Below are 144,179 nucleotides of genomic sequence, written 5' to 3'. Positions count from 1 at the left end.
GAATAAAATAATGTGTCACATATGAAGGATTATTTTATTATCTTAAATTATGTGTTTCTGCATGTGGGTTTGTGTATATAAGTACAGGTGGGAGACCAGAGGCACCATATTCCCTGAAGTTGAAGTTAAAGGTGTTTGTAAGATGCCTTATATGGATGTTGGAAAACAAACTTAGGTCCTCTGCAAGAGTATAGCATGCTTTTGACCATTGACCAATCTCTCCAAACCTGAGTCATGTTTAAAGACTTTATAGTATGGTTGTCCCTTCTGTCTTGAAAGGTCATGTACCAAATCACCCCTCTATTTTCTTTCAAAGTTTTAAAAGAATCTGGAGGGAGGCAGTGGTGATTTGCGCTGAGAGTATATGCCTAAAGGCTTACATGTTTGCCTAAAGACCAAAGACGATTTTAGGGTCAACTGCTTGAACAACCCAGTGTTTGAACCATGAAAAACATGTGTTCTGGGGTCTGGCACAAAAACAGCTGTCTAGAAACTAGATGTTGAAGTATTGTCATTATCCAAGTAAAACCAACAGCATTGAGAAGATTCTTACTGAAATTATCAACATTAATTTTCTAGAACACACTATGGAAAGAAGAAAAATAAAAGGTGTGACATTGATAGTCTCCCCTGATCTTCAATAAGATGATGTTGTTCTGTTATTTATTGAAACTAAGAAGGTTCATGAAATCTGAAGTCATTGTATCCAGATGAAATCCTACACGTTGTTCAGAAACAAGACTGATGGTATAAACTTACCCAAGAGTCTGTCTCTCTCTAGAGAGAAAAATAAATAAAATGAATATACCGAAAATACTTCTCTCTCTTGAAGTTTAGGTAGGAAAAGAGAATTGTGTCCCTCTAACATTTACTAGAGCTGGATTTTAGTGCAGTAAAACCGAGTGGGCCATTCTTACCTTCCCAAGGATTGATACCCATAGTCTAGGTAAGAAATAATGGGTAGACAATAAGAACAAATTCCATGCTGTTTGAAGAATTAGACATAGGTGATAAACAACACACACAGTAACAAATGAATAACATCTCTATGGTAAATTACTACATTGAATAATATACAGTAAAAACGCAATGCAATGAAGAAGTCAAGCTCAGAGTCACCACTGAGGTGTTTTTTATTAGCTAACGGAACGGTGATGGCCTTGGTGATGACATTTAAATTGAGATGTGGATGACGTCAAGAAGGCTGGTGACCAGGGTGCTTTGGAAATAACACAGCAAACAGAAGGGCCAGGATGAGAAAGAATTTCCAAAGATGAACTTCTTAGGTTATTTCCCACCTTGTGCGAGCATGCTGCTCTTCCAATTAAGTAGTGGTGGGGGCTCATTTTCCTTCATTTGAATCTGGCTTGTGTCATCAAGAGCTTAGGCAGATGAGAAGCTGTGTTGGGTATCAGCTGATCTCTTGGGAGAACTAGAAGCTTCTATTTTCTATCATTTAAGCAAGATGTATTTAAAAAAAAAATTCCCTGAGACATCCACACTGTCAGGGTGCACAGGGAATGAGAAGGAGCTGTACCAAACAACTGGAGGAGCCAGACACAGGAGGGTATCTTCATCAACCTTCTAGCCCAGCTCGCTGAAAGCTACCAAGTGATTAATCACAGTCATAGTGGAGAAGAACTGTTCGGCTGAGCCCAGGCGGCTTGCACTTGGGCATTGGCCAAGACAGAAAGAGGCACCTCAAGCAGCTTCAGGTGTATGAAAGAGTTGTGCTGTCATTTTTTTCTAATCTCCCTCACCACCACACCACCACCACCTCCACCACCACCTCCACCACCACCACCACCACCACCTCCACCTCCACCACCACCACCACCACCACCACCACCACCACCACCACCACCACCTCCTCCACCACCACCACCACCACCACCACCACCACCACCACCACCACCACCACCACCACCTCCACCACCACCACCACCACCACCACCACCTCCACCACCACCACCACCACCACCTCCACCACCACCACCACCACCACCACCACCACCACCACCTCCTCCTCCACCACCACCACCACCACCACCACCACCACCACCACCACCTCCACCACCACCACCACCACCACCACCACCACCACCACACCACCACCACCTCCACCACCACCACCACCTCCACCACCACCTCCACCACCACCACCACCACCACCACCACCACCACCACCACCACCACCACCACCACCACCATCACCACCGTACACACTCTGTCCTCTGAGGCTGGAAGAAAGAGATGACGTAAGGCATGACAATAAAGTGGGCAGAACTGCTTCCACCTGCTGAACGCCAGGCTGAGCAGAAAGTAGGAAAGAAACCCACTTTACCCTGGAGGGAGGGTGAGTGTGGTGGCTAACTTCAATTGTCCACTTGATAGGTCTGGATAGACGAAGTGTCATTTGAGGGATTGCTTCCATCAGACTGGCCGCTGTGCCCATCTTTTGGGCATTTTCTTGATTGCTAGTGGATGCAGGAGAGCCCAGCCAACAGTGAGAGTGTTAATCCATGTTTTTGTTTTGTAAACTTTATGTTTCATTTTCTTTTTATTATTTTGATCTTAATGTTTGTTTGATTTGATTTTCATTTGCATTCTCTCTCTCTTGGGAGAGAGAGGTTGAAGTTGGATGGTAGGGAAGTGGAGAGGATCTGGGAGGAAATTGGGGAGGGAAAAATGATTAAAATATATTAGATGTAAAAATTTAAATACTCAAAAAATAAATTAACAAACAAATTTAAAATAAGATTAAATAAAATTTATTTTATTGTTAAAATTTTTTAATAGAAAGAAAGAAACTAAAGTGGAAGCAGCATTTTTCCCTGGCCTCTGCTTCAGTTCCCGCCACCTGGTCTTGCCTTGTGTTCATGCCCTGACTTCCTGTTATGACGGGACTGGACTGTAAAATAAGACAAACAAACGCTTTCCTCCCCAGGGTGTTTTTGGTCAGGTGTTTATCACAGTAACACAGGAACAGAACTAGGACAGTGAGACCTTATAAAACCCAAGCTGGATGTCAAGGCAGAAGGAATCCTTTTCCAGAAAACATGTGTATGTGTATGTATGTGTTGGGGGTGCTGCTGGTGGTGGTTTGAGTCCTTTTCTAATTATTTCTAGCAAATTTAGCCCGCACAATAAACCTGTTAAAGGTTCAAAAGCTTCAGGAGAGAGACTGAGTGATTGTGTGTGTTTGAGAATCTGCAAGATTCTCAAATCTGGGAGGATGCCTGGGTTAAAGGGAGGACTGGCAGGAGAAGCCTGTCTTATATTCTGAAGGAGGCTGAGTTTCACACAGCCATCATAGTGTGTGAGGAAAAACTAGCAGGATGTTATTTGGATTTAAAAGAAAACAACTTCTAGCTAGGTTTCGGTAAGGAGTGGTGGACACTTTAATGGAGGCTGAGACCTGAATGATTGGTAGGAAATACTGTCTTTGGATGCATTTTGATAATGAGGTAAGATACATGAGGGATAATTTTTGCTGTTATTTCACACATTAAATGCCATCAAGGTAGTTTTAGGGGCAGGGTAGGGTGAGTTTTAATACACAGGATTGCTCATGCAAGCAGCTCACAGATTTCATTGTCCCTAAGAATCTCTGGAGACTGGTGGGTTTGACAATTCTGGGATTTCCTGTTTTGGTCCTCAGATGCACTCTGGACAGTGTGAGGATCTACAGTCTGTGTTCAGAAATGCTGAGAAATCCTGTTCAGAAATGCTGAGAAATCCTGAATCCTTGCTCTGAGTGAGTCTGTAGTTTCTTGTGATGTTTGTCTTTTCTCAGTTGCCAGTTAACTCTGCACTCTGAGTCACACTTACTATAGATTTTCTTTCTTTTGCTTAACCACTCAAGTTGTTTTGCTTTGTTGTTTTTGTTTGGTTGGTTTTTGAGTTTTTATTTTATTTTATATTTTGGTTTTTGGTGCCTGTTTTCCGACCAAGTTTTGGAAGAATGAAACATCTTAAACATCTAAAATATTTTGAAGGGTTATCTGTCTGGGGAAGCCATAGAAAAATGTTGAGTAGTTCCCTGTTTCATTTTTGTTTTAAAAATTCCCTTTCATGAACAGAATGACAGACGACACATAAGTACTCACAAGCTAGAAGAATTTATAAAACAGCAATTTATTTACGAATGAAGTCATTTAGACAGAAATGATTTAGCCATGTAAGAAAAAGAGCTGTTCTTTGTAGCAAATAGCAGAGATGTTATTTCCATCCCTTCCCTCCCATAACCAAGGACATTTGGGGAGAATAGACTTCGTGGTCATAAGTAATAAATGTTAGCTGACATTGTTATCAGGCGCTTCAGTCAGAACTGCAGAGAGCACCCTAAGGTGCTCTTGGGCCTTGTGTGGGGCACCTTGTTTTCACCTGCAAGGGAGTGGAATCTGCTGCAGATGCCTGGATAAGCTTGGTGCAGTGAGACAGCAATGTGATTCAGTCATGAGGCAAAGTAACTAGCCCACTGCGGGACAGAGTTGGTAAATGTTCTACATTGTCTCATGAAAGTCTTCTCTAGATAATGTGCTGTCCCCGTATTTTTAGTTTAAAAAATTTGTTTTGTTTGGTTTTGGGTAAAGGTTCTTATTCTGTGGCTGGCCTCAACCTTCTCCCTCAACCTCTCAAGAATGATAACTTGTATTTAATTTGACTAATTTCCCATGCAGACCTTGGTAACCCTTATATTTACAAAAGAAACAAAAAACTCCACAAAGTTAAAATGTTCCCCTTTTTGAGAAAGAATCTTCCTTTGGGCAAAAATGAAAAACAGATCCCTCATGGTGCCTCACCAACAGTTCCTGTACTTGAGAGTGAATGCCTGATTTACAAAAAACAAAACAAACACAAAACCCTGGTGTTCCAAGTCAGCCAAGACCTGTGTAAGAGTTAGCATTAACTCCTTCATTGATAAAATTTAGATCATCATGGACTCTATCCAATGTAAACAGCTATGAGGGTTTTTTTTTTTTTTTAGGTTAATTGATGTGGATGGAAGACCTGCCTTAAATATGGGAATCAATCTTCCATGAGCTGCAGTCCAGGGCTAAATGTTGAGGAGACAAAGAGTTGAACTGTGGCCCTCATTGCTGTCTCCCGACCAGCTGCCTCAAACTACTGCTACTATCGTTATCCTTTTCCAACAGTGAGCGAAAATAAACTCTCCATTCTTTACAGTGCCTTGGTCATTGTAACCAGAAAAGTAATTGATACACACGGGCTCAAAATGAGAAGTCTGATAAATGGGAGTGTGCCCATTCACTGTTGGATAACCACTTGGTGTTCTCTTCCCCAGGGAAGGCTTTTTATCTTGCTCCCAGCCTTCCTCTTTGCCTGTAGTTCTTTGTGTAGAGCTGAGATCTCTTAAGTCTTCCTGCCCTGTTCACATTAGCATGTCTATTGGCGATGTGGGATTCCCCTTTGTATGCTGTGAATACCATTGGTTAATAAAGAAACTGTCTTGAGTCTGTGATAGGGTAGAATAATGCTAGGCCGGAAAAAATAGACTGAATGCTGGAAGAGTGTAGGCAGAGTGAGAGAAAAGCCATGAAGCCTGCCAGAGACAGACACTAGAACTTTACCTGATAAGCCACACACAGCCTTGTGGTGATTCACAGATTAATAGAAATGGGTTAAATTAAGATGTACGAGTTAGTTAATAAGAAGTTAGAGCTAATGGGCCAAGCAGTGATTTAATTAATACAGTTTCTGTATGGTTATTTTGGTTCTGGGTGGCCAGGATGAATAATCAGCCTCATATAACATAGTGGTGTCTTCCTTGTCCAGGTGTCATTTAGGCAGTCAATACTAAATGGCCAGGACTGAAATTTAACAAACATACACAAGTTATATAGACTAATCCGTTTGTATTTATGTGTTTAAGAATATATATATGCACACACAGAAATATGTAAAAGAAATTAGTGGGAAAAAAGACTATGAATTTGAAAGAGCAAAGAAAGAATGTACAGGAAATTTTGGAGGGAAAAAAGGGAAGGGGAAATGATATAATTAGATTATAATCTCAACAACATTCTTTAAAATGTAATATGAAAGTTAAAATATCTTCTCTGTTGTTATGCTGAGTTACAGTGTTAAGGGTGGAAATGAGTTATTTATTTATCAGGAATATCATATTTTTTTTTTTTTTTTTTTTTGGTTTTTCGAGACAGGGTTTCTCTGTGGCTTTGGAGCCTGTCCTGGAACTAACTCTGTAGACCAGGCTGGTCTCGAACTCACAGAGATCCACCTGCCTCTGCCTCCCGAGTGCTGGGATTAAAGGCGTGCGCCACCACCGCCCGGCTAGGAATATCATATTTTTAAAAGATAAATTTTCTAACTAGTATTTTGATATAGCTTGATAACCTCATTGGGAATAGCCTCAAGCACAATAACTTATTTCAATAGCATTAAAGTCAAAATGGTAGGGAAAGACTTGAAAATTGCTCTATTACTTCAAACAATATATACTTGATAGTTTTTGTACCTACTCTTTGAAAAAGGTTCAATTTGGACAAAGAAACGACTCTGTCTGGACAATGTGTAAGTATCATGCCATTCATTTTTCTTTTCATAAAGAAATAACTGGGAGTGGAATGCTTTCATTTCAGTGTTATCTGATTGACCAAGCCATTGGAGCACACACGTTCAGTTGAAAAAGGAATGCGTCTGTTAATTAATAGAGCAGATCCAGATGGCCATGGGGAGTGCTGGCTTCTGACTTCATGCAGGGAGCATACTTTGTTTAGCTGCTCGTGTCTCTGGGAAATGTGTGAATCAGTGAGCAGCCTCCAGGAAGCAGGAGACTGTTGGGCCAGGTCACTTATATCCTGGTCCTTTTAGTGATGCTCTGCCTTTGCCCATTTCTGTACCCTGTTGTTCTACTTTAGTTACTCTCAAATATTTCTCTTTTTTACAAAGGATATCATTCAGCCCACAGTCACTAAAGAGATTTGGCATGGAATTGGGGAACAATTAATTATGCGATGACTGAGTCCTTTCAAAAATGCTCAGCTAGAGCACACTCTGAAATGCTGGGGCTTACGATAATATGTGTTGCATGATGAGTGGATGGAACATTTTTGTCATCTCAAAAAAGGGTTAAGAAGCTGTGTGGATCAGGAAAGTAATGCACAGGGAAGAAGAGACACTGTTCAATTTTGCTTGTTTGTTTTTGCAGCTTAATAGAGATTGTCCTAAATATCCTCGAATTTACCATCTGGCTCCCCTTCCATATTCTCTTTTTTTAATAGAAAAGCACTAGATCCAGGACTAGCCATTAGGGCTATTCTGACTAAGAAGTGACAGGCAGACAGATGGTAGAGTTGCATGGTGGAGAAAGGGATGCGGGCAGTGAACTACTTACAGTCAACACTCTGGTAACAGTGAGTTGTTGAGTAGCTGGGTAGAAACTAAAGGTTGAATGGCAGATCTAGAATAATTGTTCTGCCCAAGTCTAAGGGGAAGCAAACCTCAGTTCTCGCCTTCCCCTCTTTTCCTGGCTTCTGCCTTTGATATATATTCAATTGAGAAGGGTTTCCACATAATGACAGATTCAACACAAGGCTCAATTCTGATGTCATCTGCCTTATTCTTCATGTTTTCTGTTCCCGTAGTGAATCATCATATGTGGCCCAAAACAGCATTGATTATTGCCCAGCCAGTCACGGTTCTGCTAACATGCACTGTTAACTTCGCTATCACCCTCGGGCCTTGAAGACTTCACTCATCCCCTGGAAATTCACATTTTGTGTTCTTTTTCAGATTGCTGATATATTACATTATAACTTGCCAAGTTGAATTTCAGCTATTCTGTGGTTTTTCTCCTCAATTTATTCCTCTGTCAGCACAGAAATTCCCAACTTAAAATCAGATTACATGGCTAGTGTTTTTACATTCCTTCACACTCTTAATAAAGATGTGAAAACCAACCAGCCTTTAAAGTGACCCCTGGCTTCTACGTGAGAGCTCTTTCAGGGAGACCACCTAGGCACAGCTTACCACGAATACAGATGTGGAACAGGTTTGCAAACAGCTCCTGAACTTGTTACCAAGGGTCAAAACAATTCCCTGTGTGGCAATCAGGTGGACATGGTTTGTGGGGGGAAGGAATAAAACATAAAAGGAAAAACTAGAAGATATAGCAAAGAGGGTATAATTTCTAATCTTGTTGCTAGACATGAGAGGAAGTACGACATGGATGGTCATTCAATGTGCTTGCTACTAGTTATGAAGATGTGCTGTTATCTGACACTAAGAAACAGTTGAGCCAGGTGTGGTAGCAGAGGCCTTTAATCACAGCACTTGGGAAACGGAGGCAGGAAGATCTCCAGGTGAGGCAAGCCTGGTCTACAAAACAAGTTCTAAGATAGCCAGAGCCATAAAGAGAAACCTTGTCTCAAAGTTCCCCAGCCTGCAAAAAAAGAAAGGGTGGTAGAAACAGCTGAAGTGAAATTGCTTTCTGGTACAGGGGACAAGGGACCAGAAATAACATTGTTTCCATTCAGTGCATAATAACGGTGATGTATACAGAGAACAGACTCACTTCTTCCTTAGTAAAGTCAAATTTATTAATTTACAAATACATCTAAGTGGCTTGTGCACAAAGAAAACAATAAACATTTGTTTAATAAAAACTCTTGCGCTCAAGCTTGAAAGTCAGTTATGAAGATTAAATACGAGTTTTAATGAGCTACAGTTTTTCCTCTGTCCTTTTCCTATCTGCCCCACCCCCTCTTGTCTTTCAGGGGGCATTTGGCTCGCAGGATTTAGACCTGAAGTGGAGATGTGATTTCTCAGTCTGCTTGAAATTCATCTCGCCCTCCTCCTCATCTAGCACAGGGTGCCCACGGCGGCTCTCTGTTTCCGCTTCCTATGGTGTCCTTCATTTCTCTTCATTTTTTTTCTTCTTATAAATACTCACTTTAGTAAATCATGACCTCCTCAGAGGGATCCCTGCCCACACGACTTTATAGCCATGACTCTCCAGGTCTCTGTAGAACACTTCGTCACTAGTTGACTTGTTTTCCTGTAATCGTTCACTTGGTTTTCTCCGCTGCCTATAATGGAATGTCCTTGGGGGACAGTGTTGTTTTCGGTATGTGTGTTTGTGTTAACTTTCTGCAGAAAACAAATGTTATGATTATGGCTTGACACAAAATAGTTGTTCAGTAAATACACATTCAGTGCGGAAATGAATAAACGATAGAGGCGATTACCGATGTGATATATCATGGAAGCTGCTAAGTCTTTTCGCTTACAAGATCTTCAGTGGCTGTCAGCCTTGACAATAGCCATTACAATATCTAATTGTGACAAATGTTTAACTTATTTTCAGATTGAAAAGTTTACCTACTCAATCTCAATGTTGCTACCAGCACTTTGAAGTTATATTTTTGCCTGTGTCAAAACTAAAAAATAATTAAAAATACATGGGTATATACAAGCGGTAGCAGGTGATAGATTCCATGGGCCAGATCTTTCCTGCTCAATAATGCGTGAAATTGCTTTACCCGGACCAGGCTTTTCATTCTAAATCAAAGATAGAATTCAAAGATAAAAGACCTAGGGAGATTCTTGGTGTGGACCTATGTGTTGGGCACCTGGAAAGATGTATGGGTCTACTCACTGCTTCCTTTGCTTGTTTTATTCTGGTATGGGAGGGAGAACTTAGATTGAGAGGGCTGTACAATTTTGAGCAGTTAGTAAATAAAGATATAATGCTATGTTATACGTCATCACTGCTGTAAAGGTCTTTGTTTTGTTTTGATTTTGTCTTAGGCAAATTTCACCTCTCTCCTGCCCATATTTATTCCTTTCTTTATTTTCTTTAAGCCTTGATATTCTCTTTATCCCTATAAATTTTTCCAGGTTATGCTTTATATGTGAAAGACATATTTCGTTTAGCTTTTCTCTCTTCCTCACAAATTTGTTTTGAGATTGTGTTTCACCGTATCTTTGAATGCAGTCCCCTAATAAAGTCCTCCTCTTAGGAGAAGGTGTGAAAGACGGCTCCGGGAAATAAGATGGATGAAACTCAAGGTCAGTAATATCTCATTCGTGAGGCCTGCCTTCTGATGCACTCCCTGTGATTGTCTCCACTTTTGTCCTTCAAACACAATTGTCGCAACTCCTCCTCTTTTCGCTCTCAGAATCGTCCTGTAAATAGAACACCTGGCGTCTTGTAGCTGTCTAACATTATCTGAATGGCCTACCCCATAACATTTTCCCCCACAATGATAAATAGCCACACTGTCCTGATTCAACAACCATTTCCAGTGAGGGACATAGAGTCCATGTTAATTCAAGCATTCAGAGCAGAGTCCATAAAGCCCAAGATATGGATCTAACATAGGATTTGTTCATCCTTACACCTCACCGGAAACTGAACTTCAAGCAGCGTTTTATCTAAGATTGTCTGTTTTATATGTGAGTAAAGGGGAAGAGCAAGGTGAGGGTTGTACTAGAATAGATGCTAACAGAGTTGAAGATCATAAGGCTTATAGACTTTGCTTTGTAAAATATATTTATGTCAAATACAAGCTAATAATGTATTGAACTGACAAGGTTTTTCATCTTTAGGAAAGGTGATTATTTTAATCATTCTGAGATGAACAATTTAAATTTGCTGTGTAGTAAAAGAGAAAGGAGGCACCAACATATTACTTAGATTTTCATTCTCTAGGATTCTTGTTCCTTTACTATAGAAAATGCATGGAGAATTTACTCACTGGATATTCATAGCAGAGGCTGCAATAGTGTTACATTACTTCCTTTTATTCCCTAGCTCAAGTCTCAATAACGTGTTGTCTAATGACAAAGGAAAACAGAAGTTTTGTACCCATTTAATCATGGACAAACTGGGGGGTAAAGGAAGCTGCAGCCAGGTTAATAATCAGTGGTGTGCTGTCAAGTGTTTAAGAGTCAGCTTGCCCTGGGGAGGGAGGGAGTAGAGCTAAAATTTGAACCATTCGTCCATTTTTGAAAATAAGTACCACCATCGTGGATGACTTCAATTTGTAAAGCCACCAAACATAAAATTAGAAGCTTTTACATGTGACTCTGTCTTTCAATTGTAGCACAATAGCCACCTGTATTGTGGTAATTGACAGGATCACCTTTAAAAGGGAAGGGCTCCTTCGAAAGATATAAGTACATAGCCATATCTCGTAGGACACAAAGAATAACCCACTCCCGAGCTCTGTGATGTCTGACTTGGGGCACTGACCCCCTACTGGAGTTTGAAGACCTCCCTTCTGGAATGCTGTCACGTGCTGGTTTAGTTGATGCTAACCCCCAATTCTCTCAGCTTAGTTCAAAGCTGAAACTAAGTGGAGATGATCTGATTGTCCAGTTGAGTTTGTTGTCCAGGATGGCGGCATTCATGACACAGATTCTGCCACTGGCGTCTCATCCTCCCATGTAGGATGCAGCTTCCAGAGAAGCAAGAATCACAGGGCCACTGTGCAGCTTTCCTTAAATCAAGTATTTGATATCTGATTTGTTTAGTCACTGGGTCATTCAGTAATTTAGTTGCTATTCAGTAATCATAAACTCTTTCTATTCAGCGTGATGCCCATTCATCCTTCCCACTTGGGACCTGGCTTATTGGGATCCTATAGCTAAAGTGTGATCTAACCAGTGTCAGTACTTCTGTATATAACCCTTGGTGTATACAACCCTTGGAGAGGAAGAGAAAAGGGAAATGGAACATCAACACTCAAGTAAGAGGGGAATTGAAACAACGTAATGTTAACATTTGTAGAGACTTTTGTAGGCAGAAATCCACAAGTTAAAAAGTCTAGGTATAAACACAAGAGCAACGCAATTTCGGAAGTTAGAAAGTAAAAGAGTTAGCAACACAGAGGAAATTGAAGCTTGAGCTGGAGGGAACGTCAAGGTGAGGTCTATTACAAAAGCCCTCAAGTGGGAGTTTGGGGAGATGGAAATTTCTATCTACCTCTGCAGATTGGATCTGTGTGGGGTGGACACAGAAAGATAGCCAGCAAGTATTTATGTGAACCGGTGACCCCAAACCTGCTCCTTTGTTCCGATTTAGCCTGGATTTATGCTCTTCTGTCCGGAGAGAAGAGGTTATTCTGTGGAGAATGGGAAGCAGAGAAAATCTAGGTCTGAGAACTCCTGTTTAGGGACATGGAACTGAAACCAAGGGCTTTAAATGAAACAGAATACATTTTGTATGGACAGTAACACCTAGCTCTTTTTAAATAACCAGACCAAGAATTCTTGCAATAAATCTAATAAACTAGATGCAAATCTTTGGAAGAAATCAGCCCTCAAACATTTCTTGCTTGATTAATAAAAACTGTCTCAAAAATAAACAAGAATATCTTTGTGATACAGGCTGAGAGGAAGCATGAAATTTATGGATAATTTTAATTGCATGGTATAGTACAACTATTGGAATCCTGGAGGCAGAGAAAGCTGTTTGTGTCTCTACTATACCACCTACAGTGGCTATGGCCTTGAATATGCTATAGAATGTCTTTCAATAGCCATTCTTTTCTTTGTAGAATAGAGTAACGCTCAAACCAACTTTTCAAGGACCAGAGAGATAATGAGTAGAAGGGGGGTTACCTCCTGATGGTTTTGCAGTAGATCCGTCACTGAGATGTTGGTACAACTATATGTCAGATAAAATCTTCCTTAGTCTTCAGTGGGTCCATGTGGTATTTGAATCTCAGAGGATAGGAGAAGGTGGAAAACCATCATATGAGAAGTCCCCAGTTGTATATTTATGAAACACTTTCCACATGCCAGGTTCTATTTCTTCAGATGTTTCTGAAAGTTGAAATCATTAGTTATTAAAAAAATATCAACATGGTCCTAAAAGTAGAATCACAGAATGAAGCACGACTAATAAAATCTCAGAGACTGAAATTGTGTCTCAACCTGAAGACCCAAAAAGCAAAGAAGCTAGCCACTGACTCTTACCTCTACCTCAGTCTGAAATGGCGATCCTGCCTCCAGGTATCTCAGGATGACACTGAATCTGAGAGTGTTTCCTCCTGTTTTATAATCCTCTCTAGGGCTAGGATTAAAGGTGTGCACCACCATGATTAAAAGTAGTATGCCCAGTTTCTATGGCAACTATTGTGGCTACTGGAATTAAAGGTGTGTGTCATTGTGGCTACTGAAAGGTGTGGTTATCATTACCTTTCTGGTCTGTAAGGCTGACTAATGGGTTGTTTTATTCTCAGGCTTAATTTATTAAAATACAATTGAAATGCCACTGCAACAGATAGTGCTCTCAGGGAAATATTCCGTATGTTTTAGAACCTGGGAGAATTGGGGAAATTCTAGTTTTCCACAAGTGATTGCAAAAAGGGTATTTTGGGACCCCGGAAGGGAAGTGTGACTGTCGATGTCACACAAGAGTGCTAGGGTGAAATCAAGAGAAAGCCCGCTGCATCTTTCCACAAATTTGAGACATGGTGCCTGAGGACATTTAAATTGCATCGCAGTGACAAAGAGCACACATCTAGCTTCTGTGAGTTACACAACAGAAACGAGCGTGAGAACATCGCTGTGATTCTGTCTGCTATGTCTGTGATATCAAACATCATCCGTTCCTGTACAAACTAAATGGGAAACAAATCTGTTGCAGCCTCAGCAATCCTCTTGGCTTTTGATTGCATGGATATCTCATACTGCTAAAAAGCATCCTTACTTTTCTTTTAGAAAAAAAGAGTAGATTGTCTGTTCTATATGTGACAGCCCCTAAATTCAAGCCAGCAGCTTCATTTGATATCAGATTGATATCAGATACCAAATTGGCAGTGTGTGATGACATGAGACTCTGGCTGCGGTGGACTTGAAGAAAAGGGTTGTCTGGTTTAGCTAGGGGACTGCCAAGGGTAATTGTTTTACACACGACTTTTGCCAAAACAGTTGATTTCAGAACCAACCCTGAGTACAAGTAAAACCCTACTGAGCTTCAATTTATATTCTCCTTACCGGTGCAACACTTCGATTACAAAAACCTCTTAAATACTCTTAAAAATTAGAAAAGATGAAATAAAAGTTAAGTGGGATTAGCTAATAGTTTCAGCAAACTGCCTTCTGTTGTAATAGGGAGCAGCGGGCTATTTTCCCGGCGGCCCCCACGCCTAGCTTTACCCGAAATAATTACACACAAACTGTATTCATTTAAACACTGCTTGGCCCATTCTCTTCTAGGCTAATTCTCACACCTGGACTAGCCCATTTCTAATCATCTGTGTAGCGCCCCTAGGTGCGCTTACCGGGAAGATTCTAGCCTAAGTCCATCCTGGGTCGGAGCTGGGGCATGGTGTGCGTCTTCCCTGGAGCAGGTAGCATGGCGTCTCTCCGAAGGCGTCTGCTCCCGAGAGAAGAGCTGTGGAGTCTGACCTCACTTCCTCTTCCTCCCGGCATTCTGTTCTGTTTACTCCACCCACCTAAGGGTGGGCCTATCCAATGGGCCTAGCAGTTTCTTTATTGCTTAACCAAGGAAATCAACAGATTGATATATGACACTCCCCCATCACTTCCCCTTTTTCTGTTTAAACAAAAAAAGGAAGGCTTTAACTTTAACATAGCAAAATTACATATAACAAAACAGTTATCAAGTAAAAGTTACATCAGAAACATTTATACATATAACAAAATTGACCTTAAAATCCATACCAATGCAAATTATTCATACCTATATCATTTCCCCCTTTAAATGTAAAAGAACATTTATAAACTATATTTGGGAACATGGGCGCAGTTTTTTCTCTCCAAACTGCTTCCTGCTGAATGGGGGCGTCGTTAATCAGATCTTTCATGGTATAACCTGTGTGCTAGTTTCATCTCAGTTGGCAGTTGAGCGAAGCAATTTTTTGAAGATGTTCACAACAACCTTTCAGGAGGGCGTGGTCTATCATACCAAATTGTAATAGAAGAAATCCACAGGGTCTGGTCCTCTGTGAAAACAAAAGACCGTCTCCAAAGCATCATATTCTTAGACCCAAATTTTGAAATCGTAATACCCTTATATCCATTCTGGTTTAGCTTGGCAGCCCATGTAATGAAATGTCTCTCTGTACTTAGCTCCTTTAGAGTCAAAAATTTTAAAGAAAGCACAATGTACATAATCCAGACTCTCTGTGAATTTTCCATCTTTACGCGGCTTATTTTTATTTATATCTATAACTATCTGTACTCTGTCTCTTTAAAGACTTTACTTTTACTTTTTTCTTTTTAAACCATTAACTTTATTCTCTATATTCTTTTTCTTCTCTCTCCCAAGCCTACGTACATTCATCCAACAGTGTGACTCATTCAGTGGTCTGAATCTGTCCTATTGTGAATCTGCAATTTTTTACTATCCAGGAGCACTTTTGATTTGCGCCTTTAAATCACTAGGCGCTTAAGAATCTAAGCTGAGACATTCCTAAGTTAACTTTTTGCTTTTTGTGCGTATATCTGTGGACCAGGCTGTCTTTGAACTCTCAGAGATCCGCTTGTCTCTGCCTCCCAGGCATTGGGATTAAAGGCGTGTGCTACCACACCTTGAACTCACAGAGATCTGTTCGTCTCTGCCTTCTAGGCACTGGGATTAAAGGCGTGTGCTACCACACCTTGAAGTCACAGAGGTTTACTTTAAGAATTTTAACTTTTAGTCTGTATATATTTTTAACACTGTAAATCATTTAAAATTTTTCTTTGTCTTTGAATCTCTTTACTGTATCTCTCTCTGTTTTTCTGACCACATGAGTCTTTAATTTACCAAGCAATATCAGTAGGACTAAAGGCGTGGCTTTGCCAGCTAGATCCAGTCCATTCCTTAACTTTCCAGCCTCATGGCCTTTCAAGGTCCCTGCCAGCCAGCGAGCTACAACAGACAACACTCAAATCCTCTCTCGGTAGCCGGCCCTCCTGCCTCAAACAGTCAGAGTTTGCCCTGGCAGGATGGCCCAGAAAGCCGGCATTTTTAAGCGGCGCAGCTTTTTTTCTGCTACGGCTGAAAACCGAAAAGCACGCGTTCAGCTTTTCGTCAACACCATTTAAGTGTTTCGTGGCAGGACCTCTTAATGAGCTGCAGGCTTTGCAGCTGAAGCTGAGTCAGGAAAATTTCAAAATGGAGGACGTACCATTTTGTGCTAGCTCTGGGGCCGCCAGGTAGGAGCGGCACTCAGCACTTTAATTCTGAGACTGAGCATACAGCACAGAAATTCTTTTCATCCAAGTTACATCCAAATCTGACACGCAGAGCACTACGCAGTCTGAAAACACATCTCTGTATGGCAGCAGGAATCCGCCATGCTCTTCCGCCTGCCTAAGCCTGATTCTGCCTTCTGCCCAGGAGCAGGCGGGGAGCTCTGAGTCATCGTCAAGGTCTCAGAGCACTCTCCTTCAGATCCCAAGCGGGAACACAAACATAAAGCCAGAGTTTGCACTGGCGGCACAGCCCCGGGAAGCCACACTTTAAAATAACGCAGCTTTTTTTCTGCTGCTGTTGCTGAATCAGGAAATCTCTCTACAGCACGCCACCAACAAACAGCAAAAATCTGTGTTAAATGCTCTCTCCCTTATTTTTAAGCCTTCTCAGGTTTTTTAAGTGGGTTTAGTTAGCCACACGTCTGGGCGTCATTTGTAGTAATATGGGGAGCGGCGGCTGGGCTGCGTCCCCAAACACCCCAGCCGCCTGCCCGGCTCGGCTAGCTTATGCCCCAAATAATTACACGGACACTGTATTCTTTTAAACACTGCTTGGCCCATTCTCTTCTAGGCTAATTCTCACACCTGGACTAGCCCATTTCTAATCATCTGTGTAGCGCCCCTAGGTGCGCTTACCGGGAAGATTCTAGCCTAAGTCCATCCTGGGTCGGAGCTGGGGCATGGTGTGCGTCTTCCCTGGAGCAGGTAGCATGGCGTCTCTCCGAAGGCGTCTGCTCCCGAGAGAAGAGCTGTGGAGTCTGACCTCACTTCCTCTTCCTCCCGGCATTCTGTTCTGTTTACTCCACCCACCTAAGGGTGGGCCTATCCAATGGGCCTAGCAGTTTCTTTATTGCTTAACCAAGGAAATCAACAGATTGATATATGACACTCCCCCATCAGCCTTCAAAATCATATGAAAATCCTCTTTGCTTCCAAAATCTGTCTACATGCAAGGGCATATACCCAGTATTGAAGTGATTAAGTCATAGCTTTGCCAAAATTTATGAAGATGCGTCCAAGTTTAGTGGATCACAGGTGATGTTCTCAGAGTGTGAAAGCTCACAAACGGGCCTGATTCAGAATTTTTCAAGGCCAAATAAACACTTTCCCGGAGGCAGAGTAGGGGATTTATTCACATCCTATTGCCCAGTGGATAAATAATGCATAGCCTTGGTTAACAGGCAATTACAGCAAGGAGAGTTGAATTGTTCTGTAGCTATTTAATTCAGCTCTTAGTAGACTGGACACTGGCCCTTGTTGAGAAGAGACACAGGTGATGCAAACTATCTATTGTAGACTACGTGGGTAAAGGTTGTATAGCACATTGTTCCTGGAAAGGACAAATGTGATAGGACTTGGAATTCCCAGTTCACTACCTGTTTTAATTTGGTGACATCCTGTTGCTTTTGTTACACAACAGAAGCTGTCTTAAAAATCCAACAAGCAACTTTGTCTACTTCCCATAGCCAAGAGGATAACTATATGTTTTTCCTTTGGTTCACCTTCTTACTTAGCTTCTTTAGGATCACCAATTGTAGGCTCCGTGTCCCTTATTTATGGCTAGAAACCAATTATGAGTGAGTACATCCCATATTCATCTTTTTTGGGTTTGGGTTACCTCACTCAGGATAGTGTTTTCTATTTCCATCCATTTGCATGCAAAATTCGAGAAGTCATTGTTTTTTACCGCAGCATAGTACTCTAATGTGTATATATTCCAGACTTTCTTCATCCATTCTTCCATTGAAGGGCATCTAGGTTGTTTCCAGGTTCTGGCTATTACAAATAATACTGCTATGAACATAGTTGAACAAATGCTTTTGTCATATGATAAGGCATCTCTTGGGTATATTCCCAGGAGTGGTATTGCTGGGTCCAGGGGTAGGTTGATCCCGAATTTCCTGAGAAACCGAAACACTATAGAACCTTCATCTGGTGATGGATGGAGATAGAGACAGAGACCCACACTGGAGCACTGGACTGAGTTCTCAAGGTCCCAATGAGGAGCAGAAGGAGGGACAACATGAGCAAAGAAGTCAGGACCACGAGGGGTGCACCCACCCACTGAGACAGTGGAGCTGATCTATTGGGAGCTCACCAAGGCCAGCTGGACTGTGACTGAAAAAGCATGGGATAAAACTGGACTCTCTGAACATGGCGAACAATGAGAGCTGATGAGACGCCAAGGACAATGGCAAGGGATTTTGATCCTACGTAATGTGCTGGCTTTGTGGGTGCCAGCCTGTTTGGATGTTCACCTTCCTAGATATGGACTGAGGGGGGAGGACCTAGGATTTACCACAGGGCAGGGAACCCTGACTGCTCTTTGGACTGGAGAGGGAAGGGGAGAGGAGTGGGGGGAGGGGGAGAAGGGTGGGAGGAGGGGGAGAAGGGTGGGAGGAGGGGGAGAAGAGTGGGAGGAGGGGGAGGGAAATGGGAGGCTGGGAGGAGGTAGAAACTTGTTTTTTTTTCTCTCATTTTCTCAATTAAAAAAAAAGAATAAAAAAAATCCAACAAGCATCTTAAATGATGATGATGATTTAGCCAAAATTTATTAGAGAAGATGTAATCAAAATTAGAACTATTGATTACAAAAAAGGAGTATAATGTATAGGAAGACATCAGAGTGTGAGTGTCCCTACAATAATTCTCAAAGTGGATTGCCTCTGGGAACCAAAATGTGTGTGTATTGAGCAACCTCTCTTCATACATACCCAGGTTTTCAGTAGAGTCTGCAATGGACACAAGCGGGGTCTCTTCTAACTCAATTTTAAGCTGACAAATCTGGTGACAGATTCCACAGGACTGAGTCCCTCATCAGTTACCATTCACACATAATAAGTTGTTATTTACACTTCCACCTAGGAATGAATTGGGGGTTCACAGCCATTCTCGTGATTCACACCGTCCAGGAATTAGGGTAATGGTCATTTACAATTTAACCACTTACAATGATAATACAAAAGATACAGGTAAAGAATGACATGGAAGAGATACACAGGCCTAGGCATGTGGGAAGGGGACCACTCTCCAGGAATCTCCATGTATCCAGTTACTCTTCAGTCTGATAAAGCCCATGGGTGCTTTGTTATGAAATGACAGTCACTCACATCTTTAGGCCCCAGCCATCAGACAACTATTTAGCATAGATCAGATAACTCATTAGCATAGAAAGACACTTACCACTTGGAGATCCTGGTGGTTTCAGGAGTTATTTGCTACAAAACAGGAATAAACATATGCCTGCACATGTATATGTATATTCACATATATACACGTGCATGTATATATACATAGATATGATGATAAAATCTCATAAATATCAATAAAAATTGATGTATCAAACAAAACATAAAGATGAGCTTTTATGACCTCAGTGTAGTCTCCAGTGCCTTTTAGAGCAATCACAGAAGCAATTGGAATTTCCCGGAGAGAAGCAAGCTGATTAAGTTGGGTCTCTGCCAAAGCAGAGAAATTAAGGGCCTGATGTCCCAGAGATAAGGAAGAAGACAGACAATGAAGAATTTCCTCTTCCTCCTTGTCCCCACTGAGGCCATCCTGAAGTGAAGCTTATATTCTCTCAGGGAGGCCTCAAGCATTGAGTGTGTGACTTGGCTGTGTCCCCTGTAGTAGCACATCCTCAGAAGACCGCCTCTCTGTCCTTTGCCTTGTTTCCACTCCTTAGAATAATAATACTGAAATAACTCATAAGACCTCTGCCTGAGGCACTGTTTTGTATGAACCAAATCCAAAATAAATGACCAGAAATAAAAACATTTTTAAGAATGAGCAATAGCTAATTAGGAAGCCTAATGGCAAAAAACACACCCTAAGTTTATTGTGTTGTATTTCATCACTGCTTAAAACACTTTCCAATTTCCTCTGTTCTCTCTTCTTCTGAACTATGGGTTAATATATGTGCAGTGCTTCCAAGGTATATGGTTAATACCATGTATCTGTACTAGCTTTATTACTGGAAGGCATAAAGATAATCACATTCACATAAACATATTGGACCACACATAAAAGGTTTCTGTTACAAGATATAAAATGTTGCAATATACATGATAAAATAATTATATCTAGAATAATTGTACCTAGAATATTCTATACATGTTTTATGCACAATAATATGCATACATATATGCATATTTTAAATGAGGGAACAGAGACATGGTACTTTACACAGATTGTAGGGTAAATGGAATCTTATTTTGAATCTTGCTAATCTTAATAGATACAGAAGTTTCAAATCAGTTTAGCGAATGAAAAACACAACTATTACTTTCCCTTCTCAAACCCCGTTATAATAAAATAGGGACACCTGTGTGAATCCATAGGCATTAGAAAGCTGGTGGCCCCTGCCAGTTGTATAACAAAACCTGTGGTTTTGGAGTGTAAGAGGAAAGTGGTCTAATAAACTGTTAGAAATGCTTTCATAGCTGAAAAGAACCTCGTAATAGTGCAAATTAACCCCCAAATTTAGCTTCTCCCCAAGAAATTTCACACTGAGCAGTACTGGAGAAAGCAGGTCTGGGATGTGCCAGACACTGAAAAGGCTAATGCTGGCAGAGAACTACTTCAGCCCCTCCTGCACTTGGGAGAAGAGCCGGCTCTGGTCCTGGCTTCCAGCAGGATCAAGCTGAGTTGGGGGCTCTTGGGATGGTTACGAATATCTCAGATGCCAATGCCAGGCTTGGCCACTGCCCAGTCCCTGTTCATTCCACACTTCTACCTGCTTGGCTCTGCTTTATCTACTATGGAGACAGCGATGCCAAAGCCAGGCATTTGGACACCATCTCACATGCTGAACACAAAATTAAGACTCCCCAAACTGGGGTAGAAGGATCACCAAGGGAAGGAAATGTCAATGCACTGCAGTGCTGCAGGCAACGGGTATAATGCCTTAGTTGAAAGAGATGTAACAACAATGACAACAAAGTTGCAGGGGTAGAGAGAAGTGCAGGTGGATCTGGGGAACTTAAGGGGAGAGTTGGGGTAATCATGGAATACAAAGTATGAAATTCTCAAGTAATTAATACAAATATTAAAAATGTTTATTGAAATTTAAAAAAACCAAACAGTTGTCCTCTGCACGGCATTGGCTATTGTTTCTCCTTTCTCTGTTTACTTTTTTTAGTTATTGATTTGCATTGCACTTTGCTTGTCAATTCATTTCCAGCGTCACCTCTGAGGAGCACAAACTTCATTCCCCGAACTATCATTAAAATGTTTGTTTCCGTTTAGTACATGATTTTCGGCACAAATTGAATAAGCATGCCTTTTACATTCTAGGAGATTTAAAATCTAATTCACTGAGGGCTATAATTTTCAAAGTCTAATTTTCAGCTTCCACAGCAAAAACCCAAACTGTCCTTTGAAGTCAGTGGGAAACCTTTGCACGGAGCACTGGAGAAAATGAGAGATGAGCGAAAGGACGTGACTTCATTCATCTGAGATGCCTTTCCTCTCCCATTGCACCATGCTGAATTACACTGCTTTCAATACACTTGTTTATTCTCTCTCTCTCCCTCTCTCTCTCTCTCTCTCTCCCTCCCTCCCTCCTTCCCTCCCTCCCTGTCTCTCTGTCTCTCCCTCTACACACACACACGCACACACACACACACACACACACACACACACACATGCATGCATACATATTTTGCTGCGGGGGATGCACACATGCCATAGTGCATCTGTGGAAGGCCAAAGACAACTTTCACCGTGTGTGCCATAGGTATTGGACAGGTTAGGTGGCACGTGGCTTTACATGCTGAGCCATATTGTTGGTCCACATGCATTGTATTTATTCCGTTTTAAATTAACTTCTACTTTAAGCATAAGTCTCTGTGTTGTGCGTAGCCTACCCAGTTAGTTTCAGACACTGCCCTTTGTCCTAAACCTTCTATTTCCTTCAAGTCAAGAAATAAAAATCCAGCCGGGCGGTGGTGGCGCACGCCTTTAATCCCAGCACTCGGGAGGCAGAGGCAGGCGGATCTCTGGGAGTTCGAGGACAGCCTGGTCTACAAGAGCTAGTTCCGGGACAGGCACCAAAGCTACAGAGAAACCCTGTCTCGAAAAACCAAAACAAAAACCAAAACCAAAACCAAAACAAAAACAAAAAAAAAAAAGAAATAAAAATCCAACAACAGCCTCCAGTGTTTAAATTCTTACTGTCGCTTTGTGTAAACTTCTGAAACTTTTAGCTTATCCTTCTTTGTGTAGATGCTTTGGTTTTCAGTGGCGTGTTTTGCATAAATGTGCAGAGTGCATTCTATCATATATAGATATTCAATGTGTATGGGAATGTCATGTGCAAATGTGTTCGTGCTGATGTCATCCTTTCTGCTTCCCATTGCATTTACTAAGCAGGGTCTCTTCTGAGGCTGAAGCTTGACAATTCCCATTTATCCAGCTAGCCATCTTGCTCTGGGGATCCCTTCCCAAGCAATGGAATTACTGGAAGTTGCCATGCCTGTCTAGTTTTTATATGGGTCCAGGGGGAGTCTAATGATGGCCCTGACACTGGTACAACAAGCATTTAATACACTGAACCATCTTCCCTGCCACTTAGTGGCATTTAAAGTTGTTTGTTTCTGCTATATTAATATCTTTTAAAGAAATTCACTATTATTTAGGACAGTGTCTTTCTACACTGATAATGTTGATATCTTTGCTATGATGATATATGTATGTGGGGGGCAGTGTTTGTCATACAATGCTCATTGACAACTTTGGTGTCTACACATCCTGATATCTGAAGAACTACCCTACTAAATATAGTAACAACAAAAATTTAAAAATGCTCACAAACAACTGCTAAATATCCCTAGCTGGTAGGAGTTGGGTAGATGTTGGCTCTTATTAAGAACCACAGGATAAGAATGAGTTTAGGCCTTTGTTATCATTTGTAAACTCATTGCTTTTCAGATAGGGAACTAGGCAGACATTTTACTGTAGGCTGTCTTTTTCTGATAGAACACAGATAGAAATGTCATACTTACTCAATGACCCTCCACTCCTGTTATTTTCTTTCTGTCAGCAGAATCAAAAAGTAATTTTGAAGAAGTGTGGTTATGTTACTTCATGCCATCAATCTCAGAAGGTCAGGCCTAGCCTTCTTGCCCCACCCCATCCTTTCTTCACCCATTATTTTTTAAGGGCAGAAACATGAACACCAATTTGAGCTCTGCTAAAGATTCCTTCCCCCACTCTCTTTCAGTCTGGTCCTTCTTAAATACAATTTTCTTAGGTCCCATCACATCCTCTTATGCTATGTTTGTCAGGGAATGTTTGTTAAGGCTTTTTCATCTCCTTGAAACTCTCAGGATCTTGTGCTGTTGAAAGTAGGGGGTGAGATTCCTTCTTCTCTGTGAAGGCCTATACAGTAAATACTTTCATCTTTATAGCTGTTGAATGTTCTTTGTTGACTGAGGTTTCTGTCCTGCCTGATCCTTCAGCCATTTAGACCCAATGAAACACACAGAGGTCTACATTAATTATAAACTGGTTGACCTAATAGCTAAGGCTTCTTATAAATTAATTCTTTCTTACATCTTAAATTAGCCCATTATTCTTGTCTATGTCAACCATGTGGCATGTACCTTTTTTCAGCGAGGCACTCTCATCTTGCTTCCTCTGTGTCTGGGTGATGACTGCAGACTATCTTTCCTCATCCCAGAATCCTTCTGTTCTTGTCACCCCACCTCTACTTCCTGTGATGGAGCAGAGACTTTGGTCAACAGTTCTTCTTTGTTAGCACTTGGGGATTTGATATTTTAGGAATTCTTGTTCAAAGTCTTCAGTACACCACTGGCACCGCCCTGGCGTTCTGCTATTAACTTATAGTATTCTGTTCCCAAGCCTTGGAGCTTCTCTTCCCTCCTCAGTGAGCATAAGACAATCTGTGTAGGTATCAATAGATACTAATGGGGGTGAGGTCACCCTAATCTACAACATGACATCTTGGCATTAGATCAAAGAGTGGAAGCAGAAAGGCCTGATTGGCCCCTCTTCCTCCCAGTCTTTTGTCTTCTTTTTCTTGATACAAATTGTAAAAGAATACTATTACCTCCTTGTAACTCAGGTCACATGACTTTTGTGATACCAGTACCATCCGTTTGCCTTGAGGGAGGAAATTTCTGTCTCTTAAGACTCAGGAACACAGAGAACAATATGTACAGCCCTTGATTAACCCCTCCAATTTAGTAATGTCAGGTTACCCTTTTGCCAGATAGTTATTTTGTCCTGCCTCTTTACTCTTCCATCAGAGGCAAAGATTGAAGAGAATATAATTTTCTGTGGTTATTGTCTTTATTCAGAAAGTCTCTTGTGTCCTGCACAATTTGTACTGCACAAATCTGTGTCTTTTTTCTTTCTTATTTATTTTGTTTCACAGAAATCTCAGTCACTAAACCTTGAGTAAATAAGGACAAAAATGAACCTTCCTCCCACAAAACTCCAGATAACATATCTGTCTTTGTAAAATCCATTCTTAATAAATACAACTCATATAGGGGCAAAAATGATGCTGCATTATGTAGTTGAAGTGTGCTGAGAAGTGGTGGTAGCTAGTGTTTTCTACCCTTGGTAATGTATACTGGCCTTAAAGCTTCTTGCCCATTCTTGATCAGTTGCCCCACTTTTATTTAACATCTTAGTTCAGTCATTCAAATGTTTAGTGTCTGGCGATGATTCAAATTCTTCCTGTCCTCAACCCCAATGTGAAGAGAGTTTGCTTGGGACATATGGGGATGATCTTAATTCTTGTATCTTTCACATTTCCCCCATGGCTCATCTTTTTCTATAGCCAGAAGCTATTCTGGGTAAAAGTAGGGTGATGAGAGAAGTAGGTATGTGTGGTAGCCCTTTCTTGTCAGATCCGTTAGTCCTGGGCTGGGACTGATGTGCAATTTGAGCTCTCTTACTCCAGCCTCTCATGGATACTAACTCGATCTGGCATTTTCTAATTTTTTAGAGGTTCTCAGCTTTTCAATGGCTCCCTTGAACTGCCTAATTCATTGAAATTATTCATTATGACTCAGGGATTTCTTAGTCTGTGACTATTGAGAAGTTCATTGCATCTCTTACTGCTGAACCTTACTGGCTTTGTCATGGAGCTGGAAAGCAGACCACATTTTCTCATGTGTGACAGTTTGATGAAGTTACATACTGAGACACTCCTTGACACACAACCCAGAAATGTATGTAGATTTAAGACAACGGCCTGTCCATAGCTCCAAACATTGGAGCAGCTGGCGTTATTTTGGCTCACTCCCTATCCAGAGCAGGAGTGGATCCAAAGCTCACCATCCTCTGTACATTGAATATGAGTCAAACACCCACTAGTCTTTTTGTGTCTTCTGAGTGTAGAGCCCATCCAAAAATTTCACTTGAAAGGCTAGGGTGAGAAGAAATCAGCTTCTTCCCAAGCACTAGTAGAGCAGACTGGCATTCTTGATTCTCTCTACAAATATTTATTGAGCATCTACCGTGTCTAGATACTCACTGTTCCCAGAGCTGAGGATGCACACAACCCTGATTTAAATCCCTACCTCATGATGGATGGACTTCTACTAACAGTTATGTATACATAAACCTACTTTTTCATCTTATATTACTTCTGGTGTGGGAGAAATTTCCTGAGTTCTGGTATGTAATATAGATGACATCCTTTTTAAATTCTGGATATTACTAATATAGTAAATCAGCTTTCTATATGTCTCAGAATATGGGTTATTATATATGTACATGGAAACTATGGCATGATCAAACCATGATCATTGAAAAATGCATGAAACACGAAAAGATGCTTAAAAATAAGGCTCATGGAAGGCAAATACAAGGGAGTCTTATAAGGCTCAAAGAACCTAGATCCTGAGGGTGCTTCAAGACAAGTCCCTTTTACAGAAAGCTGGGACAGCCAGGCGGTGGTGGCGCACGCCTTTAATCCCAGCACTCGGGAGGCAGAAGCAGGCGGATCTCTGTGAGTTTGAGGCCAGCCTGGTCTACAAGAGCTAGTGCCAGGACAGGCTCCAAAGCTACAGAGAAACCCTGTCTCGAAAAACTAAAAAAAAAAAAAGCTGGGACAAAACTATATTAGATAAAACTATATAGTTTTCTATTATAGAAATAAAAGTAGTTTCCAAGCTTTAAACAAATTATAGTGGTAAAGAGCAGAATTTTCCACTTTGGCTCCTCCTCTCTGGAAATACCCTCATGGACACATCCAGTATTTGCTTTTCTTAATATCATTTGCTTCCTAATTGAACCATACAATCAAGTTTAACCATCACAAATGCCTTTAGAAGATTATGCTACCCTAGGAAGTTGTGTTGCCATTCAAACTGGTAAAGCTTGGATGCTCTCAGCCATAATCCTGCAACTATGAGGTGCGCAGCTCTCTTGCGTTGGTCTACTATGGACTTATTAGTATAAGAAGCACATAAAGTTTGGTGCTGGAATAGGCTGAGAACAGATTTGCCAGAATGGAAGCATAAGCTTCTGTCACCAGCGTACTGAGTGGGCAGCTCCCTTTCTCTGGGACCCCCTCTTTTCCTCACTATAATGAAGATAATGGCACCTGGATGCTGGCCCTGAAACAAGGATTAAGTAAATTAGCACATATGAAGCACTTGGAACAGTGCCTGACCTAGTAAATGAGCAATTAATTTCAGTTATCATCAATAAGTGCAAAAGAATTGCTCATGTAGTTGAAAGCTCATTCATTTCTAAGATGAATTTTTGAAAATGTTGCAATCACTTCATTCTATGTGTTCCCTTTGTAAAGCTTTTCCTGAAAACCCATTATGGGTTAGACATTTGCACCAGGCACCAGGGAAAAACTATCAAAGTTGCATGAATATAAATGACCTGCCCTCAAATGATGTGTGATCTGTTGGTGGAGAAGGAGGGGGAACTTGAAGTGGAAAGTAGTGATAATGTGTGTTTGTCAAGACAGTGGCAGGCATAATGTGAACCTGTTGTAGGAAGTCCTTCTGTAAATGTATTGCTTTTATTTGTTAATGAATAAAGAAGCCACTTTGGCCTGTGATAGGGCAGAATAGAGCAAGGCAGGAAAACTAAGCTCAATGCTGGGAGAAAGTAGGCGGAGTCAGTGAGAAGCCATGTGTTGGAAGGAGGCTGCTTATTGGTTCCCGGTTGCTCAGTCTCAAAAAGAACCGCACAGAAACTATATTATTTAAATCACTGCTTGGCTCTTTAGCTCTAGCTTCTTATTGGCTAACACTTATATCTTAATTTAACCCATTTCTTGTAATCTGTGTATCACCACATGGCTGTGGCTTATGGCTAAAGTTTTAGTGTCTATCTCCTGTGGCAGCTCCATGGCTTCTCCCTGACTCTGCTTCCTTTCTCTCACCATTCAGTTTAGTTTTGCCCCTTCTAGGTCTGTTCCCCTAAAGCTCTGCTATAGGCCCAAAGCAGTTCCTTTATTAACCACTGCTATTCACAGAATACAGAGGGGAATTCCACACTACCTCCCTCTTTCTTTTTAAATAAAAAGGAAGGCTTATCTTTAACATAGTAAAATTACATATAACAACACAGGTACTAAGCAATAATTGCAGTTACAATATCTGTATCTATCTTTTATCATAACTAAGGAAAACTATAACTATAGATTCTTCAACTCCATGAAAGACTACAGAAAGATATATTACCTAAGTAAACAGGAAGTGCACTATAAGCAACTTCCAAAAACTCTAGAATTGACAGAGACATCTCACTGCCTGGGCAGTCACCCAAAGTTCTTTTGTACCATCGGGGCATCCGTCTTCAGCCTACAGGCCCATAGTATCTAGCATACTTTTCCATGAAACAGGAAATTTTAAAGACAGTTCTACCTATATTGGCAGTTTGTCAGTCACTTTCTTCTGTGCCCTGCAGAATGTCTGGCAGACTCTTTCATGAAGCAGGAACCTGAAGGAGCATCTCAACTTTAGGCAAGTTCACCAGTCATTTTTCTGCTGGTCCAATTCATGAAAAAGTCCAGGCAAGAGCAGTTTTTTGGCCAAATGGCTAACAGACTCCACGAGAAGCCTCTTCAGTGCCCAACAAATGTGGTGTGGGCAATGCAGTCATTTTTTAATGTTAAGGTCCTGATGATTGAATGAAGGAATGGTGCCTGCTAAGTAATTGTGCTCTCCAGAGTAATATGCAAAAGCTATATACTTTCTTGGATACTCACACTCTTCATTATAGATGCCAGTGAGTGTGGAAGCTATGAGGCCATATTTCCAGGAGCTAACTCAAGCATGCACAAAGCTTTTTTCTCAGAAATGAACTCCTGCCGCTGAAATATTTTTTAAGAGATTGGCTTTAATTTTTTGAGTGGATTAACATTAGCAGTTATTTTGAAATGCTGGGGGTATTGCTTACATTTCCAAATGTGTTGTTAGCAGTCTTCTGTGGGCAGGGAAATTGGGAGAGCATATTTAGTAGGGTTCTATTTAAGGTTAAAACAAGAAGATCATATCATGTCACCTGAAGAAGTGAAAATATTAACATATAAATCTGTGAGAATATTCAGGGCATGGGCTGAGGTGATCTGTCAGAGGGCCGCTTGTTCATTCCCCGATTCTCAGCTCTGGGTTGTAGTTGACTCCTTGGTAGGTAAATGCTGGAACTTGCAGGGGTGGTTTGGAGCAGGAAGTCCTTGTTCTTCTCCCTTGTCACACTTTTTCCTGCTTTCATCACAGCTGCTCCAGGCCTTATGTTTTAGCCTTCATACTAAACTTACTATACATGACCAGCAGCTTCTCTAGTCCCTTGATTTGTTTCAGCTGAATTATTTCTAACATATTCTTGTCCGTCAGGTAAACCCAGCTCGAATAATGGATTCAGAGAAGCTTTATTGCAATGAGTGCCCTTTTCCATAGAGAATTATTCACATCTCTGGACTTTTGTAACACTTTCAATCCTACAGCTCTTAGTCTATGCAATGAGTTTAATCCTATGTTCCCATCTTCTCAGTTTTTCTACAAAGGGCACCGTGCAGCAGATTTTACTCACTAATTGATGATTGAACATTTTCTTTTACAATCAATCTGGAGTATTTAATAGTTTTACATTTTAAATTTTATTTTATTTGTGTGTGTGTGTGTGTGTGTAGGTTAGAGGACAATTTGTATTGATCCCCTTACTCTCTTTTGATCTGGGTATCATATTCTGGTCACTGGGCCTGGCAAAAGACACCTTTACCCTCTGAGATATCTTGTTGACCCCTAAAATGTTTATAAATGATTAATTTATGCTTTTTTACTCAAGCCTTTATACATTTATCACGTAGGCACCCATTATATAACTAAAGTTTTTATAATGCTTGCGTTTGTACCACAATAACAAGTATATCTGGATGCACAGTTCCATGCTATAGCCTTAGCTGAGGAGGGGCCTAGCTGTGTGGGTGTGGGAATACAGGAGGATAGCAGAAGCCAGTTAATAGAATAGTTGCTACAAGCTACAGATTACATCCAAGAAGTAGGCATAAAGAGGATTTTTATTAGCCAAGCAGTCATTCCTCTGGAAAGAAGACTTCCCTCCCTTTGAGGAATTGGTATTGACTCTCAGTGATTCTGCATTTTTATTGGTGGGATCTTCATTGGGTAGTCCTCAGGGTGTGATGTACTGTGGGGACATCACAACCCTCCTTTGGGATGTGCCAGGTCTGGGAAATGGCGCAGTGGGAGGCCGCTGGGGTTAGTGGTCTGGTGTAAACCTGGAACTGGTTCCCTTCTTTGTTGAAGAGAGCTTCTATGGTAGGCACTGCGGCAGACAGATGGACATCCCTGTGAAAGCCTGCAAACTCGTGTTGCTTCCTGTTTCAGATTTCCACTCTTCTCAACAAGGTCTGATGTCCTGGTAGTGCGGTCAGCAATTAGGAGAAAAGTGGGAATGAGTAAGGAAACTTGGCAATTCCCCTGTATGCGCTGTAGCTCTTGAATGGTTCCTAGGGACCCTGAGTCTTTATCAAGCTAGTTATGAAGTGGTTGTCTGCATTACCAAGTCTTGTAGCTGACTCCTCTGCCCTCTACCCAAGCATGGCAGGAACATACGTCTTTTTAAGTTGTTACTTGTTTAAAAGTGTATTAATAGATTAAAAATAAGATATTTTGAATTAAAATTTATGTTAATTTAATGTTTAATTCATGCTTACTGGGCATCATAGTAATTATAGCCCTTAAGAAAAAGGTTGTATATGCATAGACAGACTCAATTCAAATGGGCTAAAATGTAGAACAATGGGAAAGGCACAAATAGAAACATATTTAGTGCCACAACACAAGGAATAGCATTTGATACATAGCATAAAATAACATTTAATGTATGAGTTTGGTAGCAAACAAGATAATTTCAGCTGGGCAGAATCAAAGATGGCTTTATTAGAGCTTGGCTGACCTGTCAAGTGACATCGATTTCACAGTTTTCCAGATGGCAGGTTGGTTTTGGATGCCCTGTGCATGCAGACGTCCACAGCGTTTTAATTAGGTACTTTGGGTATTTACATCTCTGAGGGGAAGAACTCTTTTGTGTTTCCAAGGTTCAAGGCAGAGGAAAGCACAAGGATTCCTTACATTTTATTGCAATATGATCTTTTACAAATCATGCACCCTCTTTAAGAGACCAGTTTCTTGTGTTCAAGTCTCAGAACCCTTGGGGAGGGGGCTGAAGAGGGGTGGTTTTGGTTACAATCAGGAAGTTTTGACGATGTTTATTTGTTTGCAGAGTTTGGGTATCCTAGAGCTTTTCGAGGTGAGACCAGAGACTTGGAGGATTGTGGTCGGAGTTATTAAGTTGGTGAGGACCAGTGAGAATAACAAAGGAAGAGAGGACCTGGCTGTCATAGATTTGGAAGCCTTTAGAAGCATGGAAACATTGTCAGAAATAGAAAACTGTGGGAGATGTGGTAACTAAGACTAGAGTGATGGAAAGAAAGAGTGTTCTCAAACTATGGGCGAACCGATATCTGCTAAAAAGCAATCAGGAACCACGCTGACGGTACAGGTGCACCAGGATGGCAGTCTGAACTGGGGCTGTGGGCACAGCAGTGAAAAGAAGTAGTAGAATTTGGTATATATTTTGAAAGTACCTTTGAAGGACTTTTTAATTTCATACACTAATATGAAAATAAAATGCAAGAATGACATCAAATTTTCTGGATTGAATGGCAGAATGAGTGAGCAAACTAACTTCTGGTTAATAATGAAGAGGAGAAATGGTTTGGGGTCTCCTCTATTTTTGGAGAGGACCTGCTTCCTGAGATGTGTGGCTTTGGATGATAAAGCCAGTATGTGACACTAGGGTTAAGTGAAGAGGAGGGAAGCTGTAAATTATGAACCTCTCTTTATATGGAACCATGCCGCCCTGAGGCTACGGACACGGCTTAGTTTCTGGTGCCTTACAAAGCTAAACTCTTTACAGGTGAGTGCTGGGTGAGATGCTTGTAGAGCCCCACCCTCAAGTACAGCAGAAGGCTAGGGAGATGATTTCTCTGGGATGAAGTACAGGCTGGATTCTTAGTTTCTTTTCCTGGGTATGTGGAGACAACTGAAAATACTATGTATTATGTTCTGTCTCCTTGGAAGCATCAACATATCCTAAAAGTGTCAAAGGAACAGCCTTGTAATGTCTCTAGAGCTACATTTAAAAGAGTTAAAAGAGCAATTTTAAAAAGCTTTCCCAGCTATCTTTATTTGTTTGAAGGACATACCAAGGCCATCATGCCTAGTTCAGATTCAGAATAAATCACTCCCACCTTCCATGGCCGGCATTAACTGCTGTCTAACCATCTTCTCTTGAAGTGATTTTTCTGTTGGAATTCTTGAAGGAATTTTCTGTTATTGTTATTTTTTTCCCCAGCATCGAATTCCAGGGTGTGCACACTAGGAAAGCTGCAGAAGAAACTCTTAGGGGCACACAGGAATGCCACAAAAAAAAAAGCACCTGACACTTGCCTGGCCTTTTCTCCTTTCCTCCACCATTCTTAGATTTGGCTAGTGGTATGTGAAGGGTTTATACTTTATAGATAAACAGCCCGTTGTTGAAGGATGTATGCAGGGAGCATTATAATGGATTTGTTTAATCTGCTATGTTATGTTTAGCCTTATCCTTATTTCTATAAGCTAAGAATGGTTTCATATACTTTTCAACATTCACTTGATAAAACTTGATTTTTTAAAAAACTAGGTTGATGCACATCAGCTTCTGGTGACCATGGAAGCTGTGGTGTCCTTCCTCAGCCATTCTTTTTGTGTCTCTTTCCTCTCTTCCATTTGGGTGTTGGCTGTTCCTCTCTCCATGTCTCTCATTACTCCATACTTTCACAGCAGAGGTCAGAATTTACAGTTTCTACTGCCCCTTGAAGACTCTGTAGGTAAAGCAAAGACCCTGAACAAGCTTTTTGGGGATGGAGGAGGGAAATTTACCTGTGATTTCAATGAAGATGGGAAACAATGCTTCCTTCAGATTTTACGTGGTTAGCCATCATATTAAGGAAACGGACTTTTCTGTTATTCAGTTATTGGATCTTTTTTTCACAGAAATCAGCAACCAAAAGGATGCACCTAGGTGCTGTTTTACTGTGTCCCTATCCACACAAGCTCTGCTTCATTTTGTCCTTTAAAAACATATTTTGTCATATCTCATAGAGATTTATCAGCAATACATTGCATCACTTGGCATTGTATATAAATTTTGTGTCCCTTTAAGAATTTATGATCTAGGCTTCTGATTATATTAATTCTTATGAAAACTCTAAGAGTGGGATAATATATAGATGTGTGCAGTGCAATTTTGACAGGTGAAGACCCAAACAACACTGATCTACAATCACATTTCCTCAGCATGGTAAGTTCCTGGGGCCTGCAAGGATTATTTTAAAACCATGTTTGCTGCTGGCCACTCTGCTACCAAAAATAAACCGGTCTGAGGGAATTAAGGGTGAGAGGACATTCCTGGAAGCTGTTTCATCCGAGGCCATTTGTGACAAAGCATTCTTGATTTTTTTTTTCTGTTTTTGCAACCTCATCCACATCACACTGATATATGTCAAAAGACCCTGGTCTTTTCTCTCTTTCTCTTTTGTAAAAAGCAAATGTACTTCCTACTGCCAAATGTGTAACTGAAAAACTTACTTAAGCTGGTGTTTTGTCTCAACCATTTCGAAATCTGTTAACTGGAGTTAGAGACACCCAACAAACCACATACTACAGAACTATTTTTAAGAGAATGAAGAGAGGATTGGAAGTGAATTCAGCCCCCCCCCCCCCACACACACACATGCTCTGGTGCCAGAGCCCCTGCCCAGAAAGCTGAAGTTAGTCTCAAAATTCCTTTTACAGGCTGGTGACCTTGAGCTATGTGGTGGTTTGCCTGTCTGACCCTGGCTCTTCAGCTATGAAGTTAGCCAAAGTGAATGTCTCCGGGGCCAGTTGCTTGTGTCAAAGTCATTAAAGTGCCACATCCATGAAAAGTCACAATTGATTTGCATAAACAGACACCTTTCGGGGTTAAGAATTCAGACTGCCAGATTTGAAACACACTCTGCCAGAGTACAGGAGCACAGATTTCTGTTCAGTACCTTACCGGAAGGCGGGAAAAGGGGTTGGGGGGAAACGTTCACAAAGGAACCAGGCCTGAGGAGTTAGAGAAACTGGACTCACACAGAGTCAGAGGTTCGAGGTTGTAGCCCCTTCTCCTGGGAAGGAGGCAGCATCATTACTTAAGGTATGAAGGAGACCCAATGGGGCATTTCTACAGGATGTGACCCTCCAACCTCTGAGACATCTGGAAAATTTACAAACCCAGGGTGCATACTGCAGGGGACATGGGCACTGAAGGATTCAAGGGGAGAAGTGAAACAGTGGGATGATAAAGGTTCCAGAGGCTTCTGCTTGGCATGCAGAGTCCTCTGAAGGGGAAAGGATTGCGATCCCCCAAATAACAGTGGATCAGCCCCCCAGGAGGGTTACCTGCCTCTCCCTCACCCCCACTCCCACGCGCATCTCCGCTTGACTCATCGCGCCCCCACCCGGCCGGTGTCACGGAAATCCCCCCCCCCCAGACCCACCCAGCAACGGTTTTGGATCAGCAGCTTCCGACCCCTCCCCCTTTTACTAGCTCACGGGAGCCTCAGTGCCTCGCGCTTCTAAGAGGGGCAATCCGCCCCGGAATCGACTTGAAACATTAGGGGCGGGGTTGGTAGAAGCAGTCCGGGGATCCCCAGTTCCAGCCGGGTCCTCTCTGAACCCCACACTTCCTTCTCACGCACGACTCGCACCCTCCTCCCCAGTCCCGCGCCTGTTCCCTCCCAGCCTCCCCGCGCATCTCCGCGCTCCCTCCCTCCCTCCCCCCCCCCCCCTTCGCGCGCCTGCTACGCGCAGCCGAACTCTACGCCGCCTCCATCAGAGCCGAGCCGGCGGCTCAGCCGAACAGCCGCTTCTGCCGCCGCCGCCGCGCTGGTCCTCCTTGTCCCCTCCCGGTTCCTCCCTCCCAGTCCCGGTGCCCTGGTCCCCTTTCCTGCTCTCCTTCCTCCTCCCTCTCCGGCCTCCCCTAGCTCTCGCTCTCTGGCTGCAGTCCTTGTCCGGCCCGCCACAGGGCGGGCAGGAGGGCGGAGGCGGCTCCACCATGAGCGACGAGGGCAGCAATCGGTGTAGCCGGGTGGACCATCGGGAAGCCCAGCCGTCCCTGCCTCCGCCGCCTCCGCCCCCGCCACCGGGAGAGCCGGCCCTGGTCCCCACCTCCCCACACTACCGGCCGCCTCTGCCCGCTCCTCCAGAGCGCACCGCGGGGTCGGGCGAGCCGCCGCTAGAGGTGGCCCCGCGGCGCAAGGGTGCGGATGAGCGGCTGCCGCCGTCTCTGTTGCCCCGCGAGCAGGAGGTGTCAGCGGCCGGCGACTCTTGCGAAGGTCGGAGGCGCCTTCCTGAGGTGGCGGTCCCCGAGAAAACGGCAGAGAAAGGCGGCCCCGGGGAGCCCGAGGCCGGCGCGTGTGGGGAGGGCGAGCGGCGCGGCAAGGGAGACCAGCCCGAAACACGCTCCGTGTGCAGCAGCCGCAGCAGCAGCAGCGGCGGCGGTGGAGACCAACGCTCGGGGCATCATCACCAGCACCATCAGCCCATTTGCAAGATCTGCTTCCAAGGCGCTGAGCAGGTAAGGCCAGAGGGACCCCAGGTCTGCCGGCTGTCAGCCTTTTCAGCACCACGGACAGCGCACGCCTCTTAGCAGCTTCTTCTACTCCAGTCCTCCACCAGATAGTGTCCTGGTGGCCAGTAGAGAAGTACATTTAACCTATACTTTTTCCCTGTACTTGATTTTGCAGTCGGTTACGCTTCAGGTGCTATAATGGTAACATCATTAAGCGTTTCCTGTGAATTACTCAAAGTATTTTAGTTTGCAAGTAGAATCAAATCTATAGGATGCAAAAGCAAAGTCTGTTTTTTTTTTATTAATGTATCCAGAGGGCATAGTCTTAGACTACAAACGAGGGGAGGGGGGAATAATTCATGCTACAATACCAAATTATTAATTATTGCAAAAAATTACTGCAAGTTATTAATGCTAAAGCTGCTACAGTTCTGCAGAAAGAAGCACTTTAAAAGAAAAGCCAGTTGATGTACTTGATGCATTGCTAGAAACACATTTCGAAAATTATAAACACCATGAGAAGAGGAACATGCAAACTTTCATGAAAATCATCAAACAGGGGAAAAGATAATGTATTGCCCTTCCAAAGTGTGTGAAAACACCAGGTTTGATGTCTTTAAAAGTAAGGAAGTTGCATAAGAATATGCAGGTTTTCAGAAATATAATGTCCCGAGTCAATATTTATGATGCTGCATTTAGAAAAAAAAAAGCATGATGCTACTGTGAGCTGCTTTCTGCTATGCATTTCTTCTCCAGCGATGATTAAGAATAACTGCAGAGGAAATGCATCTGACCATCCACTTAAAAGTTATTAAAGAGATTTAATAGTAGAGCTTTCTCCCAAGTGTATTGGGGGCTATGTCTTGCAGACATTTTGTATGTCAGTGGAACACTTATGTCATGACTCTAAGCACTATCTCGGAAATAGGTTTTTTTTAAGACTTTAGTATCATTCCCATCAGACATATAAAAATTTAATTTGGTTTTCTGGGATAGAGCTTGATGCTTGTATCCATCTGGGCAAACCGTTTAGAAGGGAAAGAAAGAGAGCTTAGGGTTTTTAAGTGGAGGCAGGAACAGGAATATTCACAGTGAGCTGTTTTCTTTCCAGGGTGAGTTGCTAAACCCCTGCCGATGCGACGGGTCTGTGCGGTACACACACCAGCTGTGTCTTCTGAAGTGGATCAGCGAGAGGGGCTCCTGGACCTGTGAGCTGTGCTGCTATAGGTACCACGTCACAGCCATTAAGATGAAGCAACCTTGCCAGGTAGACACGGTGCTTGCTTTTCCAGGCGTGCTCTTGTTAACACGGGTGCACTTGACTTTTATTTTTGTTTAAGCAATCCCCTTAATGCTACTTAGGAATATTTAATGCAAACTGAAGTAAGCCCAAGATTTAGAATTTGTTGGACGCGCTTAGAGAAAGCCATGACATTCTGTCTGAGAAATGCAGAGGACATTTTAACCAAATGATTTTCTTCATAATTTGTTATTTACTAATCAAGTTATAGCTAGTTCCATTTCTTAAAGAGTATGGTGGTAAAATGTCACAGAATCTACTTGAGTTTGTTTTAGTAATTAGAGATGTTATACAGCTTATTAAGCAGACATTTTTACATTTATTTAAACTATGCCGAGCTCAGTTTATGGAACACAGATGCAAATAAAGTAGCTACTTACTAGGGCAGAAACTTACAGGTGAACCTGTCAGCTCAACTCTTGTATTCTTCATACTTAAGCTTCTGTTTCGTATGAGTTAATTTTTTCCATATTAATTCTTAGTGGCTTCAGTTACATAGCGGATTCAGACATGTTCCCTGCAGCTAGCTCTATAATGCTGCTGAAATTGTACATAGTTTCAAACTTTTGTTTAAAATCATACAGTGACACAGTATCATAGACATACAAATGCCACCAATAGGCTTCTTTCTCCCGCTCCCTTATTTTTCTTGGTGGAAATGACTCAAGTTCTTTGACTAGGTTGATGAAGTCTAAAATGCAGAATATTAAGAATGATATCCTAGAACATAGTGGGGAAAGGTGTAGCAGAGATCTGGCAGGGAAATTCATCAGCGAGGGATTCAACAGTCATGAAAGAGGCAGTGGGTGAGTGGAGAAGGGAATATGATGGAACCAAGCGTCCCTTGTTTGTATCTAAACTATCAAATCCATTTTACATTGAGCTAAATAATATGTATGGTACTGTAACATTTCTGAAGGAACCCAGAATGTGAATTGTTATTACACCACTAATTTAAATTTCTTAGTATTTAGTTGGTACTTTATTTATTATGCAGTGACTTTGCATCTCTGAGAGTTGCATTTAAGGCATGATTAGCAATCACAAAATGAAAAGGGGGATTTCTCCACTTCAGGCTTACAAGTTACTTGAAAAAGAGGAGCTACTTTAATGAGAGGTATGGCCACGCTCTTCCATAACTGTGCATGAGTTAATGAACCTACTTATGCTGCCCTGAAAAACAGTTGGAGCTGTGCCCAAAGGCCATGGCGTGTTTGACATCATTGTGTCTGTGATGAGTAGAATCCACGAGAGGTATGACATAGGAGTCTTATCTTCAGTAGTGAGCCCAGTGAGACGATGTGTGGAGCTTCAGTGGAACACTGTATGTCAAAAACTTTGAGAGATACTATATATTTATTTCTTTGAGCATTAATTTTGCAGTACATAGAAATAGGCTCTTTATGACCACTGAACAGAGTTAAAAGTCTAGGGCATATAATGCTATTATAGTCATTATAATCTGAGAGGGAAAGGAATTCAAGCCTTATGCTTCACTAAAAATATAGTATTCTAAAAATAATAGTATTCTGCCGGCGGTGGTGCGCATGTCTTCAGTCAGAAGGCAGAGGCAGGCAGATCTCTGTGAGTTTGAGGCCAGCCTGGTCTATAAGAGCTCATTCTAGGACAGGCCCTAAAACTACAGTGAAACCCTGTCTCAAAAGACCAAAAAAAAGTATTTATTTTAACAAAAGCCATTTCCCACTTTCCCTTCAAAAAATCAAAATCCCCCAAGTTAACCAACATTACTAATGTATTTAAGATTAGTTTTGTTGTGATACATATACATATATGTTTGTATATACATATACACGTATATACACTTATAGATATGATTTGTGTCATTACCTGATTATTCCACTGAGATGGAAAGTAGTGGTTAGAAAGAGTTCACATGAATGATATGCTAGCATGTTGTTGCATGAAAGAACTTTACATGACTATACTCCATACATAAAAAGCTTGGCGCTCATTTTTTAAGGTGCTAAGGATTGAACTCTGACCCTCACACATATGATGCAAATATTCTAAAACACTGAGCTGTACTCCAAATCTAAGCTTGCTACCCTTACCTAACAGAAATTGGTCATAAGGCCTCAAAGAATGGACTTAAATGCCCAGATGAAGAGGTAGAGTTTTGTTCTCAGTTCTTTTTATTGTGGATGCCCCACAACTTGAGCCTTCACTCTGACTCCTAATGTGAAGACCCTGGGAGTTGTCAGGCATCACTCCCATGTTCCTGTGGCCTGATAGAAAGCCACCTCCTCCAGGGCAGAATCCAACAGGAAGCATTGCAAGGCTCTCCCTTGCCTGTCTATCTCTGTCTCCTAAGAGTAGGGTCGTCTCATGGCTCTGAGCAGGCAGCTCACAGGATGAGAACAGAGTAGAGAATAAACAATAATAGTGAGTGGGAACATTTACTGAGCCGTTAGTCTGTGCCAGCCACTCTTCTAAATGCCTTACACACACAGAGGCTATGATATTCAATCTTTGTAACATATTAGTAATTTGAGCAATGCTGTTATCTCTACATTATGCAATGTGAAATTGGAACACAGCCAGTCTCTCCTCAGGGTATATCAGGATTCTAACTCAATCTGGCTTCAGGGTCCATGGTCTTTACCATTGTGTTGGAAATTTCCTCTCAATCTTGTGCTAGAATGTCTTGATGTTTCACAGTCTTTTGAAGCAGGAGCTGGTTTTAACACAGTTCTCTAGGAAGGATTAGAAAATCTTTTGCTTTCTAAATTCTTAGTGATTTAAACAGTCGCTATAGCTTATTATGTCACAGGAGTCTGTGTATTGACTGAGGTCAGCTAGTGAGTGTTTTTGCACACCAAGAATTACCTAAAACTGTAATCCAAAGGTTTGGCCTTGTAAGAGCATCCTGGATAACTTTGCCATTTGACTTGTTCTTGGTGTTGATTGGGGTTCAGTCTGGAGATACTCACTGACACCCCAGTTCTCCTCCCCCATCTTGTGCTTCCAGCACTGTCGCATCTGGTTTTGAGGAGGAAGCACATGAGCATTACTAATCTATAAAGCTTGTCAACCTTGGAAATGACATGATTTCACATCTGCTGCATTCTCTGGTCTAAAGCAAATCTAGTCTGACTCTGATTCAAGAGAAGGGCAAATCGACTCCACTTCTTGGAGTCAGACATTTTTAAAAGAGAGACCATCTCCGCAGGAAAAAAGTGCAGTGTGAGTAGCCTTCCCACCCTGATTTCTCTATTTGATCTTCATCAGGTCCATGTGGACCAGCAGGCATTGTTCAAACTTCTTCATTGGGAGCTCTGAGCTTAAGGAGGCTATCAGTGCATGGAAGTTTGGTTCGCCCTTGGTGTTTTGACTTCATCAAGCCTTTTCCGGGAGTGTTTGTTACCATCATGTCATCATGTCCTGGGTGTTCACGGAGAGACAGGAACAGTGATTGCGAGGAAACAGGCATGTGTGAGCAAAACATGCCACAGAGTGTCCGACACTTGAGTTTTATTTATTTATTTTTCTCATTAAGATTCAAATTCTCCCACTCGCTTGCTTTATGTTTCAGTTATGCTCAGTGGTAGGACCTAGGAGAAATTGAGCAGACACATTTACACCTTAATTGTTGCATCATTAGCAATAGGAGTTAATTAAGACATTTGAGGTGATTAAAATGCATTTTTCCCTCCTCCTTACTTACAGAATCTAGTTATTAATACACCCGAGATGATACATTAATGATATTTTAAAAGTAAAGGCTAATTCTGTTTTGAATCACATAATTATGTCTGAAAATTGAGATGCATGAGTATATAAGATCACCTTTACTTCCAGACGTTGGTGACATTACAAACTGATGAAGTCATGTTATAGCTTATGAATGCTGTCAGTGATATGAATCTTTGAGGTTATAACATTTAAGAGGTAACCATGGGTAAAACTCAGACTGAAGTGCCTCCATAAAAAATAGAAAAGCATACATACACGAGAAGTCCTAACAATATTATTGCACATATGAGTTAACTTATATTTAATAGTCTTGATCTTTATTTTCTTAGTGTTTGTGTGCATTTGTGTGTGCATGTGTACTTGTGTATGCGTGTGTATATGTGTGCGCGCGCACGTGTATGTGCATATATGCCATGCTCTTCTTGTGGCAGTTAGAGGACAGATCCCTTGTGGCAGTTGGTTCTCTTCTTATGTTATGTGAGTTTTAAAGATCAAACTTGGGTCATTGGGCTTGGTAGCAGGATGCCTTTACCTCTGAGCCATTTCTCCTGTAATGACTTATCTTCAAAAGGAAGCTCATGATGACACCTATTCCATATGTTATTTTGTACATTAGCTTCATAAATAAAAGAGACATGCTAAGAATAGTTGCACTTTCTCCTTGTCTGTCATCATTATTGCTTGTCCAGCCCGCTAAGTGATGGGGGTTTTGGTCTCCTTTGACAAGAGGTGCTTCTTGTTGCCTGTCTATTGTCACTAAACTGATGATGCTATCTTTCCATATAACCCTCTAAGTTTTATTTCTAACTAGTGAATACTAACTGTATAAATTTACAGGCTACAAAAAGATGCTTCATTGTGGAATGATTAAATATGGCTAGTTGATGTATTCACCACACCAAATATTTAACAAATCTTGCGGTCAGATTATCTAAAACACGATATCTTAGCTCTTTTGAAATACAAGAGAACATTGTTGCTGACAACATGGGGAGCCAGAATTTACTCTCTGCATCTAACTATAATTTCATACCCAGTGACCACCGTCTCCTCTTTCCCATACTCCAACCCCACCTCATCTTCTGATAATTGCCATTCTACTGGAAAAAACATCGATATTTTGTGGATTCCATGTATAAGTGAAGCCATATGGTATTTATCACCCAATTCCAGGCTTATTCCACTTAACATGAAACCCTTAAGCTTCACCCGTATGTGACAAGTGCAAGAGATTCTTTTTGTTTACTTTTGCTTTTTAATTCTAAATAATGTTTTTTTTTGTATATAGTCATCACAATATGTAGGTGTACAGATCTCTGTAACCAGGTGATTGCAAGTTCCCTTTTCTGTTTCATTTTTTTTCCATTTTTCAACACTATTCTTCACCTACATTTTCACTTCTTGCCTTTTAAAGGCAAAACACACCCCAGTTTCTAGCTGAACCCATCACTGTAAACTATTATCATGTAAGTCGTTTTGGAAGCACTGAGGTATGCTGACCTCAGTGTTGTAAGCACAGTTATAGCCCAGCTGTCCCTCCTCATGAATCTGATTGACAGCCATCTTGAGTCTTCATGTATTTGGAGATATGAGACCTTGAGAATTTTAAATGTGGTTATTTCACAGAATAGCTGTATTGAAAGTCAGAGAGCCATTGTAAATCTGTAGTGTGTATTGGCCCCATTGGCTGGATTGCAACTTCAGTGGGAAGTTAGGGAGCCTTCCAGGTTGTTGAAGGGCAATTACACAGGGTGACCAGCTGGAGAACCACAGAGAATCAGCTCAACAGGGAAATAGATGCTCCTCCCTCAAGCTCCCCTTCCCCCTGTGCCATTACCAGAACAGGGGAAAAGATGTGTACTGTCTACCGGGCTTGTCTCCCTGGGGAAGGACAGAGACTTGCATGCTGGCCAGTTACCTTTCAAAGAAATAGCACTCTGACCAATTTTACTTATCTTCCCTGGAGCTTCCTTTAAACACTCAGACTACACCCTGGGCCACAGTTCTCAGAGTGATAAGAATAACCTGAACATTGCCCACAAAAAAGGTCAGGGGCATGGGATTATTTTTCAGTTTTAAATGTATTACCAAAACACTGCAGTCCACCACAATAGGTACAAATTAGCAGTGTTTGTATTTATTTTATTCTAACATCCAGCTTTTAGATCTATTTGGGAGGCTTGGCTACTTTCATAAATGAGATACGAAGGAGATACTTTCACCTTCATTGAACCTCATAGTTAGTATACTGCACCAAGGGAAGTCTATGGATTATCATTAAAATTAACTGAGATTGTGGAAATTGATTAAGAAAATGTGAGAGCGTGGAACAATCAGCCTGGCATGTTCTCACTAAGAAACACCCCCAGCGCTTGCTCACGATGTCAGTGTGTCCATGTGTGTGCAACCTTGGCTCACTATGACTTTTTATCTAGTTGTTGCTCTTGTTGACATTTTCACGGGTTCAACAGAAGATGAGAAGCAGAGACAACACTTTTCATGATCATGTCCAATAAGAAAAAGACAATGTGCAGACCTATATTTCAGATGGATGATGTGCAGACCTATATTTCAGATGGATGATGTGCAGACCTATATTTCAGATGGATGATGTGCAGACCTATATTTCAGATGGATGATGTGCAGACCTATATTTCAGATGGATGATGTGCAGACCTATATTTCAGATGGATGATGTGCAGACCTATATTTCAGATGTATATGCTGGCATAACTTGTAGGCAGCTAAAAATGCCAAGGTAAACAGGGACCACACCACAGGACAATTTCTTTTCTTTAGAAATTGCCTTGGTTTCATTTATTTGCTAATTCTCAAGACATGTGAATCTTCATTTTACTCACTAGACAAGATTGATGATTCTCTGCTGAATGAAATATGTAGATGAGCTTTGTACACTACTATAGCTGTCAGATTTGCTGGAAAGCACTGTGTACGGTTGATCCTCCAGTTCGTCCCAAAGCCAGATGGCTCTGACGCAGGAGGAATGGGAGGGGAGGGGGGAGCATTTGGGGCTTCATGCTTTAAAAAACCTGTATAGAGAGAGGCTGACAGACAATGTAGATCAGATGGATAATACCTTCCAGAAATTTCTCCTTCACATGCATCTGTTTTTCCATATTTTAAAGTTTATCTTTCCTTTGTTTGGATAGTTTTTCTCTTATTCACTGTCTGTGCCTGTTCACTTACCTGCCTCTCTGAGAAAGGATCTATAATACAGATGTGTGAATCTATCAGAGAATATTTGAGTAGAGGACTAAAAGTATGTCTCTGACATAACTTCACTTGATGCCTGGTTATTTAAATCAGAGGACCAGAATAGAAAGTTAATTAAGCTCTGAGGGACATCATGGCCACTGCCTTAGCTTGGAAAGATCTGGAGACCCCATGTAGATGAATGGATGCGATGGTATTCCAGGGAAGTTCCACTTAGCAACACCAGAGTTTTAATTCCACTTAATCATAGTGTTTCAAGAAATGGTATTCCTTTGACTTTTCCCCTCCTTTCATTTTAAAATGTAAAAAATTGCAGTATATACAAAAAACAGTTACAGAGATGGGTCTTCACTGTGGTGGTCAGCAGTAATTCAAACAATGGAAGGTGAACTTGAGTGTCTCTTAGAGAATCCCAAGGACAAAGTGTTTTCAGTTTTAATGTTTACAACTTTAAGTAAAATCCTAATGAACTCACATTATTTAGAAGATGGGGACATTTCAGCTTCATAAAAGTATTACATATTGACTATCTCTAAATATTCAACCCCTTGTCCCTTCCAAGAAGTTTCCTAGTGTCTCAGACCACAGGAATAGTTTTTGTATCTGCAGAAGTGGAAGACGGAGCCATACAAGCCCTCAATAGCCTTGGAGGAAGGCATCCTCTCATCTCAGTGCGTCCTGGCACACATGCGCAGAGTGCTGCTAGTGGACCCATCCTGACACGACCCTCCAGCGTCTGCCACTCTCCCGGTGTCCTTCTGAATGCCCTGAGATTGAATTCCTGCAGTTTACTTAGGATTCTTAGACCTGGATGTCTAATGGGCATGCGTAGTCTTGAGTAGAACAAGTTTTAGAACAGAACACAACAGTGCTGGAAATTAAATATATTTTTGGTCACTTTGTGAATATTCAGTGAGTACTGGTGATAGGAACCAATAAGTGAGTGTGTGAATGCATGAGTGAGTGTGTGAATACATGAGTGTGTGAATACATGAGTGAGTGTGTGAATACATGAGTGTGTGAATACATGAGTGAGGGTGTGAATACATGAGTGAGGTGAGGGTGTGAATACATGAGTGAGTGTGTGAATACATGAGTGAGGTGAGTGTGTGAATACATGAGTGAGTTGTGAATACATGAGTGTGTGAATACATGAGTGTGTGAATACATGAGTGTGTGAATACATGAGTGAGTGTGTGAATACATGAGTGAGTGTGTGAATACATGAGTGAGCGTGTGAATACATGAGTGTGTAAACACATGAGTGAGGGTGTGAATACATGAGTGTGTGAATGCATGAGTGAGTGTGTGAATACATGAGTGAGGTGAGGGTGTGAATACATGAGTGAGGGTGTGAATACATGAGTGTGTGAATACATGAGTGAGTGTGTGAATACATGAGTGAGGTGAGTGTGTGAATACATGAGTGAGGTGAGTGTGTGAATACATGAGTGAGTGTGTGAATACATGAGAGTGTGAATACCTGAGTGAGTGTGTGAATGCATGAGTGAGTGTGTGAATACCTGAGAGTGTGAATACCTGAGTGAGTGTGTGAATGCATGAGTGAGTGTGTGAATGCATGAGTGAGTGTGTGAATGCATGAGTGAGTGTGTGAATACATGAGTGTGTGAATACCTGAGTGAGGTGTGTGAATGCATGAGTGAGTGTGTGAATACATGAGTGTGTGAATACCTGAGTGAGTGTGTGAATGCATGAGTGAGTGTGTGAATACATGAGAGTGTGAATACCTGAGTGAGTGTGTGAATACCTGAGAGTGTGAATACCTGAGTGAGTGTGTGAATGCATGAGTGAGTGTGTGAATACATGAGAGTGTGAATACCTGAGTGAGTCTGTGAATGCATGAGTGAGTGTGTGAATGCATGAGTGAGTGTGTAAATACATGAGTGTGTGAATACCTGAGTGAGGTGTGTGAATGCATGAGTGAGCATTTTAGCAAGGCTCCAGAAGCATGGCGGTTGTGTTACGTCTATAGGGAGACTTTGTCTTGAGGAATTAAAATTGCTTTTATTCCCTGAGTATTGGTTGGTTTTCTGTTTGCTGGCTGTTCGTTTTCCATTTGTGTTCTTAGATCTACTAGCAGTGAGATTCAGAATGTCTGGACAAATGTTTTCAGCTTTTTAGACCACAACAAAAAGCCTCAAAGCAATAAAGAGATCCATTTTTAGAACCTAGTTTTAGAAGAAAAAAATCTTCCGGAGAGATATATCCACTTTTTAAAAAACTTAAAATGTCATGAAAAGAGACTCAGTGGAAATGGAATTGCTATGTGTGACACACTTGCTTTCTTGAGACTGTCACTGGTTGAAGGGTTTCACATAACATTTGCTTGGAGAATTTGAATAATTTGTTGGAAACTTCACTGTGTGCTCATAGCTGTGGATGAGCTACCGAGAAAGTCTACTGGATATAACTTTTTGCTATGAAATCTGCCACCTGACTGAAAACAAGGCTACATTTTTTGATGCGTGGTTTGTACCACTGTAACCTAAGTTCAAAGATGATTTCTGACTGTGGGGCACACTACAGCAGCAGGGGGAAAGAAAGCAATGGGAGGGCTCTTTCCTCCCTGCCTGTTTCCTGCTTTACCTTGACTATGACTTGGCTGTGCTGTGACTAAAGGGACCAGAACAAAGGAAACTCAGCTCCCTCTATTCTTGGGCCTTCTGAGAATAGAGAGGATGATGTGGAGGACAAACTGGGAGTGCACTGGACCATTCAGAGTGGCAGAGAGTGGCCCGATGAGCAGATAATCACTACAATTACAAGAAAATGCATGGCCAATTCAGAGGACTCTGCTGAGAACAACTGTATTGTGGCTTGTACTTTCTGTATCCTTGGATATCTGACAGTGTGTCCCCTGTGAGCGTAACTCATAATTCAACATCTGTTCCATGTGATTTATGCAAATAAAGCTTGGTATCAGCAAAGGTGGACTGCAAACTGTTGTGTGGGTGGATAGGAGGAAACCTAGAAGAAATGAGTACAGGCAAACACAATACAGGGACATAGGAAAAAGACATTTCTTGCTCCATCATCCCTTAGGTTTGACATGCTGTGCAAACTTGCATCTAATATCCTACTCTGTTTCTATTTCTATTTTTATCTCATTAGTTTGTTTTGATTGGTGACACATGGGCAATGTATTTCAATCGGAATAATGGAGGTTCTTTCCTCAATGTGCCTTTTGTCTTGTGTCATTTTTTAGCCTGTTGATTACATGCAAGTGGCCGAGAGCTTAATTTGGGTTGGGGGTGGATGACCTCCTCAAGTGTCTAGCTCTTATTCCAGGAGGTATTTGGGTATGACTTTGCTATATATGGTCTTGCAGTTGTGCCAAATGGCATCTTCTTCCTCAATTACCATTATGATACTGAGCTTCAGATAAGTAGGGAACTATTTCAAGATACTTACGCAGGCTCGGTTTGTTTAAAAGATTCTTAGGAAAGGATAACATCTTTCACAAATATCAGGGGACTTTATGGTTTTGTGAAGAATGTTTCACAAGTTACTGTACTTAACTTCTCTGTGTTACAGTTGCGGATTTTCAGATGAATATGCATTTAAATGGCCTATTAGTTTCTTTTTAATGAAGTGCATGAAAAACCTGTTAATTAAATAGAAAAGAGGACAGGGTCTCTTTTATTCATTATTTGTTTTATTATTGGCCCATCTCTTCCTTAAATTTCTAAACATCATCTTTCCATCATTTTTATGTGCAGAGAAGAGAAATTTCCAATGAATATTCTAATCCCTTGGAGAGAAGGAGAGGGAGTGGCCTTTGCCTGTGTAGCATTCCTCAGGACCAAAAATGCCCAGCCTCAGATCTAGAGGTTGAATTGAATTTTGATAGCACAGCTTCTTCAAGCTTCCTGCTGTAACATCTTTCTTTCATAGCCCAGTTCAGGAATCGTGCAGTAGCTTCTGTGGGTTTCATTTTAGATCGAGACAACTTGAGCAGTTAAAGAAGTGAAAACAAAAACATATAAAATGCTAGGCTGGCTAACGAGATTCCATGGAACTCTTCTGAAATTCATTGGGTAGCTTTGGGCTGTGTGGTTCTCAGGCTATGGAGTACAGAAGACACAGACACTGAAACATTTCTGAATGATTTAAAGGATGAGTGATGACTGCCCCTTTCTTCTATAAGTCTCCTCTCTGACCTGCTACTGATGAGGCTAATATCCATTACAGAAAAAGACTTAAAAAAGAATCATGCCTCCTCGTTTGGAATATGATTAAGTTCCATTCTTGTAAGTTGCAAGAAGAAAAGTACCATCTATTTCTCAAGCTGCCTATAAGGAAATTCCCCATCAAGTCACCATGAGCGATGAGTGATGCAGATATCTAATGTGAGCATGCTGATAGCTTGGGAATGGATGTGTGACAATTAATAGTGTCAGTTTCACAAAATTGAGACTCAACTAAGAGAGAATCCTGTGGGCATGCCTGTGAGGTATTATCTAGATTAATTTAGACTCTGGGAATGTCTGTGTAAAAGTGCAAAGTTAGATGTCAGGACCATGGGACCTCCTCTAAAGAAAGTAACAGGATCAGAGTAAAAGATGCTTAGGAAAGAGGCTGTGGGTCCTACAGGCAGCAGCTGGAGGTGTGGGTGTGCTACAGGCAACAACTAGAGACGTGGGTGTGCTGCAGGCAACAGCTGGAGGCGTGGGTGTGCTACAGGCAACAGCTGGAGGCCTGGGTGTGCTACAGGCAGCAGCTGGGGGTATGTGCTTCAGGTAATACCTGGAGGTATGGGGATGCTCAACTCCCTTCAAACCAAGGTGATTTCATCCAGCTGTAGCATTTGATGTTTTCCCTGCTGGGATCTGGTCTGATCCTTGTTTTACTCCCTTTTTACCTATGTAGGTGTTAATTCTGTGCCATCATAAATTGAAGTATACAATTTGCTTTTGCCTGTGTAGGAACTCATAGTTAAGATATTGTTTGAATTTCATATATGAGAATTACTCTTCTATCTCTTACACAGTGTTGGAAGTCTTAAAGTCTTTGAAGACTTCTAATGTTGTACAAATGCAGTGTGAGAGTGCAGTAAGCCTATGGAGACAGGGGTAGAAAGTTATAGGCTTAAAAGCGATGTGCTTGAGTATCAAGCTGATATAGGGTGGAGTTGTGATAGCTAATAATTGTTCATTTAACAGGATTTAGAGTAACAGAAGAGACAAGCATCTGAACATGCCTGTGAGGACCTATTGTGATTAAGATAGTTTCTGGCCATGCCTGTTAGGTTAACCAAGCTGTAAGGATCCACCATGCATGTGAGCTGCAGTCCTAGACTGCATAAAATGGAGAAAATGAGCTGAGTGGTGAACTTCATCTTTCCCTGCTTCCTGATGCATGATGCTGTGTGACCAGTTGCTTTAGGCTCCTGCCACCTTGAGTTGCCTACCAGGATAGGCAACTATTATGGTTAGTATGAATTGCCAACTTGAAGAAGTCTAGACTTGCCCAGGAGATAGACCTCTGGGCATGCCTGTGGAAAGAGTCTGAAGTTAGCTGATACATGAAGACCTGCCTTAACCATGGACAAGACTACTTGGTTATGGGATTCTGGATTTTATAAAGTGGGGAAAAAGGCAAACTGAGAAAGAGGAAATGCATTCATTACTTATTCTCTGTTTTTCAATTATGGATATGATGTTTCCAGGCTGTTTGAGCTCCGGCTGCCTTGGCCTTCTTAAGGGATTGAACCCCTAAATTATGAGCTAAGATAACCTTTTATTTTTTTCTTCATTGATTTTTAAAGATATTTTGTCATAGTAGCAAGACAAACAATTAATACACATATGTTTATTTTTGGCCCGGAAGGTGATTTTACTCGCGTCCCAGAGGTAACCACAGAATATTCCATCATTATTTTGTACTATGTGCTATATAATCAATACTTTGTGATTGACTAGTTTTTCATTTATGTATCAATTATAAAGCACTGTCGTAAGCCCTGGAGTTGGCAGGTTTGTTCAAGCCAGTAGGGTCTCTGATTCTAGAGCTGAGATCATTAATAAGAGGAACAGAGATAACTATTTTTAAAAATCAACAAATACTTGTTATACCCTGATTATAAAGTTATCAATTTAGAGAGCCCAAGATTTACACCCAGGAGTTCCTATGTGCTTTTTAATTTAATTTTTTCTTTAATTTTCTTTAAATGTTTTAATGTTTTCTTTAATTTCTAATGAACCTTCTGTGAACATGTGTTAACTTATACATTCTTGTAGTTGTCCTCATCAACAGTTTGTGAGGGAGCTGTCTGGGTTTTTTTCTCTTAGTTTGTTCTCTTTCCATCACCCATGACCTGGTATGAGAAATGAAGAATTTAGAGATTAACTTTTACAAGTAAATAGAAACACAACACTTACTACTGTTTTAATGTAGCTAATACCCTTTGTAACTCTAGACTCTCCAGAGGAGGATGCCAAGTTGGCAGAACTAGCCATTGTCATTTATGCCATTCCCCTTAAAAATCGCCACATATCGTTTACAAGGGTTGAGATAATATGAGGATTATTGTAATATCATTGAAAGAGCATAGACTTTGGATATGCAGACCAGTGTCAGCTCAGCCACTTGCCAAACTGTGTGCAGAGCAGAAATACCGTGTCTATCAACTCTTTAATGCTACTGGAATGACTAAATCAAATTAAGTATTCATAGATGGCTAATTATATTATACCTTGAAATTACTTTTAATGCTGGTTTTATAAGGTAGTGATAAGAAAACGGGTAAAATATATGATCTTTTTTTGACAACTGTAAATTTTTCTCACTGAAGCACATAGGATGAATGGCTTTGGAGAGTTCAGTTGTCTCTTTGAATGTACAGTAGAAACTTGACTATTTGGAGAAAGACTGTGCTCTGATGTTCAGCATAATATAATTGAGATATATTAAAGTGTCTTGAATGACTTGGCCACCATGAAAGACATGCATTGACTTAAGGAGTGGGAAATGACTTTTTCTGTTGCTCCTGCAGCTGTGCAAATTGATATTTGGGCCTCCAGAATCCATTGGAAAATAAATGGATTTCATTTATCAGTTTAGTGGGATTCTGGACAGCCCATGCTGTTTTAACATCTCTGCCACTGATAAAAAATATAGATATAAAAGGTTCTGGAGTGTGAGAATTCCTCCATCTTCAGAAAATTTTCAATAGCATGGAGACATTTTGTGTTTGATCTTATGGTATTTGATTAACACAGATAGACTAGTTGCTTCCCCAAATTTGATGGTTCAAAGCATTTTTAACTCAATATCTTCAGATTTTAGAGTGTACAAGTGTACCTTGGCTATTAAGTCTTTTATTCAGAAGAAAAGCAGCAGTCATGTCTTAAGGAATGAGATGTTTGTTATGGATACAGGCAAGAAGGAGGAGTGGTCATTCATAGGGAATTATTCTTCATGAGCCCTTCTCTGGGTTTCTTGTGTTTTGTTGGTTTCATATTGGGAAAGTTTAAGCCACCTTTTAAAAGGTTAAAATTATTTCCAAATAAATCAGTGAATTATAGAGTAAACCAGTCTATAAAGCAAGAAAACCCCATGTTGCATCTCTTTCTAGGTTGGTGGCAGATAGACTTCCCTGTGCAACTCTGCCCTCTAGTGTCTCAGAGGAGCCATGGTCATAGTGTTCTTGGGTTCTGCTGGAGTTCTGAGTTAGGGTCTCTGTATTTTTCTCATGTTCCTTGGAAATGAATAAGCCAAGATTAAATCTGAAGGTTTTCATTTTAAAATTAGAATTTATTTAAGATATTTTTTTAAAAAATCAATGTTAAAAAGATGTATCATCTACCATTGCTTACCTAATAAGTGTAAATGAAAATTTTCTATTTGTTTTTAATCAAAACATTTTATATCTATCATCTATCTATCTATCTATCTATCTATCTATCTATCTATCTATCTATCTACTAGTCTTCTTGTTGGTGGGGTCAAACTCTTCAGGCATTTTTGGAATAATTTTTAAGGCAATTTAAGAAAAGAAAGCCTGTGAACTTAGGCAGAGTGTAAATTCACTTGCATTTATTTTAGGAAGGACATTCAATTATTATTGTTATTGTATTTATGGATGGGGTATGTTTAAAGATAAGGTAATTATTAACACCTAATAGTATCAGAATATCTGTGATATACTGAAAATCAAACTGATGAACAAGGCAGACATTCTTTAACAACATAATTATCTGGTCTCACATGTATAAAAGTGACTACTGACCAATAATTGGAAAGACTTTATTATTTAAAAGAGAAACTGATCTCTTCTTAGCTTCTGCGTTTTCATTTTCAAAGAAAACATTTTACATTGCTTGGGGCCACACGTCTAAAGAGAATTAGATAAAACACCATTTTAATGATGTAAAGCTTATGAACGATATTTGAAAATGGGGCTTTTTTCATCACTACTGATTGTTTTACTAATGGCAAGCCGTCATGCTTGAGGGAGGACTGTTTTCCAGGCGGCTTTAATTTTTAGTTAAGAACCAGCCGAACATTAACTAAACTGTAACTTCTGAGGCACCGAGCATCTCTGAGGTACTTTCATGGTGAGCAGATGTGTGACGGATATTTCTGTATAGTTGTGAGTCCCTAGTGGTATATCCTGGAGATAACAGAGATATCGAAGGAAGAAGGAGGAGAGACATGAATCATTTTACTTTTCTAGGTGGGACATACAATTTAACGTTAGAGTTACAATGCATTTTAACAACTTGAACAGTTTGTTTTAGGCAAAAATTATTTGTCTGCAAACACATTTAAATTTTTTCTTTTCAGATTAGTGAAGCCAAAATTTCTCTTGGCTTGAGGCACCAAAACCTCAGTCATTTAAGGGCATTGTTCTAAGAAGCCCGTTCATCTGTCCCCACCTTTCTGACTGACTCACTAATGTGCCAAGAAGTGTATGGAAGTGTGGCAAACAGTGGGAACATTGCTGTCTCTGTCAGGGAAATCCATTTCAACTCTGATTTCAGCCTTGTATTGGGGAAGCCACGGAAGTGGGGCTGAGTTTAGGCATGCAAATGTCTATTTGATGATAGTGTTTCATAACATTTATTGAACCTATTTTACTCATTTACATAAACTTTTCAAGATGGACCACTGGATTTCGGCTGCTGAGAGCATTTGTTGATGTATTTTTGTCTTCATTTAAAGTTAATTACTTTATGGGCAGATAAAGATTACACATGCTTATCTTGTAAAACAGTAATATATATTTACATTATATATATATATATATATATATATATATATATATATATATATAGTGTGTGGAGGCTAAATCAAGCTAGACACACACACACTCAACATTTGTTGTGAGAATCCTTAGAATCTACCCTTTAGCTATTTTAAGAATACATCACTATAGTACTGACTATAGTCTCTATAGAGCGCTTGAACTGGATTCTTCCTAATTGAAAATTAAATCCTTTGGCCAACACTCCTGGCACATGGTGAGTATGATCTATTTTCTCCTTCTTAGTTCTGCATCATCAGATTTCACATAAAGGAGAGATCATATGATATTTGCTGTGTTTGTGTGTGTGTGTGTGTGTTTGTGCATTCATGCTTGTGTGTGGCTTATTTCACTTAACGTAGTATCTCTTGATTCATTTATGTTATAATAAAGAGAAATTTATTTCTCTTTGTTTATGCAAAGCTGATTGTATATCATTGTTAGATTTTGGAAATAGGTGATTGACTCAAGTAGAAACTGGGATGGAACACTGGAGACTGAGGAGTTTATTAAAGTGTTATTAATGCTATGGACAGACAGAGGAACAAAAACATGGTAAGATAGTTTAGGTCCCAACACCAGAGAGAGATATCATGGCAAGGTCTATAAATATATTCAAGCCCATGTGGAAGATGAGGGAACATCTTTTTATACCTTTTGAGCAATGAGGTTTGAAGCTAGAGTCTCTAAGTCCCAGGCAGAAGGGAACAAATGTATACTTTCTTTGATGTAGACTGAGTTTCCAGGTGATCGTGACAGAGGCAGGTCTAGAAGTTCAGGATTGACAAGTAGTGTCCAATATGATACCCGAGAGTGTCTGTGAGATGAGCCATGCACAGAGGCTGGATTCTAACATGACATTCTAGTCACTATGTGTAGATGCCACATTTTCTCTATCTATTAACGTGCAATAGATGGTCACAGGTGGATTCCCTATCTGGTTGCCAGGAATAATGCTGTAATGGACTGTGTTGGTGCAAGTAGCCCTTATAAGTACCAAATGAATTCCTTTCTTTTGGAGCATACCTAGTGTTAAGGTTCTTGTTTTCTACTTCTGGAGCAGTCTTCATGCCTTTACACGGTTATATCATCCTTAAACACTGCGTGGAGATGCCTTGCCTCTATATTCTTTCCCTCTATAATCTTTTCAATAATAGTCATTCTAACAGGTACGAAATGATGACTCACTGTGGTTTCCTTACATTTCCTTGATGAATAGAAATGTTGAACTTTTGACCTTTTCAGATATATTGACTTGGGTCTTTTATTTCCTTACTATTACCTGCATGAATGCATGGATTACAAATATTTTCTTTCATTGTGTAGATTGTCTCTTTATCCCAATGGATAGTTTCCTTTGCTGCATAGGATCTTTTAAATTTAAGTTTCATTATTATTTATTACTTCATTTTTCATGTCTGTGGTTTTAGTGTCTTATCTAAACAAACCAACATTTACGTAAGCAACTCATAAACTCAGTGGGTCAGGCTTCTCCTGACTTGGCCTTCTTTCTCCCAGCATTCAGTTTAATTTTCCTTGCCTAGCTCTGTTCTGCCCCGCTATAGGCTTAAAGCAGTTTCTTCATTAGCCAATGGTATTCACAGCATACAGAGGGGAGTTCCACATCAACTGGGGGAGGGTGAGATGAGAGAACGTGATGGGGTGAAAATGACTGAAATTCTTTATACGCAAGTTTGAAACTGTCAAAGAATGAAAAACCCCTTCTGACTGTGAGTTTGAAAAGACCTGTGAGACAGGCATACTTATCCTCCATGGCACTAGGTACCACAGAGTTCTCTCCATGCTTAGCGTCTAATGTTCTAGAGCATTTCATCAAGTACTTCCACATGTACTAAGATAATATTTGTATTATTAATTGTATAAATGTCATGTGTCATATTTATATGACACATAAGCTGAACTTTTCTCACATTCTGAGAATAAACCTCACTTTATCTTTTGATATTCTGTTGCGTTTCATTTGCTGGTATTTTGTTGGTGATTCTCATCAGGGATATTGGTAACTTTCTTTCCTCATAGTGTCTTTGTATTACCTTAAAATCTCAGCACCATGAGCAGTGAGTTGCCAACATCAGACGTTGTCGTAGAGTTTAAAAGGATTGGCAACAGTATAAATATTTGATAGATCCAACAGTCAAGCCATCAAGTCTTGGGCTTATTTAATTATTTATTTGGCTACTGATGCAATCTCTTTACTAGTTATTGTTAGATTCATATTTCCTATTTTCTTGTAATTCACTCTTGGTGGAATATGAATCCAGGAAGTTACCTGTTTCTTGGGTTATCCATCTGTTGGCACACAATTGCCGAAAGTCACCCTTTAGCCTGTTTGTCTTTTAGTAACATCATTTGAAACACTTTTGTTTCTGATTTTCTTTTTATCCCAGTTTATCTAATATTTTTTATTTAGTTTACCTTTTCACAAAAGAATTCTTACTTTATTGGTTTTCCATTTCATTGTCTTATGTAGACTTATTTAATTTAGAGTTATATGATCTTTTTTTTCTTACCAATTTTTTTATTTATTTAAAATTTACATTTGTATAGTTTGCTTATTTCAAATGGGTGTAATTTAATTTTTTGCCATTTAATTTGTAATTTGATTCCTTTTATTAATTGAAATTCACATTTGATTTTGTCTTTATGTTATTATTTTCTTGTGCTGGGAGGGATGGCCAACAAAGGCAATGGTCTTCATTATGAGTATATTCTATATCCCTTTGTATTATTTGGACTTAGTTTGATATATTTCTAGATCCTTGAAATGTGGTGTTATTGAGGCCTTTTCTTGATAGAGAAATTTATCACTATAAACATTTTAGATCTCTTTTTGCTGTATCCTATATAGATTCATATACTGTCCTTTGTCTTATGACATTTTTGCATTTCACTTTTGATTTCTCCTTTAATGTGTTTGTTATTCAATGCCCATGTATTTTGGAATTTTCTTAAATTCTACCATTAATGATTTCTGGTTTCTTTTGATTGTGGTTGAAAAACATACTTGATGCTATTTTCATTTGTGAAGCTTGCTCTGCAGCTTAAAATGCAGTGCATTCTGGAGAATGCTGCATGTGTGCTGTGGAGACACTCTATGGAAATAACTCTACTAGTTGGTTGGGCTTATTTTGTCTGAAGTATATTTGAAGTCTGATGTTTACTTATTGACTTTTGTCTCAGTGTTCTGAGCATTGCTGAAAGTGAGTTACTAAAGTCCTAAATGATTGTTGCATTAATCTAGCTCTCCCTTCAGACTTATTAATACTTCTTGTGTGTATGCATTTGCTCTGGTATGACGTATATATCTTCCAATTGTTAAAACGTCTTGATGAACTGATCCCCTTCATAATATATAAAGAGCTCCTTTTTTGTATAGTTTGTGCATTAAAGTCTATTTAAACCCATTTAACTTAGATGTAACCTGCAAAAGACATTAGTGAATAACTATCAAATGTATTAGATATAAAGATGTACAAATAATGCTTTTGCTCTACTGGAAATTGGAATATATTTATAGATCTGTTTAATTTGTACAGACTATTTAGAAAGTTAAACATAACATCAACACAAATGGATACAGTTAATTGTTAGTCATATCTTTCAAGGGCATGTGTTTTAGTTCAGGCAACTTGAATAATATTTTCTACCCTACTTCAATAAAAAAATAACATGACACTTATTATGAAAATATTCTCTTTCTCTCTGTAGCAAGTGAAGGCAGTAAATGAAATAAATACACGGTAAATTGAAAGCTGGTTTGTATGGTCAATAAAATGTTCTCAATAGTTAAGCCTTTATGTCCATGCATAGCGTACTATTTTGTATGACAATGTTATAATACTAAAAATAGTTCATGTTTTAATAAAGGGTCTGTTCCAAACTGAAAACGTTCAATGGCATAGCATAAAGTTTCATTGAGTAAAGAAAGGAATACTTAAATTAATGTGTGTGTGTGTGTGTGTGTGTGTGTGTGTGTGGTGCTTTCTGTGCTGGGCATTATACTCACCTAAACATCTCTAGGCAGACCCTCACTGACTGAAGAACAGTCTCCTCACGAGGAGTTAAGATGTTCCACACAGGTAAAGGCAGTTTCAATTTAGAGTTCAAATACAAAGCCTTTTAAATAAGGTACTGACTGTATAGGTGGCAGTTTTATGATAGAAAATTGGTATATAACTTCTCATCAGTTTTGAGTCAGAATCTGTCCGGTACTTTAGAAGCGGGAGAGTTCATTTCTCATATCTTATCAGAGAGCCTGGTAATGGAATTCCTTCTCAATGTTTGATGAAAACCAAACAAAGTCCACAAAACGCTGCTGCTGTGATTAGATTATAGTCGATATCTTTTGTGGCAAATGTATCTAGGACTCATACAAAAAAACTGCTCATTCATGTGGATACTCATGAGTTAAGGCTTACTTCTTTGCACAGTAAGTGGCGGTGGAAGCTGATGGGATTTTTAGGCAGGTGTTTATTGTTTTTAGAGAGGTATGTTACTTTTAGGAATGAAAACATTTTAAGGATATAGTTAAAATCATTCGTAGTGAAGGGCCAGAGTATGTTTCTATATCCCACCACATAAACACTTTTCAAGCCAACTAGGTGAAAGTTGGTGATCCCGGATAAGGGACTCCTTCCTATATTACAAACTTCACGATCCGAAACAAACCCTAGCTCCTGAGAAGCTGGCAGTGTTGACAGCTGCCACTTAGGGAGCGCTCATGTGCTGTGTGTTCTCAGAGTGCTCGGTAGGACTGACACACCTGAAATGTGTACGGGTGATCAGTTTAGAAGTGCATTTCTCGCTTTGTACCCAGAGTCATAGGACCAGCCAGAACTTCTGAAATTAAAAGCTTAAGTCAATTTGGAGAAATAGAAGATTCCCATCCATTTAGAGAGTTCATGAAGCACTGCCCAACACTATGAGATTTGGATTAAATCTCATATAGTCTATTGATTCATTTCTAACTACACAACTAATTCGAAACAGTATAAAATTGTTGACAGTTTACAAACCTAGAAAACAGACTAACCAGTGTAGTAGAAACAGGTAGGATCTCTCCTTCTCTCCCAGGCCTCAACCTATCTATGATTCCTTGGGGAAATCCTGAGAAAAGGAAAGGTCCACAGACTTTTCAGACTTCTGCAGATGTGTTAACATGTGTATCTGTGTGTGTGTTTACTTGTGCTGTTTGTCCCTCCTCACGGGAAACCCCTACATGCGGGCTGCCTTCTCAGTACATATGTTCCTGCTTTGTTCAACGAATGTACTGTATTATTTAGAATGAATTTGGCAGTTGCATTGCTTTCCTGTTAGCAGCACCTAATATTCACTCTTATAAAGGTAAAATCATGAGTTCTGTATGCACACAGGGATCCTTGCTGTGGGACCACATCAGACGGGGAAGGGTTGGATTTTGCCCACCATCAGCACTGTAGGAGCCTGCGTTTTCCATCAACATTTGGGACAGTGCTTGTCTCTCATATCCTCATGGTCAAGGAAATCATAAATAGTTAATTATTACTAAATTATTAATGCTACATAAAAGTGATACTCTGCTATTTTAATTCTCATTTCTCTAATCAGACAGGCAGAATGCTACTTCCTGGGTTTGCTGGCCATCAGTATGCCTTCCTTTTGTGTCATTTGTATAAATCCCATTCTTTAAAGACAATCTTTTGTTAAATTTATTCGTTGTCAGTTTTATACACATATATGGTGTTACCCTTCTGATCCCATCCCCCTCCGCACAAGTCCCTTTTGTTATGTTTTGTGTAACACTGACTTTAACGGGGTCTGTCCTGGTGAACATGAGCTATCTTTTGGGGCCTGATGGGCCCATCAGCTAGAGACAACAGCTGCCTCTCTGCCCCCTCCTACTGTCTGAACTACTACTCTGTAAGGATGAGGATTCCACTCTTGTATCACTGAGAGGAGTTCATCCTCAAGTTTGTCTTCTTGTCTACCATGGCCACTTTAGTGCTAGATACCACATCCACATTCCTTGGTGGGGCACGGAGAGGAGAAAGACAATTCCTCCAGACACATCTAGCAATATCCAGGGAGCAGTTCTCAGAAATTGCTTACAGTACTTAAAATGATATCTCATGAACCACAACTTATTCATATGATCATGTCTAGAGAGAAGATAAACCCAAATGTGCTGTATTTGTTCCAGTTAACATGAGATCTACTGAAGTAAACTTCATTAGTTCTTTATGAAGAGCTGGGTGAGCAGATACTGGGAAATTATCACTCTCCACTATAGCCAGTGCTATCAACACACATCCATTAATTAATAGTTCAATCTATTCCAATCTCTTGTTGTGTGAATACTGCACTTAGCTTTGGATGTGAACTTCGCAGCAATACTTATCTTTCAGCTTTTCTACATCTTAATACACAACACCACTTCTCCTGTTTACTATTGTTTAAGAGCCTCTCAGTCACACCCACTTGAATGCAGAGGGGCAGCCATGTTTCCTGGTATGGCAGTAAGGCCTTCAGGAAGCTAGCTGAGCTGCCAGGCCTGTGCTCACTCCTTTCTACTTCCTAGGACTGGTTATGGGGCCATAGTCATTCCTGCTTTCCCAGCACAGACAGATTCCTGCTTCTGTCCCTTCCCTGAGGAGGCTTCTTTCTTACTTTTTAATTCTTTCACTCTATTCTCCACATGGAGCAATCCCTTCTAGATTTCTTAGGCATATTCAAAGTCACTGTCTTCCAAGCTGTTTGTTACCATCAGTCTCTGGGCCATTGTTTCCCTCACCTCCTTCTTAGAACCCCCTTAGCACTATGTTAAAATATTCTATTTTCATTTTTAAATTATACATGTCATGGGATATATATATATATATATATATATATATATATATATATATATATACACACACATAAATGCAGATGCCCTGGAAGTACAGAAACTGCTGGGTTCTCTGGAGCTAGGAGCCATCGCAGTGGGTGCTGGGAACTGTACCCAGGCCTTCTGCAAAAGTAGAACATGCTCTTAACCATTGAACTATTTTTTTGACTTTAAGAATTGAACTGTATCTGTCTTTGCTTCAGGAATTTGGATGTAAGCTTTTGTGTGTGTGTGTATGCTACTCTGTGAGACACCTGAGGACAGGATTTGTGTTTTTCTCTTCCTGTCTGTATGCAGAGCAGAACACTGGACAGCACACTGATAACCGGAGCTGACAGATGATTTAGTGTACATACATGTATGCACTTAGTGCCAAACAGTTATTTCAGACAATCTAAACAATCATATTACACTCAAGAAATTTACACTTTGTGTGGTCCAAATAACATTATTGGTGATTAATCATAGTAGTGACTGGAGAGATACGTTCAGTTCAGAGATAGCACGGCCAGCAGCTAGTGGCAGGGAGCACTAGAGTCCAACCCCAGCACATCTATGTATCTAGTTGATTCCTTCTTAGCCAAGTAGAGGAAGCAGAATTCAGGACTGATGCCAACTGCTGCAATTTGTTCAGGGCAGTTTTCTCATAGACTCTGGGAGCCGGTGGTGAGATATCTTGGCTACATTTGTGTCTCCTTTGGAGTAGGAGTTGAGGGTCTGATTCTGCTCAGATGATGTTAGGAGGTGATTGACTGGGCCATCCACAGCTGTTCTTGTCTCATTGGTGATTAAATCCTTACAAGACAAAACCGGGTTCTGGTAAAACCCAAATGAATCCTGAGGAAAGGTAGGCTGGTGCTGGTTGTATTTTAAAAGATGAATTATCAGAGTTTGCAATGATTTGTGATATGGGCTGCGTGAGACAAAATTATTCCTATTCTAAAGAAATACTAAAATCACGTTTTATTAGTATTATGTTCCATGGCCTAGAAACCTGACCTAAGTCTCATTAGTTGATAGCAGTAGACATTTGCTATATGGCTGGTCAGGCAGGAGCTGTCTGGTCTGTACCATCACCACTGTGTGTATACTGGTTAGGGCACATTCTTATGGATAAATGCAAAGAATGTACTTGGCAAAAATATTTCTTCATAGTAGGACAGGGAAGTAGAAATTAAAAATATAAAGCTCGACTACAAACCTCAGACTTCATGAATGGGATACTGGAAAAAGAGCAATCCCATGCTGGCATCAAAACACTAGTGCTCTCTCCAAGGTTACTTCAAATTATTGTGGAAGAGCTAGATAATTAGGAAAGGACCACACACACACACACACACACACACACACACACACACACACGACTATGCTCATGTTAACGGGAATGTTATCCTTTTCTTCATTCTTAAATTCCAACAAAACAAAATGAAAAAGCAACTTATTTTATTTCTGTCCCCTTCTTTGGTTAATAGTTTCTTTTTCTTTTTATAGGTTTACTAGCAATATCAGGGTAGGATAAAATGTATAACCAGTTTACTTGTGGTTATCAATGGAGATCTGGAAGTAAAAATGAATTTAATTACATTTTTAATATCTCCAGATGTGTGTGCATAAGTGAACAATTGCACTTATGCACACAAATACAATATGCTTCTGAATGAAAGATATAAGACAAAAGGGTGATAACTTTATTCTGTCAGGATATTAAAAAGTTAGAACAGTCTGAAAAGTGAGATGTGGCAAAGAAGTAGTATGGGAACTAACTGGGCTTTGGCTGTAGTTACTAATGAATTGTCTAGAAATGTTTGTTTGAATATAAAGCTTATTGCACTATGTCTCAGCCTTCCACTTCTATACTCCTGTCCCCCTAGAATTTAATTTTTGTCTCTAAACATTAGTCCAAATGGCCCACCTATTACCTGAAGATTTCTGTAGCTATCTATATGTTAGCTGTAATGAATAAATTGACTCCTTAACAAAAATCAGAAGAGGGAGAATCAATAAACTGTTTGCCTTGCAGAAGCACAGACTTGAGTTTGATACTCGGTAGTAAAATAAGAAAAGTTGGGCATGGTTACATGCTCCTGTAATTCCAGTGCTGGGAGGGAGGAACAGGCAGTTCCATTGAGCTCACTTCACAGCCAGCTTGATTTATTTAATGATTGATAGGTCAAGTGAGGGAGCTCACTCAAAACAAGGCGGCCAGCTCCTAAGGAACAATGTCTAAAGTCTCTATACACACATGTGCATATACACCAACTGTGGGGTTTGGAAGAAAACAGCCCCCCAAAAGGAGTGGTCCTGTTAGGAGGTGTGGCCTTGTTGAAGGAAGTGTTTTCTGTGGGGGTGGGCTTCGAGGTCTCTTTTGCTCAAGCTGCCCTCAGTGTGACAGTCAGTTGACTTCCTGTTCCTGCAAGATGTAACACTCTCAGCTCCAGCACTATGTCTGCCTGCATGCTGCCATACTCTCTGAAACTATAAGCAAGTCACCCCAATTAAATGTCTTCTTTATAGGAGTTACCATGGTCATGGTATCTCTTCCCAGAAATAAAAACTCTAACTAAGACACCAGCACTCAACCACAGACAAACATAGACCAACAAAGAGACAAACAGATGGACAGACAGACAGAGACATACACACACACACAAAAATACACACACACACATACCCGCACAGACGCACAAGCACACACATATAAAATTATAGAATTGACTAACCTGCAAAGAAGATGAGATGGAGGTGAAGGTGTGAAACCAAGAAGACCACCCCAGACCCACCTGGGAGACTGGCTGTGGGACCCTGATGGCTGCAGAGGATACTTGACACCAAAGTATCAAAGAAGACAAGGACAAGATGGAAGAGAGGCCTGACTTAGTATGATTTGAGGACTCAGAAAGCACATCAACTTAACTTATCCTACAGTTAACTCTACAGATTGCTTGCTGTGTAAGTAATTAACTAACATGTGCGACATTTTCCAGTTATCAGTGAAACCCATTTCTTTAAACTCTTTGATAGGACTGTAACAAGATACGTCTTGGCCTTACATGCCCACCTTCTTTCAATTAGTTGGACTGGGAATTAAGTTTCTGCAACGTGAATGATAAAGGAGATCTTTGAACCCAAATGAGTAGCTGCCACAGTGTTTGCCACATTACCCCACTGTGAAGTCCCTCACCTGTTTCCATGATTTATTCCTTGAAAAGAAGCCAGCATGTGAAATCTGTGCTCAAAGTAGAAGATCTTTGTTTAAATGTGTTCAGCTTTCTTCAACTAACCTACACCACAAATTTCTGTTTGAATCTATCCTAACCCAGAAGGGAAGGCTTTCCCCGTGGGTTTCACAGGCGGCCTCTTCCCATACTATCAGTGGTCACTTTCACTTTGCTGGTTTTGTATGTTGAGCACATGACATTTGAAATCCAAATCAACACTTAAACTTCACTAGTTATCCCCAGCTTTCTATTCAATTTAGATGTTTGCCTAACAGACTGAATACTTAGATAAGAAACTGAATGCTACATTCTAGTAACATTCACAGCATTTTGTATTACGAATTTATAGACTTCTATTTGGCAACAGAAGATCCCCATGTGGCTCTTAGATTTTGACATATTTTTCCGAATTCAGAGCCACGTGACTCACCCCTGTGTATTCCTCTGTGTGCTCAGTACACAGATTGCAATGTGTTGCTTTGATAAAGAATCAGAAGGCACGGCTTAACTAAACACTAAACCCTCAAATCAATCAAGCAGGCTGATGGGAAACAAAAGGGAAGATTAAAGGATGAGAAAGAGAGAATAGCAGCGAACAGACGTTTAATGGTTTAGTGCTGGAGAATACAGGCCTGTTAAGGATGCTGCTGGAGAGGTCGGTGCTGGGAAGGAAGAAGGATGGAGAGAGGCTGTGCATGGGGATGGGCGCCACACTGGGAAAGCACACATGATCTGGGTATCGGGGATCAATTTGATAAATTTTACCTTAAGACAGCAACTTAATGAATGGTCTTAATTTTGGTTTAAACATACTCAACTTGAATTTCCAATGGACTATGGAATGTTATAGTGTGACATGTAACAAGCCAGGAACTTCTGAATAACTTGGTGGGATAGTTAACTTTGTGTCTTTACAAAACAGCACTGAGCAGGGCAGGGGGAGGGGGGAAATGACCAAAAAATGGTCAACTTAATATATGAAAATATTTATATGTGTCTTAGTCCTTTATGTTTCCTGAACTCATTTCACAGCATCAGACTGAATTTTCTGAGCAATAGCCATTAATACTTAATTGTATTTTGTGCATAAAATGTTCTCATATGTATTAGCATTATGAAACGCCTTAGGAAAATCCAAACTATTGATTTAATCATTAGTTTCTTTTTATAGATGGGTCCATTGGGCCTTAGGGAAGTAAAAATAAAATTATTCTTGGTAACGTGACAAATGACACTGAACCAGGAAATGAACTTGGTTTCACTTAAATTCAGTTAGTTTTTGTTAACAAGAAAAAATGGACATGACCACATCTAGAGAATGCTGGACTCAACTCGGTGCTGTGGTTCTGGTATGGTTTGACTATTTAGCTACATTCCCTGGTCATTGGTATATTAAAACCACAGCTTGGTCACAGGCAGCACTATTGAGAGATGCTATGGACTTTTAAGAGAGTGGTCTCGAGGAGGTCCTTAGGTAACTGTAGGTGTTACTGCTTCAAGACTTATACATTTTCTCTTACACAAGCAGCTCTCATGAGGGACTGCTCTCTCCAAAGTCCAAGCCTGTGTGGCCACCGGATCTGGTCTATATCTCTAGTGTGAGCTAAATAAATGTAGTAAAGACACAGGGTTAGCCAACCCACCAAGGCATTCAGAAGTTTCTAGATTGTTCTATCCATACTGTAGCAGGTCATACTCCATTCAAAATTCAAGTTGAATATGTTTGACCCCAAATCTCTGCACCTGACCCATCCCAGCCTCGGAGACATTTTGAGTTCCAATGTGATGAGACAAGTGTGACTATTCAAAGAACTGAAACTTTGCCTCATGCACAAAACTGTTAAAGCATAGTCAGTGTTTGCCTCAAGCTTTGTGGCTGTGGACTGTATATAAGACACAAATGAATTTCATATTTAGGCTTGGCACTCATCTCCAAGAGATCCCTTTATGCATATGTAAAGATCCAAATTGTGAAAAGAAGATTGCAAATCTGAAATCCCATGGTTCTCAGCATCTCATTCAGGAATACTTAGCCAATAGTTCTGAAGTCCTTCCCATATTCTGAGAAGGTTTTACCAGCAGGCTGTTCCAGGTAGGTCTGTTCCTGGGGCACTCACACAAACCTCTTTACTGTTATTCTGGCTGCATACCCCTATCCCAAATGCCTCCCTCCACTTGGACCCAGACAAAAGTTTCAGAGTTATTTGCCTTCTGGTCCTTGATCTTGCTCCGTTTTACAGTTGGTATCTCTAGAATAAACAAAAAGACTGAGTTTGAGTGGCAAAAGCACCTCCATTTATAGTGTTGGCTAGGGCTTAGCTGTGTTTAGGAAAGTTTTCTTTCAAGGCTACATGCTGGTTCCCAATACACAGCTTAGAGAACCTCAGACACAGGGCACGGAAAGTCCTTCCTGGAGAGGAAGAATACTGATATTCAGTGGCCTGGTTAGCTGTCACTTACAAGGTGCTGAGGAAGAAGAAATGAAGCAGAGTGGACCAAGGACAGCCAGTTTGCCTTGTCTCACTGTTACAAAGATAGAAAAGGACTGGGGAATAGGAGTCAAGTCTTCCCCACCCCATCCTTCCTCCATGGCACCTTGCCTACACGTTCATGGATGGTAGTTTCTGATTTCTCATGAATCTGTGCTGTATCAGAAATGAAAAGCAGATACAGAGAAAAAGATCAGAAGTGCTTCAGGCAGTGTGAAATACCAAGGACCAGTAAGGAAAAAAGAGAAAGGGGATGAGAAACAGCATAGGCATAGAATATCCTGCTCCATTTTAAGTCTGACGTAGTTGTCCTTTATCCATTAAAACATGATATGCAAAGAATGTAAACAGCTTTGCTATAAGTAGATCCACTAAGGAGAGAGACAAGGGCAATGAGAGCCATAACTGGGAACTTGACCTGGTTCACTGAGTTAAATTGTACACTGTGTTCCTTTGAAATGCTGGCAACTGGAACACGTGAGCAGTGTGGCCTTGAGAGTTAGGCAGGCTTTGTCAGAGTTCCTTGTCACCTGTTTTGTCATCTGGTTGCCCTCAGAGCCATCTATTTGGAAACACCATGGTCTCAGGAGGAAAATTTTTAACTCTGTTCCTTGAGTGGAGTGGAGACAGTTTCATTGCTGTTGTATCAATGGGAAAATGCCACCACTGGTAAATCGTATCACATATTCCCAGTAACCCAGAGAAGAGTCAAGTGGAAAGATGATTAAAAGAGTACCTCCCTGCACAGGATACTGGCCTCCGCAGTGATAATAGTAATGACTCTAAGTTATGAATGTCTGCTCACTGCTGTGCAATTCTTTAGCCCGTACGTAAAGTCTCGGGGTGGACTGTCGAGGGTGTGGAAACACCTGCATGATGGAGCGCTTGGGTTTCCTCTTCTTTTGGTGTAGACTAGATAGTCATCCACCGTTGAGAGTGCAGGGATTCTCTCAGCTTCAGAACTTTGCCCTAGTCCCTTCCTTTCCAGTGGTGTGGCACACTTCACCATGACTTCAGAAAAAAATAAAAATAATAATCACCACATTCACAACATTTGTACATACATATTAAGATGCCAGAAATATAAGCAGCACACAAATCTTAGTCATTCCTATTCCTAAGGTGTTAGTGTTCTTCCCAGATCTCTAATTCTAAAAGTTTTTAAAAATTGAAAAAAAAATTAAAAAATTAAATATAAACATTTAAATTTTGTTAAATTTGTCAAATTCCTTCTCAGTTTGAATGGAAAAATATTGTTTCTCCTCTCCGACATACTAATATGAAGATCTCTGCTCCCGGCTACCTGCGTCTAACTTTGAACACTTCTAGGTTCCTCGATGCTGAGGACAAGGTCCAGGTGCCCTCACAGCTGCCCTGGAGTTGCAGGCCAGGGGTCCTAGAAGGATTCTCTTTCAAGCTCAATCCCCAAATCCCCATCTCCCATTGTGGTATGTATGGGAAAAAGAACCATAGCTTTCACTGGGACAGTTTCTTTAGTGATTGCTCCATCTCCAAGTCCTCTACCTAGTCCCAGCTCCTCCCAAAAAACCCGAGTGGTTGTAATAGAGAGGAGATCTGTGGTTTCTGCCTGGTGTCTGCTGTTTTGAAAATACACAAGAAGTTCTATTGACGTACATGTTTTGGCTGTTGAACAGTTCTATGCCATTTAGATGGTGTAGGTTTAAGATTTTTTACAATGAGGCCATAGGGTTGTTTGTGCACACATGTGTGAGAGAACATGACTGTGTGCATGCTTGGGTATTGGTTTAGAGATTGTGCTGATTGTGTGAGAAGACTCAGAGACTCACACCCTTTTCCGTATGCACAGTAGACATGGGTGTCATCCGTCCTTGAAGGATTTGTCAGGTCCGCTTGTGTGAAGTAGATGCCATCGGGTGCATTCAGGGGAAGGCTGTGCCTTGAGAAATCATGGCATCTTCCTTCCTAGTAATTGGCTGTGGGTCTACAAGATCCAGTCAGCTAAGTTTTTATGTATCATCAAGTTACTTTCTAAGGGGCATAAAGCGATGGTTCAAAGGTTAAGAACACTTGCTGTTTTGAGGGGACCCATGTTCAATCCCAGCATCCACACCTGGTGGCTCACAATCACATGTAACTCAAGCTCTGGAGGATCTTACCACCTCTTCTTGTCCCCTTGAGCACCTGACCTCATGTGCCCCTCCACATAGTCATATAATTTAAAAATTAAAAAAAGACCCATTTAATCCAAATAATTGTTAGGATACATGTTTCATGGGTGCTCTGGGTGATTTCCATTTTCTGACCTTTCTTTGCATCCATTTTGGCTATTTAAGGGTTTATCATGTTTCTTGTCTTAGAAAAATTCTTTTTAAAAAGTCTTATTATTCCATACTACTTACATAAGTAGTGTATGCAGTGTGACCAATGGGCTTTCCTATGAATATATTAGGACTCTAGAGATTTCAAGAGATCATTCTTTTGTTTTACAGTATTATGCAAATAGTGTGTATTTTTCCTTTCGAATTCATTTTTTTGACAACTAAGTTTTGAGAATTTCAACTTTGTACAGATGGTAGATAGGCTTTCTTTCCCTCTAGTTTTATAAATTTTCCATTTCACTGCACTGTGAACAAACAGTATTGTTCCTTTCTATTTTTATAGCTTAAAGGGACTTTAAACAAAACTAGTGAATAGTAAACGCATTCGGTAGACATTTGTAAAGAAACCCCATCTTTGTTTTTCTGATATGCTCTTCCATTTATGTGTCTATCTATTTGTAGCTTTAGTCTTATCTTATTCCCCCGAAAGTTGTGAACTTCCAGAAGGATCCCTCCAAACTCTTCAGTGATTCTCACACCGCTGCAGTTTATCATGGTTTACTACGGAAATATTGACTTCATGCTTGTGTTAGACTTTCTGTAGTTTTCACATTCTTCAACTTCCAAGTTGCTTTTTCTTACCTGATGCTATTATCAATGAGTCCAATGCATCTTATTAAGATCAAAGTTATTGAACTTCTAATTGACAGACACATACATTGATATCACGAATTTTAGGCCGAAGGTCCACGAGGCCGTGCCAAAGGGAAGGTGCCCAACTTGCCACTATAGTTTCTTCACCACACTTTTGCTCTTCGGCTATTTAGACACCTCAGACAGAGCTGATTTTATTTTTGGTTCTCAATGCTGTGGTAAGCCTTCCCTAAGTGTTTCATACTCAGGATGCAATCTCCTGCATCCTCTGGACTGTTTCTACAGCTAAGCTCATGCTAAAATGAATTCTCTGAAACCAGTCTCCAAATGACACTCATGGGTCAAATAGGGAGCTTCTTCTCCGACTTCTTGTATTTCTACCTTGGTGAGCTTTCTTTTTTCAATGACTTAATGACTTGGGCTGTTTAAATTGTGCCTGCATTCACCAGCATTCAGTTTCTGAAGCCTCAAACCAGCAAAAAACTAGATCTGAGTGTGTAGTTGGTGCAGGTGGGGCGTGTTCTTCAGCACACAGTACCGTGATCTTCCTGCTTCTGCTGCCAGACTATTAGAACTGAGAAGGCTTCCGAGAGAAAACAGCCTGGAGTGTGTGACTGCCTCATTCCTGACCACAGCAGGTATGCTGAAGCCTCCCGAATCTCTCCCGTGTCCTGCCCTCCCCACCACATCCAGCTCCTTCTTGATAAAGATAAATTTTGCTTTAAGCCCCCTCCATTTACTTCTGCAGTCTGTTTGCGCTTTTGTTCCAGTGCTCTTCCACATTGTGTTTTATCTGTTCTAAATTGGATTAAAAACATTTCCGGAATCTATTTCTTGTTGTGGAGAAATGCTTGCATCATCCTAAGCTGTAGTTTATTGTTTTCCACTTTCATGTATCCGTAGAAGACAACTCTGGTTGAATAATAAGGTCACTTACTGAACAAAAGCAACTTCTGCTATGCCTCCTGATGCCTGTGCACTCTTTTCCTGTGATTGAAGGATTGTCACCACTATGATTAGAACCTTTAACATTTAGGGGTTGCCTTAACTGTTGACTTGCTTTGGCTTTACATAGGGGAAAGTGTTAGTTTCTCCTCCCTGAAGTTTACAGCATTAGACTAAACTTTGATAAATGGAAAACACACAGGGTTGCTGGATTTACAGTGCCATTAGAGGCATACGTCTGCTTGAAATGAAAGATCTATCCAATTTCATCTTTCTAATAAATCCATCCAACCTTACAGATACTTGTGTTGAAATGATTATGTCAAACGTAAAAGACTTAGTGACCTAGCTTCAGCGAGGGTAGACACCACATCTGAAAACATTGTTGTAGGAGTATTTGGTCCCAAAGTCCACGTATGATGTAGAGGGAGGTTGATTTGTGGTAATGAGGCTTCTATTCTACCCTATTTACATCTCAATTTTGAAGCATATCCTGAACATTCTTCTACTGCTTTCAGATATGCCTTTTGAATTATTTTCATAAAAGAATTGAGTAGTTGTCTTTAAACCTGGTTTCTTCAGGTGTTCCATCAGCAGAACAACTGATTTTTTTTCTAAATCATAAACATGATTCTTTTCTTTTTCAAAGAACAGTTTGTTATTTCTGGTTATTAGCACCCCCTTGGTTATATTCCAGGACCGCCTGGGGAGAATCCCTGCAGAATCTGTGTGACAATACAACTATATTTAAAATGCACAAATGTCAGGAACACAGCACCTCAGTATTCCCAATGTGTGAGCATATTTTGCATAGTACAATTGTTAGAATTCCAGATCTGTGTACACCAGTATTGATGAAGCTCTGGTAGTTTTAACTGATTTGTGGCAGAAGCCAACAGTTACTCAATATATGTATATGTATATGTGAGTATGTAGAACAATCAATGTGAGTTGTTATCTGAGAGATCGATCTAATTTTCAAGCTGAATCTGGTTATAATATTAAGATTTGTTAAATTAGATTCCACATATATTTGTCAATTAATGGGCAATAAACCCTGGTCTCTCTTTTTCTCTGTAACTGATGAAATATGGTGATTTTGTTGATTTTTAAAAGGAAATAGAGCTTAAAAGATGAAAAAGGAAAAGAGAAGGAAATATATATTTTGGATTTTATATTATAAATTTAACTGCATACTTTCTGTACATTCATTTATTTCTTTTTGGATCCTTGTTTTTCATAGTACATGTAAAGTTAAAGTAAGTTAAAATATCAATCCAAAAAATTATATAACTCTTTGGAATGAATGCCAACTGGAGGTCACTATTTATTGAAACCCAAAGCAAGCTCTAGAAAGACATCGGGGTCGCTCTAACCCTGTGCAGTTATATTCACACAGCTTTTCCCAGAGTCCCTGAAACTCAGCATAGAATGAAAGCATTGCTGAGCCTGCAAGTTGTTAATATTCTTAATTAAGTCATCATGGGACTATAATATAACTCTAAAATAAATATTTTATTTGAGTATCTTATCATTAAATTTACTAATGCTATTTCAATTAAACAATCAAAAACAAGTATTTTTCTCATTGTAAACTATTACTTGATAAGTTGTTTAGTATTTTACTTTACAGAAAAAAAATCCAAAAGCCCCAAAACCCAAAGGTATAACCTCTCTGCTAGAAGGTCTGCCTGATAGGTGTCAGGAAAATATCACCAAGGGAATACTACTAATAGAGAGGAAGTGATGGGCACTATCCTTAGCCCCTTTTGATATTAAATATCCATAAAAGGCCTTTGGAATGCTCCAACATTAAAGTTTAAGGTACTGGTCACTTCAGATGAAGAAAGCATTGTGCCCTTTTTATACACTTTATATACGTTATACCCTCATACACTGCAGAGTGCCAGCCTCTGCCAGTCTCATGCCAGTCACACGGCCTGTGGGAATACCTGAGGAATTTTTGTTCTCATACCCAATGCTGAGCTATGGAGCTAATCCCAAGGGTCCCTTCCAAAACAAAGCCATCTTCCCATCAACCTGGGTTTGTCAAGGATGATGGCCCTTCTTCACCTAGAATGTCAGTGATAGAAGGGCAGGGCCATACTTGCTGAAGAAAAGAGTCTGTTTTGTCAATGACAGGAACCAGGCATAATATTCCAGGGTAAGTTTAGTCTCTAAAGTTAAGTAAAGTTTAAGTGCCAATCTGATACCCAAATGGTTTCTAATTTCCTGGCATGAACAGATGCCAATGCATGCTCACATATTTTTTTAAGAACTGTTTTGAACTCTGAATGCGTTTTGATGGTCACAGAAAGATGCACTTGCAGAGGTGTGCACGCATACAGTTCGATCCATGGCCAATGACATTAAAGTTACTTCTCTTTGTGGGGTGTATTCTATGTGCCTTTTCCCACACAACCGTCTCCTAGGAGTCTTTCCCAGACAATGTCAGTCATGTCGTTTGTGTCTTAGTTACTTTTATGTTTCTGTGGTAATGTACTTGGACAAAAATAACTTTAAAAAGGAGGGGTTGACTGTGGCTCAGTTCAAAGGTGTAGTCCATTGTGGTAGGATATCAAAACATGAGGACCTTGGAGTGACTGTTGATATCACATTCTCAGCCAGGAAGCAGAGAGCAATGAGTGAATGCAGCTGCTTTAGATCCTCCCAAGGGTTTCACTACTCATGACATTCAGGCATTACCACCTCAATCAATGTAATCAAGATAATAATTCACAAGCATGCCAACAGGCTCACCTCCCCAGTGATTTTTAGATTTGATCATTTTAACAACACTAACCACCACAACTGGTAATATAAAGAATAGTTGATATTATTTCTCTGGCTACCCTTTCTCCTTCATTATAGTGTGATCACATCAATTTCAAATTCATTTCCCCCTAGCAGGTTGCAACATGGCTTGGAAGCTAATGGCTATTCATAACTTTGTAGAACTGAGCAAAAGTATTCAGGCACGGCCTCCATCCACATGTGAACTGCCTACAGACAAGCATTGTCCTTTAACCCCACAGGTAGAGATGCTAATTAACCACACCCACTGTAGTCATGGTACAACTGTGTGCTTCTGGTGGCCTTAAGAAGCCCACTGAACCATGTACACTTGCTTCTGCAGCGCAACCTCTACTTGTAGTGTCTTTTAGAAAATTCCACACAAATAGTTTTAGCCCTTTGAGCTCCATGTAGCTCTCCCCAACCCCCTGTTGGTCATGGATTGACTGGTCAGTTTTGTCGATGTAGTAGGTAGGATTATGAAAACCAGACAGAGTTGATAGGCACCAGGGGCTGCAACAGTAGGGTATAAAGCAGTGGTTTCCAGCCTTCCTAATGCTGTGACCCTTTAATACAGTTCCTCATATTCTGGTGACCCCCAATCATTATTTTGTTGCTACTTAATAACTGTAATTTGACTGCTATTGTAAATCATAATGTAAGTATCTGCGTTTCCAATGGTCTTAGGTGAACCCCATGAAAGGGTCATGACCCATAGGATGAGACCTACTTGTATAAGGATCAGGGGCTGTGGCTAGGAAAGGAGATGAGTGGTATATAGGGGAACATAGGCACTGCCACATTCCTGGGTGGGCAGGCAGGGTTTGTTGAAGCTCACTACCACATGTAAGCAACACCACAATTTTATTATTTTCACCCTCTGACCTCCTAAACTCCCCTCAGTTGATCCTATTTACTTAGACTCCAGGAAGCAGGTGACCTCATAGGATTGACAGGAGAGTAAGAAGTAAGAAGGATTGAGACAAGGTCCAATCAAGTGTATTTAGCACATAGCCTCTCCCCTAGATCTCCCAGCATAGCAAGTGTAGTGCCCAGGAATTGGGTCAGAGTAAAATCCTGCAATGTAGATGTGACCCTACACACTGGGCAGCCTCTCTCCTCTGTAGAGCAACACCAGATTGTAACTGTAATATCAAGACCTTGTCCAGAAAGCCAGCTACACATGCAAATGCATGTCTGCTGTGCTGGCTCAGGTGGGTTACAGACCTTCTCTGACATGCATTAGCTTGATGTGGCCAATCAAGTTTCAGTAGCTTCCTCAACAGAGTGGCTTGCTTGCTCTTTTTGTTTTATTCTGCTGCTGTGATAAAATGCTCTGTCCAAAACCAGCTTGAGAAAGAAGCGTTCATTGCATCTTACACTCACAGTTTAGGTCACAGTTCACCATTGAGGGAGGTCAGGCCAGGAACTCAAGGGAGGAACCCTGAGTCAGGAACCGTGACCTAACACTTCATGCTGGCATGCTGTCTGGCTGGCTCACAGATTTGTGCATAGTTAATTTTCACATACATCCAGAATCACCTGCGTAAGAATAGTGCCACCCATCACTCACCAGGCCACCTTGCATCGATTACCAATGAAGAGAATCCTTCACAGACATGTCCAGAGACAAACCTGGTAAAGATAATCACCCAACTGAGACACCTTTCGGGTGATTCTAAACTGTGTCAAGTTGACAGTTAAGGCTAGTTAAGGGACATGAGTTAGACACTAATGTACCTGTCCAATACCCTCTGTGTTGTGGAGATACCTTCTGGAATTTGGAGCCTTAGGAGTCACCAGAAAGGAGAGCACATGATGAGCACATAAGACAACCTTTAATCTTGCCATCCCTGCATGGGGACACCTGGGTACTCAGATCTAATCGACCACATGGTTTCATTGCCTCAACTGACTGCAGAGAAAGGCAGGTTTAAAGATGGTTGATAGTCTCGACTAAGCACACGTGAATCTCAGCTCTAAACATGACTGGAGTGAGTTGGAGCCAACTGAATATTCATTCCACATATTATAATATTCATTAAGTCCTGTTGTCCCAGAAATTGCATTATACTCAGTAAAACTTGAATATTTAAAGTTACTCTACATATATTGCTCTAACTTCATCATGCATTGCTTGAACCAATCATGGAGGAAAGCTTTTTCTCCTGATTGAACTGTGCCAGTACAAGTAGGCAGACTCGTGTCGTTAGTAAAGGCTTAGGATTCTTTAGCTACGCTCCCCCAAGTTTTGATACTTTAATCAAGTTACTAACTTGACTCTTTATATCTAGTCTTATGAAGAGTAGATGCAAACCAAAGGAGGTACCATTTCTTAAGGTCAAAAACATTAATTGTATCAGTAATGAACAATGTATAGGATGAATTTATTTAATGCCATGCTCATTACAGTCTTAACTATGTAGACATCATTGTATGAGAAATTTAAAATTCTTGACACAGGATCAAAGCCCAGGAAATAATATAGTTTCTTTTGCCTTTTCTTGCCCTAATAAATTTAGGTCCACTCTATGGTACTGAGTTTTTTATTATTACAAACAATTGATTTTTATTTTAAAAATGTATGTGCAGGGCATAAAAATGTATCTGTTATAATGCTAATGACAAACAGGGACTTTGTAGTTAAGAACCTAAGCTTAATTTAATACACAAAGTATTAAAACTGGGAGTAAGGAACATAATAATACATGTGTTATAAATTAATTTAACTGCCAACATAATACATGACTACATTGCTAATTAGTGGCATTTATATAGTACATTCTTGGCATACAACTTCTTGGAATCAGTGAGCTTTATGTAAATCAGAAAGTGTTTAATTATTGATTCCCTTTCCTTTATATGCTGTATTAACCAATTTTGTGTTGCTCTACCAAAACAACTAACAACCAATCAATAATAAGAAAATTAATTGAAGATAGGCATCCCCAAAAAAGTACAAATGACTAATAAGCATATGGGAAAATATCCAACAATCATTGTCTTCAGGGGAATAAAAAGTAAAATTACACTGAGATAACATTTCATCCCAGACAGAAGGGCATCATCAAGGTGAGACTGAGAGAAGGAAATGAGCCTGTCTTCCCAGGTAGTGGGACAGAAGCCAGGGTAGCCATGCTGGAAGAAGTCAATATGAAGGATCTCCAGAAAACCAAAAATGGAAATGCCACATGATTTGATTATTCCACTTTAGTAATATACACATAGGACTCCATGTCATATGCTACTGGATTCCTATTCATATATGTTTATTAAAACCCTATTCATAAAGCCACATTGTATAACCATTTTATATATATATATATATTTAAATATATATATCCATATATATATATGGATAATGAAAATGTGATGTGTGTGTGTCTGTGTCTATGTGTGTCTGTGTGTGTGTGTGTGTGTGTGTGTGCCCGAAGGAATTCTATTCAACCAGAAAAAAATGAAATAATGCCATTACAAGAAAATGCTTGGCACTGAAGATCCTCATATTGAGTAGAATAAGTGAGACTCAGAAAGCCAAAATTTGCAAATGATGCTTGTATATGGAAGCTAGATGTGGCATAAGAGCAGAAGAATAGATGGGGACTAGTGGGAAGTGGGACTTGGGGAGCGGAAGTACAGTGTACTGGTAGCGAATATGAGAGGAGTGCCCGAGGTTGAAAGCACAACAGAGTCAATCGTTTTATAAAATGGAAATGTGCTAGTGGAAAGATAAATGCTCTAAAAATGTTTATTTAGCTCACCACTTTGAAGGTTCAGGGCTTGTCAGGGCTTCCTTGGCTGCATCACACCATGGTCAAAGGCATCAAAAAGCAAGTGCACGTTATCAGGGAAAATCCCATGATGAAACGGGAAGCCAGAGACCAAGGACACTGAGTCTTACTATATGTGTGGAGTTGGGGAGGTTAATCTGTGTGGTACAGATGTATGTTCTTGCCTATAGGAAGGCTGCATGTTAACGTCCTCTTCTGTTACTTATCCACAGTATTTTTTCAGAAAGGGATTCTCACTGTACCTAGAATCCGTCATTTTGCCTAGATTAGGTGGCCTGCAAGTCCCAGGAATGTACTTGTCTCAGTCACCCAGAGTTGACTTTGCAGTAGTGTGTCATTTCTCCCAGCTTTTCATTTGGTTGTTGGTAATCCAAGCCCAGCTCTTCATGCTCACACATTACCTACTGAGCCATCCCTCAACCCTCAGTTGACATAACAGTGTCCCCACAGGAGAGTAGCCGTGATTTCCCTTAGGGGAGGAGTCCCACAACAACTTCATTACCTTGACCTAATCCCTAAGGAGCCTTCATCAACTCCTATATCACCACACTGGCATCAGAGCTTCCGAAAGGGAAGTTTTGGGTAAAACACTCAAACAATATACAAACCATAGGATGCCTGCCCCTTTCATCTACCACCTCAGCTTCAAATCTCATCGACGAGCTGCAATCATGAGTTCTTTATCCCTCCATTAATCTCTCCCACTGTAGTAGTTTATGATACTTATTGTGCACAATGATTCCCGACTAAAGGGATAGTATTTAAGAAATCCAAGCCAGCAACTGTAGCAAGTGATTAATCTAAATTCAATTGCATTCTAGAGACTTTCAAGCAAGAAGTTATGTTTATAAATCAAAATGAAAAAATTCTCACGACATTGACTTAACGTTTTCCCCACCTCATGGTGCAGGTGCAATAGGATTTTTTTCTAGCTGGGCACTCTAGGAGTCCTGAAATGTTTCCTTTCGGTATTCTATCAAAGCAGTGGATGCCACGAAGCTATCACAGCCGGGGTTAACAGGCTGGGTGACCTTGGTAGCAGAGCCAGTCCCACAGTGTTGGCAGCTTTTCCAGGCTTTAAATCCATTCCCAGAGCAAGCCTGGAGATTATGTTCCTCATGGCAGCATGAGCTTTGCTCAGAAGTTAATCCCATGCTTTGAAGGCCACACGGCACGGGGCCATTTGGGGACTGTCTCTGTCCCTGAGGATTCTAGGATTAGGCTACAAACATGATTGGTTTAATATTAACATGTCTCTTCCAGATCTAGACCAGCTACATGTATTATCCCCATCTGTGCAGCAGCAGCTTTACCTGTGTTTAGTGTGGAGGTCAGCTCAGGGGCCTGGTGTACATTCAAGTTGGATGGTCGTGAATCTGCTGTCATCAGCGCTGTCTTCACCCGTGTGTTATCTCTGCACAATGTGGTCCGTCAGAGTCATGGGAGCCCTGGTGGGTTGATGCTGTCTAGTACACTATGTGGTTCAAACACCATGTCACCTCACACAGCTGACAAAAGGAGGCTGAATAACACTCCTCCAAAGAAATCGCTGATGGAAGAGAATTATAGTAAACTTAAAACAGTAAGAACCTAACAAACCTGGCATGCTTTGAATGAATACTGCCACGTTTCTAGAAAAGCAAAACAAAACAAAACAAAAAAACTACACACACACAAGCCCCACCCCCAGCAGTCTAATCAGATATGATAGACATCAGCCGAAACCTAGACATGGTTGGTGTGACGGTGTGATTGCTGGTCTGTGCTGTCAACTCAAGTGCATTGACAGATGCTCAGGATGGGACCCTCAAATGGGCGAAGTGATTGGACAAAGAAGGGAAATGTGAGGGAGGCTACAGGGGCTCTACAAATCTTTCTGTTCTGAGTGGGTTTGTTTATGGCAGCTGCTACCTCTGATGTCAGACTTCAGTTTCTACCCTCTCTTCATCATAGCACCAATACAGAGACCGCCCAATGCACTTCCAACATTGATGGGACTGAGACCAGGGACTGCTAAGGCACCCCACTCCCTGTCTTGGAAACTTGATTCTCTTCGGCATTGCAGACAGCTGTAGCTGTGCCACCTCGTACCTATCCCAGAAGCCAAGCTATTCTCCACCCCACCCTCTTGGTTTGCATTCCTATAGTGGATCCTTCCTAAACCAATTGAGATGAAAAATATAGACTTGTATCAGCTGTAGTTCATTATAGTATCGTGTCCCTATATGTGTTTGTTTTTCAAGATATAAATTAATGATCCTATAAATTCCCGGAGCTTGAATGCTGAGAGTCCATGTGGTGATCACAGAGACCTCCTCGACCTCTGTGGACATGGTGAATTTCATAGAAAATGCCGTTAGGAAGGCAGGCAGTGCAGTTTTAGCCCGCTGGCTCTCGTAGCTCCCTCTCTCAGGTGCTCTTGCCCCCTCTCCTGTGAGTCACTCCACATAACTCTTCCTCAGCAGTCTGAGCTCCCATTTCCTAGTAGCAATTCCTCATCTTCTTTTCTTTACAACTTCACACTAATTGCTTTTTCTGTTCTCAGCCCATCCCTGCTCTCATTCAAGGTTAATTTCATGCTCAGAAATTGCAACAAGCCCACGAGATGCACGCTGTGTTCTCCTCATCTCCTGCATTCAGATGCTAGCCTGATTTACACTAGACAGCTCTGTAAAAACCAACACATCACAACTCTATTTACTTAAGAGGAAAGGTCTGAGCTTTCCCCAAGCAGTCCCAGCTTCAGCATTTTATTCTGTTGACTCATGGATATCTGAACATTTTCATGCCATATGGCAGCTTGTAAAAGGCATATTTTTGTACCTATATATTAAATGAGGCCCATGACATAGTTTTTAATATGGCAATACTACATATGCTTGTCTTCCACATATCCATCTTCATGTGTCTAGATTCTTCCAAATGATGATTCTGATGACGTTGGTAATGTTACTACAAATGTCTGTGCAATTAAATAAGAATACATAATTTCTGACTTTTGACCTCGGTGTAGAAATGAGTCCACATAGGGCTTAAATAATAATACAGGACACCATGGCTTCACCATGAAGCCCAATCAAAAATAAGAGCCCAGGAGTCCAGAGACAAGGCAGCACGAGGCATATATCCCAAGGCTGGGTGTGTTGAATTGGTTCACTTGGGCTGCTTGCTTAGACAACAGGGAGTTATTGTTTCAAGTAGTGACCAGGCATCCTAGATCAGGGTGCTGGCAAGATCTGTGAGAGCTGCGAGAGAAGGGTCTGTTCCAGGTTTCTTCCTTGGCCTCCAGGAGCCATCTTTTCTTCTCTTCACAAGGCTGTTTCTGTGTGCCTGCATCCTTATTCACTCTTCTTTCAACAAGACCACTCAGTTTCAAAGGCAACCCACTCAGCTGTTCTTATTGTGCCCTGTAGTAATAGGAGCGGTAGGGCTGCGTCCCCAGCACCCAGCCGCCCGCATGGCTAGCTTTACCCGAAATAATTACACGGACACTGTATTCTTTTAATCACTGCTTGGCCCTTTAGCTCTAGCCCTTACTGGCTAATTCTGATATCCCGATCAACCCATCTCTAATAATCTGTGAGCATTGGTCTTACCAGGAAGATTCTAGCCTAAGTCCATCCTGGGTTGGAGCTGGGGCATGGCGTCTCTTTGAGGCGTCTGCTCCAGAGAGGAGAGCTGTGGAGTCTGACCTCACTTCCTCTTCCTCCCGGCATTCTGTTCTGTTTACTCCACCTACCTATGTCCTAACCAATAAAATGGGCCAAGGCAGTTCCCTTATTAGCCAATGACCTTCCTCCATCAGTGCCCCATTCCATGCTGTCAACCACAGTTAGAGGCAGTCAGGCATGTTTCAGTCAGAAGGGATGAGTCAAGTTCATGAGGAAATCATTGCCTACACAGTCTCTCAGCACCAACTGTAAAAGGACCACTCATTTTAAGAAATATCTGTAGCATTAAGATGGCACAGGCTAATGTTTTGGGATTAATGAAGCTTGTCTTCTGTGGAACAGTCTCTTCAGGTGGTATGGATATGTGTGTATGATGAACTCTTCTAAACATTTCTGCACCATTCTCCTTTGATGGAGTCTTTTCTTTTGAAGGAGGGGGAATATACCCCTGCTGTGCCTGGCCCCTGGCCTTGCTGCCAAGGAGGTGTAGTCTGGTGAGGATGCAATGTATGTAGTGGCTGATGCAGAGGGAGGTCAGGGCTATGAGTCTATGTGATGGCATGAAGGAAGAGGAAAAGACTACAGGGATACAGAGATGAGGGCAGTAAAACCACTGGGCAGAACCAGAATACCAATGTCTGGACTTTTATCATTTGTGTCATTCTTCTCCTTGTTTGGAAAATGCTCCCCTTAAATGTTGCTCATTTCTGCCAGGCATTGGGAAGCTATTAAGAATGTCTACATGGATGCTGGGAGCTAACTTGTCAGATTACTGACCAAGAAAATATCCAGTAACAGAGACAGTCAGATAGCAGGTGGCTGGGCCAGACAGTCTTCCACTGCAAACGTGGAGAAGCTCAGTCCAGCTCTCTCCTGGAAGGAGTCTCCTTCCCCTTGCTTTGACGGTGCTGCTGAGTGGGGAAGAGGATGAACTAATTGGTTTAACAGCTTCCTGGGGAGGCATAATGCTGAGACATCCGGAACCAGAAGTTTCCGTTGGTTGTGATTCTAGATAAGGTGTTGGGATGGATGTGAGGGGTCATTTGTGGATGAGAGACGGTGGAAGCATGGGAGCTACATTCTCCTATTTCAGACATGGCTTCACAGACATGCCATCAGACAGAGTACCTCAACTCTGGCTCAGAGTTTCTATTGTTAACAGGACCACTGAGTACTAGAGTAAAGATAATAGCAACCGTGGTTCAAAGCCCAGTGCTTCTGCAACAGCAGTGCCCAGGAAAGTACAAATCCTCAGAAAAGTTAGCATTGTTCTTATCAGACACCTGAGATCTGTAGCTGCAGTGATACTGGGGGCAGGACATTGATGGGGCAGTTGGGATAAAGGTAGTTGCTCCAGGATAGGTAAGTTTACTTCATTGGGAATAAAAGCCTCAGTCCTGCTCTTTAGATTTAGCAATGGAGGTTGTTCACTGAGGTATTGCACCATACATAGTACAGTGGTGTTGGCAACAGCAGCATTGCTAGTGCAACTCTGACCTTCATCATTGAGAAATCCTTGCATTTAAGGATCCACTCAATTTGTGGCTCCTAATTTTACCACTGGACCCACTAACCACCACTTGTTACCATATTTTAAGTTTCTGCATGATGGCTAGTGTCAGTTTTTTATTTCCTGCTTTGTGTCATTCATTCATTCATTTTTTTGTTTATGTCACTGACATGTATTATGTTGTTACTATGTCACAGTCAGTGTATATGGTAAGGCAAATAGGAAAGCATGAAATAAAAGAAATTCCTTGTCATCATGAGCAAGGTGGATTATAAATAAGTAAATAAGTAATAAAACACTATGCCAGATGGTGGTAAATCCTATGAACAAAACCTATGAATTTCTTATCTGGAATGTGGCATTTAGGCTTAAAACTATCTGGCCTGTTGCAGAGGGCTTCACTTCACTGATAGATTGAAGCTATGCAGAAATTTGAAGGAAGTGCCTGCGTCTACCTGGGTAGACTACCATAAAGTTGATGATTTCAAACAACCACTATTTGTTTAGCTCAGTAACCTATTTATCAGCAATTTGGCTGGGCTCAGCCAGGCAGTTCGTCTGCAAGTCTCAGTAGCAGACCCAGGAGGCTGGATTATGGTCAGTCTTGTGGTGCTTATGTGGGGTTGCTTACCTGTGGCCCATGTTGGTCTACTATCCTAAAAGTTATCCCATGCTTGTCCCAATATTGTCTTTTGCAATGTTTTCTTGGTCAGAAGAGACCTTGCAGCAGATCTGAAAGAGAAGGAGAGGATGAGACTCCTTTTAGATTTCGTGCCTAACTCCACTTGTCCCGTTGTGTGTATGAGTTGTAAAGCTTCCTGAGGGTCTGTAGCTGAGCTCAAGCCTGAGATGCTGTAACCATTAAGAAGCAAATTCAGGTTACTCTGTTCAATAGAAACCCAAGAGCAGATGCCGAATGCCCAGGAAGGAGTCTACTGTCTTTACCTGAGTGAGATTTGGCATATAGGCAAGAACTGTCTCACTTTCTCCCAATGTTTTCAGTGTGTGCCTGGAACACTGTGAATTTTTAGTACATATTGGTTAAATGAAAGAGTGTAAAGATACTATCTGCTTGGAAGTTGAAGGGCCTGGGAGGGATTCAAAGGAGGGTAACTTGGAGGGGTAGAAGAAGGAGAATGATATGACTGTATTTCAATTAAAAACACTTGAAAATAAGCGAGTTCAAAAATCAAGGGAATTTGAAATGCCAGATAGGATCCCCTTCTTAGAATTTCTGTCGGAGTTCTCCATTGCCTTTGGGTGCTGTGCAGTTGCTTGTCTGTGCTTGCTGTCCTTAGACTGACTGCTGGGGTAGGAGTGTCCCTGTTACAGCACTTAGCAGAAAATGTGTGGACACGAAGCCAAGGGAGGTGGAGATCCATTGTAGAGTGTTGTTTAGTGCTGTGTTTTAAGCTACTTCATTTTACTCCATTGCATTCTGTGTTCTTTCTCTGAATCTGTGGATTGAGTTTTTATTACTATAAATAGAAGTAATAAAACAGAACTTTGTGCTTTTTGCTCTAAAGGAATAATAGGTGGAATAAACTCAAGGACTTGAGGAGCCCTAAATGGTATTGTCAGCATGTCACGCAACGTAACTCTGTGTGTGTGTGTGTGTGTGTGTGTGTGTGTGTGTGTGTGTATCTCCTGAGACTTCAGTGGCTTCAAACACAGTATTTATTAGCCTCTTTTTTTTTTAAACATTTGACAACTGTAAATCTTCTAATTATTATAACTCTAAGGCTTGGAAGTATGAGTGAATCCTCCCTTAAATTTTATCAGATGTTCGAGTTGTGGCCCCTGAGTGACTTTTGTCCATCTGAGGGAACATTAAGTTATTCAAGATCTATCTTTCCACTCTTGAAGCTCAGTCCAGATGCTGCCTCAAGGCTTTTGTCCTCTCCTCTGCATCCAGCTTTCCCCAGTATCACATGTCCCTTTCCGTTGGATTATTTTCAAAGGTCCAAACCACGCAGACTCCCATAGTCTTCCATCTACCTTGCCGCTGCTGTAATTCCTTGTCCCAGGTGCTTTAAACACGGTGTCTCCTCACTTTCTAATCGCTCTTCTCTCTACTCAGTGCTGATGTGCCCCCTCATTGCTTTCATGGAAGCGTTCTCGAAGCCAGCCAGGAGGGCTCTGGACATCTTGTGGTGTGACTCATTTCTTGCTGTTTCTCCTCTGGAGTTCTCTTTGTGTCTTAGACTGCTCAGATTTATTTTGGTTCTGTGTTTTGCTTTGGCTTTTGAAAACCCTGAATATGGAAGCTCTTTTGTGTGAATAAATAAATACCTGTCTATTGACAACTTCTTTTGTGCATCTAATGAGAAACGGAATTTAAATGGGCCTGTAACAGAACTCATGTTTTCCTCCTGAAATGCCCTTGCTTTCTGAACTCCACATTTCAGTGTTTTATTTTTCTTCTCACTTACGTCAAACACAGCTCCCCTGGTCCAGCTCACCCTGTCCAGACCAATCGCATCATCTTCTAAATGGCATTTCTGCTGCTTCTCCACCTAGGTTCATGTTGCATAGAGCAACAAGGAAATCCCAGTTGTTGGCCTCTTTAGTGGTTGGTTGGCTAGCCAGCTTGGGAGAAATCTCAATTCCCTTAAAAGAACTAAGGCCCCTTTTGATGTTGGTCCTGCCTGCTTTTTTGAATTCATTCCTTGTTTCTGGTCTGTCTCCTGCTACCTGTATTCTCCACAGGCCTCAGAATGCTGCCTGTCCATCAGGGCCCTGCCCTCTGTTAAGCCCATGTGTCCCTGTTCATTTATTTATTTATTTATTAAAGATTTCTGCCTCCTCCCCGTCACCGCCTCCCATTTCCCTCCCCCTCCCCCAACCAACACCCCCTCCCTCATCAGCCCAAAGAGCAGTCAGGGTTCCCTGCCCTGTGGGAAGGCCAAGAACCTCCCACCTCCTTCTAGATCTAGTAAGGTGAGCATCCAAACACCCTAGTCTCCCACAAAGCCAGTACGTGCAGTAGGATCAAAACCCAGTGCCATTGTTCTTGACTTCTCAGCAGTCCAGAGCCAAGTTATAACAGTTTATCCAAAATGCTAGAAATGTATCCATAAGAATCATCCATCAAGAACAGTCACCTTTAGGTGGTGGGGTCTAGTGAAGGAAGTTTGGTCCCTGGCTGCATGATCTTGAAGGGTATATTGGAATTCACCTCCTTTTTCTCTCTCGCTGCTCAAAACCATCATGAGGTTAAAATAGTTTTTTTTGTCCATTTGGTCAAGTGATGGATGTCTCACTGTATTGCCGGAGTCCCCATACGAACAGCACTAAATAACCCAGAACCAAAGGGCATGAAAGGGTGGGGTAAAGTCCATCTCTGGTCCATTAAGTTCTCTGTCTAATCACTCTCCTGTTGCCATGGTAAAATCCCATGGCAAGCACAACATGGAGGAGAGAAGGCTTTCTGGCTCACAAGTCACTATTTCAAGGACATTAAAGTAACAGGACCCTGAGGCTGCTGGTCACATGATACCCACAGCCAAGGGTGGAGAGCAATGAATCATGCTTGTGTGTTCCTGCTCAGCCTGCTCAGCTCACACCTCCTCTCTCCCGTAGTTAGAGGTGAGTGGTGCCACCTACAGTGAGCAGATCTCCCTCTGCAGTTAGTCAAGACAGTCAGCTACACACCTCCCTAATGGACACAGCCCTTACTGACATTCTCTTCTTAGGTGGATCTAGATTGTGTCAGCCTGAGATGATTAAAACTAACCATGTTACCTTTTGTCATAGCCACTAAAATGTGACTGATATAAATACCCTTCTTTTTTTCCTATTTCTTTTCTTTTCTTGTTTTGTTTTTTGTTTTTGTTTTTTTATAAAAGAAGTTTCCTGGAATCCCAAAACTACTTCAGTTTCCCCCTTTCTCGTCCTCCAAATTTATTGGTATGGACTTACATCCTGACCTTTTTATTTAATTTTTTTAAATATAGTATCTATTAGGCTACATGCTACATGAGAGGGATTCTTCTGATCTCCTGTCTCTGCACTAATGTATGGGCAGAGAGACCACTAAGCTGATGCAAGAAGAATTTTATTTTGCAAGATACATGAATTTAAATTAAACAGCCACATTTTCATGTACTTTCTGCCTTTCTAAGGGCCAGAAAGCACACACATATATATACTATCATATAGTCGTTTCAAATGTCTACCTAAATGAATCAGTAGGAATCAGTTTAAGGAAAGTTTCCACCATTTTACCATATAGCTTTAAAACTTAGTGAGTAAACAGGCAGCACAGATAGACAGGAATAAATAATTCACAGCATCCTTAATGAATCATGCTATAGGAAAGCTGGTGGAGTCATATTTTATTTATCTCTGTATTGGAGAAAATCCATCTGTGAGTTTCCAGAGTGGTTGGTCCCATACTCAGCATCTTGGTCCAGCATGTGTGGAGTGAGTGTTCTGGAGGAGACAGATCAGCACTGGTCCGTCTTTTGCTGTCCTCATCAAGCTGGTAAAATCCCTGCAGTCACTGCCGCAGTGTTAGCACATCTGTCCTTCTCTGTGTATTTCCATCCCATGACTTAAGGAATTGCCCTGAAGTCCCAATTGCTGGAGTGACATTGCTATTCATATTGAGTCTAACTCTGCCTCTCTGTCGTCCTCAAGTGTCCTGCCCAGGAAGTAAAACACCTTAGAGCTGTTGTCTGACCCTCTGGGAAGAGAGGGAAAGGAGTTTGTATTTGCCCATGTCCGACGTCCTAAGCATTTGTTTTTAGGTGTAAGCATTTTCTCACAGCTGCTACATAGAGTACGATGTTATACCCTTTGACTCCAGGAATTACAAGTGTGACGTCATCATGAAGAATAGGCAAATAGTATCATTTGTTTGTTTGTTTGTTTGTTTTGCAGTTAGGAAGTGCTGACAGTTTTCCAGTAGTGGTCGTCCCCACGAGAAATCTAGTTTGGTCAAACTCTAAGCACGGGCAAGGGCAGCTCCACGCCTGTTTAGATGAGCATACGAGCAGAGGCTAGTGTAGTGGACTGTGCTGAGAACTGATCCTGCAGGTCCTGGGCATGGAAGTGTATGGTCTGTTTGCTTTTATCCATGTGGATCCAGCTTGGTGGCGGTGTCCCTCAGAAACCAGAGAAAGCCTTGCATCGCTGACACAAACGCTTCATTTGAAAGCACTAGTTACAGGAGCACTTTCTTTCCTTTGAAGCTGAGTTGATAAACACAAAAGAGATCATTTTCTTTACCATTTGAAGTGTGTCTTCTGTTACACACCCCACGCCCGCCAGTGCTTTCCCACGGAGCCGTGTCTCTATTGCTGTAAGATGTAGCTCTTCCAAAGGCACATCTGAAAATAGTGTAAGCAAGAGTCATTTTCACTGACAAAGGTAACTATGGAAGAAAGTAAACATCTCCAAGTTCCCATTTAACTGGCATGTCGATTTCATGGGAATCGTTTTATTCTTGCTTCCTGTCTGTTACCACGTGGGCTTTCTGAATATGCAATGTGACTCTCCTCCCTGTGGCAAGTTGCTCAGCTTCTTTCAGGCTTTCTGCAGTGGGGGTGGGGCTTTGGGCTCAGATTTATTGATGAGCTCATTCTCTTCCCCTAAGTGGATGAGGCTGTGAAATCAAGAGCCACTTGACAGTGGTCCTTGGCTGGGAGGAAGCTGGCAGCACAGAACATGAGCGGAGCCTGAGACGGCACAGGAAGGGAGCTAAGTGCACAGCTAATGCAAGAGCCATGGAGGAAATTGACGAATTAAGGAACTAGAGGGCACTCATTACAAAATAATGGCTGAAATTAGACTCACAAATTTTGTCTTAATAAGGAGATGGGCTAAATATTTCATCTTAAGTTATTCTTCCTTCAAAATGCCATTTACAAATTCCCATCTCAGCTTCTGTTAAAAATATCACTGTAGAGCCAGGAGTCACAGTCTCCCTTATGAACCTCTCTGTTGTTTCCTGTGCAAATGGACAAAGCAATCACAACGGCCCGAGGCACAGAGGACAATTAAAGGCTACAGGCAGAAATTCTTGGATGATTTCTTTGTTTAATTTTTCAGACCATGATTTTAATCCTGAAAACAATGATACAGTTCGTTAAAAGAAAATGTGACCTGTAAAAATGAACAACCATGTTGTAGTCAATTTTTATATTAATAAGTATGAAAGTTGTTTCATCCTAATGGCAAAATAAACCTTGTAAGGACACGGACCCTGGTACCAAGTTTGGAGAACAGGGTGGGATTCAGGTTTACTGGGAGAAAAGTAGAGATTACTACCACACAAAATAATGGTAATTTCTGGAAGATAAGCACAGATAGATGTGAAAAATCGAGCATGCTGGAGATTGACCTTAAACATAGCCCCATGAGGATGAAAGCGGAGAAGTTGCAGGATTTCCCAAATTATCTGTTTTGCCTTTAGTTATCCTTGTAAAAAGATTTCTGCTACTTTTAATTCTGGCATTACAAACTGTCTCTGTTAAAAACTAGAATGAGCCAGGTGCTGGTGCCACATGACTTTAATACCAGCACCTGGGAAGCAGAGGCAGGCAGATCTTTTTTGAGACTGAGGCTAGCCTGGTCTACAGAGTGAGTTCCAGGACGGGCTACAAACCTACTCAGAGAAACCCTGTCTCGAAAAAAACAAAAAGAAAAAAAAGGGAAATAATAGTGTTCTTTTGAAAATAAAAATACCCTCTGGGTTAAAAATTTCAGAATTAGAAAAATGGATTCTATTGTTAATGATTCTTCAAAGACAGCCTGGTGCTGAAATTCTAATTGGTGTTTTTCCATTGAGCACTTCTGCATGCCCATTTCATGTATGAATCAATACATTTTGTGTGATGCAGGAAGGTCGCATCCATCTGAAAAGATTCTCTTGTTGAAACCCCATCCTTTGTAAAGTCAATCAGCAATAAGACACAATTCTTTCGGTGTTATTCTATAGTGGAGGCAGGTCTTCCCCTGGCACACTGGTCAGCTGGGGATGACTGACTCAGTGACATAGTGACCTGCACCCTATGTCTGGTTGGCCTCCTTCTGGGATAGTTTGTCAGAAGATGGCATGGAGACCTCACCAATCCAATATATAAAGGGACTTTGGTCCATCACCTTAAGCTCTAGTGATTTTGAGGAAATTGTATATATGCTGAAGCTGACTTTATTTCAAATATATCACATATTTCCCTTATGTTTCCTAGTGTGCTGGGCTGTGTGATTAGCATGCATATTGTGTTTTTTCTTTACATCATTTTTCTTCGGGTAGCATCTTCTCATCAGACCTCAGGGAATGCAGTAATCATTATGTCATAGGCTGGGAAGACTTCCCAAGTCTATGGCCACTTTCTATAGTGAGCGTGCCTGTAGCTTTTATTCTGCTGTGCACTCACTAGCTGTGACCTTGTTGGTAGTCACCTTGCCTTTGCCCTCAGTGGCTGTTAAATGATACATTGGACTAAAGGATTTCTGAGCACTGATCCTAGTACTTGAACCTTCGCAGCTCAGATACACACCCTCTTATACCTCATGTTTGCACTGCAGCATCATTGCTCTTTCCCCAACTGGACACCTGTGAGCCCGTGGTGGACACCTATCTAAGCAGGTCTGCTGGACAGTCGTCTGTGTCCCATCAGCTCTCCTCTCATCCAGTGACACAGAACAATCACTCATTTGTGAAGAGCAGGTTGTGAACGCAGGAGCAAACTCTGCGAGCTTATTTCATGTCTTACCAAGGGACTCTACGCTGCCACTTTTCTCTGCACTGTCGCTTTTGCTTTTAAGGGATGGCGCTTTAAAACTGTAGGCATGATTCATCTTAGGATTAACTGAGAACAATGAATAAGTCAGTTCTGGAGAACTAAACCGGTTCTGGAGAACTAACTCCATTTCTCAAACGGAGCATCATGTGGAAATCCTTGATGGGCACAATGGTTCCCTGTTGCTGGGCTAGCTATTAGAACTCAGTTGGGGGATTCCTGGTAACTCAGTCATCTCAGCAACTGGTCGCTCTTCCTTTGTGCTTCTTTTCCAAGACAGAGCTCTCTCTAGTCTGCTTCTCCATGAGACTGAACTCTTCCTGTAAAGCAAGTTCAAAGGCCCCTCCACATCCTCTCAGTAGGAGAGGGTTCCAGTGGGGCATGCTTGGTGGCTATAGCAAAGAGAACATGTCAGAGTAAATGGCTCACTTCGTGGCTGGGGAACAAAAGAGAGGAAAGGACAGGGTGCACCATCCCTTCAGGATCATCCCTGGCAAATGAGGGTCTCAAAAGGAGTTATCATTTTCAAATAGTGCCGCCTGGAAGACCAGTCCTTTATGGCATGGCCTCCTGTGTGTGCTGGGGGAGGGGAGGCATTCGGCACCCAAACTTCCAGAGCCTCACAGAAGACAGCTTTTGTGATTCCACAGTGCAACCCTAGAATGAAGTCATGGAGCTCCGTGGGGAGAATGGAAAAGGGAAATGCAACTTGGGCTAGGGAAAAACCCTATGTGAGGTATGCCCAAGGAGAGCGTGGCTAGCACCAGAAAAGAGGGGCCACCTCAGTGCTTGTGCCCAGGGAAAATGTTTCAAAGGCATTTCAGAAATTGTCAAGATTGCAGTTCTCACAAGCTCAGATGTTTAGAAATTCAGAATTCTTTCAAAGACCTTCCAAGGAAGAATCTTTTTAGAGAAGAGTCCTGGAGTGCCCTCTGGGCTCCAAACTACAGGATTTGTTTCCTTGTGTTCAGCCTGAAAGTCCCCGAGGGGGCATTGCAGCTATTTTTGAAGCAGAACTCTGTATGGTTTATATGAACAATAGACCTCGATGATGTATATGCAAGACTAGTTTTTTTTTTATTTTTATTTATTTATTTATTTTTAATTTATTTATTTATTAAGGATTTCTGCCTCCTCCCCACAACTGCCTCCCATTTCCCTCCCCCTCCCCCGATCACGTCACCCTCCCTCATCTGCTCCAAGAGCAATCAGGGTTCCCTGACCTGTGGGAAGCCCAAGGACCGCCCACCTCTATCCAGGTCTCCTAAGGTGAGCATCCAAACTGCCTAGGCTCCCCCAAAGCCAGTACGTGCAGTAGGATCAAAAAACCCACTGCGATTGTTCTTGAGTTCTCAGTATTCCTCGTTGTCCGCTATCTCAGGAAATTTGGGATCAACCTACCCCTGGATCCAGCAATACCACTCTTGAAAATATACCCAAGAGAGGCCCTATCATACAACAAAAGTATATGCTCAACTATGTTCATGGCAGCATTGTTTGTAATAGCCAGAATCTGGAAACAACCTAGATGCCCTTCAATGGAAGAATGGATGAAGAAAGTATGGAATATATACATATTAGAGTATTACTCATCAGTAAAAAACAAGGACTTCTTGAATTTTGCAAGACTAGTTTTGATAGCATGGTATATGGATCTTGGTATCTGGTACTGAAATTTCAAAAGACAGCTTAAAAGTTCCGCAGTACATAAACCAGAGTTCTGTCATCAACCATCGTAGGGTGGTGTGTGAAGGTGACATCAAAGCTTCAGTAGAGACTTTGGAAGTTAGGCTTCCAGGAACAAGGATCACGTGCTGAGAGAAGCTACAGGCATTGTGCAAAATGAGCTTGACAGAGAAGCCACATGCACAGCAGCCTGCAGAGTGACAAGGTAGGGATACCCAAGCCCTCGGCAGACCTCGCCCAAGTGCACCTTGGGATGTTGTATTCCACCATTGTATCTTATAAGCACGGATATTTCTTTTATACTTTCTGCAGTTGCTCACAGCTGAGTTTCCTTTGAATCCACAAAGTGACTTCGGGCTGCTGAGCAAGGCTGGAACAAATAAAACCTTAGCAAGTCTTAAAGATGGGCTTGGGCATTTCAAACTGTGAAATGGGCATGCAGCTTTGGGGGGATAGGGACAGGATGCTGAGTTTTGGTGTTGAATAACTATTATTCAATGTTAAGTTCGTTTCAAGGTTTGATTCCAGGGTAGTACTGCCAGCTCAGATGTGGAGCCTCGAGGGAGGGCTTCGGTCCATTGGAGAGTATGCTCTGTAGGGGACTGCAGAACCTTGATCCCATCCTCTCTATGTAGTTGTTTGTTTTTCTGCTTTCTGGCCAGAAAGTGGCCTGCTTCATTCCCTGCCTCACTTCCTGTTCCACCTTGTCATCCTGCACATTTGTCAAAGATCTAAACGCAGCAAGTTCCTCCAGTCATAGGCTCAGGCATCTTCAGCTTCCCCCAAAAGGCTTCTCCTTTGTAAGTTAATTGCCTCAAGTATTTTGCTATTATGATTTAGATGACTAATACAGATATTAGATTGTTAAAAATCCACTGTTTCTTCTCTGTATCCACATGCTTTACTTCTGCACCATATGTGTGGGTGTTTTCCCACATCAAGTGCTTTTCCAGTTCTCTACAGACACAGTGACTGGGTGCCTCCTGGCTCAATTCAATTCTGACACTACCCGAGTGGACCTACGTGAGTCGACATCGGGTCAGTTTAAGGTTTAGACCTATGAGACTGTCCCAAACTTGGCTGTCAGTTGCCAATCGTAAGTCCAAGTTGAATTCCCTCTCATGTATTTGGCAGCTGTTGATCAGAGATTTCCAAGCCCTTTCCCGAGATTGCACCTTGGGAATTTACAATAATGACTCATAAACTCAGGAAATACCTTAATTGCGTTTGAATTGGTGGGCTATAAGATATGATATAGGGATAGCCAATGTAAGAGACCAAAAAAGGTGCCTCTGAGGGCCACTCCAGAGTTCTCTGAGCTCTTTCCTCTTAGGTTTCAATAGAGGTCTCATTGTGTGGAGGTGATTATCTTAATTGGTCCTTAGTGGTCAGGTCAGCCTTCAACTCCTCTTCCTCACTGAAGATCAAAGAGAGGGGATGCAATTTTATATCCTCTAACTATGTAGTTGGTTTTTGTGGAAGCAGTATCATCTTGATGTTACCCAAGGATCCCCGCAGATCCAAGTCTTCTCATTAATATACAGAAAGATGCTTGTGACTCTTAGAGATGCTTATTGCTTTTAGAGAGCCCGATAGCTTTAAGAGACATATGCCTGGAAATGGGAACAGAGATGAGGCACCTATATTCCTGGTTATGTCACCGGTGCTCACTGCAGAGAAATGAGGTCGGAATTATTATCTCTGTTTGTCCTTCAGCTGAGGATACCAAGGTTTTGAAGGTCAAGCATATTCCTGAGGTTAAATAGAAAAGGTTAAATAACTAAATAATTAGAACTGTCATCAAGGCCTGACCCCTCTTCAACAGCAGATGGAGAATAGAGGACCCATCACACATGTGTGTGTGCCCAAAGACATCTGCACACATTTTACAAATACTGTCTTCATGATGTGCTCCAAACACAGCTCGGCTTCCAGAGCTGCAAGGGAAAAATACTGTGCGGCTTTTTCAGGTGCCTCGGCTCCCTGGAAAAATACTGACCTTGTGTTGTATTTTGTGGTGTTGTAATGGGAGGAGAAGGCACTTTCCACAGAACATTATGGGCTGTTTCCTTCAAGCTCTGTGAATCTTGCTTTGTAGCGTCTCCTGCCCCCTCCCTGCCTTGACACAGAGCTACTTGGATGAGCACAGCTGAGATTCCTTCTGTCCCCTCAGCCTACTCTTTACCTGACATCTGTCCCTACCTCGGCAGCACTTCTGTCCCAGTCACTCAGCTCCCTTTCTCTTATGACAGAAGCTACAGCACAGTCTTCCAAGATCGCTCACTCACTACTATAAACCAGCGCTGTCTTCCCTTCCCACTTTCCTGGCTCTGAAACACTCTGAAGCTTTTTGCTTCCCATGGAAGGTGTGGAAACGGGCAGTCACATTTAGCATCGTTGCCTCCATTCAACAATGTGTTCATTGTTTCTCAGTTTTGAGTGCTCTTATTTTACTATTGTCAGTGTAACTCCAACTCTTCCAAGCATAGGTATTTTTTCCTTTTCCCCAGAGAAGTTTGTTGGAGACAAAATTATCCTTTAATGGGGACACAACTTACTGGAAACCAATAATAGGGTTATTTGATTTTCCAGAAAAAGATCAACAGTGCTTTTTTCAAGCCTCTCTCTCTTTGTGAAACCACTAGTTCGTTCTGGGCTCTTTCCTCTGAGGATCTAAGCGGAGGGACCTTCCAGGGAGTGTGCCCCCCACATCTGTTGATGAATAAATGGCCTGCTTAGTAGACTGGTAATAGGTGAGTCACCAAGGCAAAAGGGTTCAGATTTATTTTGTTCTGTAAAATTCATTACTTTGGAGAGCTTGTCAAGATAATCAAAGCTTTCATAGGAAATAATACACTACTCCCTCACTTGCAGCCAAAGCCACAGCTTAAGGGCCCTCCTGCAATGTCTCCTTTGGCATTGATGGCACAGGTGGTTTCTGTCGCTTTGATGCCAGCTCCCTGGGTTGACAAGAAATAACTATGGCTGAATTAGAACAAATGCACTTTAAGCTCCCCCAGCACATCCAAGGTCTAGACACAGTAATTGTGTAGTAATAGACAGGGTTGGGTTTCTTGAACTTGCTACTGTTGATGGTTTGGTTTTGCTGAGGAGTCTGCCTTGTATGTCACACAGTGTTTAGCAGTATTCACAGATGGTAGTGGAACCATTTGTAAAAACACCAACCAATTAATGAATAAACTTGGGCTTTAGGGTGGAGCTGAGGCAAAATATCATGGGCATCTAAGAAAGAGTGGGCTAGGAGCTACAGTGACTTTGGAGATGCTTTCATTCTGTCTGTCCAGTTAAGATAAAACCAAGCTTTGCTCCAAGGCCCAGGGTGTCTAAGTTCTGATGTCACTCTGTGTCGGGTTACTCAGTTCCAAGGTCTCAGCATCGATAAGTTATAGTCCCTGCTGTGAGAGCTCATGATGATGTCGGGGGAGCAGACATATAGATGGACAATCATGGGTCAGTGGGAATTACAGGGACATACTTCATCCTGTTGTTGATGCCATGGAGATCAATTTCTACAGTCATATTTCTGAATGTACCTTTTACCGCTGAGATGGATTCTTTGGAGTCCTGTAGGCACAGGCTTGTTTTAAATGGGAAACCCATGCATATATTCTTTGTGGTGCTTGTTTAGGTTGATGGTTTCAGCTGAGACTTGTATATTCAGAGTCTCCCTGCCATTTACAGAAAGACTTACTTCCACCAGGAAGCGGTTCTGGCTTGTCATAGCTGGAATTGTCATCTACTCAATGCCCACTGGGAAGGACACAGTCTTTTTTCATAGTTCGTGACTCTAGGACACGATGCATGGCTCAGTTCCATTTCTCATCCAGTAGGAATGTTGCTCATGTGCACTGAACAATATCTGAAGGTAGAAATCAAATGTTATATTAGATTTTTGAACTAAAGGAGTTGCTGTTTGAATATTTCTGTAGACTTACAGAGTGAGGCAGGCGAGAAAACTCACAGGTCTCAACAAAGGCAAGTGAAGGTCGAATTTGAAAAAAAGCTGAGAAATGTTTGTACCTCGGAAAGACATTGTTCTTTCTTCCTCCTCTCTCCCTTCAAATGTTTTAAACCTCTACATCCCACTTACATCTCTGTATCCCTGTGTCTTGGGATTACAGGGTCTCCTAGCAGTTATTGGCCATGGGACCTTCACTCTCACTGCATGGTCGGGGCTCTGTCTGGGAGCTGAGCATCTCACTGAAGCAGCAGCTTGCACTCTAGCAAGGCTATCGGATTCGTGGATTCACAATTCTCGTGTGAGCGAGTGGTGTAACATTTAAGTGAGGGGAAGATGCCCTTGAGGAATAGCTTCTGTCTGTTTTACTTTAGTGGAGGGGCAATGAAAAGGCCAAATGATTCCAGAGAGGTGTTCATCTACTTTATTAAGGTGTTTCTCAAGTAAAGGGTAAAATAGGGCATCAGCCTTCCTTCTTCTTGCACTCCTTACAAGGGAGCAATGAGTCACCAATTTGCACACTGGAGGTTATAGTACTTATGTCAGTGAAAGGGATTTCTTTGGACTTCAGTTAACATGATATATGACATCGTATGCTGATGAGAACTTTGAACCAGGAAGCTGAATGGTGCAGCCATACTTAGGCACAGCAGCGGCATTCTCTACCAGATGTTTCTTGAAAACAAGAGGATTTGGGAATTTTGTTTTCTCAAGGAAGGTGTATGTGAGTGAGGGCTGTTTGTTTTTTGAAAGAAAAATATAGCTAACTGTAGCCTCTCCCTTCTGCGTGCATATGCGTATGTGTGTGTGAGTATGATGAGTGTGTATGTATGATTTTACTTAACCTTTACCACAACACAAATAAGTGTTGCTCTTTTGTTTTATATGTTTTTTTTCCTTTTGGCATTGGAATTGAACTCTAGATGTTATGTATGTTAGATAAGATCTCTAACACTGAGCCACACCAGCCTGTACTGTTATTCCACTTTAAGCATGAGTAAGATAAGGTCCTTCTTTTTCTGTTTTAAGGCTCTAAATTTATTTCAGAACTCTAAATTTTAGTTTTATCAGATATGACTTACATACCATGTAATTCATTTATTTTGAGTGTATACTACAAGGGTCTTTAGGGTTTAAACTTCTGTCACCCACGAAGCATCTCTAGAGTTTTTAAGTATTTTATTTGTTTGTTTGGTTTGTTTGCATTGTTACAAAATTCTTAAAGTGTAGGGAAAAAGAGATGAGGAAGAAAGGTCAGATTAAGTCATAAATTAGTAGATTCCTTGTGATGAAGCAAAAGAGTCATGGACTGGAATCCTATGCAAATACAGCAAAGAGAGGGGTCGTGAAATTGTACAACTCAAATCAGTTGGTGAAATGCTAGGAACTTACTGCTCTGAGTCTCAGCGTGTTCTCACCATGGAATCTCAGCATGTTCTCACCATGGAATCTTAGCATGTTTTCACCATGTTCTCATCATGAGTCTCAGCATGTTCTCACCATGAGTCTCAACATGTCCTCACCATGAATCTCAGCATGTTCTCACCATGAGTCTCTGCAAGTTCTCAACTATGAACTTCAACATGTTCTCACCATGAATTTCAACACATTCTCACCATGAGTCTTAATATGTTTTCACCATATCTCATAGTATTCTCACCATGTCTAGGCATGTTCTCATGCTGGAATCTCAGCATGTTCTTACCATAAGTCTCATCATGTTCTTACCATGAATCTCAACATGTTTTCATCATGACTCTCAGCATGTTCTTACCATGAATCTCAGCATGTTCTCATCATGAGTCTTAGTATGTTCTCTCTATGAATATCGACATGTTCTCATCATGAGTCTTAGCATGTTCTCACCATGAATCTCTGCAAGTTCTTACCATGAATCCCAACAAGTTCTCACCATGAGTCAGTCTCAGCATGTTCTCATCATGTCTCAGAATGTTCTCACCATGAGTCTCAGAATGTTCTCACTATCAATCTCAACATGTTCTCACCACAATTGGAAGAAGAAACTGACCCATGCCAGCCGTCTAAGAGACTGTCTTTATCTTGCATTCAATTCTGAGGTCTCAAGAGTTTTGACTGGGCTAGTAACTGTGGCCAGCTTTTGTACTTTGGAGCTAGAGAATTTGTTTCAGGTGGTGCCTCTATCACCTGACTAATGACTTGAAGCTCCTTTCCTCACAGTGTCTCTTCCACTGGCCCAGGACCACTCCCATAGCCTGAGCCAGTTTGAAGGAGGTCAGATTTGTTAACTGCTGTGGTTTCTAAAACCGAGGAAATTCACGTTGGCTACACAAGGACAGTCTTTTTGGGGGTAGACACAGGCTCATTCTTGTCCTGTGCTGTTGGTCAAAACATGTTACTGACAGGGATAGAGAAATGATTGCCACTCCATGGTTTCAAGAGCCATGTGACAGAAGAGCACTTGGGTTGGGATGCACCATTTTTGTTTATCCTTGGAAGAAAAAGAAGGGGCAAGGTTGATCCTAAGCAGGAGACGTCTCTGAGTCAGAGCCATGGCACTGTTGTGCTTTTGTGATGCTCCGTGCTTTATGGTAAAGACCCAAGCTGTGATTGATGGTGGAAACCCTCCAGCACTTTCCTCCTTACCTCCTACTTTCTAGCAAGAAACCTTATTGTTTTCCCACCAGTGTCCTTCCAAATATGTCACCCTCCCCACAAGACTACAGGGATTTCTTCACCAAACTCTCTTACTCATCCTCCTAAGGTGATTCAGGTTACTTTTTCGGGAAGCTTCCCCTCCATGATGGCCACATAAAAGGAAATATGTCCCCTTGCTAAGTATCATACTCATCTTCTCCATGAGTATACCCAGGCTTAAGATTTCCTGAGAACAGGAATTTTTCACAAAGTTAGTAATTTCTATACAAACTACATATGCCAGCCGGGCGGTGGTGGCGCACGCCTTAAATCTCAGCACTTGGGAGGCAGAGGCAGGCGGATCTCTGTGAGTTCGAGACCACCCTGGTCTACAGAGCTAGTTCCAGGACAGGCTCCAAAACCACAGAGAAACCCGGTCTCGAAAAATGAAAAAAACAAAAACAAACTACATATGCCAGGCAATTGACAAGTGCACTTTGAATGGATGTTTATGTTTTGGTCCTAAAAAGGTGTAAGAGGTGTGTGTGTGTGTGTGTGTGTGTGTGTGTGTGTGTGTGTATGAAAATTCTATGTGTACTTTTACATTGGTGGTGTCAAGCCATAGTGTGACTTCTCAAACCTGGAACTAAAGCAAAGTCCAGTTGCATGCAGTAGATGCTGCAGAATTATCCCCCACCTTACAGACTGTGTTTTTCCTTAGGGCTCAGCCTCTCTGTGGTCTTCTCCCATTGATCCAGTCCCCAGCCCTCTGTTTAGGGAAGCAGAGCTCATTATGATGACATTAGGGTAGAGCTTTTCTGAGATAACTGTCTTAGTTCTTAGTTCCCTTTTATTTAGTGATTTGATATAACAAAATGCCTAAGGTTGAGTGCTTTATTAAGAAAATATTGAACTCACAGCTTTGGAGGTTGATGCTCCAGATCAGGTGGCCCTATCTTTTTGTCCTCTTGAGAGTCCCTCCAGGTAAATAGCATCATATTATCAGGAGCATTTACAGAGGAGATCGCAGGGCCAGGCTTCCTCTTCTTATAACTGCTCTCACTCAGGAGAACTGGCTGGGTGAGACATGCATTACTCCCCTGGGAATATAGCTTCCTTTTTACAAAGGGCTTTAATATGTATTTTTGACATTACAATGCAATCATCTCATTTCTCCCTTCCACTCCCTCCCTCCAAATCCTTCCATACATCCCTCCTTGCGTTCTTTCAAATTTGTGGCCTCTTTTGAAATTGTTGTTATATACTACATGTATGTGTATATACATACATATTCCTAAGTACATAATTACACAGTGCTCAGTCTTTCTCTTATAAAATTTCTAGCATATGAAAACTGTATCCAAACTGTGCCAATAACAATTATCCAGTGTCATTCACATAGAATGCCACTGAGGTCTCAATGAGATGAAGTACTTGGTTTGGGGGGCCACTTCTTAGCCTCTGATCTTTGTCCTACCACATGATGTTGCCTTTCTATGGGCAAGAGATGAAAGCATCGTAAAAATCCCACAGAAGCGGCTGTCTGCCTTCCGCTGTCACTCCTCATTACCAAGGGCACCGCTCTGTCCACTAACAGAATACTCAGTGCATGTTCTGCATGAACTGCGATGATAAGGCAGCTCCCAGCAGTGGAAATTCTGTGGAAAAGCAAATTTGGAAACACTGAAAATTGTAATAGTCTCCTTTAGTAGAGACAGTTCTTGAATCTTTGTGGGGAGAAGAACTCAGCCCAGCTATAGTCTTACATGTTATTTAGGGCTCCTGGGTGCCCAACAGGTAAACATAATTGACTCTGTATTTGGAGGAGTAATAGAACAAGCATGCACCATGAACCAGCACACACCTTTAAGTCATGTGTGGCGAGATCAAGGCTACTTACTGATGTTAGACAGATGTAACATGATATAAAAAATTAGACAGAGAGGGAAAATGTAGCACAAGATTTCAAGAACTGAATACACACACACACACACACACACACACACACACAAATATTGGATAATAGGATCTTGACCAGTCTATGAAAATCTAAAAGTTATCTGGACAATCAAGTGAGAAATATGAGCTATGGATAGTTCTTTGGGAATTAGGAGAAAATAATGGAAGAATACATATGCTTTTTCTTAACAAGCTTCCAAATTGTGGCTAAAGGACCCTTCACCTATTCTCAAATAATTGGCCTGTAAATTAAGGTTAAATTTCCTTGGGGGTAACTGTGGGTAGACACCACCTGACGGGCTTGTTTGATTCCTGTAATAGTTGTTCTGGTCTCTGGTTCTTCACAGATGCTCCCTGGGTAGCACCCTCTCTGATCCAAGTCCCCATCCTCTGCTTGCCTTGACTCATTTCATAACCCAACCTCCATCTCTCACTGATTCTGCCTTCTTCTAGGGTTGAATTTGGAACTTTTCAGCCTTACAAACTTCCTTTGTCCTTTTCCATTTTGTGTGTCTCCTTTGCACAGGATTTGAGCCAGATTCCTTCCTGTCCTGATCTATTCTGCTCTGAGTTTTCCAGGTATCTGGAAGACAATGTCTCTTTGACTTTCTGAATATTATCCAGTAGAGTGGGGCTCTCATATCTGGGACACTTGAGTAACCTGTTCCCCTCTTGCTTTATTTTTCTGATCATATGACTTGGGTCTAGGCATTTTAGTTAAATAAAGTGACAGTTTACAGCCAGGAGAGTGTCTGTCAATTGCATGACTTTCTAGTAGCCAAGAGATTAGAATGAAGACAGTTTTCACATAGGAAAGTAGGCTCAGAGATTTTCCAGCTGTCTGGTTCTTAGAGAAATTTCAACCCAATCAAAGATTTGGAACTTTGATTTTTGTCTTGTTATCCAAGAGATTAAAAATTGGAATGATTGATACTTCTTGACAGATGATCATTTTAAATGAGTAAATATATGATAAATAGCAAAGAAACAGTCTTCATGATAACATTTCCAATCCATTTTATCTAGAATTTAAATTTGGAAGGAATAACTACCTAAAAACAGTACATCTCAATCTTTAACTGTAATTCACCTGAGTCTTTAATTTTTTTGAGGAATAGTGTGGAAGTCATGTTTAAACACTTTGGTTCAGAGCTGAGTGTGGTACACTAGTGCCCAAGACACTAAGGCAGGAGGATTTAGGGAGAAGAACCAGTTTGAGATGCATACAGGTTCAAGGGGTAGCCTGGACTCCATAACCTATCAAGCTATCCATGCATTCCTCTTCTCCATGTGCCAGTTTTGAGAAAGTAATTGCCCCCCGACGTGGCATCTGTCTGTTTTATATATAGTATGAAATTGACTGACAAGAAGTCAATGATTGCAAGTTGCTGTTAACTTTTCCAAAAATATAGTTATGTTTTCTGATCATTTTCTAGAAGTTGCTCAGGTTTCAGCTTTCTTTTGTCTGATTTTATTTCAGCTTTGAAAAGTTAATGAAGATACTTTTCTAGCAGAGAAGACCTGGTTCAATCCATGAAGCCACTTCTATCTTGCAGTCTATAAAAAACTCTATGACAAGCCGGGCGGTGGTGGCGCACGCCTTTAATCCCAGCACTCGGGAGGCAGAGGCAGGCGGATCTCTGTGAGTTCGAGACCAGCCTGGTCTACAAGAGCTAGTTCCAGGACAGGCTCCAAAACCACAGAGAAACCCTGTCTCAAAAAAAGAAAAAAAAAACCAAAAAAACCCCCAAAACTCTATGACAAATAGGACCTGTAATCAAGGGGACATTGCATCTTCCTGTCACTCTGATTCCACGGTAGCGAGTTCTCTGCCCGTGCTTTCAATCCTGACTCTAGGACTGCAGTCTAAACACCACGCCAAGGTGATTGAAAATAGATACCGTCTAAACCCCTTAGGAACAGATGTTCTCTCGAGCAGCCCTGCAAATAACCCCACCTGCATTGACTACAGGCTTATGATTTATATCTGGCCTTCCTTGTAGAAACAAAGATGACACAGTACTTGGGACCCAGTGATTTAATGCTTTCCAAACGGGACTGTGCTCTCCAAGTCCAGGCTGCTTTTCTCTGAGCACATGTTATTCTCCAGGAGCAAACTGGTCTCTTAGAAAATGCCTTAACTCTTTTAGATAACAGGACGGAGACACATCTCTTAAGCGGTTTCCTGGACAACAAACATGTTTTACTGGTTGGAAGTCATTTCTACAGAAGGAAACTTCAGACCTTGTTTTGATACCCCTGTCTTGCATATGTCACATCCTTGAATATGGTATCACCTCGGTGCTGCTGCCAATCCCATCAGTTTGAGATGTAGCCAGGCCTTACAGGGTTGCAGATATGTAAAGGTCTCTGTGCTGATCATGGGGAAACACTGGCCCAGGCAATCCCTTTCATGGGTCACAGACCCTCTTGAGCTGCATTTGGTGAGAGGAAGGATGTTCTTGAGACACATGTCCTACTATTCCTGTGAAGATCGGGTGTTTTTCTTTAAGAATTGCAACCCTCTTTTCAGCATGCACCTAAACTGCAAACTTTAACTTCTTTAAGCCATTCTCTTCCTCAGTAATCTGAACATTTTTAGTGTCTATCTGTTCAATATTTTTTTTTACTACAGAACGGATAAGAGCCATAAAAACTCACCAGATATGCTCAAACCTAAAATGTTCTGCTGATTTGAAATGTCCTCCAGCAAACAGATTAGTTCATCATCTTTAAATTCAACTATACTCATCTTCTCAGAACACTGGCAGAATGAAGACAGGTTCTTGGTCAAAATATTACACAGCCTCCTAGTTCAGTTCCTCCCAAAGCTCATGAACTCGGGGGCCTCTGCTAAGCACATTTCTTTTAGGATCCTTGTCTTCCAAGCCCCCACCAGAATAACCAACCATGTTCGGGTGGCAGCATGCAAAGGGGTTTGAAGCACAAACTGCCAAGCTCGTTCCCATTTCATTCACAGAATAGTTGTAGAGGCCTAGATACCTCGTGCTCAGTGAGGTTTATCACAATAACGATGCCACTGCTGGCATCAATTTTATGTCTTAATTATTTTCCCTGCTCTTGTAATAAAATATCCTGTCAAAAGCAACTTAAGGGTGAAAAGGTTTATTCTGACACACACCATGCAGACGCGTGAGGTAGCTGATCACATGGCTTCTGCAGTTAAGAATCAGAGAATGACAAATTACTGTACTCAGCTAGGTTTTTCCCTATGCTGTCAAAGACCCAAGAGCAGGGAATTGGTGATTCTCCCACCATAGTTAACCTAATCAATGTAATCCCTCACAGACATGACCAAAGACTAACCTAATCAATATAATCCTTCAGTCAGGTCCAGAGGCTTCTCCTAAGTGATTATCAATCCTGTCAAGTTAGTAATCAATATTAAGTATCTTGTCATTTCTGCCCACATTTACTTCTCTTTAAAGCAATGATTGCTGCTCTCACAGAGTTGCTATGGTAATTCAGTGAATTAATGCAAGATGACAGCCACATGTTGTTCTAGATGAATGGAAGTTATTATTACTAAGTTGTCTCCAGGACATCAAGTGAGGGTAAACATCCAACAGAGGACTTTCTTGGTTCCAATTCTTAAAGAAATAGTAGTTTGTTGTATAGATACAAATAGTTTTTAAGACTGTAAATCAAGTCTCATGGACTAAAAATAAAATAACATTAAGTATGGGAAACCGTACTTAATTTAGGGACTGGTGTATCATTTTTCTACACATCAATGGCATGAGGTCAGTAAAAATCACGAGAGAGAGAGAGAGAGGAGAGAGAGAGAGAGGATGGGAGGAAGAGAGGGAGAGGAGAGAGGGACAAAGGGAGCATATGAGGAAAACATCCTTTTGAGACAAGGTCTCATTATGGAGTCCTAGTTATTCCAGAAGTTACTCAGCATACCAGGTTGGCTCAGTTTTATGGCAGTTTCCCTCCTTCTCTGAGTTCTGAGATTTCAGGCATGCACTACTATGGTATCTCCAGAGAAGACAGTTATATTTCACCATTGAAAATTAGCTCAAGTTTCAAATGTTTCCCAAACTGAAGTTTAGTCTTTAGATACCATGAAGTGGAAAGACAGGCCCCAAGATGGTCATCATCATCTACTTTTTTATTGTTGTCTCGTGGTCTCTGAGCGGAAACTATGGATACTCTCCTACTTCTGAGAGCAACGAGAATCTAGATCTATTATTCCTATGGGAGAAATGAGGCAACTCTCTCCCCTTTTGTAGTTAACTCTAGAAATATGAGGGAGTTGTCAAGGGAGAGCAAAGAAACTACCAAGATGATGTTCCTATGTCAAAAGAAGCCCCTGTACGCATGACCACATTCCAGAACTCTGCCTTTGACAGTGTTTGTCCTTACTAGCTGTTCAGTAAAGTGATGTGACATTAAGCGCTCATCAGCACATGAGGAACATAAATGTACTGGAAAGTTTGTTTGTGTTGTTAGTGGAGAAAGTTGAGTTATTCACAGAGTGATACCAGAAAATTACAGAGGATTCCTTATAGACTATATATGGTTTATCCTTCTTTAAATTTGACAAATCCCAGGAAACAGTAAATTTCTGTTATAACGGAACTTAACTGACCCTCCCAGCGCAGCGTGATCAATTTGCTTCCCCGTAGTTGCTCTCATGAGCCTACACACGTTCCTTCAACCTACAGGCATTCACACAGTAAGCCACCTTAAATTTGGCCTCAACCAGACAAGCGTGAAGCATCCGTATTTCTTGCTCCTGGAAGTGTCCCTTTCTCATTTGGCTTCTCTGCCAGTGAGGGGCATATCTCCTAGGTTAGAAGTTTGACCTGCAGACAAGGTCTAACCAAAGCTGAGTAGAATGACTTACCTGACATTGAACTCTTCAACTTAAAAATTCCACTCTCCCGTTACACAGATTATTGGAAAAAGAACAATATAGACCAGTGTAAAAGAACATACTCGCAGAATCCTATTCACGCATTTTTGATTATACAGGAGTCCTGTGAGTAAGTCCTTTCTCCTTGGTATATGAACCTCCAGATGAAAATCAAGTACACACACAGATACACAGACACAGACACACACACACACACACACACACACACACACACACACACCACCAGCACCACCACCAGACACACTTCCACCATCATTACCAGACACACATACACCCCACCACCCCCACCGCCACCATTGCTCTGTGAACTTAAAAGTATGAGTTACTTTAGAGCCAATTGTGGTGGTCAAGAGTCTGTGCAGCAAGAGAACTGTGACTTCAGTGCTATGACAGAGGACTTGTCTGACAAGCAAACCCCCCAAATGTATGCTTTGTTTTATGTTGTGCTTGTGTTTACCCGAAGGGATGGGTTCAGGGGAAGATCCTGCATGTAGATGTGGCCGCCTCCATTTAGGGTGCATGGCAGCTTTCTGTGCTGCTTCCTGTGCTGCTGTACTTAAGGCAAATTTTAACATAAACCCACGGTAAACAAGAACCAGTTACACTGCCTCTTTCCAGGTGACAACAAGCTTGAGATGCTTTGCCATTAAATCCCTAGCAGGTGGGATTAATGTGTTTCTAATTACATCAGGAAGCTAAGGGAAGAAGCAAAAATGCACTTGAAACGCAACCCCATTAACTTATAAAGAGGAAATAATACACAATAGTTTATGATTTTCATATGTGTTAGTTATAAATAAAAGCCCACACTAAAATGAAGAATACGTTTATCACAGTGAACAATTGTTCAGTTCATTCTGTTTTCTGTTACGTAAATGACTATATAGTACTATTTTAAATGTATGCTGATATTTAATCCATAATAACAGAGAATTCGGTAATATATATGTAAATAGTGGATGTTAAGTTCCAATTTAAAATATTACAAGTGGATTATTTGGTTATCTGCTGATGAGGTACCTGTGAAAAGGGGAGGAGGGAAAGAGAGAATGCAGAGGGAAATTACAAGTGAGGTTGATTTGCTGTTAGAGACATGTACATGCAGACTTAAGGTAAGTATGAGTTTTAAGAAAACTCAGATTTATTTAATGGACATATTAGGTTGAGCTCCTTTGGGAAAGGTTCTTTAATGAGCCCAAAGTGACAAGAGCAGGCCTTTCCTCCACAGACTGAGTAGATTCTTACGCGTTTTATTGATTATGGGTCAAGCATTTTTTGTCTTGTGTGTTTCTCAAGCATATAAAAGTGAGAACGTGATTAATTGATCTTCTCAATCTAATAGGACCACTGAAGGATATTGTCAGCCCCTGTAATTCCTCTCAAATGCTGATGCTTAGGCTCTATTCAGTCACTCTTCATTGAATACTGTGTGCTGCTTTGCTTCCAAGTGTTTCTAAGATCTGCCATTGGTATACAAATTCTAAATCTTGATAAGAATGCTCCATGGCTTACCTACTGCTAGTAAGAGCAATTATGTCTGAGAACATGAGCTACCCCATTAACAGATAAGAGCAGATTTTGACTCCTGTATTATTACTTTCTGTTACTTTCAATTATGATTTTCACTGATGATCACATATAGTTTGCTATTTTTACATTCTTCTACAAGAACAAGAAAGAATTTTTTTCCTTTCTTTAAAACCAAATCTGCGAAGGAGCAAACAGCATGAAACGGAGCAATCCTCATTTTGTGTTGTCAGAAGGTATTTATTTTCATGTGGGTATATGATTTCCAGGTACCAAGTGTTCTTGAACCATTCACACTCAGTATTATTATCTGGACTAAAACCACATTACACTTTGAGAATGGCAAATTAATGACAAGAATGGAGTCAAAGACAATTCATTAATCATTTCTGCTCGTCTATTTTTTCTCTCCTGGATATGATGGAGAAATTCATTTGGGGGACGATCAAATTGGAAGGGGTCTGGCGTTATGTCGAGCAACACTAAGGATGTGACTTTGTAAATTTTGTCTGAGTCTGCACGGCGCCTCTCTCTTACATGCCTCTGTTTCTCTTCTAGTGGCAGAGCATTTCTATAACACTGGTTGAGAAAGTTCAGATGATTGCTGTAATCCTAGGATCCCTGTTCTTAATAGCGAGTGTGACTTGGCTCCTCTGGTCAGCCTTCAGCCCCTATGCAGTGTGGCAGAGGAAGGACATCCTTTTTCAAATCTGCTATGGAATGTATGGTTTTATGGATCTAGTGTGCATAGGTAAGACCACGGTGTTCAATGTTCACAACCTGTCCGTAACGCCTCTCTTTCAGCACCTGCACTTTTGCCAGCGCGTCTAATATACGCAGAATGTTGCCGTATAAATTATCTTGACTTCTGGTTAAATGTTTGGGGCAGGAAGAGGAGGTTGCCACAACTTGGCTGCTTCCAGGGTAGTTTGAAAAGAAAAAAAAAAGCAGGTTAGTGTTCACTGAATGTGGCATATTTTGCAACTAAAAAGAAGATGGAGTGGCTGACGAAATTAATAGGTGGGGGACAGGGATTAATGTTAGAATTGCCACCTGTTTCCAGGGAGCAAGAACAAACCGGTGCCCTTTCCAAAGCTGAGGAAGAATGCCCAGTGCCAATGGCAATATTGTGGGTTTGTAAAGATGACTGTGCCCTAAAAATCCTGCTTCATAACTAGTGCTCAGATTCCTTTGGGAACATAAATGGCCCCTCAGAAAGTTGAGGGCATGGGGAAATTTTCCTTGTTAAATTTTTTTTTTCTCATTGTGCTTAATGAATTCAGTGTCTGAGAAGAGGGAATGCTTCCTCCTTTCCCTAAGTGTAGCTCAGTCAGACTTCACTGGAAGGTTAGGCTATGGTTCACCATACCACTCACCAAAAGTTGATTTAGGCAACATTGTGTGGTGTGTGTGTGTGTGTGTGTGTGCGAGGTGTCCTTGCAGGCACTGTGACGGTGACAGCTGGTGGGGAATGCCATGAGGCTGTCTGGAGAAAGACATTCAGGAGAATTTGCCAGCTTTGAGTTGGTTCACAGCCTCCTGGGTCATGAAAAGAACCAAATGGAAAGGTAGCCATGATTGAAAGCAACAGTTTGCTCCAAATGTGGTCTCCAGACCACTGGCAAGAGTGACATCCTGTCTCTGATTAGAAATGCTGATCACCAGGCCCACCCCAGACCTACTGAACCAGAAACCGGACAGTGGAGCTGGCCTCTGAGTTGTCCACATTTTCTGCTGTGGTGAGGATTCTGGGGAGTCAAAGGTCCTCGGGAAATGATGCCTGGGTGATCAGATGACTTGGTTTCCAATCCTGGCCTTTACTCGAGGCTCTTTCTTTCCACCCACAAAATGGAACAACAATTTCCACCATGTAAATCTAAATGAAGGCAGCAGCAACTGTGAAAGAACCCATGGTTAGTAGGCAATGGCAGATGGGATATGTAAGCACTAGTCAGAAACACCAAAGTTACTCTTGGCCACTTGAATTAATGTCTGTACTTATGAGAGTCTAAAGTTAACAAGGAATTTTCATACCCTCTGTTGTTTTATAAAAGGAAGCTTATACACACTTAAAATGTAACCATTCCCACTTTCCTTCCTTCCTTTCTTCCCTTGTCACTAATACAAGACTAACGAGAAAGGAAATGATGAAAGTTAAATCTCAAAGGAGAAATGAAGGAGGCAAATGTTGTGAGGATGGTAATCTAAGCACAGGCTTCCTGGATAATTAGTCTGATCACACACAGGAGTGCACTCTACAGTGCTAATGCCAAGCAAATACTTGAGAATTCCAAATCTCTTCAAATTTAATCTCTAGGGCATTGCTCTAAATAAAGAGGAGTAATGAAACCCTTCAGCACACCAAATCCCTCCAGCAGCTCAGAGAATGTGTTAATTCCTTCAATGTCTGTTATAAAATGTGGCATGCTTTTGATATCACAGGGGAAGCGCTTCTTTAGCCCGGAAGAAGGGATTTTGGAAGTTTTCACCATAAATAATGGATAAATTCAGGAGGGGACAGATTTATTTACTCCTTAATATGAACATTGTTTGTCCATCAATAGCTTCAGTTTTGTATTTTTGTGAACCAACTAGAACAAATTTAAGAAAGAAAGTTAAACACAACAAACACACACTTTGATCATTAAGCTCAGAAGTTAGCCTGTGGGGGGAAGTCTAGCTGCCTTTCCTAACTCCTTGAAAAACTAAGAAGGACCTGAAGTAGGAAATCATTTCTATGAGTTTCAGGGTGTGCAGTCATTGCTAAGTTATTACGTATTACTGTCGGCATTTTAATTAAGACTATTAGAACTGCCTTAAAGAACACAGGCATGTGAACCAGTGATCTTCGGGAAATATGTGCTATATTTGGGATCCTCTTTTAAAAATTGAATATTCTTTCGTCTTATAAAAGTCAAATTCCTGAGAAAGAAAAATAGTTGCCATATTTTCTAGGGACATTTTAGAAAGTGAATTTTATCTGTGTTATAAATACTGAAAACACATTCTGTTGTCTTTTGGCTCATCAGACCCCAGCTCTCATCATTCACTGATCTATTTGCAGCATTGGAAAAACTTTAAATAATTCAGATGGAATGTTATTTCATTTGGCAACCTCATTAATTAGTTTATTTTAGAAGTATGAAAATGTTATGTTTTTTGCCCTAAGAAACTGAGGAAGTTAGATAGTAAAGGATGCATTAGCCAGCTGGATTATGTCCAGTATTAGCCCCAACCAACATTACAAATTAATTTGAATGTTTTTTCATTAAAGGTGCACACTAACAACAATCACATAGATTACACCTTAAAACTACTTCCTAGAAGACAAGTCCATGCTATGCCTGGTAAGAACCTTTCCAAAGAAGACAGAACCACAGCTTTGAAGAGAGGCCAGCACAAACTCACACAGACAATACCTCTGTAGGACATTGTAGCCAAACAGGCTCCCTGTTTGACCTTAAACTGGTGTCTCCCTTGGTAACTATCCTTGAGCATAGTTGATTTTAATCCCTGTGGTCAAAGACTGTTATTTCAAAGTATTTTATCTACTTCCCTTCATTTTTCTTTAAGAAGTTTTGCCAGCCTCCATTTCTCAGAACACATGTCTAAGCTGTATCAATATTCCCATTACTGTTACAAAGCCTAATTCTTTGGAGACTTTCTTTCCTTGTTTGTTACTTAGTTTGACAGAGAGCATAGGTGTGTAAACATGTAACTGAAAAAACGGGCTGTGATATCACAGGCAGGTAAATAGTCATCCAGTGGTGCAGGGAGTGATCTCTGCTTTGGAACTGCGTGGAGGAGAAGTGATAGATAAGCAAGGAAATGCTGATGCCTGGTGAAAGCGGAAACGCCCCCTTCCACCACTGGACGGGCTTCTACGAGGTTTTCAAACTTGCTCATTTTCAAAGAAGAAAAACAGTTTGAATGTTCTTATAGAGAATAATTCAGGGGATGCCTTGCTCAGTCTAGATATAGCAGGGAGGGCCTTGGCCCTGCCTCAGAGTGAGATATCAGACTTTGTTGACTCCCCATGGGAAGTCTTACCCTCTCTGGGGGAGTGGATGGGAGTATGGTGGGGGGATGATGGGCAGATCATGACAAGGGGAGGTAAAGGGGAAAAAACGAAGACAAAAGAGAAAAAAAGATAACCCAGAAAAATACACAGATGATTACTATAGGATAGAAATTAAAGTGCAGCTATTTTATGAGATGTGTAAGGAATTGAATCATTAAACACAAATTTAAAGATTGTTTTCTGAGCCTGTTTTCTGGGTCTAGGAATAAATTCAGGGCATTGTGCTTGGTAGGGAAGTCCTCTACAACAGAGATAAATTCCCAAACCCCAGAAGACATCCTTAATTGAGGGTATTTGATTACTTATTTCCTGATACATTGTATTGGTTTGTCATATATTTTTATTAGTAATCATTCACTTTTCTTCTCCCTTAAGATTTAACATCTTTCTTTTATTAGTGTTTTAAATTATCCCAAGGGTCAAATTTGAAATGTTGAGATCATGTCTGCCAGGTAGAATTTTTTCCATAGATATAAAAGTGGTCCATATCTGTGCTGTTCAGTACCATAAATAGAGTTATGATTGACTGTTTAGGATGTAAATTGTGAGAAGATTAGATTCTAAGTTAAGATTTGTTTAAATTAATTTAAGTGGACGAATGCGGCTGATGAAAACCATCAGGTGACAGATGGCCACTGTGTAAGTAAAGTGCAAGCAAGTCTCACCCTGCGCAAATCCATGGGTTGACGTTCCTAACAATAAAGGGACTAAGTTCTGAGAGAGGAGTAAGGTGACAAGGGATTCAGAAAGACTAAGAGAAGAGTATGAAAGAAGGAGAGGGTCGATGTCAAAAGAGAGACCAAGAGCCACAAGCTGGAGACATGCTTGACAGCTGTCCTTTTTCTGGTACCCTTTTCTGAACCTTGACGAGAGATTTCTGAAGTTTTTACATGAACTACAATTTCAGCCTACCTTTTATGTACAGCCCACGTCTGTTTCCAACAAGTGAAATATGAAAAGGTATTTGGAGATCTCCTGCAAACATTTAGTGGGTGCCATTCAGGTCATCGTCATTCGCAGGACAGCCTGAGATTCTGAGATGAATAGTCAGAGATCATAACGTGGGAAGAAGTCTAAACTAACATAGACTTTTGCTGGCTTTTCCAAGAAAGATTTGCACCCTGTACCAGGAGAAGTTAGAAACCCCAGAATGGAAGAGCCACTGTGGGGAGAGGGCCAGGACATTGGTCAGAGGATTCACGTTGCCCCTTGAGGGGGGACGGAAGGTCATACACCCATTGATTGTGTGATTCAGAGGCTGTATTGTGAGAGGAAGGGCATTCTAGGGGATGAAAGAACATGAAGTCAGTCTATTAACTGGCATCTAAAATGAAGGTATTTCCCAAGCCATCCCGGTTTCAGGAGGAGTGAGAATGTGCACACTGTAGAAGCAACAGACTAAAGGCTTGCTCTATTAGGGGTATTCCCACAGCTTCCTGTGAAAAAGAAGCCCCGTGTCATTGCATAAGCATCCCTGATGAGGGAACTTATTTATGGTAGCCACAGCAAATAATCCTGAAATATCTTCTTGCTAAGCTTACCGCATCTTTGTTTATGTAATATCTCAGAGTTAGAAAGCCTACTTCTAAAAATTCTAATAAACCCCATAATTTGACGGCAAATCCATGACTGAAAGATGGGTTTTGTTTTTCCTGGGATAATTTGGAAAGCACTGATTATTGTTCCCTTCTTTTAAAAATGGATTGACATTGTTCCTTTAAACAGTTTCCAACCATGCACATAATAAGACTAGAGGCACCTGCACTTATCCCAAGGCCACCTCGTTCATCCCTCTCTTCTTGGTGTGATGTTCCCTTTATGGAAATGTCAATCACAGATTCCGAGCAAGTTCATTTTTATGCTCTGCAAACACGTACAGCAGATAATCCTTTTCCCCAGCAATGTGACCTCAAGACCCTTCTCTGCTGGTTGTTCCACGATTTGCTTCACCTTCCATCTGCTGATGGTGATGTCTGTTCAGTGTCACTCCTGCCATGAGGGATACTGCGGTAGCAGACAAAATCCTGAGAGTGGAGTGTTAGAGAATAGAGTAGTAGGCCTGTGTATTAGATTTTAGAAGATACCATATAACGCACTCTATGGCTTTTACTATTTCGAACCCACCAAGAAAACGTCCTTGTGTTCCCATGCCTTGACAGCCATGGATAGCACCATTCTCTGACTTTGCCACTGGTGGATTCAGCTATTCAGAACAATATTAGACTCAGTTTCTCCAAATCACGTCTATAATTAAATCATTATGACCATGTTATCTAAGAAAATAAGCAAGACCACCATGGGTCACACCAGTGGGCAGCTGGTCTTTCCTACAGCAATGCACAAGACAGAGAAAGTTTCCTGTGTGTCATTTCCACTTTTTCTCTCCAAGGTGAAGCTGAGCATGGGTGATGGAGATCACACTGACCGACTCTCACATGCTGTGATTTCCCCAATACGCTTAGATGCTCTGGGGCCAGCTGCTTCTGCTGCATTGACTGTCGGTTTCTGTGTGGAATCCATTGCCTGAAAACAGTTGAAGAAAACAGCCTCGCTCTGTCACTTGGTTTACCAGCTAAAATACTCATCTGTTACTTTTATTTCCCCATTAATTTCTGAATTTAAAGCACAGGATCACAGAATGGAGGGCTATTGACATACTCAGGCACCTTTGGACACACACTTGGATGTACCCACCAGGAACCAACACACTCTCTTCAGGGCTCTTTTGCAACAGTGACTTTGTCTAACCCTAAATGCAACCGATCTTGTATAAAATAATGACATGAGTTTGATATGACTATTCACACTGTGCTGCTTTTGGATGCTTCCAAGTCTATGAATTCTAAAAAGTAAACTGGGATGTGCTAGAATGGCACCCAGATCAAAATATTTTCTTCTTGCCGTACCAAGTGCAGTCAACACTGAAGCATATGCTTCTTCGGCAGGAGGCTCCTTTTACCCCAAATAAACTTTTATTCGCCTAGATTTTCAATCAAAACAGTTATTTAAATTCCAACAATTCCTATAATTGTGGTGGTAGCCCTATTGAAATGCACTTTTCATAGGTGACTATCTGACTGAAGTTTCTCGGGCTCACAAGCTTCTCTGAGTCACAGTCGCCAATGCACGCACATTTCACTGTAGAGTATAAGAATGATAAATGAAAGTCAGTGTTTGGTTGGCTGGATTAGAGATATACTTTATATATCATAAAAGAGTAATTTTAACGAGTCAATATAATGCTTTTATTTGGCTTTTAAATTTAGATTGCCATTCATTGTACAGGTGGTTTTGTTTCACTTTGTAAATTTTTTCCAGGTAGAAAACTAAAAATAGGGAGAGCGAGATGGTTCAGTGTGTAAATGTGCTTGTGACGCAAGCCTGATGACCTGATGACTCTGACCCCCAGTAAGATGCCAGATATTGTACTATGTCAGTAGGTTCCAGTAAAGCCACTGTTCCTGTGGGAAATGGGAGTGAAGACAGGAAAGCAGCCATGTAGCTCATGATCACTAGCCTGCACACCCAGAGATACCCGGTCTCAAAACCATTGTGGACAGGGACAGTGGAGATGGCTCAGTGGCTACAAACACTTCCTACTCTTGCAGAGAACCTAGGTTTGGTTCCTAGCACCTGCAGAGCAGAACACTGCCATTTGCAGCACCAGTTCCAAGGACTCTGAGGTCCTTCTCTGCCAGCATGTGTGTGCTGCGCATAGTGCATGCAGGCAAAGACAATCATGTGTGTGCTGCGCATAGTGCATGCAGGCAAAGACAATCATGTGTGTGCTGCGCATAGTGCATGCAGGCAAAGACAATCATGTGTGTGCTGCACAGAAGTGCATGCAGTTAAAGACATTCATGTGTGTGCTGCACATACGTGCATGCAGGCAAAGACATTCATACCCATAGAAAGTAAATCCGTAAAAAAATGTGTAAAGGCTAGGACTGAAAATTATCCTCTGACTTTACACCATTGTGGTGGCACATAAGTATGTGTTCACATACATTGTACACACACACACACACACACACACACACACACAGAGGAAGGGAGGAAGGAAGGCAGAGCACTAAATAATCATGTGGTTTAATATATTAATAGGAAATTTTAAAAGTACATTTTTCTAACTCTTGGTATTATATGAATAAGGATGAATAATTCTGGCAAGAAGAAATTTCAATATGAAAATAAATATGTTCCCTCCTCGGTGGTGCCCTCATAATGACCAAAAGTTTCCACTCAAAATGAGGCTGTGGGGGGGGGGGGCTGGAGAGATGGCTCAGTGGTTAAGAGCACTGATTGCTCTTCCAGAGGTCCTGAGTTTAATTCCCAGCAACCACATGGTGGCTCACAACCATCTATAATGAGATCTGGTGCCCTCTTCTGGCATACAAACATACATGGAAGGAATGTTGTATACATAATAAATAAATAAATCTTAAAAAAAATGAGGCTGTGGGTCATCTCCATTGCTTTCACTAAATAGGAAGCAATTGGCATAAGAAAACATATTGAAGAAACAGATCTCCTGGTATGGAAACAAAAAGGAAGAAAAATAAAAGTTAAAAAAAAGTAAGAAAAGACTTAAATCTTATTTTCTGGTGCCTTTTGAAATGACAGTATTTTAAAATGTTTTGTGGGAAAAATGGATCTACAGAGGAGACAGAAGTGTTAAAAAATAAACTATAAACCGGGTGATGGTGGTGCTGGGCTTCCTTTGTCACATGATTCACAAGACACGTGATGGAGGAGCTTAAACACCATTAGGCACAATAACCACAGCAGTTGATTAGCTTGTATTTCCTTTCTTGAATGTTTATATCACTGCAATTTTAAACTCTAGAAAATTCCTTTTTTTTTTCTAGAACTGTATTTGATCAGGTACCCACCTCCTTCAGTATTACAAATTGGCTACTTAAGAGACCTTCACCCTTCTGCTTCTATATGAAGGACAGAACATTCTTCTGTTCTTGGCCTGAACCCTCTGGGGTTTCCCCGTTGAATGCACCTCATAGGCTGTGTGGTTCACTGCACTGTCTGAGTCGTTGCCATGTTTGACCACAGCTACTACAGAAAGCACACTGTGCTAGCACACTAGAAATCATTCCTTAGTTGTAGTAGAATTTATATACATAAACATATCATTATTCCTTGACTTCAGAATAGGCTAACATGCTTCAGACCCTAGGAAATGCTACTGTTTCATTCAGAAAGTCTCTGATACATCAGTCAACCAAGTCTACCCTAATCACCAGCCCCAGCCTCTAATACTGCAGAATGTGACCGCAGTTTGAGTGCATGCTGGGGGAAGAGGCAGAGTAGCCCTGGGATGTTTGAAATGGTTAAAGAAAAACAGACTTTTACACTTCATAAGCTTTGAGAAGTGGGTCATTATCTCTTTCCCTGGAGGTATAAATTATAGGGTTTCCTATGTCTTAATCATAGTGATGTTTACCAATTTCTAAAAGGATTATTATCTCGGTTGGCTGTTAGTGATACTGTTGCGTTTTGAACCTCGGGGATTAAAACAGAAAGGAACTCATCTTTGACCCAAGCTTTCTGGGCTGTGTTGGAATGGTCTCAATACTAATTAACCCTATAGGTCTCCCCTGAGGAAGAGAACAGAAAAACCCAAGAAAGCCATTATCGTAACGACCTTGTAAAGACCTAGTTCTTCTGAAGAAATATTAACCGAATTAACCAAATAGCAGATCAAGTGTGCTATTATTTCTTGACTTCCATCTCATACATGGGAAATCAAGACACTCTCAGCTGTGTCTCTCCACTGTGGAGCCACAAGGGTGCCAGTTGCCTGTTGAGACGCATGCCGCTTGCATCTTGTATTTATAGTGTGCTTCTCCTGAAGTGCAGGGCAAAGAAGCAGAAAGTGGTCAGCACACACTGCCTGTTTTTTGACTTTGAGAATAATTTGATGTATTTTTTGCATTTTACGATACATATAAATTATATTGAACTGAAACTTTTAATGCTCATAACATTACATTGAGACAAAGCCTCATCCATGTATATGTGTGCTATCAATAGGAAGTTGCAACAGGGACCAGAGGGTTTGCACAGCCAGAAACATTCACTATCTGGGGCTGGAGAGTTGAATCAGTGGTTAAGAGTACTAACTGCTCTTTCCAGAGGACCTCGGTTCAATTCCCAGCATCCACATGACAGCTCACAGCTGTCTGTAATTCCACTTCCAGGGGACCCGGCACCCTTCCACAGACATGCATGCAGGCAAAACCAACAATGTACATTAAATAAATAAATAAAAATTCCCTATCTGGCCCCTTTGCATTTGCTAAGCAGGGATGTTAACATGCCCACCATTTTGTCTACTTGCTACCGGGAGACATTCACAGGAAGAAAAGATTGGCTGTAACCTGGAAAGTGCCAGGAGAGAAATTTCTGAGAACTGGCAAGAGGAGGGGTAGATAATAAAGGGTCAGTAAAACCCATGTGGAGAAAAAGTCTTGAGCTGAATTTAGCAGAAGAGCAGAAACTTAGAAAGGGCCAGAGAGGGGGCAATTACTGGGACTAACATAACTATAAACATACATATAGTATTGCATAGCTCCCTTCCTTCCTTCCTTCCTTCCTTCCTTCCTTCCTTCCTTCCTTCCTTCCTTCCTTCCTTCCTTCCTTTTTTCTTAAAGATTGGGTTTCACTACACAGCCCTAGCTGGACTGAAGCATGATATATAAATCAGACTGACTTCTGGACCGCAGTTCAAAAGACCTTAAGAAATCCTTTTCTGTGCGGTTACACATCCTGATACTGAAGAAATATTGTTGATAACCATAGGTGTTGAGGACAGTCATGTGGGAGAGGGTGATTCTGGATTTCTTAGTCCCGGTAGGGAACCACCAGAATGAAGAGAGATGAATCAGACAGTGATCCATGTGTACCAACTGAGAGGCGTTGCAGCTGGGGATACAGGGAGAGCCCCCTCTGCTGGGACCCACAGAAGCTACTGTCAGTTCCTGAAGGACAGGACATCAATACAGGGTTAAAGGAGAGAAAAATAATGGATTCCTCTTGAACATTTATTTTTGTCAGAATTTCTGGGGAATCCTAGGGAATGTGGCCAGCAAGCGGCTGGAATTAAGCGTCTGCAGCTCAAGATAGAAGTTGAAGCTAGAGATTTATATGTGGTCTCTGAGACAAGTGTCTACACAGGAAATGATCTGGGCAGAATGAGAAGAAGCTTGAGGAATACAGGGAGATAGAAAGGGCAGAGGAGCATGGCCAGAGTTGGAAAGGTGGCCCAATCAAAAATCATTCCAGGTAGGGAGGGCAGGACCAGTTTGGCAGTATGGGGGAGCATGGAGAAGAGTAGGTGGCAGCAGCATGAAGTTGTGTGCAAGAGGGCTCCAAACATTGAGTTCGTGAGTCTTGTCCGACAGAGGACACAGTTAAAAATAGGTAAAACCTAAAGGGATGTGGGCTTGAGAAAGATGTTGCTTACTGGATTGCACATTTTAATGGTAGGGTTAGCTATAGACAATTGGTAAGGAGAGATGTTTGTTCAAAGTCAGAAGAGAGAATGAAGCTCCAGAGATGGGGAGGAGCAGCCTGACATCTCCAAGAGTGCAGAGACCCGAGAGCAGCTTCCAGGGGGCAAGAGTGCCATGCCCAGTAACAGCTGGACCATTCCCCTGAGTGAAGCGGGAGGGTGAGCACAGCTGGAGATGATGCCACTGATGGAGTCAGCCTCTACTTTTTGTAAGATGGGTGGAGTGGGCATCTTCTCAGAGATGGCACGAAATGGGAAGAAGAGTCTCGGGAGAGTAATAAATGTGGTGGCTGGCTGTTGAGCACGATGGGGGATTAGCTGATCCCAGGAATAGGAAGAACCGCTGGGAGTGATCTCACATTCTCCCAAGGCCAGAGATTACCAGCCCTGCAAGATACAGCCAGACAGTACATTTTATCCCAGGCAGCAGCACTTCAGAGGGATAAAGTGCTGTATCTGGGATAAGGTGGGATTTGGGTGATAGAGTTTCTGGGACAGAGTAGCCATGCATCTGACCTTAGGAAAAGTGGGCATCAAGGTGAAGAGAGTGGGAAGGGCAGAGAACTGGGAAGTGGAGTTGGAGCTTGGAGATGACATTGCTTTCAGGAGGCAGGCTATGCCCAGAAGGGGATTTTGCATCTGAGTCTATAGAACCCACATTTCCACAGATCCTGCAGGCATAGGAAGCAGACCTTCTATGATTGTAGACATTTGTGGAGTGGGTCTAAGTACACATCTCTTGTAATTATGTTCTCTATGTGAGGGTAAAGAGGCATTCTGTGACCTGGGTACTTTCTAGACTAGGCTTTGTGTACCTGGGAAATGGGTGAGACTAGGAAGCAGCAGTTTGGATCTTAGAGAAACTTGGGTGTGTTCCATGGCCCTGTGAGATGACGAGATCATGAAAGATAAATCAGCTTAGAAAGAGAAAGAAGAAATTAGATCACATGACAATGAGGCCAAACTTGCAAGAAGACTCATTCAGAAGGACAAAGAAAAGTCGCCTCTCTAATTCCCCAAACCCTGCGACTGTCCCTCTCATCTGATGCCTAGACCTTTGGGCACTCCTGGCTTTGAACTAATTTGAGATACATTTCTCACTCAAGGGACCATTCCTCCACAGATAACTGGGACCCTGGAAGCTGAAAGGAGAGAAACACTTCTCTGAGTCATCAGTAGCTAAGGGGAGTGGCCCAGAAGACGAAGCTTTGTGTGTTTTCACAGCTACTTACAAGTAAATAGACAAGATCTTTTTTAATGTATCCTAGGAGATTTCTGAATTACTAGGATAATTCAGAGTTACTAGGACCCATGCACCAGCCCAAGCCCTTCACCTCAGTGTTCATGTTTGACCTGCACAGAAGAAGGCTGCCCTTGTTGTCATTCTCGTCTTAGGGTTGAGAAATCTGAGTACAGACAGCCCATGACCATGGCTGCACAGACCAGAAACAAGATCTAAGATTGGCATTTTCCTGCTCCAGTGATTATGTAGAAAGTCTAATAATAGTTATGTGACAGTGAATTAAATTGCCTATTTGACTAAAAAACCCTCCTTCAGTGCTAAACTGGAATAATTTATAAAGATTATCATCTATATAATAATGGGAACTATGTCTATATAATAATGGAAGAATATGAAAATATGGCATAAAGAGTAAGTTTTATGATTGGAGGGGCTGATTTTAGATAAAAAATATTTTTTCCTAAAATCCTATATATATATATATATATATATATATCTTTATTCATTCACTTATTTATAATTAATCACATAAAAGTATAGAAGTATTAGTAAAGGGAGTATAAAACATGATAACCTGTCCCATTAACCCTTTCTTTGTTTCCATTGTTTTTCTTAATAAAAATTATCCATATGAAGAATCTCATCTGGCCTGGAGAGAAGGCTCAGTAAGTAAAGTTGTTTGTAATGTCAGCCTGCTGGGTTGAGTTTCATATCTGGAACTCATAAAAGATGGAAAGAAAGAACAAACTCTATGAAGTTGCCATCTGATCTCTATACACATGCCATGCCACCTACATATATATACACACCAATCACACACACACACACACCAATCACACACACACACACACACACATCACACCAATCACACACACACACACACCAATCACACACACACACACACCAATCACACACACACACACACACCTCCCTCAGCTTGAAGTTCCCCATTTAACTAGGTTACAGAACAAATATTGAGGAAACTAAAGTTCGAGAATTTTTATTTGTAACTAAAAATTTCATTATCTTCAAATAAGGTATCTTGCTTGGTTCATAGAATAAAAGAGGAGTCAAACATTATTGTAATGTTTAGCTGGCCCCATATGTTTGGAAATTTTTTCCATTTCTTTTATATTCTATGGGAAATACTAAAAAAATGTCAACAGAAACAAAGAAGCCTATTATGATTCAAAAAGATAAATACACTTTTAACTACTCATTTATATCTTTCAGTTTAGGTGTTCTAACATATTATTCTCACCCCTCAAAACCAACCCAGCAGTACATGTATCATCCTAGTTTTGAAGGTTTATTAATCGTGTTTTGTGAGTTTTCAGTAGGAGTTTGTTAGTTGGGTAAGAAATGGGAACCCGGTGTGTTTGTTGAACTTTCACTAGGAAAAGGCCTCATCTCAGCCTTGGGTGCTATTTCATCTTCTTCTTGAGTAGTATAATCTCCCTTTTTGCCACTGACCACTCGGTGGTCAGGAATGCCTGGCTTTGACTTCTGAGGTCTTTGGCTCTGAGGTCTGAAATTGTACATTACAACTTCACATTTAACCTTCAGGCCCTCGAATGACCCACGTCACATCCATCTCTAGATCTCAGAACCCTTTTCTCCTCCCCAACAAGTGAAACAAGAGTGCTGTGTCACTCCGAAGTAAAGTGACCACTGGAGCAACCAGGCTGTCTTCAGTCCTTAGCCCCCACGCTACAGGGTATTTCTGCTTTGTTAACAGATATTTCATTATCATTGATAAATAACACTGATGTTTCCTTCAGCTGGTTAAACTAATTCTGATCTGTGCTCATAATTATACATCATGGCTACTTTTGTTATCTACCAACACATTAGGCCTGTCTCTTTACTTCACTGAGGAAAGCCTTAGCCACAGATCCTTTCCAACGATTACTGGTTAAATTGTAGAAGACATAAGTATTATTCTGCTGAGGATTACCTTAATGTCCTCTTGTTTGCCATGCCCTGGATTTATAACCTGCAGCATTTTATTATAGCTTTGGAGAAACATTCTATGACTCTACCAGTGATAGGTTTGTGCTCTAAGGTTACTAACTGAATGATCAAGAAAGTCTCTCACTACTAAGTAATCAGAACAGTAAAAATATGACCAATTGATGAACTGACATGCAGAAAGTTTGAGATGAAGAAATGGCTTGCTTTCTGTTTTCTTTCTTTTTTTTCTCAGTAACTTAAACTTTAGTCCTGGCCCAGTCATTTTGTAAGTATCTGGGTTCATAGTTGTTTGATTCAGCCAAGTATTTGGTGACCAGGCTAACAAGAGTGGAGAAGAAGGACACAGTAACTTTTTTTGCCACTAATGATCTTTCTCTTCATCCTTGTTTTCCCCTGAAGGCAAAGCTGTTGTCATAAAATAGGGCAATGACCCCTTAGGCTTTTTTTAAATCCAGTTTTGAATCACATATTTAAATCCATCTGCCAGTGTTTTAAAATATTACTTTAATGTTTCGAAGAACTCTAACAATTAATCATAACCAACCAAAATACAAGGCAAAAGCCCTCACACTGAAGCTGGACAAGATAACACTACAGAAGGAAGTGAGTTGCAAGAGTAGGCAAAGACACACCCATGCCCACAGTTAAAAATTCCACAAAAACATCAAGCTTACAGTCACAACATGCCTGCAAAGGACAGGTGCAGACCCCTGCAGGGCCTGATCTTGTCACGTAAAGCATTTGACCACATACACTTGCATGTAAATGTACATGTGTACACGTGCATGTATTGGGGTAGTGACATCTTGGCAAGGGGCGAAGGAAAATTTAAACTAGAAATTTTAGCAGATCTCAACAAAAATTATCCTTTGGTCAGATCTCTGCCACACTTACCAGCCTTGCCAAGGGCATTTGGATTGAGGAGAGCAAGACTTTCAGAGGGCTGCGCAGCCTGGGAGAACTGAGAATAATTTACCCAATCACTAGACAAAGTCTTCACAGTTTGTGACATTGTCTTTCAAAAAGACTCTATGACCTTTTCCCCTATGAAGTAGAGGGGGTTGGACAGGGCCATAGCTGTTTGAAGTTTGTTGTTAGGGCTATGGAATATCCCTTGAAGACATGTGTTCGGCTTTTGTTTGGTTGTTGTTGTTTTGAGATAGGGTTTCCCTGTAGTTTTTTTAGAGCCTGTCCTGGAGCTAGCTCTTGTAGACCAGACCAGGCTGGCCTCGAAGTCAGAGATCCCCCTGCTTCTGTCTCCTGAGTGCTGGGATTGAAGGTGTGCGCCGCCGCCGCCACCCGGCTCTACTGAAGTTTTAATCCCTAGTGCTCTCTTTAGAGGTGACGTTCTGAGGATGTGATTGGATTTGCGGGCTCCTACCTACTTAATTAATTAATCTGCTATTAATCCATGACTTGATGATCCTAGTGGAAGGTGGGAGAAACCAGGAGTAGCACCATGCGACCTGGTGTTAGTCCAAGCCCCTCCCTGGGCCACCATGTGTGCATAGCTCCACTTATTTAGACTTAAAAGTGAAGAAACTCCTGAATCTGAGAACCAGATAACCATCCTCTTGATTAAATCATTTCCCTCAGGGATTTTGTCATAGGATAGAAAGCATCCTATCAATATTAAATGTCACTAAAGCACAGGGGTGCTGATGATAGCAACAAGTTATGTAACGTCTCTCAAATTGCAACCTCTAGTATTTGATTTACTTAAGTTTTAAATGAAGACGACGATAGGCTTTCTATAATATTGAAGTCAGATTATACGATATAATGAAATACTAGGGGCTGGATGGTTGAAACAGCAAACATTTATTTGTTGTGGTTCTGGAAGTCAGATAATTCAGGGTGCTGGCATACTTTATACCTCATAGAGGCATTAGGACCAATATCTCCTTGTTATAACTTCACATTGCCTTGCTTGCCAGAGGGTTTGTAGTTAATGTCCGATATAATTTATATTTGATTAGAAAGCTTGAAAGTCTCTCCCTCCGCAATCCTTTCCTGTTTTTGTTGTGTGTTGGGTACTGAACCCAGGGCAGTGCAACATACCTAGGCAAGTGCTCTACCACTGAGACACACCCCTGGCCCAACTCTCGGTTAGTTTCAATTCTTCAGGTGTGCATATAGATAGAGACAAACATGGCTTGTGTCTGTGTGAGAACATGTGTGCACACGGGCAGACATGTGGCCTTGTGAATACATAGTCCTTGATTATCTCCTTCACCTCTTAGGCTCTGTGTCCTTGACAATTGAGGCTAACATACTACTTTGAAAATTGGGATTGATTTTACTTAAATAAATTTTTTATGTCAATGAAGTCAAAACCTATCTAAGCTTAACAAAAGTGCCCCTTGAATATCAATAATATTTTCAATTAAATGTATTGGCAAGAAAAAAAGACTACATGCTCGCCACACTCGTCAACTCTCATGCTCTGTTGGCATCTATGATATGAAATATAACACATATCCTAAAATAGTCAATATTTATATTTTATAGGAATTATCATTGTTTTTCTCTGCAAGGTTAAGGGCTAAAGTGAAATATGAATTCAAGCCTCTTATTATGTAGCCTGAAATGTTCAGGACAAAAATTCCTTTGACCTGTGGGAAAGTACCATTGATAGAGTGCTTCAATGTTGATTTTTCAGCGCAATGAGCTAGATTTGCATGAATCCTAACCCTTAGTTTAAGATCCTGGTAGTCATGTCTTCCCATAGGCACCAGCTCAAATAGCACTTGCCACGGCTTCAGAGACTTTGAAGAGGAGACAAGAGGTTCCTTGTAGGCAGCATGGGCTTCATTCTGTTTAGGGGAATTTAAGTTTTAGAAGGCAAAGGACAGCTCTGAATGCTTATGAGGACTAAAACAAGATCTAGACATGATTCATGACTGATATAATTTATAAGTAACCTATGAAGGTAGACAGAAAAAAAGGACTGTGTCTTCTGAGAACTTTGAAGGGATTCTCTTTAAACACCACTCAGAAGGTACTTCAGGGGAGAGGAGAACTTATCCCTGCACTTTGGGGTGCAAGGAAGGGATTCTAAAATATATTCCTAGAAAGTGACTCTATCTATGTTCGTGTAAATGGTCCAACTTCTAGCCCTTCAAAGAGAGCGAGCAGAAAAGGAATAAAATGTCAGAAAAACAAGTGTTTTCTATGATAAAGCCATCCTGCAACCCTCATCACCACCGCACACACTCTGAATGTGCTATACCTTGGACTGTAATTGCTTTTTGATTAGTGTGAACCAAAGTCTCACATCCATAGACTCACTATTGATTTTGTAATTCAGAGTAATTTCTTACATTTATGTACTTACCATCTAAGAGGAAACCCAAGTCCTTCAGTATTGAGGAATTGCAAACTCTCCGGCTCAATGCAAAACTTGGGTGTTTCAATTGCATTTTAAGGAAGAAAGAGAAAGTCAGGCAGACTAACTCACTGGCTGTGATTAATTCTGGAAGCTAATAATAGAAGCACCAATTAAAACATAGTCATCTTGACTTGTAATTCCAGCTGTTCCCTGTAAATAACTGGTTGGTTGGGTCAACTTCTGTCGTTCGTTTAGGAAAAGGAGTTTCATCATTGATTATCCTCACGAGGACAGAACATGTTTTTCCTGCTATTTGAGACATGAAGGACTTGGCCTTGAAGATGTGCTTATGTACCAGGTCACACACATTTTTAGTGGGCCTGTAAATGTCCCGGCGAGCTGTTAAGTCACATATATAAGAAACTTTTCTTCTGCTAATGGGGCAATGTGAACGAATAAAAGTCTGACTTCTTTTTTCAAGGTCTAGATATGTTCATCACCTGCTTGACATTGTTTTCACTGATAAATGTATGGAAGGGATGGAGAGAGGAAGGAAGAGAAAAGAGAAGTCAAAAGGAAGAAAAGAAGGAAGGGGGAGGAAGAGGGGGAAAGAGGGGGAAAGAGAGGAAGGGGCCGGCAATTTTCTCGAGACAAGCATATGCTCAACCCCCACTTGCCGAGTGTCTGGTAAATCAGAGCTCTTTTAATTCCCTCATTCTTTCAAACTTAAAGTCCCTCGGCTGATTTGTGCCCTTTTCTGTTACTTCAACTCCAACCATTTTTTTCTGTGAAGACTCCTTTTTCTTCCTTTTCATTCTGTAGTCTATTTATGACTTTGACTTCTCTGCTCTTCAAGGTTAAGGTAGCAAATCTTTGTTTCCCTGAAGGTTTCAATAAATGTTCGAATACTTATAAATTATCTATTATCTGGGAAATTTGAATAACTCAGGTGCAGAAGTACTCAGAATGACAGTTGATAATCTGTGTCCTTATTTCTTTATGTGAAGTATAATTCAAAGGACTTTTATAAGCTCCCCTAGTCTCACTTTTTCATATTTTTATACATTGATCACATATATCTACTAAGAAAAAAAGTTCAGTGCTCTTCACTTCAATCATGCTGTAAGAGGGTCCACTTCCTCCCACTGTGATGTTGACATTTTTATTATGGTTTCAAGACATCCATGGTTGTGTCATCTGTCGCTTTAAGAGCAGGGAAATGGTAGTGACCCTAATATCTACCTCTTAGATGGTCCATTCAATCCCAGTTAATAACGTGCTGAATGATACACAGTTGGCACAATGTCGAGTTTAAAAAATGAACCCAATGATCAAAAGCAATGTGATCCTTCTCTGTGTACTCTGAGCTAGGATGTTGGAAAACATTTATATTAATGACAGTTAAACTCACCACATGTTACTGAGTTATCTCTAAATAATGAGCACCTCTACCTATCATGGAGTAGTTTGCTTGTAGCTACCCCATTCCTAAGAATGCTGTGTTCTCTGATATGATGGGGAACAGATAAGTCTATTTTTTAATTCCTTTACTCAAGATAATGCTTCCAACTTTTGTCAATAGTTATTTTCTTTCCTTGAATTTTAGGCCTCATTGTCCATGAAGGAGCTGCAGTTTACAGAGTATTCAAGCGATGGCGAGCTGTCAACTTGCATTGGGATGTATTAAATTATGACAAAGCCACAGACATTGAAGAGAGCAGCCGAGGAGACTCTTCCACAAGTAGGACTTTGTGGTTACCATTGTCAGCCCTGAGGAACAGGAACTTGGTCCACCCCACGCAGCTAACCTCACCACGGTTTCAGTGTGGCTATGTCCTATTACATCTATTCAATCGGATGCGGGCCCACGAAGATGGGTCAGAAGACAATGGCTCCGGGGAGGTGGTAATGAGAGTGACGTCCGTGTGACAGATACACGCAGCAGCAGGGAGTGGAACCTGCTCATTTCGGAATGTAATTGCAATGAATGGCAAAACCATAGCACTTCTAATTGTACATCCATGGACTTTTTAAAATCTATGCTTTTTATATGAACATTTGAATTGCAAATACATTTTTCTGAGAAAAAAAGAGGCTCCTTGTTTGCTTTGTGACTTAACACATCTTTTTAAAGTTAGCTCTCAATTTTGAATGTAGTATGATTTTCTTTAGACCCCTTTGTAGGTGCTGGTGTAGTAGCTACACACTGTTAGCAGGATGGAGATAAAAAATGAGCAGCTATAGTCCTGCACCACGCATGGCAGTTCCAGGTGAGCTAAGAGATGCAGCAGTCTGGAGGGGTGGGGGTGTGGAAGAGTTGTCCTTGGGGCATCAGGAGAGGTTGTCCCTGGGATACCATGGAACCTGGCTCCTCAAGCCTGAGCGGTCATTTGAAAATCAGAAGAGGAGGTGCAGAGAACACTTTAGGAAGAAGGAGACATGCTGCAGAAGTGAGGGCACTGTGTGTAGGGAAATGGGGAATGCAAGGCAAGACAGGTTCCCTCCTCACAAGGGTGACATCAGAGTATGGGACTGAAAGCCACAAAGATTCATGAGCAAGCACTAAGACTTGCAAGCCCAGGTCTGGGGCATGAGCGTGTCTTCTGCTTCCACTGGAGCAGGTAATGTACAACAACAGAGACACCAGAGCATCCCTCGGACAGCCATGTATCCTTTCCCTCTTCTCAGGAGACATCAAAACCATGATTCCAGAAAGGAAAGCTGATCACAGTCTCATGAAATAGAAGATGGCTTCTTCATTAACAAAAGCTCCTAAACACTTCAGAGTAATTACAGCTTGTCATCTGATATTTCTTTAAATAATAATAAAATTTAATTTTTATATGTTGCACTAACTAAATATATGGCAGAATAGTTAGATTTTTAACTCACTGGTAGAGTTTTCATCTCACACTGGTCCTAACACACACACACACACACACACACACACACACACACATGCACGCACGCGCGCGCGAGAGAGAGAGAGAGAGAGAGGGATCACCATAGTAAATCAAGTGCCTGCTTCTGCATTACCACCTGTGTTCTCCAACCCCTTGCTTTTGCTCCATTAGAGCCCAATTGTTCTTTTCCAATCCCTGCCATCATATCTCAGAATTAGTGACACCATTTTGTTGTTGTTATGATGCCTAAACATTCTTCCCTTTCCTGAGGAGTTAAACAAAACAAATTTGATTTTGGCCCAAAATGTAACAATTACCTGTGTAATTGTATCAATTAATGTGTCATTTATAAAACACACATTAGGGGATGGAAAAATGGCTCAGAAATAAAGAACACGTGCTGCTCTTGCAGAGGATCTTGGTTTATTTCACATCCCCCACATATCATGTCACAGTAGGCCAAGTTCTAGGATCTTACCATGGTACTTTACACAATTAGCTTAATTCTTATCAGTTCAAGGAAAAAGATACCATCATGTAAGCAAGTGCTGTAGTTTGCAGTAACCCTGAGAGTTCTGATCCCAGGGGTGTTTGGACATTAAATCCACACCTACACAGCTGCTATTGATCTTGTTAATTAGTCAAGGCTGACAAGGTTGTTTTAAACAACGCTGTCCTAAAAATTACAGATCACTTGGAGCAAGTGGGAGATTGAGAGTAACAATTAATTCCCTCTCAAGTCTTCATAATATGACTTTTCTAAAAGTGTAAACCTTAATCTAAAACATTTTATATACATTTTTCAAAACAAGCCAGCAGTCTCTGCATGTTTTCAACTTCTCCTATTTCTAGCATTTTCTGTTTGCAAAGTGACTTTCCCTTTCTGACACCACAAGAGAAAACAGAAAGTTGTGCCCTGAGATGTCTGTCTCTCTCTGTCTCTCTGTGTGTGAGAGAGAGGAGGGGGGAGGAGAGACGGGGGAAGAATATGAATGAGAATTTCACAAAGTCAGCAGAAATACTAAAAAATACAAATGCCAAGGCCAAAAGGACTGCCTCAAAATAGAAGACCTCAAGAGTTACCAAATGTGGCTGAAAAGTAAAATCAAGGCCAAGAAATTGTTCCAAAAGGTTAGGAGTAAACAAAGCTTTGGTTCTTTGGACAGAAAGATTCCAGTGAAATTTCAGGTAAAGGAAAAGTCCGTGGACTAATCACAAAACACAGTGCAGAGCAGAAGGCAGCTGTTCTTTCAAAGCAGAGCTTCCTTCTCCTGCTCCCGTTCTTTTTCCATCCCAGTCCCTTTTGCTTCTCTTCACTCCAGACGTGATCTCCGTGTCCTTGGGTAAAGAGTTGGACTGCCTATGGTGTGACTGACAAACCAAGACTGCAGAATTTCAGGGAGATTCTCTTTATACAGGCTTCCGACAGAGAGCTCAGAGCAAGGGCCTTTCTGTGCCTTCTGTGTAAGCCTCAATTCCAATAGGAGGGAAAGCTAGAGACCACTAAATAACGGGGCTTTGTGAAAGTCAATGAGGGTTCCTCCGCCTGACACCTCCTGTTTTTCTTCTCTTTTCTTAGTCTAAATAGTGTTGAGAATTTTATACATGTGTATAATGTTTTGATCAAATTCACCTGTTTTCTCCTTTTTAGTCCCTCCCCATCCCCCATACCACTATTACCTCCCACCTTCAAATGTTCTTTTTAAAAATTCCACTGTGTCAACTTAGTGCAGCCTGCATGTGCCTATATCAGAGCCATCTACTGGAGCATGGGCAGCCTCTATGGGCTGCATTCCTGAAGAGAACCGACTCCCTCTCCCAGCAGCTGTCACCAGTGACTCCTCAGCGAGGGGTGTGACTTCATGACTTCTTGTGCCATCCATACTGGATGTTGATTGGTTTGACTTTGCACAAATTTCTTACATGCAGTAAGAGACAAGGCACCTTACACTCCCTCTAGCCAAACAAAAACTCTCTCTTTAAAATCCTGAGCCCCTGCTGCCTCTGTAATAGGAATTATGTTATTTTAAATTTATTTATTTAGTTTTTAATTTCATTTTACATTCAAACCACAGTTCTCCCTCCCATCCCTCTTGCTGTTGTTCAGACCCCCAAAATTTGATCTCCTTACTCCACTTCTTTGTATCTACATTCAGTCAGCTCATTCTTTTTTTAAATTCTTTTTTAAAAATATTTATTTATTTATTATGTATACAATAGTCTGTCTGCATATATGCCTGCAGTCTAGAAGAGGGCACCAGACCTCATTACAGATAGTTGTAAGCCACCATGTAGTTGCTGGTAATTGTACTCAGGACCTTTGAAAGAGCAGGTAATGCTCCTAACTACTGAGCCATCTCTCCAGCCCCCAGTCAGCTCATTCTTTCAGCATTTTTCTCAGATCTAATCACAGAAGACCACCTCCTTTGCTGGTCTAAGCCTCCATCTTCTCTAATAAACCTGTTACAAGACCTCAAAAAGGCCAATTATTCTAAGTTGACTTGCTTCCTCCTACAATGACCGTCTAGGACATCAGAGAGCGACTGGAGTAGGAAATAGGCTCAATATAGCTTATTAGTGAAGATGAAGACAGAATTCATAAGAAAAAGCCTTCAGTGGTACCCAGTGTCTTTGTTAGTCACACGGAAGCATGCAGAGTTGCAGACATACGCAGAACGCTGCTGTGTAATTATGGAGACAGCGACTAGAATGATGCTCCTCCAAGCCAAAGAGTAGCTGCATCCTTGACAGCCCATACCAGGAAGAGGCAACGCATGCTTCTTCCTTCCAGTCTCTTAGTACACTGAGCAGCAGACCTATCATGTCAGAATGTAAACCAAGCACACTACTCTCTATTCAAATGTTCTCTGCTGAGGGCCCATCTCACTGTCCTTGCAAAGTCCCTCAAGGTCCTGCTCCTGATGATACCTTCTTCCTCAACCTGTCAGCTCTCTACTTGCTCATTCTGGCTTGTTCTGAATCTCAAACCTGTCAAGAATATCCCTGCTATAAATTACTGGGTAGATGAAGCCCAGTGCACTCTTTCCCATATGTCCTCATGGAACCATGTTGCTGTGTTGGGTCCTAAGGTCCTTTCAGATTTCTGTAAAACTGGCACTATTCTCTTACTCTCTGCTTTCTGTTTTTCTTGGAGATCATTAGTCACGGAGTACAAATTCTGTCTATCCATTCCTTACTATGTTCTATTGTTAGTGCACAACATCCATGAGCGCTGGGCTGTATTTCATTTGCTGTTGCTCCTAAGACGCCCAGAAGAAGGAAAGGTACAGACCGGGTTCTGATTACATTGTGAGGGCAATTAATAAATGAATCTGCTAGAAAAAAAACATGGCATGTAGGGTTCAGAGGAGATTATTGGAAGTTTAAAAATAAATTGATGAAGAAAAGTAAGTGCAGAAAAAAATAAAAGGATGTTATTGAACTAAAAGTATTGCCTAGAACATCAAGGTGAGAGGTGATATCCCAAACTCAGAATTCCTCAGGGCATCAAAATGAGTATTTCTACACATTTGATTAAACATAAACTTTTGCACAAAGTAGGTTAAACTGTGTAACAAAATATCCCTGATAAACCTGGTTATGACTTTAAACACACAGCTTTGAAATAATAACGTGTTGATTTTAAATCCAAGTAAAACCACCACAATGTCTTGACTGGGAGACTTGAAGGGCAGGCATCTGCTGGCCAGACCGAGAGATCTTTACTGCACACTCCTTTCAGCTGTAAGAGCTTTTGGCTATCTTCATCTTCTTTGTCACTCCCCTTCCACTTTCCCCCTTTCTTCATCACCAGCACCACCATTATCAGCACCACAAATCACCATCCCTTTATGACCTCAACAAAACTCTCGATGATGACCATCCTTTCAGAAACAAGAAATAAAGTTTTACTAGGAGCTAAAAAGCTTTGCTCTTTTCATGGAAGAAACCATTCAAGACTCCCCGCGGAGAAGACTTACAAACACCCTCCAGGGATTCAGACCTGAAATAAAATCATAGTATTTAGAAATACATTAGTGTAAGTCTGTCCACAAACTCCCAGTGACTATGACCAAAATATACTGTGTGTACACATGAAATTCTCAAAGAATTAATAAAATATCAAGCTATAATTGGAAATAAATATTTAAGACTAATTTTCCCAAAGATAAAGGACTTGTGCCACAATATCCTGTAGAAAATTGTGTACACAGACACACACAGGCATGTATACACTATCTACTATCAATCTACCTATCTTTCTTTCTTTCTATTATCTATTTATCTTTCTATCTATCTACCTATCATCTGTATCTATGTATATATACATATCTATATTCATACACATATAAACACAAAACTATCTATGTATATATACGTACATACATACATATCTATATACACACATAAATACACACATAGAGACACATATATGCACACACACGTTTCCCAGTGACCTGGGAGAAAATGCAGCCTCCATTGTTCACAGGTTTAAACTTTCTTGTTTACTTTGATTTGAGATAATTAAAGCGAATGGAATTTTAACTGCAGGTTTTGTTTTGCACCCAGGAGATCATACTTCAATAACATCTGTTCAGGTAATCAGGTTTATGAACACGTTGCATCAATGTCCTTCCAAATAAAAGCAAATTAAATTTACAGACAAAAGTACAAGATGAAAATGTTCTCCCAGTCTATTCTTTTACCAGAAACACTCCAGAATATCATTTAGAACTCTCTTTTTGTCTTGGTCAGAACTGAATTCAATAATGATCATAGGTTAAAATTTTCTACCGGACCTTATGATACCAATCCTTTGTGCTTGGGAAAATTAGCATTAAAACATTTCCAGTTATAGCTAAAGACACTTCTTTCTTATGTAATAATTTTCTGGGCATATGTGTGTATGTATTTGATAACATAGCACTAAAATTCAGTATATGGGTTTTTTTTCTGTAACATATACAAGCTTGGAAGACCTATGAGTAATAGTGAGTGTTACTGGGGCTGTACTTGAAGGTTCTATGGGTCCTCAGAGGCTTCTCTTCAGATATAATCAAGGACTAGCTCTTCTAGAATAAACATCCTAAGTGTGAGATTACAACATTCCACAGGACAGAAATACAGTCATCTGCTCCAGTCATGTTCTCTTTTTCACATGCTCTCTGCCAGAAGAAAATAGGCACTTAGTTAGGGACATGGGGTGGGGAAAAAGGAAAGACGGTAGCTCTTTGTCACCGTCCATGGAAATGCCACCATGAGAGTAGAAAATTGGGATGATGCTCAGTTGTTCATCTTCCAATGTCTGGTGTCTTTGTGCCCTCAAGTCATTGAGCTAAATCTAATTCTCATCCATCCTGTTTACTCTTTAGAGCCACTTAACTCAATTCTAACTGTGTTCAGAGGTGTGCAGGAAGTCTGGCTTCTATCCTAGCTTTATGAACTCAGTTGACAGCCTTAAAATCCATCAGCACTCAAGAATGAAAATAGAAAACTTTACAACTATCTTTATGAATTTGATAATTGACATAATAATTGCACATGTTCGTAAAAAGCAGGGTGCAGTTTGATGGATGCTTGCAGTGTGTACTGATGAATTTGAGTACTTCTAGTTCCTTAAATATTGGTCATAGATGTGGGGAAACTTGTCTCTTCCAGTATTTTATGGATGGCATAATAAATAATTAACAGACATTGTCAGCCTCTTGTGTTGTAGAACACTAGACTTATTCTTTCCATCTAACTGTACTTTGAGCCTCTTTACCCAATTCCCCTCTCTATTCGTCTACTCTTCTACCCTATGAGGACTATGACCAATCTTCTGCTCTATACTTCTATGAAACCTAACCTAACGTTCTCATAAAAATGAGAACTTTGTTTTTCTTTTTCAAAATTGATTTTATTTTAATTGTAAATACAATTACATAATTTTCCTGTGTCTCTCTTCCTTCCAAACCATCTCATGTCCCCCAACTCCATATAAATTTGATTTTTTCTTAATTATTGTTGCACATATATACATATATTCACACACATTGATATAATTCATATGTATACATTTATACATACAATACATGTGTGCATAAATATATTACACACAAAGGCTACTAAGCCAGTTCAGTGTTGCTCATATAGTTTTAGGGCTTACCATTTGGTATTGGGCAACAAATCAGGAATTTCACCCATGAGGAAGAGTCTCCATTCCTCTCTCAGTAGTCACTAATTACCTGTATTCTTTTATCTTGGAGTGGGATCCTGTGATATGTTTCTCATCCATACTGGCATATTAAGTGGAATTGTCATTGTTCTGGTCTTATTTGGGCAGCCATATTGTTGAGATTGCTTATTGATACACACATATTTTTGGAAGTTGCTACAGTAGAAGGTAACTTTCCATAAAACTTTTTGAAGGGCTTTAAGAGTAATTTGTTTCTCCCTCTATACCTTCCTCTCTGCTCCCAAGTTTTACTCCACCTGTCCTATTAACCCCCTTTAACTCCTGTTTTATTACCTCCCCATCCTTTAAAGGCAACCCCAAGACCCGTTAGCAATTTCTTTGACATCTATGACTCTCTTTAATGAACTGTGTATCTGCAGATTCAAACCTAGTACCAACAAATGAGAGAAAACATGTGATATTTGTCTTCCCAAATCTATATCCCCTTATTCAAAATGATCATTCCCAGCTCTATCTATTTACCTGTTAATTTAATCTTTCTTTACAGCTGATTACTATTTCATTGTGAAAATACACCACAATTTACTACCTGTTCATCAGTTGGATATCTAGGCTGCTTCCATTTCCTGGCTATTGTTAATATATCAGTAGTGGAATTAATAAACAGGAATCTCTGTTGTAAGATTTTGAGTCCTTCAGGTATATGTTCAAGAGTGAAACATCTGGATTATATAGTAGATGTATTTTTGACTTTTTGAGGAAACTTTACACTGATTTCCATAGTGTGGCCATACCAATTTGCAATCTCAGTAACAACAAATAAATTTTCCCTTTTCTCCACATACATGCTAGACTCTCCTATAAATGGCTGCATAAACAAGACTGGAACAATGGCTTATCAATGGCCATGTTAACATGAATCAGGGACCTTTAAGTGGCCCCACCCCTAGACAAAGAAGTATAGGCAACTAATAATTTCTGGGAGGAAATTAGCTTCTTGTCTCCCAGGGGGGAGTCTCCTTATTGGCTCTCCAGTTAAGAGTGTTCATTCTTAAAACCATCACCAACAATGAACCCAGAAGAATAGATCTTAGTTAGGGTTTCTATTGAAGAGACACCATGACCACAGCAACTCTTATAAAGCAAAACATTTATTTGGGGTGGATTATATTTTCAGAAGTTTAGTCCATTATCATAATGGTGTGACATTGCGGTGTACAGGTATATATGGTGCTGGAAGAGGAGCCAAAGTCTTACATCTTGACTCAAAGGCAATAGGAAGTTGTCTGGGACACTGTATGTGGCTCATATATGAGACCTCAAATCCCACCCACACAGTGACACACTTCCTCCAACAAGGTTATACATATTGCAACAAAGCCACTGCCTATGAGCTTATGGGGCCAATTACTTTCAATGTGTGTGTGTGCATGTTATGTAATATGAACACATATATGTGTATATTATCTAACATATATAACAGATGCACATATACACCTATATATATGTATGTAACATTAATAATCTAATAAAAAGAAGATATCAATTTGAGAGTATAATGGACGTAGGAAAGGCTTAAAATAGTGTAGCTAGAAAGGGCTGGAGTGATGAAATGGAGTAAGGAATGATGTAATTTTATACTAATTAAAATTACATTTTAAATATTTATTAAAAAAAGTTTTCCATATCTTCTATTTTCTTATTGTACAATGGATAACATAATTATGATACACGCTTTGCAATTTTTTGAAAATCACTAAAAGAACTGATTTAAATATTTGGTGTACAGTATGCACTTTATTGTTATAGTTATTATTATCTTGCTTTGTGTTACAGGACTGAGAGAGGTTGGTGACAGTCGTGGTGATGGGAATTTCAACTCTCACTTGGGAATATGTGTATGGCTAGGAAATAACCTCAATTTTCTCACAGCAAGGCGTCAAAAGGCCTGGATCATCTCTGAAGATCTTCAGCTGTTCTGGAACCTTCTCTTCTCTGTTGACAGTGCACACTGGGACCTGTTTACTAAATGTATCATTCTCAACATCCAACTCCCTTTTGCTCACTTTTTTTCTCCCTCTGTTTTCTGATTCCTTTAATGCCTTCACGGTTAGAATTTCTTTTTCTCCTTCCTAAATCACTCTTCAGCTTCTCAAGACAAGTTTCTTTCTATGCTAGCCATTCTTCATCACAAAACAGAGATTCCAATTTTGTATTTAGCTATGTTTCAAAGCTGGGTTTTTAATTAAGAAGTAAAGTTCTGGCTCATTCAGTTGTATTACACAGTATGCGTACTGCCATGGAAGCAGACAGTGATTCACTTCTGTTCCGAGGGGTCAGACTGTGGGGCATCAGTTCAACGCTGATATTCAGCTTGTTGCACAGTAACAGTCAGCCTGGAAGCTATGACTGATGTTCATTCTGTTTGATTGGTTCTAGGAATCCACCAAGGGTCTTCTTAACCACGAGTTTTTGGATAGAGTATTATTGGATAGAAACCAAATAGAATAAAAGGATGTGTGTCATACAATGTGAGTGGCAATGAGTTACTCGAAGTGTTTCTTTCTCTACCCCCAACACACACACACACACACACACACACACACACACACACACACACACACTTCTCAGTCTAACCACTCCAAAATCTAGTTCAAAAGAAAAGTTGTGCATTATTATCATAAGAGTCTCAAAGTACTTACCTGAGTAGAGAGGAGCTGTGGATAGTGGATCCTATGTACTTATCTGTTGGCTGAGGTTTCTGTCCCACCATGAGGTTTTCTTCATCTGAATCTATCTTTACTGTATATCTCTCTTTTTCTGACCACGTGAGTCTTTAATTTACTAAGCAATATGGCTAGGATTAAAGCTGTGGCTTTGACAGCTGGATCCAACCCATTCTTTTCTGAAAATCTAGCCTCAAGGCAAAAGTACCAGAGCCATGTTTATTGCCACAACTCTATGGCTTTTCAAGATCCCTGACATCACCAAGAAGCATGCCGTCGGCAATTCATAAACACTATTTAAGTGTTTGGTGTCAGGTCCTCTTAAAAGAGCTGCAAGGTTTTGCAGCTAAAGCTGAGTCAGGAAACCTCTCTTAAATGAGGCACACATGCCTCTAGCAAACAGAGCCCACCTGAGAAAATGCTACCAAAAAGCCTTGCAACTCTGGTCTTTTTGTCTGAAATTACTTTCCCAGCTCTCTCAGGCTTTATGTGGATGCACACGTTGGGCACCATTTTTTGACTGGGGGTTTCTGTCCCACCAGGTCCCATATCCATTTAGTCCCAAATAAACACACAGAGGTCTACATTAATTATAAACTGTTTGACCTAGTATCTCAGGCTTCTTATTAACTCTTATAACTTTTATTAGCCCATAATTCTTGTCTCTGTTAGCCACATGGCTTTGTACCTTTTTCGGGGAGGCAGTGACATCTTGCTTGCTCTGTGTCTGGCTTCCTCTCTGTCTGGGTGATAACTACAGACTGAAACTTCCCTCTTCCCAGAATTTTCGTTGCCCTGCCTCTGCTTCCCGCCTGGTCGCCCCACCTATACTTCCTGCCTGGCTGCTGGCCAATTAGCATTTATTTAAAATATAATTGGCAGGGTACAGACCATTGTCCCACAACACTTATCCTGTAGATCTTATCTCCCTGGAGTTGATGTATTGGATACCTCATGAACTCACATATGCACACATGTGAGAATGAGTGACCTCCAAACACTAAAACTAAAAAAAAAAAGTGAGAATTAAAACCGTTTGGCCAAGTGAGACCAAAAATGCAGAAAGTTTTGCTTTCTTGTATTGCTGAATAGTTCAGCATCCTTCAGGCTTTAGCGAACATGTACATTCTATCTTTAGAATACATTCAGAGAACAATTCCAGAAATGATACAGAGAGACTCCATCTGGAATCAATTGTTTAAAATGCTCAGCAAAACCCTCCTTTTCTTTGGAATGTTCCAGCCCCGTAAACAGAGTTAAGATTAAAATAACTCTCCAATCTCACTCTTGGCTGGAAAGTAGGAGTGTATGGGGGGGGGGATGTTTTAACATGAAAAATTCCTACAAAATATTCTGGTACGTTTTGTGGTTTGTCCATGTAGTTCTTTCTACCTTTGTACCTTTTTTTTTTTAAAAGTTGTCTCTACATTGCATAGGCTTAGAAGTTCATTTCTTTTATAAATACAGTAACAGAATAGTGAGTTTAGCCCCAGACAGAGCAGACAACACCAGAAGGTACAAATGACTGATTATCGGATGGGCATCTACATGTCACACCATCCTCAGCACATCCTTCTTTCTGTAAAGCAAGAAGGAAAACTATCTTTTGTGTAGGTCAGACCAAAAGAGTCATTCTTTGAGGATGCATGGGAGGAATTCAAGATGCAAAGAGAGAAAACGAGGTGATACGGTAATCATGTATGATATTCTAAAAAATATACTCACTATAAATAAAAATGAAATCATATCCATTCTTTTCCTTCACCATCTGGGCCCATGTAGCTCTTATAGATTGGGTTTCTGGAAGTATTTGTCAGAAACATCCTTGAGCCTATTAGGTGCAAATTTTATAGTGTCAGTAATAGACCAGACACATGAAGCAATTTCCCAAGGTACCAGGAAAAATGCATTTCCTATCCTCAAGTAGCTGTTACTGCCCAATGACACTCATGTTCACTTCTCCTCCCATCTCTTCGTATTCATCCTAATTAGAAACAACTGAATCCAGAGCTGTTCTCTGCCTGGTCAATCTGCAATTGGATTGTCTGTGTAATTCAGATGGAGCGACCTGATCCTGCCAGTCCGTAACGGGTCCTCTCCCACAGGCAGGCAGTGCATCTGATTCTGAGGTGTTTTTCTTTTTTTTGACAACACAAACTAAAAGGCTGTATGAGCCTGACAAAGCCTACCAAGTTTTTCTCATGTTTCTTATTTTTGAGACACATAAAAGTTTGACTTGCAAGGATTAATCTGTGTTCATCTTGCTGCTGTATTCACATATAGTGTGAGCACCAGGGCTATGCTTGCCTTGCTACTGTGTTCACATATAGTGTGAGCATTAGGACTTATTTTTAAAGAAAAGTCCCCAAATATCACAAAGGGTCTGAGGAAATCCATTCAGAAGTGAAGGACAAGAATGTTTTAGTTCTCCTGGTTGTCAACTCAGAAGGTTCTTTCTGAGCAGGAGTCAAACACAGTTGTCTTGTGTTATACGTTAATGGCAAGTTATTTGAGACCATCCTCTGTTTTTTATCTCGTTCATCTCAGAGGTGAACACAAGGGTTAGGTCACATGGGCTTTTATAGAAAGGAATATACTAACTTCCCACATGTAATCCAATTTGACATCAAAACTTCTCTCCAAATTAGTGATAGAATATCCATTTCAGAAAGGTCGTTTTAAAATCACACGTGGTCTATTTCGCTACCTTTTGAGGGTTTTTATTTATTCAAGGCTGCGCTTAGCCTGAGCGTCACCTAAGACTTCTCAGCTGCTATGTAGATCATGAGCCCCCAAATTCTCTCTGTGGTAAATATAGGATTCACGGATAGTATGCAATCCCGTACTCTTCATGTACCAGCAGCTTTGGAATTGGCCAACAATTTCCAGCATGGGAACTCTCGTCAGGTATTACTGTGTCTCTTCTGTTGTTTGTTTGTTTAAATAACAACACCTGCATCCCTTTCAGGGGGATGCTCTCGGAAGAAGTCGGGAAAGACTGTGTGGGATGTTTGGAATCTGACTCGAAGGCGCCACTCCCATTATGCCGTTATTTGGAACAAGCAGCCAGGCAGATTTCCCAAACCCCTAAATCCATCTGCTTCATCTTCCTGGCAGCTGTGTCCTCTGTAAGGACTGCAGGGACGTGCTTCTTACTCTGTCTCACATTTCACATGAGAGTCACCGTCTGAAGCTACCCTGGACTCGCCAAAACCTTGTCATCTTCACAGAAGGTGTTCCGGACGCCAGTCAGCTGTTTCCACTGGCCATCTCTAATTGTCTTGTAAAAGCTGGTAAATCAGATGCCACAGAAGACGCCCTTGGAACCGATCCTATGATGTTGTTTCTATTTGTCCCTTTAAAGGGTGAACATCCAATCCAAGATCTCTTGATATTTCTGTTTCAAAGTACCAAGAATCAGCATCAACTGTACAGTGTAAGCTAGTGTTTCAAGATCATCTGTCTTGCAAAAATCCTTGGTGGGCAAAGGAGGAGTGAAACTTAAAACTCTGCTTCATTTAAGTATGAGTCAAGATAGGATGGATAGATAAACGACCATAATGAAGACCTCAGGAACTCAGGGGTTCAGTCGGCATCCAAAGGGGTAGATATGGCCTTGAGGCAGTAAAAATACTAAAAGTAGGGGACTGTGGGCATTCAGTATATGGGAACTGGTCATACATTATCAGGGTAAGCAGACCGTAAAGAGGAATTACATATCCAGTGTTGCTTCATGGGCTGCAAATAAATGATGCAGTAGGTGTGCTATTTTTCATCCGTATGGCATTAACTTAAAGTGTCTCTTGATGTACCTTTTGTCCTTCCTTGACTCATCCTCCAGAGAAGGCACAGCTCCCATTAGGAGGAGGCATAGCCTAGCTGGCAGGAACGGGGACAGCTTACTCAGAATGCGTGGGCTCGTATCTAGAACCCCCTGGTTGGCTGTGTGGTTTTGTGTGAGTTACTTCTCTGTGCCTTGAGCTTTATATTTATGAAATAACATGTTATCATTTCCATCCCTAGCATAGAATGAATATTAATGAAATCAATATAACCAAAAATCATTTAAACAGTGCCTGGCATAGGATAAGCCTTGCAAAAGAGTTAGCAACCATTATAACAACACAGAGGCAGATATAAAACACTTTATAGCTGAAAATGAGTTCTGAACTATGGGAAGTTTATTTCTGATTTTTTTTTTGTTTGTTTTTTCGAGACAGGGTTTCTCTGTGGTTTTGGAGCCTGTCCTGGAACTAGCTCTTGTAGACCAGGCTGGTCTCGAACTCACAGAGATCTGCCTGCCTCTGCCTCTCATGTTGGGATTAAAGGCGTGCACCACCACCGCCTGGCGGGAAGTTTAGTTGTAAAACATCTTTTTATTCTAGGAGTCAGGCTGGAAAAATCAGAGCCACTTCCATTGTGGGTGTGAATCCTAGATGTTCTGGTCTCTGGATGCAAGGCAGTTAATACATGGGTTTTCTATGCTCAGACATGTGTTCATTCTTACTTGATGCTCCCTGTGCAAGGTAGCCTTCTGTTGCTGTGAAAAATGTTTGAGAAAACCAGCTTTTCCAGTTTTAGAGGATCCAGTCCCTGCATTCATGTGCTTCTCCCAGCATTCTTCAGCCTGTGATGAAGCAGAATCATTGTGGTAGAGAGAGAATGGTGGGCCTGAGCTACTGATCTCAAGCCAGTTAGGAAGAAGAAAGCGGGGGGAGGGAGGGAGGGAAACAGAGAGAAAGAGACAGAGACAGACAGGCATGAAAGAGAAACAGATTGGAGAGAGAGAAAAAGAGGGAGGGGAGAGGGAGGGAAGGAGAAAGGAGGGAAGGAAGGAAGGGGAAGGAAGAGAGGGAGGGAGGGAGGAAAAGAAGAAGGGAGGAAGAGAGGGAGGGAGGGAGGCAGGGAGGGAGGGAGGGAGGGAGGAAAAGAGGGAGGGAGGAAGGGAGGGAGGCAGGAAAAGAGGGAGGGAGGGAGGAAGAGAGGGAGGGAGAGATTACCAAATTACTACTAAGGTGGCCAGAAAATACATTCTTCAAGGTATGATCTCATTCCTTCCTGTAATTTCCATCCTTTCACATGTCTATTTTTCTCGCCATCTCCAAATTACCCATTAATATAAAACAACTTGACTAAAACATCAATGAGGCCAGAAACATCATGATCTAACCACTGTACCAAATCTCCAACTTCAAAAACTACTGTATCAAAACACACTATAGACCAAGCCTTTCACACATGATCTTTGTGATGCGTTCCAGATCCAAACTATAGAACTCTCTGAACACAAGAGATGGTCAGTAAAAATGCTAATCCTAAGACTTGTTCCTACTCCAGGAATATGAAACCTGGATAGATGATTCCAATACACTCAGTTTTGACAGGTCTTGCCCCTCCGTTTGTTCTGAGAATTCTCCAGTTCCAGTCTTCACTCCTACTCAATCAGATTAAATTTTAGCATTCCTGAATTCCATGTAAACAGTAATTTTAGTTACCTCCCAGCTACATGCTAATAGTTGAGGTCATGGGTACTTTTGGCAGGGGAAAGGCGGTATGAGGGTGAGAGGAGTAGGCATCATTGAAATCATGACAGAATTATAGGATTGAAAAGGTACAATCAGAATGAGAAAAAATAAGCATTCTTGGGGCTGGAGAGATGGCTCAGTGGTTAAGAGCATTGCCTGCTCTTCCAAAGGTCCTGAGTTCAATTCCCGGCAACCACATGGTGACTCACAACCATCTGTAATGAGATCTGGTGCCCTCTTCTGGCCTGCAGACATACACACAGATAGAATATTGTATATATAATAAATAAATAAATAAATAAATAAATATTTTTAAAAAAAGGGCATTCTTTGTTTCCCAGCTTTTATTTGATCCCAATTTTAGTATCTGAGTAGGTTTAATGCATTTCTCTTATCCACTACTTCCTTTTTCCTGGGATGTCTCATTGCTCAGTAACAAGACAAAATATAAATAACCAGGACCTTCAGTGAAACCTCCTCACTCAAGTATCATTTGCAATTACTCAGGCATTGGTTTCAGCAAGATTAAATGGTGAGTTTCTGTAGTGTGTGGGTGGGGTGAGAACAATACTTGAATTCCTCTTCTCTATGATGCTCAATTTTCCTCCGTGTGTGTTTCCATCTATATGTTTGCTTCTATCTACCCATCTTCTACCTACCTACCTATCTTAACCAACATACTTCTGGGTTGACGAAATACTGATTAGAGTGTTTGAAGAGATCTGGCCTTAAGGGATCGAGACAGTTTGGGACACATTCATTTTGTATGCAGAAAGAGGGGCACAAGAAATCCATCCAGATAAATTCCCTATCAACCATCCGCACCAGGCAGGTCATCTCATTTAACTGCACTGCTACACTGTGCACCAAGTCATCACCGTTTCAGAGACAGAAAGCTGAGGCTCAGAAAAACAACCCCAGTACACGTAGCTAAGAGGCTGTAGATTTGTCCTTAGTGTAACACCTAACAGACCGCAAAATGCTTTCAGGTGAAAGTATTTTTAAACCATCATAAAAGAAATAAAGAAGCAGGCAGGAATACGTATAATCCTCCTTGTTCCCACAGATGCATATTGTAACCAAGCCCTTAGCCCACCCACTTCCACATCTCTATGTCCTCTTTTTCTCCAAGAATCCCTCCACTTTCCAATTCCTTCTAGACAAGCCTCCTTCTTTCTAGAGACAGAACCTTTTGCACCTCCATCCATTGGTGGTTTATACGACTTAGGAGTCCTACTCATGTAACTCTGTCTCTAGGATGTCTCTCTGAGACACAAAAGATATATAAAAAACAGAGTTTTCATATTCTTATGCCACCTTCATGTCCAAATCTTCATAGAAGAGAGAATAGAGAATATCTACTTTTTATAAGATTTCAGTGACATATCAAATCAAAATATCAAATATTTCTGACAGTTTTTTTGTTCATAACAAAAAATATTCCCCCAGAACTGCTTTCAATTCTGAAAGCTGTAACAATGTAAAGAACTATAATGAAACTTTTGAAAGTTAGAGTCTCGTTTCCTAGTATTCAGTATGCTAAGGTGGGGTCTGAGAAAATGGAGTAAAACTTCGGCCTGGGGGATGGAAACAATGTCACTGGTCACGTGAAGCAAAACCTGAAAAGAATATGAGATACAGGAGTCTACTGTTAAGTGGCTTAACTATGTGACCTTGACCAAGTTACATTGTGTTTCTGTCCTCTCAATGGTATAAAACCCCAAAGATGAATCCTGGTGATCTCAGGAAGTTCTGTCATCAAATGAAACAGTAGATGTGGAAGAGTTTTGAAAATGTATTATGTACAAGGAATATTATATATGCTGTAAACAAACGCTGCTTCCGTTAAGCCAAGAGCTGAGTCACTGGAACTAGCAATGAAGCAAATGGTGAAAGAGAAAAAAAGGAAAATATAGATGCTGAGTCATTCTCCTTGAGCCTCATTACACCGGGGTGAGTCAGTGAAGGTGGCAGAGCTGAGGGCAAACCAGGTGAGCGGCTGGGGAAAGGGGGTCAGATGGGGTTGCTCTTATATCCGGAAAATTGTTCAAGAGTCGCGGGTGAATTAAGAAGGGGAGTGTTTTTGACAGCCAAGGACGCTCTGTCACAGTAATGTGGCTGGATCCTTCACTTAATCAGGAAGTCTTACTTCTATTCAACGCCCACTGTGTGCAAGGTAAAAAATGCTGTGGGTGATTTAAGGTGTATGATGCAATGTTTGTCCTTGTTACAGAAAGAACAAAATCTAGTAAAAAAACAAGGTGAAGTGGATGTCATAAATGAATGAGGTGTGGCAATGCTTCTTCCCTTGTATTTTAATATCTGTGTGTACTGCACATTTAAAATATCACCTCGGGAACAACTGTACGCTAGTCTTTCCAATATTTGGGAAGGATCAGAGGTTTCATTCCCAGGTCGGACATGTGAGGCTGTGAACCAGATGCTTGCCTGTTTTGGCACATGTCTACTTATTCATAAAGAAGATCTTTGGAAAAATATGAATTCTGAGCATGTGAATTGGTTACCAGCCTTCATGTTAGCCTAATGGAAAGTCATGACTCACTGTAGTTTCTTTTTGCTTTCCCCGAACATTCACATTTGCTGGTCACTCATCCTCTGATTAATTCATATATGTCCTAAGTGTCTCAATATTTCATCTGTAAAACATGATTATAACATCAACTCATTTATAATGTTGTGCCAATTAATACAGTGATGCTAAAACCAGCAACCAAGTGTTCAGCAGAATACGTGGCTCTTCATACCAGTTTCCAGCAGAGAACAGATACCATCCCATTATTGTATTCTAGAGGTTATAATTTCATTATCCTAAATGGATTCTAATAACATATTTCTAAAGATTACAAAATACCTAAAATTCTATGTAAAAAGCAAACTTCCTTTCTCCCACACAGAAATGACCCTTTCTGTGAAGTTCTAGTGCACATTACTGGTTAGAATGCACGATTATTTGGATTAGTGAGCAAAGGGACAATGCCTTGCTGCCTCTGAATTTATATGAACAAGGACACAGTCTTTGGCTCAAGGGTATTACTTGACTGTCCTTTGAGTCTTCAATAGGTTGCAGTAGATGAGAATAATTTCTCTGGCAATATTTAGAGCTGGGACTAATGAATCTTC

At 40.9% G+C, this 144,179-nt stretch overlaps 1 protein-coding gene across 1 annotated transcript; it reads left to right on the top strand.

Annotated features, from left to right (window-relative positions):
• Nucleotides 1–34,622: 34,622 nt before the first annotated feature.
• On the top strand, nucleotides 34,623–125,935 carry Marchf11 (membrane associated ring-CH-type finger 11). The gene is made up of 4 exons (XM_075977800.1): nucleotides 34,623–35,364; nucleotides 36,470–36,625; nucleotides 106,108–106,300; nucleotides 125,313–125,935. Exons 1-4 carry the CDS (start codon nucleotides 34,843–34,845, stop codon nucleotides 125,633–125,635), a joined length of 1,194 nt encoding a protein of 397 aa, XP_075833915.1. The 5' UTR covers nucleotides 34,623–34,842; the 3' UTR covers nucleotides 125,636–125,935.
• The last annotated feature ends 18,244 nt before the right edge of the window (nucleotides 125,936–144,179 follow it).

The sequence above is a fragment of the Microtus pennsylvanicus genome, chromosome 6 (genome assembly GCF_037038515.1).
Source record: "Microtus pennsylvanicus isolate mMicPen1 chromosome 6, mMicPen1.hap1, whole genome shotgun sequence".
Lineage (NCBI taxonomy): Eukaryota > Metazoa > Chordata > Mammalia > Rodentia > Cricetidae > Microtus > Microtus pennsylvanicus.
The sequence above is the reverse complement of the archived record's forward strand: the minus strand, read 5'-3'. Positions and strand labels throughout refer to the sequence as shown.

Bases quoted from the DNA above. Each gene is read 5' to 3' on its own strand.
- Marchf11 (XM_075977800.1), top strand. From the start codon at position 34,843: ATGAGCGACGAGGGCAGCAATCGGTGTAGCCGGGTGGACCATCGGGAA. The intron at 35,365-36,469 runs GTAAGGCCAGAG...TTTTCTTTCCAG, and splicing joins GCTTCCAAGGCGCTGAGCAG to GGTGAGTTGCTAAACCCCTG. The intron at 36,626-106,107 runs GTAGACACGGTG...TTTCTCTTCTAG, and splicing joins AGATGAAGCAACCTTGCCAG to TGGCAGAGCATTTCTATAAC.